The following is a 144,179-nucleotide window of genomic DNA, read 5'->3' as shown; positions in this document are numbered from 1 at the left end:
TAGCAGATCACAGTCAGGATTGTGAGATCAGCCTGGTCAATATGGTGAAACCCTGTCTCCACTAAAAAAAAAACAAAAGTTAGCAGGATAGGGTGGCATGCACCTTTAATTTCTGCTACTAGGGAGGCTGAGGCAGGAGGATCACTGGAAGCAAGGATGCGGAGACTGCAGCCAGCCAAGACCATGCCACCGTGTTGGCGACAGAAGGAGACACCATTTACCTAGAGGGATAAAGGAACAACAGAGTCCCCACCATGATGGAAGTTCCCTAGGTAGTGAGGGAGAGAGGGAGGGGCCTCTGGAAGGGAAGGAGAGAAAGCAGTTGCCCCAGTCTTTGTGAAGTTGGCCAGGCCTTCCTCAGTGCCACCTTTCAATAACAGTGGCCACTTTCAATAACAGTGGCCGTTCAATAACAGTGGCCGCTAGGTGATGACCTATTTATTTGAAAAGAAAAAAAAATTATTTTGAAAAATTGCAATTTAGGCTGGGCACAGTGACTCACACCTGTTATCCCAGCACTTTGAAAGACTGAGGTCGGCAGATCCCTGAAGGCCAGGAATTCAAGACCAGCCTGGGCAACATGGTGAAACCCTGTCTCTACTGAAAAAACAAAAGTTAGGCGAGTAAGGTGGCATATGCCTACCCTGAGTAGGCTAGTAATCTCAGCTACTCAGGATGCTAAGGCAGGAGAATCACTGGAACTAGGGAGGTGGAGATTGCAGCCAGCCAATAAAACACCACAGCCTGGGCTACAGAGCAAGACTCTATTTAAAATAAATTAATAAATAAATAAGTGAATGAATGTATGTAAAAAGAAAAATGCAAGGAAATGGAGGAACTCGGGAAGGCTCCACTCATTCCTAAAGACCAGAGCAGAAAAACAGGACCATCAAGTTCAGACATAGGCCATTTTGAATCTGTTGTCACCATGCTCAATTGGTGTCAAAGAAGGTTAGGTTTCTGTGCCACCCATCTGTCATCACCACTTTTGTCAAGTATAACTGCAGGGTCATGACTACACAGTGGTCTCTCAACCCACTGAATGCATTCGTATTTTTATGAGCCTGGTTGGGAGAATGAACAGAATATTTGGAAAAGTACTCACCGTGTGTTCTTTGGTCTCCCATGTCTCTTGTGAAACCAATCAAATTTATGGTCCATTTCTTTCTTTCAGCCCTAGACCATCCATAGATTTCCTAAATAAAAGAAGAGTGAATGCATTTTATGGAACAAGGATGAAAAACAACCAAGTGAAAATTTCAGAGGCTTGTGATACACAGGGGTACACAGAATGAGGAGATTTCCAGAATCCAAACAAAGACAGACAGAAGGAGGCATGGGAGGAAACGAATTGAGAAAAGAGAGATAGCAAAAAAGATTAAGAAAAATAAATGTAAAGAAAAAGAGACAGAGATGTGAAGGGAAGAAAGATAAAGAAAATAGAAATACAGAGAAACAGAAAAAGTGAATAAGAAATGATAGAAAGAAGGGAGGAAGAAAAAGAGAGAAGAAAGAAAAAGAAAAGAAAGAAAGAAAAGGAAAGAAAGAGGAAGAAAAAAGAAAAATAAAGGAAATAAAAAGAGAGGAGTGTATCAAGGCTTACATCTGTAATCCCAACACTTAGGGAGGGAGGTTTGATGTGGAAGAATTGTTTGAGCCCACCAGTTTGAGACCAGCCCTGAGAATACAGTAAGACCACTTCTCTACTTTAAAAAAATAAAATAAAATAAAATGTTAGCTGGGCGTGTAGTTTCAGCTCCTTTGAAGCCTGAGGTGGGAGCATCCATTGGGCTCAGGAGGTGGAGGTTGCGTTGGGCCTTGGTCAGGTAAATGCACTGCAGCCTGTTGTCCAGGCTGGTCTTGAATTCCCGAACTCTAGCCAACTGCCTGCCTCAGCCTCTGAAATTGCACCTGCCATATTCAATGGCCCTGGGGGTATCAGTGACAGATTTTAGAAGACAAGGTTGTTATGCCACATTGCCCAGGTTGGTCTCGACTTGAACCCGGGAATTTGAGGCTACGGTGAGCCAAGGTCATGCCACTGCACTGCAATCTGGATGATAAAGCAAGACCCCAACTCTGAATATCTAAATAAGAAAAACAATAACAATAATAACAACAATAATACAAAGAAATAATAACAAACAACAGCAATAATAATAAACTAGTGAGAGTGAAAAATATAAAAATAAAAAAGGTAATTTAGAACACATTTAATTGTAGTAATTTCAAGGAGTTATTTCTTTAACCTGTCTCTCTTACTTTCTGAAACAGGATTTTTCTCTGTCACTCAGGCTGGAGGGCAATGGCGTGATCATGGCTCACTGCAGCTTTGACGTCCCAGAATCCAGGTATTCCTGCAGTCTCAGACACTTGGAAGGCTGAGATGTCAAGATCACCTGAAGGAGCCCAGGAATGTTGAGGTTGTGATGAGCCGAGACTGCATTCTCACATTCCACATTTTCAAAAAAAAAAGAAGAAGAAGTAAACGTAAAACAACAGCAACTTCAGTGTATAGAAAGAGTATGAAAAGTAAAAGGAAAAAGAAAAACAAAATGAAGAGCAACTGAAAATACTGTGGAAACAATTGGAGAGGAAGAAACGACGTAGTGAAAGAGCGACACCTAGTAGATGCAGGTGGTAGTGCTGCTGACCAGAGTTATCCGTTCTACCTTAGAAATCCCAAGTTGACGGTCAAGTCCAACGCTCCCTGCCGACATCTTATGGACCCAGGGCTTGCGGACGGACCCAGTTGGAACTTTATCACACCAAGCCGGCCCACCTTTGATGCCATCTAACTCCGCCGACCTGCCCGCAGTTTCCCCACTGTCCGCTGGTTGGCCAGGAGAGCGGAGAGAGGAGGAAAGCACAAGAGTGACCAGTTCATATCCCATCCCCGCGCGCCTGGGCTAGAGAGAGAGGCCGTGACCCCAACGGCCACCACTGGGCACGCGTGAACACTACTGGGACAGGAACCGCAGGGGCACACCCTCCGACAACCACTCCTCAGTCATCCTCACCAGGCTCGATGAATCCAATCTCAGCCCCTGGAGGAGTTCCCAGCGGGGTGTGGGGAGGAGGTGGAATCGGAGAGGTGGAAAGAAGAGCAGGGGCGCCACTCCTACCTCAGCAACCCCTGGTGCGGCAACTTGGAAAGCCCGAGGGTGGGGACCCTCACCTCCCGAATTCACAGCAGGCGCCGATGGGCTCTCGCGAGAGACACCCACTGCGTGCTCCAGGGCTCTGGCGTGGGTGGGCATGAGCGGGCCAGGGAACGAGGTTCTCGGGAACAGGAGAAAGGAAGGAAGGTATATGTCAAGGGCTGAATTACACAGGACACGCCACATCACCAGTTCCCCGCACACGGGTGCAGTGAACCTTGTGTGGAGGTCTGACTTTCAATAGACAGCAGCGAGGGAGCTGCTCTGCTCCATAGAAAACCCTGACCCAGAAGCAAGACATCTACGAATAGTTTAGCATCAGGTTCCCCACAAACACGTTATGTGATGGGTCAGGGGGTGACCGCCTTTCTAGCAGCAGCGCGTTTCCCAGGATGAAGGGCTGTCTGCACCAGATCCCAGTTCCCGGAGCATGGCAGGACTTGCCCAGCGCGGGACGGAGCGGCACCCCGGAAGGGACTGCAGAAGACCGCCTACCCTAGGCCAACAAAGGTTCCGAGGCGCTGCCATGTCGGTCCTCCTGGGTGAGATTCTGACTTACAGTCGTTCAGTCGTAATCCCGCATATGGTAGCTTTACCCCATTGGCTCCTCAGACAAGGACGTACACCAAATGTCCGAACCTGTGATTTCTCTCCTACTGAGCAGGATTAACATGGCAGCAACACATGGGCAACAACACATGGGGAACAGACACAGTAAAACTAACCTGTCTCCCATGGGTCTAACCATAATGCTTTCCAGCTCATGCGCACCGCTCTCTGATGAATCCATTCCAGTTTGTCTTGCCCTTCGCAAAGAAAAGAGAACTCGCCAACGGCGGTGGCTCATGTCTGTAATCCCAGCAGTTTGGGAGGTTGAGGAGGGCCGATCATCTGAGATCAGGAGTTCAAGATCAGCTTGGACAACATAGTGAAACCCTGTCTCTATAAAAATACAAAAATTAGCTGGGCATGATGGCGAGTGCCTGTAATCCCAGCTACCCAGGAGGCTGAAGTGGGAGAACCGCTTGAACCCGGGAGGCGGATGCCTCCCGCTTGAACCCGGCAGGCGCACATGCCACCACGCTGGGCTAATTTTTACATTTTCAGTAGAAACGGGGTTTCACCATGGTGGCCAGGCTGGTTTTGAACTCCTGACCTCAAGCAATCGGCCTGCCTTGGCCTCCCAAAGTTTTGGGATTACAGGCGTGAGCCACCGCACCCAGCCTATGTGTATAGAGCTCCTAGAGAGAAAAGCCACTATTATTTTTATTGTAACAGTAAAAAAAAAATAGAGCTTTTTTTTTTTTCTTTGAGTAAGAGTTTCATTCTTGTTGCCCCGAATGCAGTGCAATGGCCCGATCTCAGCTCATTGAAACCTCTGCCTCTGAGGTTCAAACTATTCTCCTGCGCTGGCCTCTCAAGTAGCTGGGATTACAGGCATGTGTCACCACACCTGGCTAATTTTGTATTTTTAGTAGAGACAAAATTTCACCATGTTGGTCAGGCAATTATCGAACTCCTGACCTCAGGTGATCCACCTGCCTTGGTCTCCCAAAATGCTGGGATCACAGGCGTGAGCCACTGTGTCTAGCTTTCTTTTCTTTTCTTTTCTTTTTTCGAAATAGTGTCTCCTTCTATTTCCTAGGCTGGAACACAGTGACATAATCCTAGTTCACTGCAGCATCAAACTCCTGGAGCTCAAGCAATCCTCCAATCTCAGCCTCCCAAGAGCTAGGATTATAGGTGCACACCACGCTCAGGTATTTTTTTCTTTCTTTCTTTTTCTACACAAAAATGTCTCAACATGGATTTTTTATTTTTTTCTTTTTTAACAGAGATGATGTCTCACTATGTTGCCCAGGGTGGTCTCAAACTCCCCACCTCAAACCATCCTTACATCTTAGCCTAGATAAGTGCTAGGATTACAGGCATGAGCCACTGCACCCAGCCCCAATAATTTTTATTTTATTTTATTATTTTTTTTGAGGGAGAGTCTTGCTCTGTCAACCAGGCTGGTGTGCAGTGGTGTACTCTCAGCTCACTGCAACCTCTGCCTCCCAGGTTCAAACAGTCTTCCTGCCTCAGCCTCCTGAGTAACTAGAATTACAGGTGCATGCCACCACGCCTGGCTAATTTTTGTATTTTTGGTAGACAAGGGGTTTCACCATGTTGGCCAGGCTGGTTTCAAACTCCTGACCTCAAGTGATCCACCCGCATGGCCTCTCAAAGTGCTGGGATTATGGGTGTGAGCCACTACACGCGGCTCCCAAGAACTCTCTGAAGGCACCTAGTGTCACGAGAACAGATAGCTAAACTGTACCTGAAAAAGTGGCTTAAGTTGGGAAATTTTTGGCGGATTTGGGGAAACTTAGTGCAAATTTTAAACATGAGGCCTTTTGTCAGATCACCTACATTCCTGGGATTCTATGTGGGTTTGTCACAGATGTGTGGTGTGACAAATTACATGGCTTCTACCACTTCATTTGATCAGCCTCCCATTGACTTTCAGTTAAGTCCTGCAGAATTGCTTCTCAGATTATTTCTTTCCACAAGACAAAGCTATTTCATAGTCTCTAACTTCCCCATTTTGTGGCTGTTAATTTATACTTATAGGTTTTTCAACTCCTTAGTCTGATTTTCTTTTTATGAAAGCTTTAACCTGTGCTATTTTGAGGGAAATACTGATGCATATCTAAACTTTAATAGTATTTTTCACCCTGCTTACAGACACATGGTGAATAATTTTTCAGGTGTTAGGAAAACCGATCATCATGAGAATGTAGCAACTTTTACTTTGCAGTAACTTTTAAAATTATAGCCATGGTGTTCAGTAAAAGGGGACCTTCCCCCTGTAGGTGTTTGGGGAGGAGTGAAGTACTGTCCTCCATTTTGTTAGTAACCTGCTTATGGATGGGGCATTATCACCCAGAAAGGAAAGAGATACCATGGTATGCAGTTACACGCAGCTGGAGCAAGAGCAAGAAAAGGAAACTCTCTCATGTTTTCCATGCAGAGCCAGCATTTAGACCTCTACCCCAGGCAGGGCCTACAAATCTCTGGTAGCTGTGAGCACCTGTTTTGTTTCTGCCTTCTTCCTTTTGGCAATTTTGGGTTTTGGGTTTTTTTTTTTTTTTTTTTTTTGAAACAGAGTCTCACTCTGTTGCCCAGGCTGGAGTGCAGTGGTGCAATCAAGGCTCACATCTAGCTCAACCTCCAAGGTTCATGCCATTCTCCTCCCTCAGCCTCCTGAGTAGCTGGGACCACAGGCGCTCACCACCATGCCCAGCTAATTTTTTTTTGTGTGTGTGTGTGTTTTTAGTAGAGACGGGGTTTCACCATGTTAGCCAGGATGGTCTCGATCTTCTGACCTGGTGATCCACCCGCCTCAGCCTCCCAAAGTGTTGGGATTACAGGCGTGAGCCAAGGCGCCCGGCCTTTTTTTTTTTTTTTAGACAGACTTTCACTTGGTCAACAGGCTGGAGAGCAGTGGTGAGATCTTGGCTCACTGCAGGCTCTGCCTCCCAGGTCCAAGTGATCCTCTTGTTTCAGCCTCCCAATTAGTTGGAACTACAGGTGCGCACCACATCAGACAGCTGAATTTTTGTTTGTTTATTTGTTTTGTTTTGTTTTGTTTTTGAGACGGAGTCTTGTTCTGTCAACCAGGCCGAACTGCAGTGGCACTATCTTGGCTCACTGCAAACTTCGCCTCCCGTGTTCCCTCCATTCTCCTGCCTCAGCCTCCCGAGTAGCTGGGACTACAGGTACCCACTACCGCGCCCGGCTAACGTTTTTTATATTTTTAGTAGAGACAGGGTTTTTGTATTTTTTTTATTTTTAGTAGCCAGGATGGTCTCGATCTCCTGACCTCATGATCCGCCCTCCTCAGCCTCCCAAAGTGCTGGGATTACAGGCGTGAGCCACCGCGTCCGGCCGGACAGCTGATTTTTGTATTTTTAGTAGAGATGGGGTTTAGCCATGATGCCCAGTCTAATCTTGACCTCGTGATCTCAAGTGATCCGCCCACCTCAGCCTTTCAAAGTGCTGTGATTACAGGTGTCAGTCACCTTGCCTGGTCTGTTGACAATATGGGGGGCATGTAAAATATCTGCACCCCTTTTAGCCAGTAAAACACAGAAGACTATAGTATGTGACTTCTCCATTCTCCCTCTTTCCCTGCTCTCCTAAATATTAAAGGGTTCTCCTTTTCCCAAGCCCAGTGGCAAAGCCTCAGGAAGGGTGGAGGTATCAGAAGCATCCAAAGGGATCCCATCAAGTAACTCCGAGTCAGTCTCATTCAACCCATTGGAAATTCCTGCCATCCTGTATGCCCTGGACTCCTCCTAATGCAGGCAGATAATATCCTTGGTGTGCTGCTAGGATGGAGACTCCCTCATCTTTCCTCTTCTTCTTGAGAAAAAAAAAAAATGACTGGTTACGGTGGCTCATGCCTGTAATCTCAACTCTTTGGGAGGCCAAGGCAGGGGGATCATTTAAGGTGAGGAGATCGAGACCAGCCTGGCCAACATGGTGGAACGCCATCTCTACTAAAAATACAAAGGTTAGCCAGGGGTGGGGGCAGATGCCTGTAATCCCAGCAACTCAAGAGGCTGAGGAAAAAGAATCACTCGAACCTGGAAGGCAGAGGTTGCCGTGAGCCAAGATCACACCACTGCACTCCAGCCTAGGCAACAGAGCAAGACTCTGCCTAAAAATATATAAAAATATAATATAACATATGAATATATTATATTTATATATATAAATTTTTAAATGAATAGAATTCATCACTTAACTTCTAAAGCTACTTCTCTCGATGAAATTCTGGGCACTTAGGAGTCAGTAGTGGTATATTGAGTGTATGGCTCTTGCTCACAGGTGCTTCTTTTCTGTCCCGTGGCAGGTGGCACAAACAGAAAGCTTCCGCAAAACTGAGAGCTCCTTTTACCCATGGATCAGGAACAAAGTTTGCACCTACACTGTCAGGCTGTTTGGATGTCAGCAGTTAGTTTAGCTTTGCGTCTTCAGAACAATTGTTCTTAGCTACTTAAAAAAAAAGAAAAAAAGAAAAGAAAATGAAAGAAAAGAAAACTTAAAATGTTCTTCATTGATCATTCAGGAGCATACTGTTTAGTTTCTATGTATTTGTACAATTTCAAAAGTTCACCTTGTTGTTGACTTCTAGTTTTAGTCTGTTGTGGTCAGAAAAGATATTCGATATAATTTCAATAATTTTAAATTTGTTGAGACTTGTTTTGTGGCCTAACATACGGTAGAATAGACTAGAATAGGGAGAATGTTTCTTGTGCTGATGAGAGAATGGGTTTTCTGCATCTGTCGGATGAAATGTTTTGTAAATATCTCTTTGTTAGTCTAAAATGCAGCTACTTTTTTGTTTTTTTTAAGACAGAGTCTCTGCTGCCCAGACTGGAGAGTGGCAGCATGATCTTGACTCACTGTGACCTCCACCTCCCATGTTCAAGCAATTCTTATGCTTCAGCCTCCCAAGTAGCTGGGATTACAGATGCCTGTCACCACACCCAGCTAATTTTTGTATTTTTAGTAGAGACAGCATTTTACCATGTTGGCCAGGCTGCTCTCAATCTCCTGGCCTCAAGGAATCTGCCTGCCTCAGCCTCCCAGAGTGCTGGGGCTACAGGTGTGAGCCACTGTGTCCATCCTAAAGTGTAGTATAAATCATGTTTTGTTGCAGATCTTCTATCTAGATGATCAGTTCAGTGTGAGAATGGGGTGTTGAATTCCCCAGCTATTGTATTGGCCTCTATGTCTCCCTTTAGATCTAATAATATTTGGTTTATATTATATATATGAATGCTCCAGTGTTGGGTGCATATATATCTAGAATTGTTACATCCTCTTGCTGAATTGATCTCTTTATCATTATATAATAACCTTTGTCTTTTTAAAATCATTTTTGACTTAAAGTCTGTTTCATCTGACACAGGTACAGCCACCCTGCTTGCTTTTGGTTTCTGTTAGCATGGTATATCTTTTTCCACACTTTCAGTCTATGGGTGTCTTTACAGATGAAGTGAGTTTCTTGTAGGCAACATATAGTTGGGCCATGTTTTTCAATCCATTCAGCCAGTCTATTTATTCTAAGGGGGGAAATTTAATCAGTTTACATTCAAGATTATTATTCATAGGTGAGGACTTCTCTCATTTTGTTAATTATTTTCTGTATATATATATATATATACATTGTATATATTATATATTTTATATATTGTATATTTTATATATATATATATATATATATATATATATATATATATATACTTTGTTCCTTTCTTCCCCTCTTAATTGTTCATCCCTGTAATTTGGTAGTTTTCTGTAGTGATAAAGTTTGATGCTTTTCTCTTTCTCCTTTGTGTATGTGCTCTACCAGTGAGTTTTATACTTTTTTTGTGTTTTCTTGATAGTAATTATCATTTCACTTGCAGATGTGGGACTCCCTTGAGAATTTCTTGTAAGTCTCGTGTAGTGGTGATGAATTCTGTCAGTTTTAGCTTGTCTGAGACATTTCAGGCATTTAGCTTCAGGAACTGATTCTAGTTCCCTGCCCTGTGGCGACAAGTAGAAACAGATCCCTGGTACCCTGCTTAGGTACAAACCCCACTAGATATGAGCAGATGAGACAACCAAATCCCTCTATTTTGCCAGGGATTAATTCATTCCCAGGATTGTAAATATGACCTTTCATTTTTCATCTCACAGAAGCATGAGATTGGAAATTGAGCTGGGCAGTCTGCCCAGGAAGACATTACGATGTGTACAACAGAATGAACAACTAAGGAAGTGCCTTTAAAGGCATTTACAGCACATAGCTTTTTTTTCTTTTAATTTTGCTGCTCTTTATTTGTAGTAGCAAGTAAGGAATTAAGAAAGCAAAAATAAGTGCTTTGACTAGGTCTTTTGCCTTTGAAAGTAGCATTCGTAAAATCCCCTCTTTTTTTTATTCGTATAAACTTTACCCAATTCACTCTGCCCCCCAGCACATCTGTGTTCACATGCTGTTCTTGCTGGTCTCAGTTTTTAAAAGCTTACTCCAAAATTACATGAAAGCAATCCCACTTTGACAAAATCAGAATTCTGTTAGGAATGGCTTACCATGAGGCTGTTGAAACAGGCCCAGCAAGACTTTAGTACTTTTTATTTCAACCTCTCTCAGTTAAACCTACAATTTGGTAGTTGATATTATTACCTCCCTTTGGCAGGCCTTGGAGAAATAACAAAGTCCAAAGTAGTCTCCTCATTCAAAGATGTTGCAAATGAAGGCTGTTTTGATCTTTCTGTATTAGCATTTGGGTTTTAATCTTTCTGGGCTCCTGATAGAAAATTCCTTTAAATTTATTATATAATTCCAAAATATTGGACATACTTGTTTCAAGTATCTGTCAATATCCTTACTCCTTTCATTCCACTTCCCAGTGCCCTCATTAGTTATCAGGTCCTACTGATTTTTATCTCCTAAGTATTTCTCAAATCTGTCTTCTCTGTGTGTATTGTTGGTTATATAACTCCATCTCCATTGTCACTGTGCTGCTTTGGACTATCTTTTCTTGTGTAGATCAGTGCCTGACTTACATTATGAGCTTCATAAAGTCTTATCAATGAATGAATGATTCATAATCTCGGCAACTGCATTGTAACACGTAACTGAAAAAAAAAAAATCTTAGATCATCTTCCAAGTAAAAACCTCTATCTAAAATGCAAATCTTAACTTGATAATCTCCAGCTTAATAAACCTCTTAGATGGCTCCAAGACATCCCCAAAACCATCTCTCATTTCACTGATCAAAAAAATAAAATTTTAAAAATTTAAAACTAAAAAAATTGAACACTTTATTGGTCAAAAAGCAAAAACAAAAATGATCTCTGAGCATACTTCACTCACACTCTGCCCTGCTTTGCAACCCTCTCCCACCCCCAGCCTACAGGGACCATCCAATAACCTCTTCTTTGCTACATAACCCTTACCGTCCTTCCTCAATACTCATACTTTCTCCTTAGAAACTTTTCCCCCCACTTCCTGGAAACAGTAGATTCTTTCTTGTTTATGGTTTTTGCAATGACATCAGCCATTTAGAACTCATGATGTGCCTAGGCCCCACTATCTGCCTCTCCACAAATCTTGCTCAGACAATCCATCAGTGTTTAGTCAGAGATCCAAAGTAAGGAGTTAGAAGGGAGATTCAGACTTGGTTTTTTTTTGGGGGGGGGGGTTGAAGCTAGAAAACTAATCTATGTTGAACGCAAAGCAAACCAAGTAATAGCCAACCTATGCATCCTAGGAATAACTATTGCTTTTTATTTTTGCACCCAGCCATTCTCTCCACATTATGGTCTCCTTCTTTACATTTCTTTTAAACATGGTATAGTAACACAACACTGTGTGAGAAATGGGATTCAGAAAACTGAGATACAGGTCTTCTCCAGCTATGCTATGAGTCAGCCATGAAAACTCTCTGGGCCTCACTGACTGAATTATAATATCTGACTTTAATGAGGATTATATTCATTGAACTCTGAGGTCCTGTCCATTTATTTCATCCTGATTCAAAGACCACAGAGAACCTCTAACTCAGATGTTTTTACCTAGGCTTCTTGTAGGTCTGGGAAAATGATGAAATAACTTCAAGGGGACCATGAGCTCTTTAAATTCTATCTAAAATCCAAGGTCGGGTGCTGTGCCCAAAGCCTGTAATCCCAGCACTTTGGGAGGCTGTGATGGGCAGATTGCCTGAGCTCAGGAGTTCAAGACCAGCCTGGGAAACACGGCAAAACCCTGTATCTATTAAAATACAAAATAATCTGCCTGAAGTAGTGGCACATGCCTGTAGTCCCAGCTACTCAGGAGATTGAGACACAAAAATTGCTTGAATCCTGGAGGCAGAGGAGGTTGCAGTGAGCTGAGATCATGCCACTGCACTCCAGCCTGGTAGACAAAGAGAAACTCTGTCCCAAAAAATAAATAAATGAATGAAAAAATAAGCAAATGAATAAATAAGTAAATAAATAAATAAGTAAAATTAATTCTATGTAAAATCCTATGTCAGTTGGCTGCATCACCTTGGCCCACAGAGGGGGTTTTCTTATCTTTTTTTCTCTTCCAAGGTAATGATAGTCTATAGCTCACTGCTGCCTTGGCCTCCTGGGCTCAAGCAGTCATCCCACCTCGGTCTCCTGGGTAGCTAGGATCACAGGCACACCCTACACTGCCCAGCAAATTAAAAAAAAAAAAAAGAGACTGGGCAAAGTGGTTCATGCCATGAATCCCAGAATTTTGAGAGGCCAAGGCAAGAGGATTGTTTGTTTCCAGGAGTTCAAGAAGCTGAGAAATATAGAAACCCCATTTCTACTATGAAAAAAAAATAAATAAAACATTAGTTGGGGCCAATGGCAATCATCTGTGGTGCCAGCCATTTCTGAGGCTGAGGAAGAGGATTACTTGAACCTAGGAGTTCAAGGTTGCATTGAGCTATGATTGTGCCTTTGGATTCAGCCTTGATGACACAGCAAGACTCTGTCAAAAAAAAAAAAAAAAAGGCTACAGGCAAGAAAGTACTTGGATAACAGTAAAAAAGTTGAACTCATGACATTGGACTTTATGGAATGTGTTTACCCCAGATGTGTTTATTGTATGATAGGTCCCTCCTAGATAGTATTCAAGGTTTAATACAGAAACAGAGCAAGACTCTGTTTCAAAAATAAAATAAAATAAAATAAAATAGCCGGCCATTGTGGCTTGCACCTGTAGTACCAGCTGCTCAGAAGGTTGAGGCAGGAAGATGTCTTGAGCCCAGAGAGTTAGGGGCTGCACTGAGCTATGATCACGCCACTGCACTCCAGCCTAGGTGGCAGAAAAAGATGCTGTCTCTAAAAAAAATGATAACAAAAGTAACTAAAAAAGAACCTTGGGCCCCACTTGAGTCATTCAAATTCATTTGCTTTATCACAGGGCCATGGAACTTGTCCCGGTATCCTAAAAGATGCCTCAGTGAGTTAACAAAAGTACTGGTATTGAAAGACCTGTCAACATGCTGTGACAAAGAGAAGTCTCTTCTGTGAGGCTGGGAAGTAGGGCCAAATGACGGTTTTTTTTTTTTGTTTTTTTTTTTTGAGGAGCTGATTTAAGACAACTAAAATGGTTGTCGGAGAGCACAAGAATCTAAGGAAGGCTGAGACCATGAAACTGTGGTGGCCTCAGCTGGTGCTTCTGTGAGTTTTCTCCTCTCTCAGCAGGGTGGAGTCAGCAGCAGGGAAGGCAGATGGTGGGATGACTCGAAGTTTGGGTTTTATCAGAGGAGAGTAGGAGGAAAATGTGTAAGGCAGATCAGGGAGTGTTACTAAGGGGCTCAGGTTCTAGATCGTGGGCCCAGCAGGTAGGTAATAAGGGTCATGAGGGACTGGGAAGATGCATGGCAAAGGGTCCTGAAAACCAGGGGAATATGGCAACACCAGGGCCCTGACCGTTCCAGGAAGGGAGAAGGTCTAACAGGAATGCCCTTGCACCTGTGAAGGAGAGCAGTAAGGCTAGGAGGCTGCAGAGAGTGGATAATTCAAAGGTGAACTTTCTATTCTACAACATATCCCTGGATGTCATCCCGATGGAGATCTAAGATAAAAAATGCTCTGCCATGAAAATGCCTTACATGGTCGTAACTATGAATCATAAAATTGCCTTTTCAGCTGTAAATGACCTGCAGCTTCGTTTACCATTTTATACTTCAGATGTCATGTAACATCTAGAAGCAATACCCTCTCCCGTTGCAAGTCAAAGCAAAATCAGAAAATGTTCAGTGGAAAGGAACAAACAAACAAACAGAAGACAAAAGACAGCAATAGAATAAAGCTGCAAACCCAAAGCACCAGGAAAGGAGAGGGAAAAAACCTTCAATATAGACAAGCTTTGATGTTGTGTGATCTGTGAAAATGTATAGAAATGTTACCTTACCAAAAAATTCCCGAAGTGCTTTACTTGCCAACCACTGGAAGGAAGTAGAAATTCCCACTCAGGGTGTTACTTTTAATTATCATTCCCTTTATGTTGTTTCCTATAATAACAACAGGCATTCTAGAGACGATTTACCAAGATGGCCGAATGAGGTGTCAGATGAGTACCTGTACCCATGAGCCCCTTTACCTCAGGCCTCCTTATGCAAATTTGACAGACTCTTCTGAGCCCCACTAGATTAAAAAACAGACATAATTGGAGCAGCTGGGCTGGAAGCACAGCTGGGTCGTCACCATAGAGACCAGACTCTAGAACCACGTGCTCTTCCTTGCCCCAGTGTTTCTCCCCACTATTGCTTTTCATAGCTGCAGCCCACCTGGACCTGGGTCTTTCTCAGATGATCTCCACATCAGTGCTTGTCAGCATTGATGCGCACACAGATCACTTGTGCAACTTGAGAAAATACAGATTCAGACTCAGTGGCTGGGGTGGAGACTCTGGATCAATGTGTTTAACAAGCCCCCGGGTGATTCTTGTGGTCATCAGATGGTCCTAGTTCCACACCAGGAGGAGCTATTTAGAGCCTGTAAAATAGCTATTCCCCTATCCAGTGTCTGAGTCCCAGACTTCTGGATTCTGCCAGTACTCAGATGCTTCTGGGACATGATGCTTCCTGTTCACCTTGGGTCAACACGTCAGAAAGAACTTCCTATATTGAGTTGAGATCTGTTTACCTAGGACCCACATTCACCTGGCCTACTTCTGGACCTTGGATTTTATGTAGCAGGCTTAAGGCCTTAGAAAGTGGCTGGAATGTCCCTCAAGTATTTTCTTCAGGCAAAAAATGCCAGGTCCTCTGGCTAGTAATTTTTAATTTTTTTTAGAGACACGGTCTCACCATGTTTCCAGGCTGGTCCCAAAGTCCTGGGCTTAAGTGATTGTCCCACCTCAGACTCCCAGATTGCTGAGATTACAGGCATAAGCCACCATACCTGGTCTTCACTAACCTTTTTATGCTATGGTTTGGTCATTCTGGTCATTTCTTTCTTTTCATTTTAATTAATTAATTATTTGTTTGTTTATTTAATTATTTATTTATTTTTGGAGATGAGTTTCACTCTTGTTGCCCAGGCTGGAGTTTAACGGCATGATCTGGGCTCACTGCAAACTCCGCCTCCCATTTCAAGCAATTCCCCTGCCTCAGGCTCCCGAGTAGCTGGGATTACAGATACCCAGCACCACTACTTTGTATTTTGGTAGAGACAGGGATTCACCATGTTGACCAGGCTGGTTTCGAACTTGTGACTTCAGGCGATCCACCTCCCTCAGCCTCCCAAAGTGCTGGCATTACAGGCGTGAGCCACCACACCTGGCCACAGTCATTTCCTTCTGATCCTGCTCTGTGTGTCTTTAGGCCTCTCCTCTTGTGATACCCATGCTGCAAAAGTAGCTGGGGACTGTTACCTCCTCATTACAGATAGTCTTTACGTGACTCAGGTTGTACTTGCTGTCAGCCATCATCCTTAAAGTCATTTTTGCACATGCTGTGGATCAGCCACATTTCTTCCTAGTCAGTAATAACTATACTTAACACTTCTGAGAATTAGTATAGCAAGATGGTTCTGGAATGAGACTGCCTAGTGGGAAGCACTATGATTGGCACCATGTGTTATGCATCACCATCATCATCATCATCATCATCTTCCATCAGCATCACTATCACCACAATCGTCATCACCATCACCATCATCACATCACCATCACTGCCATCATCATCAGTATCACTACCATTTTCACCATCACAATCATTACCATTGCTATCATCAGTAACATCATCACCATCACTATCACCACCATCATCATCACCATCACCATCATCGCCATCACTGTCACCATTGTCATCATCATCAACATCAACAACATCAAGATCATCACATCACCATCAACACCATCACCATCACCATCACTATCACTACCAGTATTACCATCACCATCATTACCATTACTATCACCATCATACCACCATCACCATCACCACCATCACTATCACCACCATCATCACTAACATCATCATCATCACCAATCATCACCATCACTTTCACCATCATCATTGCCATAATGACTATCACCGTCATCACCATCACTGTCATCACCACATCATCATACCATCACCATCATCACTAACACCAACATCATCAGCACCACCATCATCACCATCACCATAATCACCAGAACCATCACCCATCACCATCACCACCATCATCTTCACCACCACCATCATCATACCATCACCATTATCACCACCACCACCACCATCACCATCATCATCACCACCATGATAAGTAAGCACTTTGCCTACATTAACTGATTTAATTCTCACAACGTCATAATGTAGGGGCTATTATCCCAGTTTTACAAGTGAGGAAGTGGGACTTCACAAGATTGTTTTGTGCCAAGGGTAACAGTGACAAGAATCTAAACCTTGGCAGTGTCCTTTGGTTGGATTTGTTTATGTTGTCGACCAAAGTGCAAGACTGCATCTGTCCCTGCTATTCATAAATTTCATCTTTTAGTCAGCACCTTGCCCTTATTTTACACTATCTTTTGGATTCCTGGTTCTATCATCTCAAGTGTATCTGCTTCTAGCTTCATACTGTCTGTGACATTGTGAGAAAAACATGTATCTTCACCTAGATCATACACAAGGTCAGAGGCCATGTGGCAACTCCCTACAGATTCTGCTTACTGAGGCCCAATGGTGCACATCTCCTGAAGCTCCCTGAGCCTGTAGTCCTGTAACGCACTCAGAGAAGCCTAGGGAGTGGTCAGGCATGATTTGTATTTGAACATTGTTTGTATTTGGTTCCCAAGAAACATGTTTCCTCCTCGCTTTCAGGTCTCCATTCTAGAATCTTTTCCAAGATGGACCGCTCCCTCCAAATTTATGGTTGCTGAAATCAATCCTCTGGGCAGGACCAGATGTGAGGTACAAATAGAAAGCAGGGTCTGCAGAACATGTATCCCAGAGGAGATAATGACCAGTTAATCCCTGTGAATAGTTAAATCTAGGAGACTACACCTGGGCTTCAGGGCTCCCTGCCTCTGAATCCAGCAGTGCAGATGAAAGCCTCTATGGTCACCCTAAATAATAGGTGGCTGAGTAGCCATGGTGTTGCCAGCATTTCTATAAAGGAACAGCTCAGAGCATCAATCTCATCAGAGGGGAGGCTGGGGCTGGCCTTGAATTTTAGTTGTATGTATATTTGGGGCAATTTGCAGGGAGGGGGTGCCCTGATAGAGATTAAGTGAGCTAAATCCCCCACATAAACCCATTTTGTGCCTCTGTTCCTGTGCCAACTGACCAGAAAGGCTGGACTGATTTCTCCCCTCTCTCCTTTCCTGGTTGTGTTCTCTGACCCTGGGTGATTAATGTAACCTAGCTATGTTCAATTACCCATCCTTTTCACGATGTCAGGATGTCTGCCACCTGTCCCTGGTGCTCTTCTTGGCTTCCCATGAGCCGTGACAATGGGAGTCTTGTGAACTTGAAGGAGAGTAATGGGCCCTGTGTCTGCCATCAGTCTGGGCTCCCTAATCACATGATTGTCACTGGAGCCTGCCTGAGCTGGGAAGTTGCAAAACAAGCATATAGGGAACAATCTTCCACCTAAATATATTCCCCTCATGAAATCATCAAGCAAACCCTGAATGCTTTCTGTTGGTGCAGTCAGGGAGAAGCGCTGTCCTTCTCATACCAGAGCAGACAGTGGCCATTTGCTGACTGAGACTAACAGCAGATCTAGAAGGATTTGGAGAAGGCTGTCTTTGTTCTCTTAGAACAGCATGTGGCCCTAGTGGTGCACATGTTTTTGGGACAGTGGTTACCCTGCAAGCCATGAAAACTGAAGGGGCAGGTGGGTGAGCTCCAGCCAGAAATAGGAAGTGTCTGAAATGTTAGTGAAGTTGTTGTGGAAAGTCAGGGACCCCAAATGGAGGGACCAGCTGAAGCCATGGCAGAAGAATGTAGATTGTGAAGATTTCATGGATATTTATTAGTTCCCCAAGTTAATACTTTTGTAATTTCTTATGCCTGTCTTTAGTGTAATCTCTAACCATAAATTGTAAAGATTTCTTGGACACTTATCCCTTCCCCAATCAATACCCATGTGATTTCCTATGCCTGTCTTTACTTTAATCTCTTAATCCTGTCAGCTGAGGAGGATGTATATCACCTCAGGACCCTGTAATAATTGCATTAACTGCACAAATTGTACAGCATGTGTGTTTGAGCGATATGAAATTTGGTCACCTTGAAAAAAAGAACAGGATAACAGCAATGTTTAGGAAACAAGAGAGATAACCTTAAACTCTGACCGCTGATGAGCCCAGCAGAACAGAGCCATATTTCTCTTCTTTCAAAAGCAAATGGAAAAAATATTACTGAATTCTTTTTCTCAGAAAGGAATATCCCTAAGAAAGAGAATGTGAACCTGGGGGTGGGTCCCTGAACTGGCCCCCTTGGGTGTGGCCATCTCCTATGGTCAAGAATGCAGGGTGAAATAGACCCCAGTCTCTCATAGCTCTCCCAGGCTTATTAGGAAGAGGAAATTCCCATCTAATAAATTTTGGTCAGACCGGTTGATCTCAAAACCCTGTCTCCTGATAAGATGTTATCAATGACAACGGTGCCCGATACTTCATTAACAATTTAAATTTTGCCCCGGTCGTGTGGTCCTGTGAGTTTGCCCTACTTCCACTTTCCTTGTGATATTCTGTTACCTTGTAAAGTACTTGATGTCGGTGACCCACACCTATTTGCACACTCACTCCCCTTTTGAAACTCCCTAATAAAAACTTACTGGTTTTTGCGGCTTGTGGAGTATCATGGAACCTACCGACATGTGATGTCTCCCCCAGCAGCCCAGATTTAAAATCTGTCTCTTTTGTACTCTGTCCCCTTATTTCTCAAGCTGGCTGATGCTTAAGGAAAATAGAAAAGAACCTACATGAATACTAGAGCAGATTCCCCAATATCTGGCACCCATATGGTCTTTCTTTTTTCCTAAGAGCATGAGGGAACCCGATTCCCTTCGGTAGGTGCGATGAAACGTCAATGGGCTTGCTCCACAGATACATGTGTTAGACTCCCTTACAAGGGCTGAGTAGTCTGTGTAAGGTCTGTTTTAACTACGATTCATGAGGAGTCTAAGCATCATGCTTATCTCTGCTATATTAAACTCCTGTTAAAACAGGGTGGTGTCCGAGTAACAATGAAAAATATGGTCACTCTATTTGGACAATGGTGAAGTACTATTCTTGGTTTCATGAAAGAGGAACCATGTATACAAAATTGTGGAATTGTGTTGGTAAAGCATTCCGGAAATGGATCTCGGCAGGGTGTTATGTTCCCATCACTGTGTGGGGTGGTTGGGCCTTGGTAGGTGCTGTCTTAGTGGTGTGCAGATCTCATGACCCCCTGCAGCTTTCTGCCTTTTCCTCAGTTTCTCTGTCTTTCCTCAGCCTTCCTCTCCCCCACAGCCTTCATTATCTGATCAGACTCTCGCTTAGGCTACTCCTCCCCCACCTAACAATGCTGAAAATTCAATGTCTAACTCCGGTGACTTTGGCTTAACGTTACTCTCTACTTATCTCACTTCTTTTAACAAGTAGCCAATACTTGAAACTCCTGCGGCTGTGGCTCACACTGCCTGGTACCATAGATGTGATAATTCTCCTCTCTTCAAACCTCTGGTGTCAGCTAATGGCTCCAGGACCAAACTACTATTTACCTATCATTTCTCCAGGCCCTCCCCCATCCACTACAGCCCCTCAACCTCCTGTCATTTTAGGTCCTCAACCGATCTTCTGGATTCAGCTGTGGCCACTTTCTAAAGAAAAACTGGAGGCTTTAAATCAATTGGTTTCTGAGCAGTTGCAATTTGGAAATGTGGAACCTTCCCTTTCTCCTTGGAATTCTGTGTTCCTAGTAAAAAAGAAGTCAGGCAAATGGCAGATGGTAACCGATTTATGGGCCATTGATGCTGTAATTAAACCTATGGGGGCCATCCAACCTGACATGCCTGCCCGTGCTTTAATACCTAAAGATTGGACTCTCGTAGTTATTGATCTTAAAGTTTTTTTATATTGCTTTAAATAAATTGGATTATGAAAAATTTGCTTTTACTTTACCATCCATCAATAATCAGGAGCCTACAGCTCATTATCAATGGAAAGTTCTTCCTCAGGGAATGCTAAATCATCCTGCAATCTTCCAGCTTCATGTTGGACAAGTGCTTTCACCAGTTTGAGCCCAATTTCCTGACGCCGATATTCTTCATTATATTGATGATATTTTGATTGCTGCCCCCACTGATAAACAATTAATTCACTGTTACCAAATTTTAAGCTGCTGTGTTACAGAGGCTGGATTACACATCACTCAGGATAAAACTCAACAGACTACTCCTGTTCAATATTTAGGAATGGTGGTCGATAAACAGTGGATTCAACCTCAAAAAGTTCAAATTAGAAGAGATTCTTTAAAAACATTAAATGACTTCCAAAAATGTTTGGGTAACATTAATTATTTAAGACCTACTTTAGGCATTCCAACCTACGCACTGTCTAACTTTTTCTCTATGCTGCAGGGAAATTCTGATTTCCACAGTGCCAGGACTTTGACCCCTGATGCTTTACTAGAACTGGAATTCATAGAGGAAAGAATCCAGACGACCCAGTTATCTAGAGTACAGCCATTTCAGCCTCTTCAGTTTCTGGTTTTTGCTTCATTACACTCCCCTACTGGACTAATAGTTCAACATAATGATTTAGTGGAGTGGTGTTTTCTCCCTCATTCTGTGTCAGAAACTTTGTCTGTTTATCTAGACCAAATAGCCATACTAATTGGACAGGCTTGGTGCAGAATACTTCAAATTTCTGGATTTGATCCAAATATAATTGTAGTCTCTTTAAATTGGCTCGAGTTGAAGCTGCCTTTCAACATTCTATACTGTGACAAATTCACTTGGCTGATTTTATTGGCGTTATTGACTATCATTATCCAAAAAACAAATTGTTTAATTTTATAAAAATGAGGTCTTGGGTGGTTCCTCGATTAACCAAAGATCAACCCATTCCTAAGGCCGTTACAGTGTTCACTGATGGCTCCAGTAATGGCAATGCTGGCTATATGGGTCCTATAGACAAACTTATTTCTACCTGTTATACTTCTGCTCAAAAGGCAGAGTTAATTGCTGTGATTACTGCCTCAGAGGACTTTCCCAAAGCTTTAAATATTGTCTCAGATTCCACTTATGTTGTACATGCCACAAAAAATATAGAAACTGCTACTATCAAACATACTGATAATTCTGAATTGGCTTTTTTATTTTCAAAGTTACAATGGGCGGTTCACAAATGTAGACAACCTTTCTCTATTACACATATCAGGTCTCATACCACTTTACCAGGACCCATGTCTTTTGGTAACCGTAAAGTCAACTGTTTGGTCTCTTTTACAACCCAAGAAGCTCAGGAGTTCCGTAATCTGACTCATGTTACTGCCGCTGAATTAAAAGATAAATTTGCTTTTACCTGGAAACAGGCTAAGTTTATTGTTCAGAGCTGCCCTCACTGCCAGTTCTTTCTACTTCCAAATCAGGAACCTGCTGTTAATCCTACAGGCCTAATTTCTAATGCTTTATAGCAAATGGATGTTACTTATGCTAGCTCCTTTGGCAGACTGTCATATGTGCATGTCTGTGTAGATACTTCTCAGGTTTTATCTGGCCTACTTGCCAAACAGGGGAAGGCATGGCCCATGTTAAAAAAAATCTGTATTCTTGCTTTGCAGTTATGGGGCTTCCATATCAAATAAAGACAGATAATGCCCCTGAATAGGTTAGCAAGGGTTTTGATTCATTTATGCAAAAATGGGAAATTTCCAATATTAGTGGAATCCCTTGCAATCCTAAGGGAAAAGCTGTGGTGGAATGTGCCAATCACACTTTAAAAACCCAAATGTCCAAACAGTCTGAACAACCAAAACATGATTTAACTACTTCACACTCCCAATTACATTTGGCATTGTTTAAGTTATTTTCAGTGTTCCTAAAGAGAATACTCTACCTGCTGCCGAATGCCATTATACAGGCAAAAAAATTTCCTTAAATGGAGGCAAGCCAGTGTTATGGAAAAACTCCCAAATCAATACCTGGGAACCTGGCACAATTATAACATGGGGAAGAGGATATGCTTGTGTTTCAGCAGGAGATCATCAATCCCCAGTCTGGGTAGCCACCAGAAGACTCAAGCTCTGGGTGAAGGCTGAACAGTGAAAATCACAGAGAAAAGACATCTGTGTCAGAGACTGCCTTCAGACATGGTGAGATCTGTGTTGACTCCTCAGAAATAGGCACACCAAGTCACAATGAGTGTAAATCAATCCTCCCTGATGGCAACGGAGACCCATCTAACTAATCACACTTCTCCTGATTACCTTTTTCTCCTTACAAACCTGAAAATCTCACCATTTCTATTACCCTGAAAATAACATCCCTCTGTTCTTCTCTTCCTCCTTCAGCACTAAATCTTGCTTACACTAGGTTTTATTTAATGATTCTCTTCCTTATACTTTTTGTCTCACCAGTTTCCTCTCACACTGATTTACCTGCTATGCATAATTATTCTTATTGGGCTTATGTGCGTTTTCCTCCACTTATTCGACCTCTCAGCTGGATAGATGCTCCCACAGAAATCTACACTAATGATAGTGCATGGATGCCTGGAGACACAGATGACCATTGCCCTGTTCAACCAGGAGAAGGCACTGCATTGAATGTAACCATGGGTTATAAATACCCACCTCTGTGCCTCGGACTTGCACCTGATTGTATGCATCTAGAAACTCAATTCTGGGCTGCTTATCTTCCAGAAAGATCAGCTAAAGATAAAATGGGACGTTTGATCTCTGGCCTCTCCCTTTCTCCTTTAAAACAAATGAAAGGAGGAGTAATGGGAGATACCCCATACATTCAATATAAACCTGCAGGAAAACCATGCCCTACAAATTTTGAGGGCCCATCTAAAACTTTAATTTGGGAAGACTGTGATAACTCACATGCAGTAATATTAAAAAATGACTCATATTGGTTTAGTAATAGACTGGGAACTAAAGGCCTTTTTTAAAAACTATTACTCCTCTGGAGGAAGGGAATGCCTGGAGGCTACTTATTTTATTTCTTATCAGAATGAGAATCATCATTCTACTTTGCATAGGAGGATCAGCTCATTCTTTCCCTTAAAATGGGAAGATAAAAGCATTACCCTCCCCAGGCCTCATATGATACTCCCCATTCTGGGCCCAGAACACCCAGAACTTTAGAAATTGGCTATTGCCATATCTGGACTGTGAGAATGGGAAAGGAAAACTATTCTGACTGTTGTTCCCACTACCATCCCACTCTCTCAGTATCAATGTACACCCAGGCATTCTGCTTTACTTACCTCCAACCTTACTGTTCCCATATAGTGTTGTGTTAAGCCTTCTTACATGCTTTTAGTAGGAAATACCAAAATTTGGACGAGTAATCAAACTGTCCAATGCATTAATTTTTATCTATACACTTGTATTAACTCCCACTTTGACTCCAGGAAAAATGTAATTTCGGTTCAAGCTTGAGAAGGAATCTGGATTCTGGTAACTTTACCTAGACCTTGGGAATCCTCTCCCTCAATACATTTAATTAATGAAGTGCTACAGCGAATTCTAAAAAGATCTAAGAGATTTGTTTTCACTTTAATCGCTGTTATCATGGGCCTAATTACAGTCACTACAATGGCCACCACTGCTGGAATGGCATTATACTGATCTATTCAAATGGCTCATTTTCTTAATGATTGGCAAGCCAATTCCACCCAAATGTGGAATTCTCAACAACGCATCGATCAACAATTGGCAAATCAAATTAATGATTTAAGACAGTCTGTTTGGAGACTGGGTAGTGAATCTTGAGCATTGCATGCAAATGCAGTGCGATTGGAATACTTCGGATTTCTGCATCACCCCGTATTTCTATAATGAGACTGATCATTCATGGGAAATGGTCAAAGGACACCATCTGGGTAGGGAAGATAATTTATCATTGGCTATAACTTTGATGTGCTTCCGTGTGAAGAGACCACCAAACAGGCTTTTTGTGAGCAATAAATCATTTAATCACCTGGGTGCAGGCAGGCTGAGTCCGCAAAGAGAGTCAGCAAAGGGAGATGGGGTGGGGCCATTTTATAGGATTTCAGTAGGTAAAGGAAAAAGAGGCGTTTTTCTCTGGCAGTTAGGAATGGGGATCACAATGTACTCATGGGGGAGCTTTTGAGCCAGGATGAGCTAGGATGAGCCAGGAGAAGGAATTTCACAAGACAATGTCATCAGTTAAGGAAGAACAGGCCATTTTCACTTCTTTTGTGGTGGAATGTCATCAGTTAAGGCAGGAAGCGGCCATCTGGATGTGTATTTACAGGTCACAGGGGATATGATGGCTTAGCTTTGGCTCATGGGCCTCACATTCCAGTCTTCTTATATTAATAAGAAAAATAAAATGAAATAGTCGTAAGGTGTTGGGATGGTGAAAATTTTTGGGGGGTGTATGGAGAGATAATTGGTGATGTTTCTCAGGGCTGCTTCGAGCGGGAGTAGGGGTGGCATGGGAACCTAGAATGGGAGAGAGTAAGCTGAAGGAAGACTTTGTGGTAAGGAGTGATATTGTGGGGTTGTTAGAAGAAGCATTTGTCATTTAGAATTATTGGTGATGGCCTGGATACAGCTTTGTATCAATTGAAAAATTAAATGGAAAAAGAGAAGGAGAAAAACGGGTATTAAAGGACTAAGAATTGGGAGGACTTAGGACATCTAATTAGAGAGTGCCTAAGGAGGTTCAGCATAGCCTTGCCAGAGTGGCGGTTTGGGGATAGCACCAGGAGATATCAGCTGTGCTGGCTTGGAGAAACAGTGTAAACTGGCAGTGTAAACAAGAGCAGGGCATGTATGAGTAGTTGAGAACGGTGAATAGGAGTATGACTAGACAGAAGACAGTAGGGATGACAATTTTTTTGGGGCACAGTCCACGTTGGTCTGGTGTCTGGAATGAGACTGGGGCCTAATAAAAAGGAGCTTGATTGGGCCGTACCTTGTAGCATTCCGAGGACAGGCCGGAATTCTGTGAAGCGAAAGTGGTAAAAGTATTGTCCAGTCCTTTTTAAATTGGTGGCTGAGATTTGTAGGTGTATTTTTAAAAGACTTTTAGTCTGTTCTACTTTTCCTGATGACAGAGGACCATAAGTGTTATAAAGGTTTCACTGAACACTAACAGCCTGAAAAAGTGCTTGGCAGATTTGACTAATAAAGGCTGATCTGTTATCAGGCTGTATAGAAGTGGGAAGGCTAAACTGAGGAATTATGACTGACAGAAGGGAAGAAATGACTGTGGTGGCCTTCTCAGAACCTGTAGGAAAGGCCTGTACCTATGCAGTGAAAGTGTCTACATAGACTAAGAGGTATTTTAGTTATCTGACTTGGGGTATGTTGAGTAAAGCCAATTTGCCAGTCCTGGGTGGGGGCAAATCCTCAAGCTTGATGTGTAGGGAAGGCAGCAGCCCTGAATAATCCCTGAGGAGTAGTAGAATAGCAGATGGTACACTGAGAAGTTATTTCCTTGAGGATAGATTACCATGATAGAAAGAAAATGAGAGGTTCCAAGAAGTGGGCTAGTGGCTTGTACTATAGAATAGCCTGCCTTTGCTGGTGTGTGGTGATTAGGCCTGGTGGAACTGCCATCAATAAATCAAGCGTGATCAGGGTGAGGAACAGGAAAGAAGGAAATATGGGGAAATGGGGTGAATGTCAGTTGGATCAGAGAGATACAGTCATGGGCATCAGGTGTGGCATCAGGAATAATGCAGGAGGCCGGATTGAAATCCGGGCCAGGACCAATGGTAATTGTGGGACTTAACAAAGAGTGAGCACAGCTGAAAAAGCCAGGGAGCAGGAAGTATATGTATCAGGTATGAGGAAGAAAATAGATTTTGGAAGTTATGAGAAGTGTAGAGAGTGAGTTGAGCATAGTTTGTGATTTTTAGGGCCTGTAAAATTATTAAAGCAGTGGCAGCTACTGCACGCAGACATGAGGGCTAGGCTAAAACAGTAAGGTCAAGTTGTTTGGACAGAAAGGTTACAAGGTGCGGTCCTGGTTCCTGTGTAAGAATTCTGACCACACTAACCATGCCTAGGAAGGAAAAGAGTTGCTGTTTTGTAAGGGATTGAGGTTTGGGAGATTAGTTGGGCATGATCAGAAGAGAGAGCACATACGTTTTTATGAGAATTATGCCGAGATAGGTAACAGATGTGAATGAAATTTGGGCTTGACTGAAGTAATGGGGGCTATCTGTGAAGCCTTCTGGCAGTACAGCCCAGGTAATTTGCTGAGCCTAAAGGGTTTCAGGGTCAGTCTAAGTGAAAGCGAAGAGAGGCTGGGATGAGGGTGGCAAAGGAGTAGTAAAGAAAGCATGATTGAGATCTAGAACAGAATAATGGGTTGTAGAGGGAGGTATTGAGGATAGGAGGGTATATGGGTTTGGCACCATGGGGTGAGTAGGCAAAACAATTTTGTTGATAAGGTGCAGATCCTGAACTACTCTGTAAGACTTGACCAGTTTTTTGACAGGTAAAATGGGGGAATTGTAAGGAGAATTTATATGTTTTAGAAGCCCATGCTGTAGCAGAAGAGTGATAACAGGCTTTAATCCTTTTAAAGTGTGCTGTGGGATGAGATATTGGCATTGATCAGGTTATGGGTGATTAGGTTTTAATGGGATGACAAGGGGTGCATGATCGGTCACTAAGGAGGGAGTAGAGGTGTCGTACTTGTGGGTTAAGGTGGGGAGATACAAGGGGAGTATGGGAGGGATGCTTTGAGGCTGGGAGAAAAGGCAGCAACGAGGTGTGGCTGTAGCCTGGGAATAGTCAGGGAAGCAGATAATTTAGTTAAAATATCTCAGCCTAGTAAGGGAACTGGGCCAGTGGGGATAACTAAAAAAGAGTGCATAAAAGTGTATTGTCTAAGTTGGCACCAGAGTTGGGGAGTTTTAAGAGGTTTAGAAGCCTGGCTGTCAATACCCACAACAGTTATGGAGGCAAGGGAAACAGGCCCTTGAAAAGAAGGTAATGTGGAGTGGGTAGCCTCCATATTGACTAAGAAGGGGACAGACTTACCCTCCACTGTGAGAGTTTCCTAGAGCATCTGTGATGGTCCTGTAGGCTTCTGAGCCAATCAGGCAGTGTCAGTCTTCAGCTGCTAAGCTGAGAACATCTGAGAAGGAGTCGCTCAGAGAACCTTGGGCCAGAGTTTCAGGGGCTCTGGGAGTGGTAGCCAAGTGAGTTGAACAGTCCGATTTCCAGTGGGGTAGCACACAGGTGGGATGAGACTTCGGAGGAATCCCGGGCTGCAGGCATTCCTTGGTCTGGTGGTCAGATTTCTGGCACTTGTAGCAAGCTTCTGGGGGTGGAGGTTCTGGAGGAATGCCTGGCCACTGTGGTTCAGGCATTAGGAAGTCCTTGTGTGCTGGAGATGTGGCTGGGGTTTGTCTCACAGTGGAGGAAAGGAATTGCAACTTTTTTCTATTCTTGTACACCTTGAAGGTGAGGTTAATTAAGTCCTGTTGTGGGGTTTGTGGGCCAGAATTTAATTTTTGGAGTTTTATTTGATGTTGGAAGCAGATTGTGTAATAAAATGTATATTGAGAATAAGACAGGCTTTTGACCTTTTAGGGTCTAGGGCTGTAATGTATCTCAGCGTTGCTGCAAAATGAGCCATGAACTGGGCTGGGTTTTTATTTCTGAAAAAGAGTCTAAATGCTATCTGATTTGGGAGACGTCAGATAAAGAAAAAGGAGCATTAACCTTGACTATGCCTTTAGCTCCAGCCACATTTTAAGAGCAAATTGCTGGGCAGGTGGGGGAGGGCTACTCACGGAATGAAACTGTAAACAAGACTGGGTGTGAGAAGGGAGGTAATAAAAAGATTATAGGGTGGAGGAGCAGAGGTTGAGGAAGAATTGGCACCTAGCTTGGCCTGGTGAGGAGCAGCCTGGAGAAGAGGGGAGAAGTCAGATTGGTCTTTAGAAAAGGAAGATTAGGAAGACTCAGCGATACTGGGGGTTGGGACTGAAGGGACAGGCTGGGGGGAAAGAAGAAAGATTTGGGACAAGTTGGACTGGACACGGAGACTAGTGAGGGACCGATGTGTAAAAGAATGCCTGGACGTCAGGCACCTCAGACTGTTTGCCCATTTTACATGAAGAATTATTTAGATCTTGCAGGATGGAAAAATTGAAAGTGCCATTTTCTGGCTATTTGGAACCATGGTAGAGTTTGTATTGGGGACAAACGGCATTGCAGAAGAAAATAAGATGCTTAGATTTTAGGTCAGGAGAGATTTGAAGAGGTTTTAAGTTCTTAAGAACACAAGTTAAGGGAGAAGAAGGAGGAATGGAGGGTAGAAAGTTGCCCATAGTGAAGGGGGCAAGCCCAGAGAAAAGAGAGATTAGAGACACGGAGGGAAGGGGTTAGGGGGTTCTTACCCTCCAGAAAAGTGGGAAAGGGGTCAGGGCACACAGATATGAAGTCAGGGTGTGGAAATAAAGTATTGGGTCACAGAGATATAAGAGGCTGGGGTGTGGAAATAAGGGATTGGGGTGCAGAGATATAAGAGATTGGGGTGCAGAAAAAAGGGATCGGGGCACAGAGATATGAGGTTGGGACATGGAAATAAGGGATCAGGGCACAGAGATATAAGGAGTTGCGGTACTTGTCCCTCCCTCAGAAAAGTGGGACTTGCCACCAAGTGTGAAGGAGAAGGGGTCAGGGATTTCCTGCCCCCCAGAAAGGTGGGGAAGGGGTAGAAACATGGAGAGAAGGGGTTGGGGTACTTGCCCTTCCCCCAGAAAAATGGGACTTGCTGCTAAGGATGAAAGACCAAGACAGGCATCCTTGCGTGGTCTGACAGCTCTGAAACCTGGGTGAATAATCAGAGAAGCATCCCTGCAATGATTAAACACCAAGGGAAGGCTGCTTTCCCTAGCCTGTGACTGGAGCCAGAGTTTTGGGTCCAAGGATAAAACATGTCTCCTTTGTCTCTACCAGAAAATGAAAAGAATTGAAATTAAGAGAAGGGAGAGATTGAAGTGTGGCATCAAGATTGAAAGGAGAAAGAGGTTGAGGGATAGTGAGGGAGGTTGGAGAAAAGAGTAAAAAGAAGACACTTACCGGATTTGAAATTGTGGAGATATTTCTTGGGCTGGTCGGTCAGAAGACCTGAGGTCATAGACGGATCTTTCTCATGGAGCAAAGAGCGGGAGGACAGGGGATTGATCTCCCAAGGGAGGTCTCCTGATCCAAGTCTTGGCACTAAATTTCATGCACGTCCATGAGAAGGGACCACCAATCAGGCTTTGTGTGAGCAATAAAGCTTTTAATCACCTTGGTGCAGGTTGGAAGAGAGTCACTGAAGGGAGATTCGGTGGGGCTGTTTTATATGATTTGAGTAGGGAAAAGAAAAAGGGGGGTTGTTTTCTGGCGGGCAGGAGTGGGGGTCACAAGATACTCAGTGGGGGAGCTTTTGAGCCAGAATGAGCCAGGAGAAGGAATTTCACAAGACAATGTCATCAGTTAAGGCAGGAACCAGCCATCTGGATGTGTACATGCAGGTCACAGGGGATGTGATGGCTTAGTTTGGGCTCAGAGGCCTGACAATAACTTAATTAAGGAAACACATTTTTGAAGCCTCTCAAGCTCACTTATCCATTGTGCCTGAAGCTGAGGTGTTACATCAGGTGGCAGAAAATATTTATGGATTAAACCCTACGACTTGGATTAAGTCTACTGGGGGCCCCACTGTAGTAAATTTTGTAATTATGTTTCTGTTTAATTGGCTTGTTTTTAGCATGCCAGGCCAGTCAAATAATCCTGTGTCAAAATCAAGAGAATGAACAAGACTTCATCACCATGACACATTTATATAAATAGAAAGGGGGAGATATGCTGTGGGGAGTCAGGGACCCCAAACGGAGGGACTGGCTGAAGCCATGGCAGAAGAACATAAATTGTGAAGAGTTCATGGACATTTATTAGTTCCCCAAATTAATGCTTTTGTAATTTCTTATACCTGTCTTTACTGTAATCTCTAAACATAAATTGTAAAGATTTCATGGACACTTATCACTTCCCCAATCAACACCTTTGTGATTTCCTTGCCTGTCTTTACTTTAATCTCTTCATCCTGTCAGCTGAGGAGGATGTATATCACCTCAGTACCCTGTAATAATTGCATTAAAAGCACAAATTGTACAGCATGTGTGTTTGAGCAATATGAAATTTGGGCACCTTGAAAAAAAGAACAGGATAAGAGGAAGGTTCAGTTAGCCGGGCAGAACAGAGCCATATTTCTCTTCTTTCAAAGGCAAATGAGAGAAATATCACTGAATTCTTTTTCTCAGCAAGGAATATCCTTGAGAAAGAGAATGCAAACCAGGGGTGGGGATCTCGGCCATCTCTCATGGTCAAGACTGCAGGATGAAATAGACCCCAGTCTCCCATAGTGCTCCCAGGCTTACTAGGAAGAGGAAATTCCTACCTAATAAATTTTGGTCAGACCGGTTGATCTCAAAACCCTGTCTCCTGATAAGATATTATCAAAAACAATGGTGCCCGAAACTTCATTTGCCATTTAAATTTTGCCCCAGTCCTGTGGTCCTGTGATCTCACCCTGCCTCCACTTGCCTTGTGATATTCTGTTACCTTGTAAAGTACTTGGTGTCAGTGACCGACACCTATTTGCACACTCACTCCCCTTTTGAAACTCCCTAATAAAAACTTGCTGGCTTTTGTGGCTTGTGGAGCATCATGGAACCTACCAACTTGTGATGTCTCCCCGGATGTCCAGATTTAAAATTTCTCTCCTTTGTACTCTGTCCCTTTATTTCTCAAGCTGGCTGATGCTTAAGGAAAATAGAAAAGAACCTAAATGAATATTGGGGCAGATTCCTCGATATGAAGTGATCTTGAATCTCTGATATACAAGGCTGATGTTGACACATTATTCTCAAGAAAATAGTGGTTTAGGGCATGGTCTCAAGCTCTATCAAGGTTTAAATTTTGTCTGGCATGTTGGCTCATGTTTGTAATCCCAGCACTTTGGGAGGCAAAGGAAGGAGGATTGCTTGAGCTCAGAATTTTGAGACCAGTCTGAGCAACATAGCAAGACACCATCTCTACAAAAAATTTAAAAATTTGTTGGGCATGGTGACATGTATCTGTAGTCCTAGCTACTGAGGAGGCTGAGACAGAAGGATCACCTGATCCCAGGAGTTTGAGGTTGTGATGAGCTGTGATCACACCACAGCACTCCATCCAGGGTAACAGAGCAAGACTCTGCCTCAAAAAAAAAAAAAAAAAAAAAAAAAATTATCTTTACCAGCTCTAGGATCTAGCACAATTTATTTGAGTTTTGCAGTCCTCATCCAAAGATGATAATTGGACTTATCTTATTGATCATGACAACTAAATAAAAAATAATACATGAAAAGTGCTTAAAATAGTTCCTGGCATTTAGTAAGAGCTTTGTGAGTATTAACTATTATTAGTAGCATCAGCATCTTTATTGCCACCGTCTAGTGGGTGTTTAATATGTACCAGACATGTTTAAGCACATATAGTACGTGTATTATTAGCCCATTGAACTTCACTTTGTTTGTTTGTTTTTGTGGGGTGGTTCTTGTTTTTTGAGATGGAGTCTCACTCTGTCACTCAGACAGGAGTGCAATGGTGTGATCTCAGCTCACTGCAACCCAGGTTCAAGAAATTTTCCTGGTTCAGCCCCCCAAGTAGCTTGGACTACAGGTGTTTGCCACCACACCTGGCTAATTTTTGTATTTTTAGTAGAGACAGGGTTTCACCATGTTGAACAGGCTGATCTTTAACTCCTGACCTCAAGTGATCAGCCCACATCGACCTCCCAAAGTGCTGGCATTACAGGATTGAGCCATTGTACCTGGCTGAACTACCCTTTGAAGTAGAGGTTAACCCTTTGCTTCAGTTGAGGAAATTAAAAATGGGAGAGTTTAGTAACCTACACAAAGTTAAACCTGCAAGTAATTGGAGTCAAAATGTAGACAAGGATTTTTTGTTTATTTTTTGTTTTGGAGACAGGACCTTGCCATGTTGCCCAGGCTGGAGTGCAGTGGTGCAATCACAGCTCCCTTTAGTTTCAACCTCCTGGGCTCATGCAATCCTCCTACCTCAGCCTTCTGTGTAGCTGGGACGAGAAATATGCACCACTACACCTGGCTAAATTTTTTTTTTTAATTTTTTATAAAGAGAGAGGTTCACTATGTTTTCCTGGCTGGTCTCGAACTCCTGGGTTCAAGTGAATCTGCCACCCATCTTGGCCTCCCAAAGTGCTGGTATTACAGGCATGAGCCACTGTTCTGGCCTGAAATCGAGTTTTCCTAACTCCGGAGTTATGTTGTTATTGCCCTCTACTACTGTCCATAGTAACAGGCATATTAATGAATACTTCCCACTTGCTGAGTAGGGTGCTGAGCACTTTACATGTCTTATTTCATTTAATGTTCACAATAATCCTATCAGGTAGTTTATCTTGTTAGTCCCATTTTAGAGATGAGGTAACCAAGGTTCAGAGCAGCTAAGCAGCCTCTACAAATTTATACAGTAAAGAAAGCCAGCATTTAAATCCAGGCCTGCATGACTCTAAAATCTGTTTTACTGAGTTTGGCTGGCAAACAGGTAAGCACGATGCTCCTAGGAGGATAGTAGCAGTGATTGGTGATCCATGACATCTGGGATCCACTGAAACTCGGGGCTACAGTTCACCTAATCAGCCCTATTTTCTGAGCTATCATTAGGGACAATTTTCACTTTCTCTAACACTTCATTCCCTTGCAGCTTCTGAAAGCTGCTGATTTGCTCAGATTAAGACCAGCTTCTGTGCGTTTCGCATCTCAGATTGTTGTGTACATGCTCAAGTGTATGGAAGAATCATAAACATTCCAGAAGGAGACCCTGGCATACTATGCAAAGTTTTTGCCACATTGCTGTGGGAGGCATCTGTCTCTCTTGACCAAACACTTGAGGTTATGTGACTGCAAGATTCCAAATGTGCATTTCAACATCAGGTCGTGACAGGCAACTTGTTTTGTGATGAATAGCACTATAAGTAGAATATATAAAATAGACAAGGGATTCTTAGCCAGGGATGCATGGCAGGGCTTCAGAGGCTCTGGGAACATTCTGCATGTGTGTGTGTATTTTCCTGGAGAGAGAGCTCCTAATTTTTATAATATTCTCAAAGGACTTCATGACTCAAAAAAATAATTAAAAAGCCATTGTTCTCTGGCCAGGTGCAGTGGCTCATGCCTGTAATCCCAGCACTTTGGGAGGCCAAGAAGGGCCGTTCACCTGAGACCAGACTGGCCAAAATAGTGAAACCCCATTTCTACTAAAAATACAATTTGTTAGGTGTGGTGGTGCCTGCCTGTAATCCCAGCTACTCGCGGGGAGAGGCAGGAGAATAGCTGGAACTCGGGAGGTGGAGGTTGCAGTGAGCAGAGTTCAAGGCTCCCATCTGCTTTTGCAGAATCAGAAAATGTGATCGCTGCAAGGGTTGAGGGGAGAGCACAGAGGACTGAAGGGGGAGGGCCAAAGGCTGGAGGGACAATAGCTCACCCTGGACTGATTCCAGATTTGGTGAAGATGACTCAGGAAACAAGTCAACTCTGAAAATGTCACAGAATTCAGTGTTATTGCTTCTTTGAAAGGTGGGCAATTCGTGTTTTTTCCTCAACAGTCATTCATATACTTCTAGGAAGGGCAATTTAGTTTCATACAATTTACATATACCTGGTTTCCCAGCATCTGGAGAGATTCAGGACAGTTCTTGTTAATGAGAAATCCCAGGGTGGAGCTACAATGCACTCTCCATTGTGAACCCTAATCACTTGAGACAGGTCTCAGTGAATTTATAAAGTATATTTGGCCAAGTTTGAGGACACACACCTGTGACACAGCTTCAGGAGGTTCTGAGGACGTGGCCTAATGTCATCAGAACAGTTTGGTTTCATACATTCTTTGAACACAGCAGACATCAATCAATGTGTGCAAGATTAACATTGGTTCAGTCTGCAAAGGCAGGAAAACTTGAAGCAAAAGCGGGAATTCTCAAAGCGAGGAGGGGACTTCCGGGTCATAGGTAGTTGAAAAACAAATGTTTTCAATGACAAAAATACTTATGTTTGACGGCAGAACTGGAGGCAAAATCTTCATATTCGTATTAGTTCTCCTTGTTCATACTACAATTTTTGGAGGGATTTCAAAAGGCTCAGATGAACATTGCACATATGGAAGATTCATATCACAGCTGAGCAACCTCAAGATTAAGAACCTTAATCTTTTAAAAGTAGGTTACAGGAAAACCTGTCCAACATTTGCCTCACAGAGAAAAACTGCCTTTTTTATATTGGTTGAGTAATTTATCTGCCATTCACCTGAAAAGAAAAAAATTACTACCCTTTTCCCAGGCTATTTCTGTACAAAAATCTTCAAAAAATAACCTGGAAAAGGAGAGATATGTGACATAAAAATTAACAAAACAATAAACTCTGAAAGACTTTTGGAGAATTACATCTCAGCAGTGTGCATCCTTTCCATTTAATATTACAGTAAGCAATCTTCTGCTGTAAAAGATCCATTGAAGATTTTTGACATGTAGACTAACTTTGGTTGTTTTGTGTTGTGAGATTGTTAAAGATTGTAAGAGACAGGAATAAATACAATTACCAAGGACTTTAGGGACATTAGAGGAATGGAAGTTGTTTGATTTTTTCTTTTTCCTTTTTTTTCTTTCTTTTTTTTTTTTTTTGAGATGGAGTTTCTCTGTCTCCCAGGCTTGAGTGCAATGGCGTGATCTCAAATCACTGTAACTTCCGCCTTCCAGGTTCAATTGATTCTCCTGCATCATAGCTGAGACTACAGGCTCCTGCAACCCTGCCCAGCTAATTTTTGTTTTTTTAGTAAAGACAGAGTTTCACCATATTGGCGAGCCTGGTCTCAAACTCCTGATATCAGGTGATCCACCCATGCTGGCCTCCCAAAATGCTAGGATTACTGGCATAAACCACTGCATCAGTTATCAGAAATGAAAGTTCTATGTGTAAAATGATGACAGGTGAGAGGAAATGAAAATAAAACACAATTGAACATATTTAGAACACAGTGAAATTAGTTGGCTTATTGGAAATTGTTAAGTGACTACCAATATAAACAGCATATTTATTCTGAATGAATTGCAAAGTTACATTTGAGAGATAAGATCTTTATTTTTACAACAGAGAAACATAAACTGCATTACCATATGCCAACAATAAATTTGAGAGTAAATTAAGAAAACAATTGTTTGCAACAACATTGAAATAATATAATGCTTAGCAATAAATTTAATAAGGAGGTACAAAACGTGTATGATGAAAACTACTAGATAATAATATTTATGAAATAAACTAAAAAATACTTAACTAAGTGGCAAGGAATTCTATGTTCATAGGCTGGAAGACTTAATAAAGTTAAAATGACAATATTAGCCAAAGTAGTGTACAGAGGTACTGTAATCCCAATTTTTAGTTTTTTCCACCTTTTCTTCTTCAAAAAAGAATAGCCGATTCTAAAATTCATATGAAATTTGAAGGTGATCTGAATATCCAAAATAATCTTGAAAAAAAGAACAAAGCTAAGTGGCTCACATTTTAAACTTCAGAATATAAAATGCTGCTACAATTAAAAGTTTGATACTGGCATAAAAGCAACGATAGAGAGAAAATTAATAAAATAGATAACTCCAAAAAAAAACCTTGCATAAACTGTTGATTCTCTTTTGATAAGGGTGCCTAAACCATTATGTAAAGGAAATGACAGTTTGTTCAACAAGTGATGCTAGGAAAACAAGTCCAAATTTAAACCAATAAGTTTAAATCTGTATCATATTCCATGTAAAAAATTAAACAAAAATCAATTCAAGACATAAAAATTACTGTTAAAACTTTACTTTTTTCTGATAGTTGTTTTTATTTATGTGGGGTCAGTACTACCATGAACAACTTTATACACACAACTTATAAAATTTAGAAGGGATAGATGCATTCCTAGACACAAACACACCCTCCCAAGACTAAGCTAGGAAGATATTGATTTCCTAAACAGACCAATAACGAGTTCTGAAATTGAATCAGTAATACATAGCTTGTAAGTCAAAAAGAGCGCTGGACCTTATGAATTTACAGCCAAGTTCTACCAAATGTACAAAGAAGAGCTGGTACAATTCCTACAGAAACTGTCCCCAAAAAATGAGAATTCCCCCCCCTCCACAACTCATTCTACGAGGCCAGCATTATCTTGACACAAAAACCTGGCAGAGACACAAGAAGTGTAGAAAACTTTAGGCCAATGTTCTTGATGAACATCAACATAAAAGTTCTGAACAAAATATTTGTAAACCGAATCCAGCAGCACATCAAACAGATAGTCATGATGGTCAAGTAGGCTGCCTCCTTAAGATGCAAGGTTGGTTCAGCATATGCAAATCAGTCAATGTAATTCATCACATAGAATTGAAAAGAAAACACGATTATCTCAGTAGATGCAGAAAATAATAAGAGCTGTCTATAACAAACCCACACCCAACATTCTGCTGAATGGACAAAAGCTGGGAGCATTTGCTTTGAAAACCAGTACAAGGCAAGAATGCTCTCTCTCACCATTTCTATTCAACATCGTATTGGAAGTCCTGACCAGAGCAATCAGGTAACAGAAGAAAAATAAAGAGCATCCAAATAGGAAAAGAGAAAATCAAACTATCTCTGTTTGCAGATAATATGATTATATATCTAGAAAACCCTGTAGTTACAACTCTAAAACTTTAGTCAATGAACAACTTCAGCAAAGTTTCAAGATACAAAATGAATGTGCAATAATAAATAACATTTCTCTCTACCAAAGATAACAACACGATAGCCAAATCAGAAAGGCCATCCCATTCACAATTGCCTCAAAAATGATAAAATATCAAGGAATACAACTAACCAGGGAGGTGAAAGAGCTCTACAATGAGAATTGCAAAACACTGTTTGGAGAAATCAGAGAAGACACAAACAAGTGGAAAAGCAGCCCATGCTCATGGATAGGAAGATCCAATATGACTAAAATGGCTATGCTGGAAAAAGCAATTTATAGATTCAATGCTATTCCTTTCAAATTACCAATGAAATTATTTACAGAGCTAGACAAAACTATTTTAAAGTTCATATAAAACCAAAAGGCCAGGAGTGGTGGCTCATGCCTGTAATCCCAACATTTTGGGAGGCCGACACAGGCAGATCGTGAGGTGAAACACCGTCTCCACTAAATATACAAAAAATTACCAGGTATAGTGGCGGGCACCTGTAGTCCCAGTGACTCGGGAGGCTGAGGCAGGAGAATGACGTGAAACAAGGAGGTGGAGCTTGCTGTGAGCCGAGATCCTGCAACTCCACTCCAGCCCGGGCGACAGAGTAAGACTCTGTGAAAAAAGAAAAAAAAAAAGCACAAATAGATGAGGCAATTTTAAGCAAAGAGAGCAAAGCTGGAGGAATCACGTTATCTGACTTCAAACTATTCTACAAGGCCACAGTAACCAAAACAGCATGATATTGATACAAATACAGGTATATAGAGAAATGGAACAGAATAGAGAACCCAGAAATAAGGTTGCATATCTGTGACCATGTGATAATAAACAAAGCTGAAAAAAACAAGCAATAAGAAAAGGTTTCTTATTCAATAAATTGTGCTTGGATAACTGGTTAGCCATATGTGGAAGACTGAAGCTAGATCCCTTCTTTACACTATATATAATAAATAAATAAATAAGTTCAAGATTGATTGAAGACTTAAATATAAAACCGAAAACTATAAAACCCTAGAGGACAATCCAGACAAAACAATCCTGGACATAGGAATTTGCAAAGATTTCATGACAAAAACACCAAAAGCAATAGTAAGAAAAACAAACATTGACAAGTAAGATCTAACTAAACTAAAGAGCTTTTGCACAGCAGAAAATAAAACTATCAACAGAGTAAACAGAGAACCTAGTGAGTGGAAGAAAACATTTGGAAGTTATGCATCTGAAAAAGATGGTAATTTAGCAAAATTCCATCTCTACAAATAGTACAAAAATTTGCTGGCCTTGGTGGTATGTGCCAACAGTCCCAGGCACAGGGGAGGTCCATGTGAATCAGAAGGATCACTTGAGCCTGGGGAGACTGAGGCAGCAGTGAGTCATGACTGCATTGCTGTGCACTCCAGCCTGGGTGAAAAAAGACTCCATCTCAAAAAAAATAAAACTGCAATGCTGATACATGCTACAACATGGATGAAATTTGAAGACATTATACTATGTAAAACAAGCCAAATACAAAAGATAAATATTTAATGTCAAATTTTCTATGTACGGGAATGTCATATGAGGCTGGCCCATTCTGAGGAGGAGCAGATTGTTGGGTTGTTAGAATACTGATAGCTCATGTTTACAAACCGGGTCATGGTTGGCAAAACAGGAAGGCAAATTCTGCTGTGGTACCCATCCACCTGAATTGATTGTTCTGAGCCCTGGAGCTGTTATCTGGTACCTTCGAAGGCTGAAGGTCTGTTCAGACATAATTCTATGCCACACCTGGGGAGCAGAAAGTTGCATGGGGTATAAGGAGCAGCGGTGATGACCAGAAATAGCTCTGAGTCTTCCAAATCTGGCTGCCAGTTACTGTCTTCACAGATCTCCACACAAGAGATTAACAAAAAGGTTTTAATCGGGTCATACTCTGTTTCCTGTGGTGCAGGGCAGAAATTTGCTGTTGCCAACAATGGCCAGCATTGAAATGAGGTGTGTGGAAGAACAGAGGGTTCTCTAAACCAGCCCAGAGATGGCTGAGAAAGGCCCCCTGTGCAGACACCGCCATGACAACCCAAAAGGGCTCTGTCCTATATTTTAACACGCACATAAATATTGACATGGAGGTAGATATTTGTTCTATTCCTTCTATTTCTCTGAATAAGTCTAATACAAACTGTAACTAGCAAAAGACTGCATAAATTATCAAAATCATACTAACAAGAAAAGTCAAAAATCAGATGGCTTCACTGATGAACTCTTTTAAACATTAGAAGATGTAAATCCAATTTTTCTCACTCTAACAATTGCAATTAGTCAACGCAATCAATATACCACCTCAACAGAATGATTTTTAGAAAAAAAAAGATCATCTCAATTCATGGAGAAAAAATTTGAAATAATCCAAAACATTTTTATAAGAGCACCTAGCAAACTAGATATAGACTAAAACTTCCTCAACATAAAAAAAAAAAAAAGTACCTACAAAAAGCTCAAAACTACCACTACATGCAATGGTGAAAGACTAAAAACTTTCTCCTTAAGATCAGGAACAAGACAAGGATAATTGCTTTCATCCCTTCTGATCAAAATTGCAATACAAATCAGGTCAGAATTATTGAGCAATACAAGAAAAGAAACATTCCAATTGGAAAAGAAATAAGCTTATTTCTACATATAGATGTTACAATTTTATATATATAATTAAATTCCTAAGTAATAATAAAACTGTTAACACTAATAATCAAATTCTGCAAAGTTGTAGAATAAAAGATCAATATATACACATTAATGTAACAGAATTAAGGGTCAGGAAATATATCCATAAATGTAATTTTTTTTTTTTTTTTTTTTTTTTTGAGATGGAGTCTTGCTCTGTCGCCCACGCTGGAGTGCAGTGGTGCGATCTCGGCTCATTGCAAACTCAGCATCCTGGGTTCACATCATTCTTTTGCCTCAGCCTCCCTAGCAGCTGGGGCTACAGGCGCCTGCCACCACCCCTGGCTAATTTTTTGTGTTTTTAGTGGAGACGGGGTTTCACCGTGTTAGCCAGGATGGTCTCGATCTCCTGACCTTGTTATCCGCCTGCCTCAGCCCTCCAAAGTGCTGGGGTTACAGGCAGGAGCCACTGGGCCAGTCCCCATACACGTAATTTTTTAAACATGGACTTGGCAAAGCTTCAGGAATTATTGGAAACCATTTAGTTCGTGTATTTGCCCTGTGTGTGTGTGTGTGTGTGTGTGTTTTTTTTTTTTTTTGAGACGGAGTTTTGCTCTCGTTGTCCAGGCTGGAGTGCAATGGCGCGATATCCGCTCACCGCAACCTCCACCTTCCGGGTTCAAGTGATGCTCCTGCCTCAGTCCCCCAAGTAGCTGGGATTACAGGTATGCGCCACCACGCACGGCTCATTTTGTATTTTTAGTAGAGACAGGGTTTCACCATGTTGGTTAGGCTGGTCTGAACTCCCGACCTCAGGTGGTGTGGATGCCTCACCCTCCCAAAGTGCTGGGATTACAGGCATGAGACACCATGCCCAGCCAACTCTAACCAATTCTAGAACTTGGCTTGCCTTCTTATGTACCTTATAAAAGCCTTTCCTGCATGCTCCTCGGGTGGACTACAAATCATGGCTGGGTGCTTTCCATTTCACTGATCACTGTTTGCTCAAATAAACTGGTTAACATTTTAACATGGACTCCCTTTATTTTTATTTTATTATTATTATTATTATATTATGATTATGATTATGATTATGATTATTTTGAAACAGAGTCTCGCTCTGTTGCCCAGGCTGGAGTGCAGTGGCATGATCTCGGCTCACTGCAAGCTTCGCCTCCAGGGTTCACGCCATTCTCCTGCCTCAGCCTCCCGAGTAGCTGGGACTACAGGCCCCAAAGTGCTTGGATTACAGGCGTGAGCCACCGCACCCTGCTCAACTCCCTTTAATTTTTAAGAAGAGAGAATGGAGACCCCTGGGACCACAGCTCCTCCCACGCACACTACCAGTCATGTTTCTGCCCTTATGACCCACTGGCATCCCTGAACAATCTGAAGAGTACTCGGAGTTGTGGGCGCACAGCAGAACGCTGCACAGGGAGAGGACAGGACTGCACTAGGTGGGACTCGGGGATCCCCGCTGCTGGCCCAGCCACGATCTTGTGGCCACAGGAGACTGACCGCCAAGCTGCACGGGAGACTGGGAGCTGACTGTGGAGAGGCCAGTCCTGCCGGTTTCACAGCCTGCTCTCTTCTCTCGGGATGCCGAACCCCCGTACTCACCATTTCACAGCTTGCAGGATGCCCTGGTATCTTAGCTATGCATCAGCAAGTACCTGCAGATTACAGGGCTATTAACAGAGACTGTGAGGAAGTCGCCTGGAGCTCCCAACGTGGAGAAGGCAGAAGAGGAGAGACGGTTCCCAAGTTCCGGCGCAAGGGAGAGAAAAAGCTCCCGCCAAACGCTGGAAGCCACGCCCTCCCTTCCTCTCCAACTGCATGCCTGATGGGGCAGTTCCCACGCCACTGCCACTGATTGGATAAAGTTCCAGGGCCCACCCACTCCCGCCCCTCCCCCCACTCTTGCCCCTCCCCCCACTCCCCCTCAGCCTCAGTGCCCCTTTTTTTTCTTTTAAATTAAGTTCTGGGATACATGTGCAAAACATGCAGGTTTGTTCCTTAAGTTTACATGTGCCATGGTGGTTTGCTGCACCTATCTCAAACTCCTGACCTCAGGTGATCCACCCACCTCCGCATCCCAAAGTGATGGGATTGCAGGCGTGAGCCACCTCGCCCCCCTGCTGCACCTATCAATCCGCCATCTATGTTTTGAACCCCACGTGCTTTAGCTGTTTCTCCTAATTCTCTCCCTCTTCTTGACGCCCATTCTCAGACAGGCCGCAGTGTGTGATGTTTCCCTCCTTGTGTCCATGTGTTTTCATTGTTCAACTTCCCCTTATGAATGAGAACATGTGGTGTTGGATTTCCTGTTCCTGTTAGTTTGCTAAGGATGATGGTTTCCAGTTTCATCCATGACCCTGCAAAGGACATGAACTCATCTTTTTATGGCTACATAATATTCTATGTTGTATATATGCCTAATTTTTTTTTCCAGTCTATCACTGACGGGCATTTGGGTTGGTTCCAAGTCTTTGCTATTGTAAAGAATGCAGCAATAAACATACATGTGCATGTGTCTTTATAGTAGAACGATTTATAATGCTTTGGGTATATACCCAGTAATAAGATTGCTGAGTCAAATGATATTTCTGTTTCTAGATCCTTGAGGAATTGTCACACTGTCTTCCACAATGATTGAACTAATTTACACTTCCACCAACAGTGTAAAAGTGTGTCTATTTCTCCACAGCCTCACCAGCATCTGCTGGTTCCTGACATTTTAATAATTGCCATTCTAACTGGCGTGAGATGTTATCTCACTGTGGTTTTGATATGAATTTCTCTAAGGACCAGTGAAAATGAGGTTTATGTTTCTTTGTCACATAAATGCCTCTTGTATTATTTATTTATTTATTTATTTACTTACTTACTTATTTATTCATTGAGATGAAGTCTTGCTCTGTTACTCAGGCTGCAGTGCAGTGGCAGGATCTCAGCTCACTGCAATATCCGCTTCCCAGTTTCAAGTGATTCTCCTGACTCAGCCTCCTGAGAAGCTGGGGTTACAGAGGCCCAACCAAACGCCCAGCTAATTCTTTGTATTTTTAGTACAGACGAGGTTTCCCCAAGTTGGCCAGGCTGGTCTCATGATCCTCCTGCCTCAGCTTCCCAGAGTGCTGGGATTACAGGCCCGAGACACCTCGCCCAGTCAAATGCCTTCTTTTGAGAAGAGTCTGTTAATATCCCTTGCCCACTTTCTCATGGTGGTGTTTTTTTTTCCTTGTGAATTTGTTTATGTTCCTTCTACATTCTGGATATTAGAGCTCTGTCAGATGGATAGATTGCAAAAAATTTCTTCCATTCTGTAGGCTGCCTGTTCACTCTGATGACACCTTTTGCAGTGCAGAAGCTCTTTAGTTTAATTAGATCTAATTTACCAACTTTTCTTTGTTGCAATTGCTTTCAGTGTTTCAGTCATGAAGTCTTTGTCCGTGTCTATGTCCTACATGAAATTGCTTAGGTTTTCTTCTAGGGTTTTTATGGTTTGGGTTCTTACATTTAAGACTTTATTCCAGCCAGGTGCATTGGTTCATGCCTGTAACCTGAGCACTTTAGAGGCTGACGCAAGAGAATCACAAGGTCAGGAGTTTGAGATCAGCCTGGCCAACATGAAACTCCAATTCTACTGAAAATACAAAAAAAAATCTGGACGTAGTGGTGGGTGCCTGTAATCTCAGCTACTTAGGAGCTGGAGGCAGGAGAATTGCTAGAAAGGTATTTCCATTTCTATTTGAAAACAGAGGTTGCACTGAGCTGAGATCAACCCACTGTACTCCAGCCTGGACAACAACGTGAGACTCCATCTCAAAAAACATCCATGAAACAAAAAAACTTTAATCCATCTTGAGTTAATATTTGTATAAGATGTGAGGAAAGGATCCAGTTTCTGTTTACTGCATATGGATAGCCAGCTTTTTTGGCACCATTTGTTAAATAGGGATTTTTTCCCCTTTGTTTTTTTTGGTCAGGTTTATTGAAGATCAGATGGTTGTAGATGTGCGGTGTTTTCTGAGGTGTCTGTTCTCTTCCATTGGTCTATATATCTGTTTTGTACTAGGACCATGTTGTATTGGCTGCTATAGCTTTGTAATATAGTTTGAAGTTGGGTAGCATGATGACTCAAGCTTTGTTATTTTTGCTTAGGATTGTATTGGGTGAACAGGTAAACAGGCTTCAATAATTGGAGTCACCTGCCCAGAGTATCATAGCTAATAAAGAAGTGAGCTGAGACTTGAAATGCACTTGTTACTTCTTTTTCCTGAGTCTGTTGCACAATGCATCTTAGCAGCTATTTAAAGGTAGGAAGTAGAACATTTGGACACATTTTTCACAACTTTTTAAGCATTTTGTTAATGCAGGAATGACCGTCGTCCCATCTCTAAACCCCTCTCTCATCACACTGTACCCCACTGCTGACCACATCCTGAGGTGGCCATTAGGAATCAGGTGGGAAGCAAGGGCTGGGAATAAATAAGCAAGAATTATATTGCCCAAATTTGCTCATCTAAGAAAGGCTCCTCAACCATTCTGTGTGAGGAGGTTATTCCAGGGTAGTTGTGCTCTGACTGTGCTGCATCTCAGTCTGATTTCTGTTTTTGAGAATCACTGTATTACTCTTATTAACGGGGATAATTCTCTTTCTACTTGAAAACAACCAACTGTCCTCTGCAGGTGTCCTGATTTGGTTTGCTAGTTTAGATTCTGAAGGTAGTGGTGAGAAAATATTTGGGCTGCATTTAGAATATCTCGTTCGCAGCTGGAGGACGTATAGAAATTTCTTAATACTATATAACTGTTTTCACAATAACCATTATATTTAACTGTGGTAGCTTGGAGGGCAGGGCTGGACACAGAACAGATGACACAATATTCAAAGCTTAATTTGGTTGTAAGTATTTTTTTGTTTCATTTTGCTTTGCTTTTGGATATAAGGTCTTGCTCTGGTGCCCAGGCTGGAGAGCAGTGGTACAATCATAACTCATAATTTGATTGTAACGGTTCTTTAAAATATATATTTTTGGCTGAGTTTTGTAGCTCACAGCTGCAATCTAAACACTTTGGGAGGGAAAGGTGGGATGATTGCTTGATCTCCGAAGTTCAAGAACAGTCTGGGCAACATAAGTAGGTTCACTCTCTAGAAAACAGTTTATAAATTGTCTGGGTGTAGCATTTCTTGCCTGTAATTGAGAGGCTGAGGTGGAAGCATGACTTGAGCCTAACAGTTTGAGGCTGCAGGGTCCCATGATTCAGCCACTGCACTGCAGCCTATATGACAGAGTGAGGTCTGTATGTGTATGTGTGTGTGTGTGTGTGTATATATATATATTTATATATATAAAATATATGTATGTTAAAAAATTATATATACATATATAAATATACACAAATATACATATATACATGTATATACATATACATACATATGTGTATACATACATATATACACATACATATATACATATATACACATATATACATATACACATACATATGTATATATACATATATACGTATGTACGTATATATATATACGTATATATGTATATATACATATATAAATATACATACATATATACATTTATATATATACATATATAACATATGTATGTTTAAAAAATAAAATATATGTATGTTAAAAATAAAATATATGTATGTTAAAAAATTCAAGCATGGGAGATAAGTGAAAGCCCACAGTGGGGGATGTGGAGAAAGGTGAGTATGGCTCCAGCAACTCAGTGAGACTTGGTTTTCCATCTTGAAGAATTGCCCATCCACACTGAAACCATAGCCTAGCACAAGCCAGTTCTCACACTACACCTGCTGGGATACCACTATGTTCCCTTCTTAAAAAAATAAAATCTTTCACCTAAGAGAAGGAGAAAATGAGGGTTTCACATTAAAAGCCTTTATTTGTTTTTTTTTTATGAAACAACAGCCACTTGTCATTTGAGTTTTCCAAAGGTGAATGACAGCACTAATACACTTAAGGAATTAACCAAAGAAAATAGGCCTCTCAGGTGAGGAGAAGGCACAATGGTAACTAAACCCAATCCATTCTCAGCTTTTCATGGTGAAGGCATCTCAAGAAGTGGTGTTAGCCGTGTGAACAGTGTTCACTGCACAAGCCCAGGGGAAAGGAAACTCTAAGACAGAGAACACTCTCTAAATACTTCAAAAGACATTCAGCTATACACGTGGCTGATGACCTGAATACTCTGCAGAGGGATTGCTGAGAAGCAGCCACCAGCTGTAAAAGTTTTCAGCTCTTCCACTCATAGGGACAGGCTACCCCCACAAGCACCCACCCCAAGTACCATGGGCTCCGGTCGTCAGGTGCACCTGGGGGACTGCCTTCCTCCCATCTCATTAGCTCTCCAAGAGTGTCCAGATCACTCTAAAACCTACCCTAGGATGGCCATTTGTAGATTCTCCTCCATTCTCCCAGCACAGTGTGACTTCTGAAGAGTGCTGCCCAATCCTCTTACCTCAACTCATGTGTCAAGGGCCGGTTCCCAGGCAGTTGGTTGCCCAGTGACCGAACAGGCTCAGCATGCCCAGGGCACAGCCCCACAGCCTGGCACCTCTCCCCCACCTAGCCTTCATACTGGCCTTTTCTCTTCTGTCACCAATGTCGGGTGAAGTTCACCAGAGCTACACTCATGAGCCTGGTAAGTGACAGGTGGGTGAACTCCAACTGAGTGCCTGTTACTCCACCCTCTTATCTCCCACACAAATGACATTATAAGCATAATTTTACATTTGATCTAATTTATACATATTCTTCTTTTCATAACATTTCTGACAACAGCCCTCACAACCAAATGAGTCTTGGTTACAGAACACATGGCCGAGGCTGTTGTAGCAGGTTTCACTTACTTGATTCCAATGTGAAATGAAAATGTGATGGTATAAAGACAAGAAAAAGTTATTTATCAAGTGTGGGGTTTCTGCACTTGCTAGTTCATGCTCACTTCGTTTGAAACAAGGTATCTGGACAGACCATATTCATAAGTAGCTCTATGCAAAACACCAGACAGAAGCCCCCGTCAGACACAGCTCCCTCAGGCTCACAGGGTGGCAACCTCCCCCTCCATGTTGGGCTCTGCCAGCAGGAAAGGTAAGGAGCACAGACAGGGGGTGACAGGGAGCAGCCTGGAGCCTTAGGGATCCCCAAACTTGCCAGAGCTGGTCTCTTTAGATGGGGCTGTGTGGCAAGAATCAGGTAGGGAGCTGGGCTACACAGAGAGGTGACAACCACCCTTGTATCTCTAAATTTCCACCAGGATCCATGATCCAGCCCTGCTTTCCCCCAGGCCCTTCACTCACCCATCCCCTCTGTGTGTTAGGCGGCTCAGGTCAAACTGGGAGGATGATACATTCAGATTGTAGCTTCCAGGTATTCCCATCTGGCATTCAAGGAGTAGGGAGGCAAGTCAGGGCCTGTGGTGGTGCCTCTTGCTATGTCTGAGGGCAGGCAGGCCAGGATTGGACACGTGGATGTCTGCATGACCACCACTGCTGTCTCCCTCCCCATCACTCAGAGCTAAAACCAGGCCGGGTCTATCACGATTAATAAAACCACTGCAGCTCTCATCCTGTCACAAAACTAATGTGCACCCAGGGCCAGCCCTACACAGATCTCTGGCTTCCTATTCCAGGGCACAGAAAAGCTTCTAATATTTTCTATTTAAATCCAGATTTTAAGCCAGATTGAGCCTGGGGATAGTGACAGCAAAAGCAGCAGCCAGATGTAGACACTCCAGGTGTATACACTCATGGCTTGGGCACGTTCCACAGTTGCTGGAGGATGAGGCCTGAGAGGCACCTGTTTCCCAGCTGCTAACTGATGTCCACACACTCCATTCATGTGTCTTCATTTAGGCCTCTGTGTCAAATATTCCTTGAGCCATTGCCAACACATCTTTTGGGAGGCATTGTTTATTGCAGCACCAGCCCCTACTTCTTCTAAAGGCAGTCAGGAGCTATCTGGTCAGCTCCTAATCCCCCAGGACAAAGGTGCTGTCCTCTTGCCAGTGCTCACATCCAGTAGCACCATCTCAGGATGTTTTTTTCAAACACAAGCAGTGTGAGGTAGCAGGCATGGCATGACAGGCTCAGGACCATGGGCAGCTGACTGCTGGAGAAGCATCACAGGACAGATACATCTGTGGGTGGTGCCATAACAAGCCAAGGTGGCCTCAGCCCCTGCCCCCCACAGCCCCAGCCCAGATGGCATTCAAATTTTCCCAGATGGTATTGGGGTGCCTGATGCCCATCACTCGCCCACTAATTGGCTCTGCCTTGGGTGGTTACTCAGGAGAGGGGGTGTGGTGTGTAGATCCAGGGTGGGCATCACCTCACAGCCAGGGTCCACCTGACTGCAGACCAGGAAGCAAGCCCAGGCAGCTCTTCTCTAGACACTTGGCCTCATCACCTCTGGCTGCACTTTCTGTGTATACTTTGCACAAAGGTAGCAAAAAGAGGTCAACAGTACCTGTTGTGACATGAAGTCTATGCTCCCTTAAGACCTTCTAAAATATTGTTGTCTTAAGCCCTCTTTCTTCTAATAAAATTTTTACAAATACACAAATACAAGCTTGAAACTACCACACATGAAATATTAGGATATTTTAAACCCATAAATGAACAGACAAATATGAAAACAGTCACTGTTTGGTTGCAGAGCCCACCCTCAGACAGCAATGCTCAGATAAGCAGACAGGCCCCAGATCCCCCACCCCATGATGTTCTGTCCCAGTTGGCAGAGCTTCTGCATTGGCCAGTCCCCACTGCTTTCTAGTGAGATGTCCAAGGTGAAGTGAGTGTTGAAGGCTGTACAGCTGATGGAACTGACTGCCTTGCACACATTGAAAATCACTCCCTGGCTCCAAGGGTCAGCTGTGGTGACACCTCTTGATGGGAGGTAGTGCCAAGCCGCCATCAGTGTGCCTGGGTTGCCCTGGTCTACACACCCCAGCTCCTTGCTGGGATGTCTGACTGCTTCTCTCAGGGGCTGGGACATGAGCCACCTCTAGAAGCGACCTGCTGGCTGGACACACTGGGCACTCTCCCCCAGCATCCTCAGCAGCCCTGCCTATGCTGTCACATGTGCTGATGCTCTCCAAGGTAAGATTAGGGGAAATTTTTCAAGGCAACTCTTTCCCCCTATATTCCCTATCTTAATAACAGCACTGATAACTTTTAAGCCCTAGTAAGCTGAACCTGTAAGACAAATGAACTCCTGCCTTAGAAGGGCCATGGTTGGGCAGTGTGTACCCAGGTGAGAGCCTATTGGTTGTTACTGAATGGGGAGAGCTGAATGGCCCTGACCACTTAGCCTAGTGAAAAGTAGGGCCTTCTCCTTCCAGAGAATCAAAGTCTCGAAGGCCAGAAAATGATGCTTGGGTGGTCTGCCAAGAAACAGAAGGCTAGAAGGCCTTGCAGGGAACACCAGGCAACCTTCAGGGTGACTGAGAGGGCTGGACTCATTCCTGTTTTCCTTGTTTTCATTCTGTCAGCAAGAAAACCTGCCTGCAGATGGTAGGTGGGCCTGAAGCTGCCAGTCAGTCACTAAGGGCTGTAGACACTTTGACTGTGGTTCTTTCTTGAAGCAGCCACTAAGGCCTGTTCTTGCAGAGTGGTTCCCTTATTGTCTGCAGCTCCTTTTTTCAGTCCTGGGACCATAGAGGGACCAGGGTGGAAGGCAAGGGCTCAGCCTGTGCCCCACAGTGTGCTCTGAGAAGTCTCCCTTTTCTTTCTTTCTTCTTTTTTTTATTTTTTTCCAGATGGAGGAGAAGTCTCTTTCATTACCTCCCTACGGACAGCCTCAAACTTCCAAATGAACAGACCCAGCATGGAGCCTTCAGGAAAGTGCACGGAATTCTGTCTAGTACCCAGGAGGAAGGGGGTTCCCACTGAGGGCTGGACCAGTCTGCATGCCCCTGTTCAGGAATGTTCTCCTCATAGTACAGCCTCAAGCTGTAGGCATTCTCTGTGTGCACACAGTCCATGGCAGCCTCTGCCTGGGGAGCCATCCAGCTGCACACGTGCAATGGAGCAGTGACCTCAATGAGTGTGTGGTGCTGGACCTTGTGACAAGCAGGGGAGGGGGAGATACACAGCCCACCGAGCCCAGAACCCTGCCATAGGCTTCTTCTCTAAGACCTCCATCTGCTCTAGGATCTTCTTGCTCTGAGAATCTGCCCTGAAGTCAGATGGAAGCAAATGGCCAACACTCCCAGGGATGCCCCCTGTCACATGGACAGCTCCCTAGAGGGGACTCAAGCAGTGGGGGCAGATAGTTTGGGCAGAAGCTCTGGAGTTTTGGCTGGCTGGTTCATCCCATAAGCATCTGTAACTTGACACAAGACGGGGGAGATGAAACAGTGACATTACCTTCATTTTATTTTCTTTTATTTTACTTTATTTTATTTTATTTTATTTTATTATTTTTTTAGAAGAAGTCTCACTCTGTCACCCAGACTGGAGTGAATCAATGTGATCTCAGCTCACTGTAACACTTCACCTCCCGGGTTCAAAGAATTCTTCTGCCTCAGCCCCCTGAGCAGCTGGGACTACAAGCATGCATCACCACACCCAGCTAATTTTTGCATTTTTCATAGAGACAGAGTTTCACTGTATTGGCCAGGCTGGTCTTGAACTCCTGACCTGGTAATCCACCCACTTTGGCCTTCCACAGTGTTGGGATTAAAGGCATGAGCCACCAAGCCAGGCAGCCTTACCTTTTCTTTCATGGCATGACAAAGAGTTTTGTGAAGTTCAGGCTGTTGTACTTGAGCAGCTCCAGTAGGTAATGGCTTAGGAAGCAAGGGCTGGTGGGCTTGGGGTTGAGCAATAGGCTATAGGCCTACAAGGAGGAAGTGGGCACTGAGCACATGTCCTGGTTATCTGTCCACAGACCCAGAACCAGTGACATCCCAAGAGTCTGTAGGGAGCTGGCAGAGACTTACTGGATCCAGTAAAAGCCAAATGCAGATGCACTGATGGGGCCCTTCTGGCCCTTGTCTGTAATACAAAGAGGTACATGAAGTCTCCTTGCATCTTGCAGTTTCCAGGAAGTGGGTTCCAGCTGCTCATGCTAGGCACTTTCAGTCACTGAAAGCGCTTCAGGAATGGTCTAGTAGAAATAAGCTCTTCATCTCACTGAGAACCCTCTTCTTTGTTCCCTTTGGGAGTTCCACCTTCCAGTCATGGCTCTGGAGACACAGTGGCTCCTCATGGATCCCTAGAAAGATGTGCTCAGGTGGCACACAGTCAATTAGATTCATCTCCAAGCCATTCTTTCACTTATTGTCTGAGGTACTTGAGGCTGGTGGTCAGCACAGGGCCACCCAAGGCCAGCGGTCTCCACCTAAATTTGACCCTGGTTTGAGTGCCTCTAGGCCAGACCCCTCCAGGTGGGAAAACCTGGTCCTCAGCTTCTGGTATCCATGCTCCCCTCCCCTATTTTTAATCCTTGCCCCAATGTCTCCCCCACCTCTCAGATCATTGGAGAAGATGCTCAGGAAGAACCAGGAGCTTTAGTCAGCCCTGCGGAAGGTGGCAGATGGGTCCAGGCTCTTAAGCTGCTCTTTGATGTGGTTCATGTGGAAGCAGGCCTTGAATAGTGTGTATAGCTCTTTCAGGGAGAGGGAAATAGGATGTTACCAGGGCCCTGTACCCTTAAACATCACATCTAGCACAGAAAATATTTTGTAAGATAGTTTCACGGGTGATTTTAACTTTCAAATTTAGGCTTCCATTTTCAAATTCCATAATGAACACAGAAGGTGGGGTTCTAATTTCAACACACACCCCCACACTCACACAAACACACACTCCTGTCTGCTAGTGGGCAGGGATCCTTTCTTACAAAGAATCTTCTACCAAATGCCTCTGAAGCACTCGTGGGTCTTGAAGAGCTGACAAGGCTAACTGCTTTTTTTGCAATAGTGTCTTGGGTAGATGGAACATTTAGAGCTGCCTTTTTGGGCAGCCCTCATGCAGGGGTGTGCTGAGGACTCCCCAGGGCCTCCAACTTCAGGACCATCTTTCAGTATGGGTTGCATAGAATTTTAATGGTGGCTGTTTTGGGAAAGAGGAAAGATTCTGTGATCAATTATGGGCATCATTGAGCTCCAAATCTTTTCCACAATTGCTCTTAGCAAGCAGGTAGACCCTGGGAACATGAGTGGCTTTTCCCCAGGGAACATGAGTACATGAGAGATTTTGCTTTACAACCAGGTGAATCTCACCACAGCAGTTGGTGCTGCACTGGGCAGATTTCTGCACTCAAATACTGTGAATCTTTTTAAGTTTTTTTTTTTTTCCAAGACATCATTTATCTTTATAGAATTTTATTGGGCTGATATTAAGCCTGGATTTGTATTGCCTGATTTTTTTAGAATCACAACTCTGTTCTTTAACTTGTGGGATATGAAGTTATAAGGTGTTGGTGGGACAGGCTAAGAAGGAGGCTTGGGCTTGAATCCACATTCACATGCTTATCTGTGACACAAAGACCTCCGAAGAGTGGGGAAGTGCTACCTGGCCCTTCTTTTGGGATCCCTCCTCTAGGCCTTCTACCCAACTTCCAAACCAGCCGTCCCTCTTACACAGCCCTGAGCCCCCTGCAGCTCCTCACTGTTCTGCAGCCCTGGGAAGTTGTTTGGCATGTTGCTGTCCAGGTGCAGTGAGAAGAAGGTGCAGTGAGAAGCAGGTGCAGTGACACATATCTTCATGGGCCATCAGCACCGGCTAAATCTCCTGCAACATCTCCTTAAGGGACACCTGCAGGGAGAAGGCCCCAGCAACTCTGATGAGAAACCGCATGGCTGGAAGCAAGGACTTACCGTTTCCCCAGCCCAAAGCCCTGAGAATCATGCCCAAAATTCTCAGGTTTCCACTTTTTGAATATTTAATTCCTTTTAGAATCCCATGCCCCCTCTATACATGCCATGCTTACCTACATCTGTCTGTGTGTGCAGAACAGAGCCTGGCCACATTGACTATTCCTGCAGACCAAGAAAAATCCCTGTGCAGAGTGGGGGAGATGGAAGAACTAAGGGAGACAAAATGGCAGCTTTGTCTCATCCCATGCCCAGTGCTAAGGTCCCCAAGGCAAACAGCTTTTGCCTTCAACTTCAAGTTAACAGCATACAAAATATATTCATTTTTACTTCCCCCACTATCTTACTAATGTTACAAATTATATCTTTATATATTGTGTGTATTTTCACAGATATTTAAGAATTTTATGCACCACTATTATTACAATAGCAAATTTTATATCGGTGTATATACTTATATTTAACAGAGAGCTTTGTATTATCATATGGTTTTATGATGCTGTCCAGCATCATTTAACGTTTCAACATAATTGACTGTCATTTGTATTTGGTTCTAGGGTTATTCTAGCAGTAAGCAACTTTAGATTTTTTATTTTAAACTTAGAAAGGTTTTCTTTTTTCTAATTTTTGAAGTATAGTGTTTTCCAGATCAATTATTCTTGGTTACTAGTATGCTTTCTTTCATCACTGAAATGTGTAGGGGTCTCAGCATGCCCTCTTTTTCTCCTAAATAAGATTTATGTCATTTTCTTCCTATATTCTTTTTATAAGACTCATTCTCTGAATATATTGGTCTACTTGATCGTGTCCAGTAAGTCTCATATTTCACACTTATTTTTTCCATTTTTTTCAAAAATTTGTTTCCAGGCTTAAATGTTTGTGAATAATATATGTTTAATTTCCTGATTCCTTTTTTGCTCCATTGTTTGCTGTTGTGTCTCTGTAGTGAATTTGTAAATGCCAGTTATTGGATCCTTCAATGCCACAATTTCTGTTGGGTTTTTAGAAAAATGTTTCATCTCTTTGTTGATATCATATTTTGGTCATTTATTATTTTTAAATGTTATTCAATTGTTTATTTTTGTTTTATTTTTGTTCACTGCGACTGTTTCTTTATTTTTAATTCTTTATCAGATATGCAAAAATTTTCATTTCTTAACATTCAACTTCTGGATATTTATTCTCTTTCTTCCACTGAAGTGTATTTTCCACCATCTCCGTATGCCTTGTAATTTTTTTATAAGATTTGGAAAATTACACAACATCCATCAAATGTAGCACTTAAAACCTGGCATGGTTGGGTATGGTAGCTCATGCTTGTAATCCCAGCATTTTGGCAGGCTGATACGGGCAGATTACTGGAGGCCAGGAGTTTGAGACCAGCCTGGCTAACATAGCGAAACCCATCTCTACTGAAAATACAAAAAAAAATTAGCTGGGCATTGTGGTGTGCACCTCTCGTCCCAGCCACTCAGGAGACTGAGAGAAGAGAATCACTTGAACCCAGGAGATGGAGGTTGCAGTGAGCTGAGATCACTCCACTGCACTCCAGCGTGGGTGACAAAGCAAAACTCTTTCTCAAAACACACACACACACACATTAAAAAAAAAAAACTGGCTTAGTAAAGGGGGATATTGACAGCACTCAGCCAGGCTATAGATTCTGGGTGCTTCACAGATGCATTCTCAGATATGTCTTCTCTGGATCTGTGTGTATTTCTCAGTTAAAGGGAATTTGTTTCATTGTTTTTAGATGGATTACCTATTTTCTTCCCCAGTTGACTCTCTGTGGTATTACAGTTTCTCTAGTGCTGCAATTTTCTTTCTTCTCATCAGACACAACTGTCATTTGTATGACTCCATCATGTCCTTCAGCACTCCATGTCAGGAAAGACAGAATCTATTCATTAGGCAATCTCTCAAAAAGACAAACATTTCAACACATACACTACAGCTTTAATTCTTTCCTGAGGAAGATGCTGGGAGTTGGGCATTTTCTGGTGAGCCCAATTACTATTGTGGTGAAGGAAAAAAAAAAAACTTTGGTGGATATACTGTAGCAAAGAAAAAATTCCTGCAGTGTGGAAATAGAGGAGGCAACAGCCATATAAAAAGCAAGGTGAAAATAAATGAGCAGGTAACACATGGAAGAGGTCCAAAAGTCACAGAGAAAGCCAGAGTTTAAATATGGTTTAGTCATCCCTATTCCAATGGAAGTTGTTTTAGAAAAGTGTAATTTCATTTTTCTTGCTGTCACAGAGAAACATGTTCCTGTCCCATGCTTACTATTCTCTTCAATCTTCTACGGCTTCTTTTCTCCCTCCCAGAATCTTCCAGTGCATTCACACTGAAAACCAAAGTCCTTCCAGAATCTGTAAGAACCTACAAGATCTGACTAGTTTTCATTAGTTTTGGGAATCTGGGGAAATGTGTTCACATTTCTGGAGACCTCTATGTTATGCAATTTTTTAATAAATATGTGGTGTCTGAAGTCAAATGTGTGTGAAGGGAGTTGTGGAGGCATTGGGATTTGGTTTAGAAATTCCAAGAACAGTAGTGCAAAGGACATGTGAACAAGGCACTCGGAGCCCTCGCGGCAAGCCATCATTGCTTCTGAACATCCTTCCCACCGGTACAACAGCGGGTGGAAGAACCACACTAGGCAAAGAACTTGCATGAATATCAGGATTGAAATACACTGATGTGGGTGATTTATCTTGAGAAGAGCAATTGTATGATGGCTATGTTGAAGAGTATGATTGTCCTATTTTAGATGAAGACAGAGTAGTTGATGAGTTAGATAACCAAATAAGAGAAGGTGGAGTTATTGTTGATTACCCTGGTTTTGATTTCTTCTCTAAATGCTGGTTTCATATAGTTTTTGTGCTGAGGACAGATACCAACGTATTGTATGAAAGACTTGAAACAAGGGGTTGTAATGAGAAGACTCTAACAGACAATATTCAGTGTGAGATTATTCAAGTTCTTTATGAAGAAGCCACAACATCCCACAAGGAAGAAATCATGCATCAGTTGCCCAGAAATATACCAGAAGAGCTAGAAAATAATGTAGATCAGATTGGCTGGGTGCAGTGGCTCACTCCTGTAATCCCAGCACTTTGGGAGGCCTAGGCGGGTGGATCACCAGGCCAAGAGATCAAGACTATCCTGGCTAACACGGTGTAACACCAACTCTAGTAAAAATACAAAAAAAAAAAAAAAATAGCTGGGGCCTGGTGGTGGGTGCCTTTAGTCCCAGCTTCTCAGGAGGCTGAGGCGGGAGAATGGCATGAACCTGGGATACGTAGCTTGCAGTGAGCTGAGATCACACCACTGCTCCCCAGCCTGGGTGACAGAACGAAACTCCTTCTTAAAATAAATAAATAAATAAATGAATAAAAATAAATATATAAATAAAAAAGAAAATAATCTAGATCAGATCTAGAAATGGATTGAACAGTGGATCAAATATTATAACTCTTGACTTATAAGGCCAGCTGCTTTACAATCATTCTTGTTGATATTACTCTACTGACATCATAGAAATTGTTCAAGTATCAGCAATACTTTATTAAAATCATGTTGCAGGACTAGCAGCTGGATAGTATAGAGGTTTATGCCTGTGTTTCTTTTTCTCCGTGAGAAACCTAAACATCTGAAATATAATGAATATAGTATTATTAAGGATTGAGACAAAAACTGTACTTTTAAAACAAATTGCTAAGGAATAAATAAATCTGACAAAATGGGTGGATATGTTTTAAGTTTATTACAGAAAAAAATACAGATGATCTCTTAACATAAAACTAAAGACTAAAGAGTATTCCTTTTTTAAAGATAAATATCAGAGTATTCCTTTTTTTCTTTCTATAAATTAGAAAATAAGGGAAGTGTTGTACTCTATACAAAATTTAAAAGGCACAAAAGAGCATGTTGAAAAGTTAGGTCTCCCTTCCAGACCACAATATTCACAGGCACTCCAGGATCCTTTACTTTAGGAAATAATGTTACTGGTTTCCTGTATGCCTCTTGAGAGGTTTTATGCCTGGACAGTGTGTGTTTGTGTGTATATATATATATATATATATATATATATGTACAATTTTTTAAAGAATATACTAGTATATTGCACACACTGTTCTGTACCTTTCTTTTTTACTAAATATATTTGGAGATTATATCATATCAGTACAGAACTCCCTGTTCTTTTTTTTTTATCGGAGATATACATATCATACATTAAAATTTACAAATTTGAAGTGTATTATCAGAATTGGATATGGTGACTTATGCCTGTAATCCCAGCAGATGGGGAGGCTGAGGTGGAGAATTGCTTGAGGCAGGAGTTCAAGAACAGTGTAGGCAACATAGTGAGACCTTAGACTCTAATAACAAACATAAATGAAATATACAATCCATTGGTTTTTAGTTTACTAACAAGGTTATGAGTGTCACCACTGTGGGGGAAGCAGTGATGATAAAGGGAAATCCTACACCCTTTAGCAGTCACTCTCTATCCTTTCCTCCTCATCCCTTTGCAGTTACTAGTCTGCTTTCTGTCTCTATGGATTTGCATATTCTGGATATTTCATATAAATTGGATTACACAATAAAAAAAGAAATTCCAGGAATACCAAAGAGAGATGACACATATTTTCTGCTATATAATTTCACATCCTATGAAGGTTTAAGACATAATTCTACAAAAAAATTTGATGGAAAATCTTTATGTGCAAAAATATCTTGCTAAATATAAGAAAATTATTGGGAGATATACCTAATGCTAGATGACGTGTTGGTGGGTGCAGTGCACCAGCATGGCACATGTATACATATGTAACTTACCTGCACATTGGGCACATGTACCATAAAACCTAAAGTATAATAATAATAATAATAATAATAATAATAATAATTACAATAAAAGAAAAAAAAAGAAAAAAAAATAAAAAATAAATAAAAAAATAAAAAAAGAAAATTATTTTATGGAGAATTCTTTTTTTTTTTTATCAGGACCTAATTTTAAAAATTTAAACTCTGTATGCCAACAATGTCTACTGTAGGGTGGCTTATGTATGTAATTGTTTTATGGATTCCTTACAAAAACTTTTCCCATCGGGGAAATTAGAACACTGCTCTACATACATTGAATTTCCAATTCTTACCTTATTTCTCACTTATTATTTTGTGATTCTGTCTTCTTCAACATGAAGATTTTCATGACTGGGTTTTCACTTTCTGAATTGTCATATGTCTGTAATTTTTCTGTAATCTTAGTTTCAGAAGTTCTACAATAGCATGCTCAAGGCCTGGCATGGTCTCTCATGCATGTAATCCCAGCACTTTGGGAGGCAGAGGTGGGCAGATCATGACGCCAGGAGTTTGAGACCAGCCTGGCCAACATAGTGAAAACCCAACTACCAAAAGTACAAAAATTATCCAGGTGTGCTGGCAGGCACCTGTAATCATAGTTACTCGGGAGGCTGAGGAAAGAGAATCACTTGAAACTCGGAGGTGGAGTTAGCAGTGAGCCAAGATCCTTCCGCTGCACACGAGCCTGGGCAGCAGAGTGACACTCTACCTCAAAAAATAAATACATAACTAAAATAAAACAACATTCTCAAATGTATATGTTATATGTAAATTATATAGTTTATTAAAATATTTGTCTTGTATGATTCATCGAATTTAGGCACAATGTTATTACTAGCATTTTCTTCCAGTTTTCTCAGCTTTTACCTGAATAATAGCAAAACTTATTCCCAATTTTATTTTATATATCAATTTTTTATACTGTATTTAAAATATATATAGTTATTGTATTTAGAAATGTAAGACTTTCCTTCTAAAGGCCAGATCACAGCCTTACCATTTTGAAAGAAAAGCAGCAATGGGCCGGGCACAGTGGCTTATGCCTGTAATCCCAGCACTTTGGTAGGCCAAGCTGGGCGGATCACCTGAGGTCAGAAGTTTGAGACAAGCAGCCTTGACCAACATGGAGAAACCCTGTCTCTGCTAAAAATACAAAATTAGCTGAACATGGTGGCACATGTCTGTAATTCCAGTGGCTCAGGAGGCTGAGACAGGAGAATAGCTTGAACCTGGGAGGCAGAGGTTGTGGTAAGCAGAGATCATTGCCTTCCAGCCTGAGAAAAAAGAGTAAAACTCTGTCTCAAAAAAAAAAAAAAAACGAGAAAACAAAGCAGCAACATATCAATGTATCAGTAGCATAATTTAAAAGTTTCTCTAGTATTTATAAAATGCATATTGTTTAAAACTTTCTCATCAAAGCACTTTATGAATAATTATAATGTGTTTTCTTTGAAATGTTGTTGCCCTAACTGTATCAAACAATTCAAAATCCATGCTTTTCGTGGATGCACAGTTAGAGTTGAAAATTGCAGGTATCTAGAATTTTTTCTCTGTTATTGAGGATTTTATGCGTTAAAGTTGCTCTTCATTAAGTTTTGTATTTTATATTTCTGTATTTTACAGAGTAGGCTGTCTCACAACAGTTGTGTTTCTAGTTTCTACCTATTTAGTGTGGTTTTGAATTGCAGTATTCAAATCAGAATTTTGGGGATTAATGTTAATTTTAACTTTGTTTGCAATTTTATATCTGTTTGTTTCATTTCTTAGGGTAGGCCACCTTACATCAGTTTACTGTTTTTAGTTTTAATTTATATATTATAATTTTGTATGACAATTGTCAACTCTGTACATCTTAATACAGTGTGAGGCAAAAGTCAATTATGAATCAGCCCTACCTCCTTTGTCAATATAATTATCAAAGTGTTTGTTTGCTTGTATAAACCTTACCCCTATTTTGTTTATGATTTGTATATTTTTCTTCTTGGCTGGTGGCCAATAATTGATTCTGTCTAGGTAAGTATTCATGGAAATTTTCTTAATTTCAACATCTTTATATTATAATATCTTAGAGTGAAAGAAACCATTTTGTGGTTTGAAGGTAACATTTTAGAAAGTTTGTAACTCTATCTCTGTTAGCTATCGTATTTACTTTTAAGACAGACTCTTGCTCTGTCACCCAAAGTCTTGCTCTGTCACCCAAAGTGCAGTGGCATAATCTCAGCTCACTGCAACCTCCACCTCCCAGGTTAAAGCAATTCTTCTGCTTCAGCCTCCTGAATAGCTGGGATTAAAGGCATGCACCACCATCCCTGGCTAAGTTTTGTATTTTTAGTAGAAATGGGGCCAGGCTGGTCTTGAATTCTTAATCTCTAGTGATCTGAACACCTTGGCCTCCCAGTGTGTTGTGATTCCAGGCCTTAGCCACCTGCCCTCCGGTGTCATTGTTAATTTTAATTGTAGTAAAAATACATAACATAAAATTGATAATTTTAAATATTTTTTCTTATACAGTTTTGCTATGTTAAGTGTATTTACATTGTTATGCAACATATCTGTAAAACTTTTTTCTGTTGCAAAACTAAAACTCAATATAAATTAATAATATCCATTTTTTTTTTTTTTTTACCACCTGGCTCTGGATTAAAACCATACCATTTTCTGTTCCTAAGAGTTTCAATACTTTAGATATTACATGTAAGTGGAATCATAGAGTATCTGTTTTATTGTGGCTAAGTTTACTTAGCATCATGTGCTCAAGGTTTATCTTTATTGTGGATGTTACAAGATTATCTCCTTTCAAAGGCTGAGTAGTTTTCCATTACTTTTATATCACAAATCATATTTATTCATTTATTCGGTGAGGAAAGTTTGTTTTGCTTTCAAATATTGGCCTTTGTGTATAATGCTTCAATGAGTATAGGTGTTCCAATAACTATTTTCACATATGTGCAAGGTTTTCATCTGTGCTGCATTGTGCTTTTTTGGAAAACTTGTCTGACTTCATGCCAGAACCAAACTGTTTTTATTACTGTAGCTTTGCAATGTGCTTTGAAATCAGAAAAAGTGACATCAATAACATTATTTCTTTTTTTAAACATTTTTTGGCTGTTTTGTGTCCTTTGAGATTCCATACAATTTGTTGGTTACTTTTTCAATTTCTAAAAAAAAAAAGAAAATAATTGTTAATTTAAAAGGGATTGCATTGAATCTGTAGTTCACTAGGAAGTATGAACATTTTCACAATATTAAGCCTTACAACCCTTGAACACAAGCATGCTCAAAAGAGAGTTGTTTAATTTCTATATGTGCTGATATTTTTATTTCCTTCTGTTATTGATTTCTAGTTTTATTCCATTTTGATCAGAAATAATAGCCTTTAAGATTTCTGTTCTAAAAAATTGTTAAGTCTAATTTTGTGGCCTAATAAGTGGTGTATCTAGGAGAATGTTTTATGAACTATAGAGAAAATTGTGTTCTTCTGTTGTGTATTCTGTATATTCTCATTAGATCTAATTTTTCTCTTGTGTTTTCAAAATTTGTTTCCTTATTAGTATTTAGGCTAGCTTTACTATTTATAATTAAAAGTTTGAATTAAAGTATTCTACTCTTATTATTTTTCTCTCTATTGTAATAATTATTTCAATGTTTGCTTTGTACATTTGGAAACACTGGTGTGAAAAATTTATGTGTATATATATGTACACATACATATATATAACAAAATTTCATAAGTTCTAAGTGAATGAGCCCTCTTATTATTATTTAATGGCCTTCTTTGTCTCCTGTGACAGTTGAAACTAAAAGTTTATTTTTATTTTTGAGAAGGAGTCTCACTCTGTCGCCCAGGCTGGAGTGCAGCGGCACGATCTCAGCTCACTGCAAGCTCCGCCTCCTGGGTTCACGCCATTCTCCTGACTCGCCTATCTAGTAGCTGGGTCTACAGGCACCCACTACCATTCCTAGCTACCTTTATGTATTTTTAGCAGAGATGGGGTTTCACCGTGTTAGCCAGGATGGTTTCCATCTACTGACGTCGTGACCCGCCCACCTTGCCTTTCAAAGTGTAGGGATTACAGGCTTGAGCCACCATGCGTGGCCAACTTAAAGTTTGTTTTATGAACTATGACTAAAATGTATTTTGCCTAACACAGCTGTGACCAGCAATGCTGTCATTCGATTTCCATTTACTTCAAACTTCGATTTTGATCTTACTACTTTCAGTCTAGTTTTGATATTAGATCTAAAGTGAGTCACTGATGGAGAGGATAAAGTTGTTGTTGTTCTTTATTAATCCCTCTATCCAGTTTACATGTTTTGATTGAAAAGTTTAGTTCATAAATATTAAGATGTGTTTTTAAAATTGAAGAAATTAATTTTGTCATTGTTTTCTCTGATTTTTATAGCTATGTGGTCCCCTTTACCCACTCCTTTTAATCTTCCCTTTTGTGTTGATTTTTGTAGTGACATGCTTTAATGTATTTATGTGTGTTTGTGTGTGTATCTCCGCAAATATTTTTCTTGTGGTTACCATGGGGATTTCATAAAACCTTCTTTCTTTTTTTTTTTTTTTTGAGATTGAGTCTGACACTGTCACTCATGTTGGAGTGCAAGGATGTTATCTCAGCTCACAGCAACCTCTGCTTCCTGAGTTCAGGTGATTCTCCTGCCTCAGCCTCCCCAGAGCCTAGGATTACAAGGGAACACCACCATGCCAAGCTAATTTTTTGTATTTTTAGTAGAGACGGGGGGTTTCACCGTGTTGACCATGCTGGTGTCAATCTCCTGACTTCATGATTCGCCTACCTCAGCCTCCTAAAGTGCTGTAATTACAGAGGTGAGCCACCATGCTCGGCCAGTAACAAAATAATTTTAATTACATACAAACATTCTTTCTCTTTCCATCTGCCTCAACTTAATATTATTGATGTCACCAATATCTTTTTATATTATATATCATTAACAAATGTTTTTGCATATTTTAGGCTTTTGTTTTAAATTATATTACATAATTACATATGTTTTATGAGCAATCATTTGAATTCATCATAATTTTATTTTTGTGCCTGTGTATTTCTTTTCCAGAGAGTTATGTACTTTCATCTAATTATGCGATGCTATTTATCAACACTTTATATTTATAATGAGAAAATCTCTCTTTAGCATTTCTTGTAGTGAAGTTCGAGTGGTGATATGCTATTGAAGCATGTGCTCATCATGAAAAGACTTTATTTTTTCTTCATTTTGATAAATAGTATACCTGGATACAGTATTATTGCTTAAATTTTTTTCTTCTTTCAGCACATTAACAATATTACCCATGTCCCTTCTGGCTGGCAAGATTCCTGCAGCTAGATTCACTGATTGTCTCATAGAAGCACCTATATAAATGATGCATAGTTTTTCTTTTTCGGTTTTCAAGATTATCTGCTAGTCTGTGACTTTCAAAATTTGCTTGTAATTTTTCTCATTATGAATCTTTTTGTGTTTATCCTAGTTAAAATTTCTTGAACATTTTTAGTTTTTATCTTTTTTTCTGAAGCTTGATAATTTCTCAGGCATGTTTTCTTTTATATTCTTCAACTCCATAATTTGCTCTTTAATATTTTTTATGTTATTGTTTATGTTCTCATTTTCCTGATTTTATTTCATTGTCTGTGCTCTCAGATTTTGCTCACTGAGCACCATTTAGATAATCATTTTAAATTTTTTTAGGTAATTTATACCTCTCTATTTCTTTATGGTAGATTTCTGGATTTTTTTATTATTATTTTGCCGTATTATCTTAATACTTTGTATATATTGTAATATTTGGCTGATTACATTATATTATATTACTTTAGATATGTCCATTAAACTTGACTATTTAAAATTATCACTGGTTGGGAGGAGAAGCCAAGATGGCCAAACAGGAACAGCTCTGGTCTACAGCTGCCAGCATGAGCGACGCAGAAGATGGGTGATTTCTGCATTTCCATCTGAGGTACCGTGTTCATCTCACTAGGGAGTGCCAGACAGTGGGCTCATGTCAGTGGCTGAGTGCAACGTGAGCCAGCCAAAGCAGGGGTGAGGTATTGCCTCACTCGGGAAGCACAAGGGGTCAGGGAATTCCCTTTCCAGGGGTGACAGACGGCACCTGGAAAATCGTGACACTCCCACCTGAATACTGTGCTTTTCCAATGGGCTTAGGAAACGGTACCCCAGGAGATTATAGCCTGCACCTGGCTCAGAGGGTTCTACACCCACAGAATCTTGCTGATTGCTAGCACAGCAGTCTGAGATCAAACAGCAAGGTGGCAGCGAGGCTGGTGGAAGGGCGCCCGCCATTGCCCAGACTCGCTTAGGTAATCAAAGCAGCTAGGAAACTCGAACTGGGTGGAGCCCACCACAGCTCAAGGAGGCCTGCCTGTCTCTGTAGGCTCCACCTCTGGGGGCAGGGCACAGACAAACAGAAAGGCAGCAGTAACCTCTGCCAACTTAAATGTCCCTGTCTGACAGTTTTGAGGAGAGCAGTGGTTCTCCCAGCACACAGCTGGAGATCTGAGAATGGGCAGACTGCCTCCTCAAGTGGGTTCCTGACCCCTGACCCCTGAGCAGCCTAACTGGGAGGCACCCCCCAGCAGGGGCAGACTGACACCTCACACAGCAGACCAGGTACTCCAAAAGACTTGCAGCTGAGGGTCCTGTCTGTTAGAAGGAAAACTAACAGAAAGGATATCCACACCAAAAACCCATCTGTACATCACCATCATCAAAGACCAAAAGTAGATAAAACCACAAAGATGGGGAAAAAACAGAGCAGAAAAACTGGAAACTCTAAAAAGCAGAGTACCTCTCCTCCTCCAAAGGAATGCTGTTCCTCACCAGCAATGGAACAAAGCTGGATGGAGAATGACTTTGATGAACTGAGAGAAGAAGACCTCAGGCGATCAAATTACTCCAAGCTACGGGGGGATATTCAAACCAAAGGCAAAGAAGTTGAAAACTTTGAAAAAAAATTTAGACGAATGTATAACTAGAATAATCAATACAGAGAAGTGCTTAAAGGAGCTGATGGAGCTGAAAACCAAGGCTCGAGAACTACATGAAGAATGCAGAAGCCTCAGGAGCCGATGCGATCAAATGGAAGAAAGGGTATCAGCCCTGGAAGATATGAAGAGAGAAGGGAAGTTTAGACAAGAAAGAATAAAAACAAATGAGCAAAGCCTCCAAGAAAAGTGGGACTATGTGAAAAGACCAAATCTACGTCTGATTGGTGTACCTGAAAGTGACGGGGAGAATGGAAACAAGTTGGAAAACACTCTGCAGTATATTATCCAGGAGAACTTCCCCAATCTAGCAAGGCAGGCCAACATTCAAATTCAGGAGATACAGAGAATGTCGCAAAGATACTTCTCGAGAAGAGCAACCACAAGACACATAATTGTCAGATTCACCAAAGTTGAAATGAAGGAAAAAATGTTAAGGGCAGCCAGAGAGAAAGGTCGGGTTACCATCAAAGGGAAGCCCATAAGACTAACAGTGGATCTATTGGCAGAAACCCTACAAGCCAGAAGAGAGTGGGGGCCAATATTCAACATTCCTAAAGAAAAGAATTTTCAACCCAGAATTTCATATCCAGCCAAACTAAGCTTCATAAGTGAAGGAGAAATAAAATACTTTACAGACAAGCAAATGCTGAGAGATTTTGTCATCACCACGCCTGCCCTAAAAGAGCTCCTGAAGGAAGTACTAAACATGGAAAGGCACAACCGGTACCAACCATGGCAAAAATCATGCCAAAATGTAAAGAACATCGAGACTAGGAAGAGACTGCATCAACTAATGAGCAAAATAACCAGCTAACACCATAATGACAGGATCAAATTCACACATAACAATATTAACTTTAAAAGTAAATGGACTAAATGCTCCAATTAAAACACACAGACCAGCAAATTGGATAAAGAGTCAAGACCCATCAGTGTGCTGTATTCAGGAAAGCCATCTCACATGCAGAGACACACATAGGCTCTAAATAAAAGGATGGAGAAAGCCCTACCAAGCAAATGGAAAACAAAAAAAGGCAGGGGTTGCAATCCTGGTCTCTGATAAAACAGACTTTAAACCAACAAACATCAAAAGAGACAAAGAAGGCCATTACATAATGGTAAAGGGATTAATTCAACAAGAAGAGCTAACTATGCTAAATATACATGCACCCAATATTGGAGAACCCAGATTCATAAAGCAAGTCCTGAGTGACCTACAAAGATACTTAGACTCCCACACATTAATAAAGGGAGAGTTTAACACCCTACTGTAAACATTAGACAGATCAACGAGACAGAAAGTCAACAAGGATACCCAAGAATTGAACCTAGCTCTGCAACAAGCGGACCTAATAGACATCTACAGAACTTTCCACCCCAAATCAACAGAATATACATTTTTTTCAGCACCACACCACACCTATTCCAAAATTGACCACATACTTGGAAGCAAAGCTCTCCTCAATAAATGTAAAAGAACAGAAATTACAACAAACTATCTCTCAGGTCACAGGGCAGTCAAGCTAGAACTCAGGAATAAGAATCTCACTCAAAAATGCTAAACTACATGGAAACTGAACAACAGTCTCCTGACTGACTACTGGGTACATAACGAAATGAAAGCAGAAATAAAGATGTTCTTTGAAACCAACAAGAACCAAGACACAACATACCAGAATCTTTGGGATGCATTCAAAGCAGTGTGTAGAGGGAAATTTATAGCACTAAATGCCCACTAGAGAAAGCAGGAAACATCCAAAATTAACACCCTAACATCACAAATAAAAGAACTAGAAAAGCAAGAGCAAACACATTCAAAAGCTAGCAGAAGGCAAGAAATAACTAAATTCAGAGCAGAACTGAAGGAAATAGAGACACATAAAACCCTTCAAAAAATTAATGAATCCAGGAGCTGGTTTTTTGAAAGGATCAACAAAATTGATAGACCGCTAGCAAGATTAATAAAGAAAAAGAGAGAGAAGAATCAAACAGATGCAATAAAAAATGATAAAGGGGATATCACCATCGATCCTACAGAAATACAAACTACCATCAGAGAATACTACAAAGGCCTCTAAGCAAATAAACAAGAAAATCTAGAAGAAATGGAGAAATTGCTCAACACATAAACCCTCCCAAGACTAAACCAGGAAGAAGTTGAATCTCTGAATAGACCAATAAAGGGAGCTGAAATTGTGGCAATAATCAATAGCCTACCAACCAAAAAAAGTCCAGGACCAGATGGGTTCACAGGAAAACTCTACCAGAAGTACAAGGAGGAACTGGTACCATTCCTTCTGAAATTATTCCAATCAATAGAAAAAGAGGGAATCCTCCCTAACTCATTTTATGAGGCCAGCATCATCCTGATATCAAAGCCTGGCAGAGAAACAACAAAAAAAGAGAATTTTAGACCAATATCCTTGATGAACATTGATGCAAAAATCCTCAACAAAATACTGGCAAACAGAATCCAGCAGCATATCAAAAAGCTTATCCAACATGATCAAGTGGGCTTCATCCCGGGATGCAGGGCTGGTTCAATATATGCATATCAATAAATGTGATCCAGCATATAAACAGAACCAAAGACAAAAACCACGTGATTATCTCAATAGATACAGAAAAGGCCTTTGACAAAATTCAACAACACTTCATGCTAAAAGCTCTTAATAAATTAGGTATTGATGGGACATATCTCAAAATAATAAGAGCTATCTATGACAAACCCACAGCCAATATTATACTGAATGGGCAAAAACTGGAAGCATTCCCTTTGAAAACTGGCACAAGACAGGGATGCCCTCTCTCACCACTTCTATTCAACATAGTGTTGGAAGTTCTGGCCAAGGCAATGAGGCAGGAGGAGGAAATAAAGGGTATTCAATTAGGAAAAGAGGAAGTCAAATTCTTCCTGTTTGCAGATGACATAATTGGGTATCTAGAAAACCCCATTTTCTCAGCCCAAAATCTCCTTAAGCTGATAAGCAACTTCAGCAAAGTCTCAGGATACAAAATCAATGTACAAAAATCACAAGCATTCTTATACATCAATAACAGACAAACAGAGAACCAAATCACGATTGAACTCCCTTTCACAATTGCTTCAATGAGAATAAAATACCTAGGAATCCACCTTACAAGGAATGTGAAGGACGTCTTCAAGGAGAACAGCAAACCACTGCTCAAGGAAATAAAAGAGGATACAAACAAATGGAAGAAAATTCCATGCTCATGGGTAGGAAGCATCAATACCATGAAAATGGCCATACTGCCCAAGACAATTTACAGATTCAATGCCATCCCCATGAAGCTACAAATGACTTTCTTCAAAGAATTGGAAAAAAACTACTTTAAAGTTCTTATGGAACCAAAAAAGAGCCCGCATCACCAAGTCAATCCTAAGTGAAAAGAACAAAGTTGGAAGCATCACACTACCTGAATTCAAACTATACTACAAGGCTACGGTAACCTAAACAGCATGGTACTGGTACCAAAACAGAGATATAGATCAATGGAACAGAACAGAGCCATCAGAAATAATGCCACATATCTACAACTATCTGATCTTTGACAAACCTCAGAAAAACAAGAAATGAGGAAAAGATTCACTATTTAATAAATGGTGCTGGGAAAACTGGCTAGCCATATGTAGAAAGCTGAAACTGGATCCCTTCCTTACACCTTATACAAAAATCAATTCAAGATGGATTAAAGACTTAAATGATAGACCTAAAACCATCAAAACCCTAGAAGAAAACCTAGGCATTACCATTCAGGACATAGGCATGGGCAAGGACTTCATGTCTAAAACACCAAAAGCAATGGCAACAAAAGCCAAAATTGACAAATGGGATCTAATTAAACTAAAGAGCTTCTGCACAGCAAAAGAAACTACCATCACAGTGAACAGGCAACCTACAAAATGGGAGAAAATTTTTGCAACCTACTCATCTGACAAAGGGCTAATATCCAGAATCTACAATAAACTCAAACAAATTTACAAAAAGAAAACAAACAACCCCATCAAAAAGTGGGCGAAGGACATGAACAGACACTTCTAAAAAGAAGACGTTTATGCAGCCAAAAACCACATTAAAAAATGCTCACATCACTGGCCATCAGAGAAATGCAAATCAAAACCACAATGAGATACCATCTCACACCAGTTAGAATGGCAATCATTAATAAGTCAGGAAACAACAGGTGCTGGAGAGGATGTGGAGATATAGGAACACTTTTACACTCTTGGTGGGACTGTAAACTAGTTCATCCCTGTGGAAGTCAGTGTGGCGATTCCTCAGGGATCTAGAACAAGAAATTCCATTTGACCCAGCCATCCCATTACTGGGTATATACCCAAAGGACTATAAATCATACTGCTATAAAGACACATGCACACATATGTTTATTGCGGCATTATTCACAATAGCAAAGACTTGGAACCAACCCAAATGTCCAACAATGATAGACTGGATTAAGAAAATGTGGCACATATACACCATGGAATACTATGCAGCCATAAAAAATGATGAGTTCCTTTCCTTTGTAAGGACATGGATGAAATTGGAAATCATCATTCTCAGTAAACTATCGCAAGAACAAAAAACTAAACACCGCATATTCTCACTCATAGGTGGGAATTGAACAATGAGAACACATGGACACAGGAAGGGGAACATCACACTTCGGGACTGTTGTGGTGTGGGGGGAGGGGGGAGGGATAGCACTGGGAGATACACCTAATGGTAGATGACGAGTTAGTGGGTGCAGCGCACCAGCATGGCACATGTATACATATGTAACTTACCTGCACATTGCACACATGTACCATAAAACCTAAAGTATAATAATAACAATAATTAAAAAAATAAATAAAATAAAATAAAATAATCACTGGTCACAGTTCTTACATAGAGGCTTTGTTCGGAGAGAGTCTGACACAAACTTTTTGGCCTAGAAATTCTAAAGTTCTCTCAAAACTTTTCTCAAGATTCATTTTCTTTTATTACATTTGGTCTCAGCCAAACCAATCTGTCATTCAAAGTACACCACCACGTCTTTGAGCATTCTGAAGCCAGGAGTTGGGGGTCCATTCCTACGTGCACCTTGTTGTATTGGGAAGGAGAAAGAACTGTCTTGTGTAAATGTAACAAACATTTCTTTTTTTTTTTTTTTTTGTAGGGGGAATATGGTTTCACTCTCGTTGCCCAGGCTGGAGTGCAATGACATGATCTCAGCTCTCTGCAACCTCTGCCTCCCAGGTTCAAGTGATTCTCCTGCCTCAGCCCCCCGAGTAGCTTGGATTACAGGCATGCACCTCCACGCCTGACTAATTTTGCATTTTTAGTAGAAACGGGGTATCTCCATGTTGTTCAGACTGCCCTTGAACTCCTGACCTCAAGTGCTCTGCCTGACTTGGCCCCACACAATGCTGAGATGACACGCATGAGCCACTGCACCTGGCCACAAACATTCCTTCTTGTGAATGTGGAGGACATGCATGTCCCTGACAAAAAAATTTTAGGCTTTTTAAAAAATTCGATATGGGTTTGGGAGTAATCTAACCACTACTAGCTACAAGAAATCCTCAAGTAATTTTGTCAACTGTGAAGCAACAGTATCCATCAGCATTAATAGCCTGTATGAAGTGCATTTTTCCCACTGAGTTCTCCATTAAAGTCCTCAGTGTAGAGATGAGAAAACACAGGCTACGAAATTTCAAATGGCTGTTGAACAGCACATGGGTCAGACCTAAGAACCTTCCAGAGAGGGCTGCATGAAATTTCTTCTAAATTACCTGAAACAGAGAAGCTTCTGACATTGAGTGTAAGAACCTGGAGAAGCCATATTTCCTCTCCATTTTGGAGACAGTGAACAGGGCAAGACAGCTTAGAAAGAAATAAAGCAACATTTTATTCTTCCTTTTTTTTTTTTTTTTTTGAGACAGAGTCTCGCACTGTCACCCAGGCTGGAGTGAAGTGGCATACTCTGCTCACTGAGAGCTCAGCCTCCTGGGTTCACGCCATTTTTCTGCCTCAGCTTCCTGAGTAGCTGGGACTAAAGGAGCCTGCCACCACTCCCGGGTAATTTTTTTGTATTTTTATTAGACACGGGGTTTCACCGTGTTAGCAAGGATGGTCTCGATCTCCTGACCTCGTGATTCACCCATCTCAGGCTCCCAAAGTGCTGGGATTACAGGCATGAGCCACCGTGCCTGGCTTTTCTGTCTTTAATATTAAAGAAAGTCTTAAGAAAGAGACACAACATTTTCAGACCTGGTAAGGAGACAAATGCTGGAGACTGCAGGATTAATAAGATAGTCAGAGATCTGAGGAGATAAATTGAGGAACAGAACACCCATATCTATATTTAAAATAACAACTAACAAGTGACTTAAACATATCAGTTGGAAAAATGGAAATAAAATGATCAATGTGTTTTTATTGGCCCCACACACATGAGATTGTCAGAAAATTAAAAGAATGTTAATATCCAGGTGAGGCTGAGTTCAGAGAATCAGCTTTATTCTGGGACTGTGGATGACAATGTACTTGCCACAGACCTTGTGGAAAGTCTCCTGGCTGTAGCTTTAGAAATTTTACATGTGTATATCCTTTTACCCAGTAATCACTTTCCTGACAATCAACAATTAATACATATCATGTTCTAAATTGTTTCCCTTCTCCCAAATTTATGTTGATATTCTAATATTTATATGTTGACATTCTAAGGCATATATAATGTAATTAACCTCAAACTGTGAGTAAGTGTGTGTTTGGACATATCATTTTTAAAGAGGTGACTATGATTAAGTAAGTTCAGTAAAGTGGAACCTAATCTAACATAACTGGAGTCCTTTTAAAAAGAGTAAAGACACAGGGGCTCAAGAGAAGACCCTGAGAAAAAACAAATGTAAGGTGGTCAATTAATCTCAAATAGAAAGAGGCATTAGAGAAACCACTTCAGCCAATAGTTTGTTTTTCAATTTCTAACCACCAGAATTATGAGAAACTCAGTTTCCATTGAGAGCTTCAGTACACGGTACTGGATTATGGAAGCCCAAGCAAGCTGTTACAGGAAATCATGACATGCAGATAAATTTTCTTCATTACAACTAAAATGAAAATAGAGTGTTATCATGGCATGCTCCACCATTATTGAAAGGTTAAGCCACTCTGGGAAATGGCCTTCTTTAATAGAATATTACAAAGACATCTGAAGGCACAGTTTCTACCCTGATGGCCTACAGGGATGAGTTCTCTGAGGTGACATATTGCAGGCAAATGCAGAGAACAACATAACTTTTTTTCATGTAACCACTTCCCTATTTTTGTGTAAAAACCTCCCTAGTAATAGTGGTGGCTTTTAAGTCTCAGAGAAAGTCTGGCAGTACAGTGAAGCTGCCTGTTACAGAAGATACCTGGGGTAAATAGTTAAAACAATACAAACTGTAGCAACATGAATAAATACAGCCTAGTGTAAAGTAAAAACAACAAAAAGACCTCCTCTGGTATTTCCACAAGTATGTGAACAGGGAATTTACACTTAATCAAGTTGCCATTGGGACTAATAAAGGCCAGATTTTTTGACGGCAGAACTTTGGGTCACTCTGAGAAAAAAGCTCTAAGACAGAGCCCAGAGACAGTCCATATTTGGGTCTGGGTTTTGGACCCATCCTGGCCTTGTTAGGCCTCTGTCTGTAGAGACTCCCATGTGCCTGCTCTCACCATAGCTCACCGTAGGACATGCTTGGTTGTATGGCAAAACTGCACCTTGTCCAAAGAGATGGGGACTTGAACTCATCAAAGAGCTGCTCATTGATTTTAATACAGCTCTGTAAAGAGAATGCCCAGCAGCCAAGCCAACCCAAAAAAACAAAAAAGTTAATGGTCTCCCTTGTATTTACCACAAGGTGACATCCCGATTAGAAATTCTGCTCCTGGCTGGGCATGGTGGCTCACACTTGTAATTCCAGCAGTTTGGAAGGCTGAGATGGGTCAATCACATGGTCAGGAGATCAAGACCATCCTGGCTAACACGGTGAAACCCCATCTCTATTAAAAATAAAAAAAAAATCAGCTGGATGTGGTGGCAGGAACCTGTAGTTCCAGGTACTCGGGAGCCTGAGGCAGAAGAATGGCATGAACCCAGGAGGCAGAGCTTGCAGTGAGTGGAGATTGAGTCACTGCACTCCAGCCTGGGTGACAGAGCAAGATTGTCTTTAAAAAAATAAAATTTCTACTCCCAAGATCAGGCACACAGGAGCATCTGCATAGACCCCCAGGCCCTGAGGAAACCAGAGGACAGATAAAGGCCTTGGGATTCACATCTGAGTAGACACACTTGGTCTCCACACTCAACTTTTTATTCAACCAGCCATGGCCTGTGTGGGAACATGACAGACTTACCAGAGTTCCAATGCCTGACAACCTGCATATGTGAGGAAAAGCCACCTCCTTTCCTGTTCCCCCTGCAACACATGGTTATGGTGGGCCAGATGAGGTTTCCCAGATTAGAAGACAAGAGAGGCCTGGAATGGACAGACCTGTCCTGGGCTACAGTGCCTTATCTTTGGGTGTCTCTTGCCAAATAGACACAGGTGTCAAGGATGTGGGCTTAGCCAATGTCTGTATTATTTGAAAAGGCTCTCACTTTGGACATTTCTAAGGCAACAGCTTAGAAATGTCACCATGAAATAAGAACACAATGTTCTCTTAAGCATCCCCCATAAAATGAGCTAGGTACAGGGCTGTCTCTAGAGTGTTTCTCTAGATTATGTCTAGTTTTCAAACTTGTAAATTCTGTCAGGTTCTGTCACAAGAGGAGTGTGTTAGTTCTTCAAGATTCCATCATTTCCTGAGCTCTTTTCTTCTATAAACGTATGCAAAGTCCCTGCACAGCTGCTGATTACTCATCTTCCTTTCCCATGTCAACTCTTCACCTGTACACAATTATGCAAACACAAGCCCCTTACCGCATGAAGATATCTAAATGTAGCCAGGGCCCCAGGTTTGAGGGAACAGAGCTGGATTAAAACATTATTTTCTTCTCATTTCTGTGACCATCACAAATCACTGTTTCAGGTCTCCCCAGACCTGAAATATATGCACAATGGGGATTATGCTAGCATTGACTTCCAAGCAATTTCTTTGAGTATATATGAGATAGAGTGAATAAAATTCAGTTAGGTGCAGTGGCTCAGGCCTGTAATCCCAGAACATTAGGAGGCCAAGGCAGGTGGATCAAATTAAGGCCAAGAGTTCGAGACCAACCTTGACCAACATGGCAAAAACTCAGGAGGCTGGGGTCAGTGAGTCACTTGAACCAGGCAGGGAGAGGTTGCAGTAAGCCAAGAGTGTGCCACGGCACTCCAGCCTAGGTGATAGAGCGAGATCCTGTCTCAAAATAATAATAATCATAATAAAAATGATAAAAACATTAGATAGGCATGGTGGTGCATGCCAGTATTCTCAGCTTCTCAGGAGTCTGAGATAAGGAGGAGATCACTTGAGGCCTGAAAGGTTGAGGCAGCAGTCAGTCATGACCCACTCTAAACTGGGTAGTCCTGTGAGAAAGAAAGAAAAGAAAGAAGGAAAGAAGGAAAGTAGGAAAGAAAGACAAAGAAAGAAATAAAGAAAGAAAGAAAGAGAGAGAGAAAGAGAAAGAAAGAAAGAAAGAACCAAATGTGGACAGATCATGAGGTCAGGAGATCAAGATCATCCTACCCAACATGGTGAAACTCTGTCTCTAAAAAAAGTTCAAAATTAGCTAGGCATGGTAGTGCTTGACTGTAATTTCAGCTACTCAGGGGGCTGAGGTGGGAGAATGGCTTGAACCAGGGAGCCAAAGATTGCAGTGAGCTGAGATCACACCACAGCACTCCAGCCTGGTGACAGAGCTAAAAATAAATAAATAAATATAAAAATAAAAAAAGAAAACTGCAAATCAATCTTGGCCACCATCCTATGTGCATCTCATACTGGATCTACCCATTTGTCAACTCTGAGATCTATATTTTCCATCTTCTTTTTATTTTTTTGTTGAGGTGGATTCTCCCTCTGTTACCTAGGCTGGAATGCATTGGTCCAAGCTCGGCTCACTGCAACCTCCGTCTCCCAGGTTCAAGTGATTCTCCTGCCTCAGCCACCTGAGCAGGTGGGACTACAGGAGTGCAACACCAAGCCTGCTAATTTTGTATTTTTGGTAGAGATGGAGTTTCACCATATTGGTCAGACTAGTCTCAAAATCCTCACCTTATGATCTACCTGCCTTGGCCCTGAAAGCACTGGGATTACAGGTGTCAGCCACCGTGTCCGGCCTCATCTTTTTTTTTTTTTTTTTTTGAGACAGGGTATCACTCTGTCATCCAGGCCAGAGTGCTGTGGCTCAAGTTAGGCTCTCTGCTACCTCCACCTGCCAGGCTCAAGTGATTCTTGTGCCTCAGGTTCCCTGAGTGTCTGGGATCGCAGGTGTGTGCCACCATGCCTGGCTGATATTTTCATTTTTAGTAGAGATGAGCGGTGTTTTGCCATGTTAGTCAGGCTGGTCCACTCATCCTGTTTTTTATATGTATATATATATATATATATATATATATATATATATATAGAGACAGAGTCTTTCTCTGTCATCCTTTATATTTATATATATATATATATATATATATATATTTTTTTTTTTTTTTTTTGAGATGGAGTGTTGCTTTGTCACCCAGAGCAAGAGTGCAGTGTCCTGATCTTGGCACACTGTAACCTTCGCCTCCCAGGTTCAAGTGATTCTCCTGCCTCAGCCTGCCTAGTAGCAGGGATTATACATTCCAACCATTGCACCCTGCAATTTTTGTATTTTTAGTAAAGAAATGGTTTCACTATCTTGGCCAGGCTGGTCTTGAACTCTTGGCCTCATGATCTACCTACTTTGGCCTCCCAAAGTTCTGAGATTACAGGCATGAGCCACCCTCATCCTTGGCCCCACTCACCTTTAAGATGACAACACTGTACAGTAGTTTAAGAAAACGGGATGCGTTTACTGAATCCTACACACATTCCTTCCTTGTAGGGTTTGTGTAATGTTAGTCACCAGTCAAGGATATACACCTCCCGCCACCTTTATTTTTTTCTTTCTTTATTTTAATCCTCCCAACTTGGCCTCCCAAAGTGCTGGGATTACTGGAGTGAGCCATCATGCCTATCTGACCTAAAGAGATATCCATTGAAAGTAAGAAATAGAGAAGTCCTTTCAGTGATTTGATTGATTGATTGATTCAGAGATAGCATCTCACTCTGCCACCCTGGCGGAGTGCAGTGATACCATCATAGCTCACACACTGCAGCCTAGACACACATTAGCTCAAGTGATCCTTCCTCCTCAGAGGAGGAGGAAGTGATCCTTCCTCCTCCAGAGTAGAGTAAATGGGACCACAGGCACACGCTACTGTGCCCAGATTATTTTTAAATGTTTTCTACAGACAGTGTCTCATCACTTCGTTGCAATCCTCCTGACCCAGCATTTCAGAGTGCTGGAAAGACGGGCTTGAGCCACTTCGCCTGGCCTCCCGGTAATCACTCACGACCACGACGAGTGTACTAATTTTTTTTTCTTTCTTTTCTTTTTTCTTTTTTCTTTTTTTTTTTTTTGACAGAGTCTAGCTCTGTGCGAGGTGAAGACCATCAACTTGGAAGCCACAGCACCGCGTTCCAAAGCCCTGTTCAAAAGCCCAAATCCTTATTCCCTTTCTGGAGTCCTATCTGGTGACTTCTATAGCCTCAGGCTTCTCTCCATTCAGAAGCTTTTCAGGAGCCACCCCCCCGAAGGCTGGGGAGTGGGGATAGATAGTCAGTCTCCCACCTTTTCTAGCTTGGCAGCGACATCCCCAGCCCCCCACCTCTTGCTCACCCTTTGAGATCCCCCACCTCCACTGCCTTGGATGCTGACCTCTTACTTTACTTTCTGTCTTTCTTCCTTTCTTGGGCTTCAGTAGGGAATGCAGGGGTGAGAGTTTGTGCGGGGAGGGATCTGTGTGGTGAGGACGGAGGGGAGTGTCCTAAAGGTTGATTTACTCTCATACCTCTTTTATTATCATCACCGTAGATGAAATCAACAATAAACTAAGAGACCCACGTTCTGCGGAGGGTCCTGCACCTTCCACGAAAGGAAGGAGCGCTGTCCTTGGAGAGGAGGAGAGGAATCTAGACAGACAGCTCTTGCTGGGCTTCCCCACTCGGTTTATGATTTCTGGCGGTCGAGGCCAGATACGCACTTGGATGGAAGGGGCGTGTTCAGACATTTCCCCCTGTCACTTGTGAAGTCTACTTCTCATATTTCCCTTACAAACTCCTCAATTTAAAAATAAACGGTTAAAGAAAATCTTACCTAGTGAAACCAATTGTGAAGGCAACGAGGAAGAAAGCTCACTATTTTGGTGTAAAATTCTATACACATGGTGGGGCGCGGTGGCTGATGCCTGTAATCCCAGCACTTTTGGAGGCCAAGGTGGGCGGATCACCTGAGGTCGGGAGTTCGAGACCAGCCAGACCCACATGAGAAACCCCGCGTGTACTAAAAATACAAAATTAACCGCGCGTGGTGGTGCATGCCTATAATCCCAGGTACTCAGAAGGCTGAGGCAGGAAAGTCGCTTGAACCTGGGAGGCAGAGGTTGCAGTGTTCCGAGTTTGTGCCACCGCACTCTAGCTTGGGCAACAAGAGCGAAACTCTTGAGTGATTTCTAGTAAATGGCACTGTATCGCTACCAGGATAATACGGCGGTGATGTTCTCTTGACGAGACACTGCTCTTCCACCCCCGGCACCACTACCTCCACCCTGATCCAGAACGATGTATCGCTCGTTTCTTTTCCGTGCTGACTGACACTTGCAAGCATCGGTTGTCTTCGGGCATAACCTAGTGGCCACTGTTATTTAAAGTGGAGGTGGTACAGAGGGAGGTCTGGCCGACTTCACAGAGCCTGGGTCACCTGGTTTCTCTTCCTGCCTTCTGGAGGCCCCGCGCTCTCTCCCTCATTCCTAGGGAACCTCTGCCCTGGCGGGGCCCCTGTTGGTCTTTTATCAGCACATTATTTTTCTTCATGTGTTGGTTTCTTTAATGTTCATAGGCTCTTCCACTTTGGCCTTATGTAGGGTCACTTTAATTTTTAAGTCACCCCCAAGCCCTTTTACCGCAATTTAGTGTTAGTTAGGTAGGTTTCCCCCAACCCTTCCACCTCCCACCACCGTGCTTGGAAATGTTCTAGTGCCACCCTGGTGTGCCTCCGTCTTCTCTCCCCTTCCCCCACCCCTCCCCAGTGATCTCATTCTCACCAGGCTGACATTTGCATTGGTGGTCGTCAGGCCTCACTCATTGGCCACAGTTTTTGAAGATGTGGGAGGCACGGTCCCAGTGCCGCAGAGGCAGCTTGGGCCGATGGCATAGACCTTGACCCGCATGGACAAGGGGACAGGCAGGTGGGCCAGACTGCAGTTGTGAGTTTTTTCCCCCTTTGCTCCTCAGGCCCCTCTCCCTAGGAAAGCTTCATCCTGGATTGGTCTCAATCACCTTTCATCAAGATGTAATTTTTTTTTATTTTCTCCTACCACAGGCCAGCATATTTTCAAAATGGGAAAGGCGTCACTGCTCTACTCTGGGCCTTATTAGTATTTGCCCAATATAGAGACGCTTTCTACAAAGCATTTTGCTCTTTTAAGATTTCCAGAGACAATGCTGTGGCCCGTGTTTGTTTGCTTGTTTCGTTTTGTTATTGTTTTTTCTTTTTCGTATTTATTTTCAGCTTAAGTAGAATTCACCAATTTTTAGGAAGATGTATATTTTCCCCAGGACATATTAGCTGCTGTTTTCTTCTGTTGTTAACTAGCACTTTTGCAAATCTCTCAACATGCAGTGAGAACCGGTTGAGGCAAACTATAGTTCAAAATATCCTACTTTCTAAAAATCTGTAAGTGAGTGTTGCTGCTGCTGCTGTTGTTTTTGATGTTCTTGTTTTCAAAGCATACTCTGGCCACTGTTTATGGCATCAGAGCATTATAAAATATTTGTAATTATTTCTTGAGTATCTCCTTCCTCTTCCTCTCTCTCTCTTTATCTGCCTCTCTCCCTCTGTCTCTGTCTCTATCTCTCTCTGTCTCTCTCTATCTCTCTCTCTCTCTTTGTATCTTTCTTTCTCTGTCCTATTCTTCCCTCCCTGTATTTTTTCTAGTATAGGCTCACGTAGATCTAATCTAATCTGTTACCAAGGCTGAATTCTTAACTTCAGAAATCCCAGATTTGATCTCCATACAGAATCCTGTACAGAACTGGTGAGTTCATCTCTGATCTTGGACATCTCATAGATATTACATACTAATTAAAATCCTACCTTAAAATCTGAGTTTGCTTTTCCCTCTCCTCGGCTGTTACCCAGAATTACTGTCTCAATAAATCGTACCTCTGTTCACCTAGGATGCTAGGAGGGTTTTCTCAATCTGTATCCCCTGTGTCCTAAACAACTCGTGACCAAGCTCTGTCTATTCTGTCTAAAATATATATCTCCAAACACTTCTCTCAATTTCCAGAACTCCCACGGCACTTGTGGAATGACTGACTCTTTGAAAAACCTCCCAGAAGTGGTTTCAGCTTCTTGGATAGGAGGACTAAGCCTGCTGAGAACTTTCCTTCCCAGGATTCAATGTGAAAAAAAAAGCCTTTGCTGGGAGCTGTGATCCTGGAGACCATGCTTGCCAGCACTAAATGACTCTCTGGAAGGATGCACAGGACTCCACAAAGCTGACTACCTGTAAAGAGGTCAAATGCATAACTCTACATTGGCCCGCTCCCTCCCCCATATATCCCTCTCTCTGTCACCATCAGCATCTTTGTGAGCCTGCCCAAGGCATCCATTCCAGTGAAACCCCTGGGAAGGCGGCCTTCCTTTGCTTAAGTCCAAGGTGCTGGCATCCTCCACCTACATCGTCTCCACTGCACTATGAAGATGTGGAGAGTAGGTCAGAGAGGAAAGCAGAAGGTGAGACTTCTTGACAGGTGATGAGTTCCCTAGACTCTGACCAACCCAATCACATCCCGTGTCTCTGGCACATGCTGGACACCACCACTCTCTCCACTCCTCTGTCCACAACGCCCCCAACCAGCACATATGCTGGAGGTTACAAAACCACATGGTGTGAGTAGAGCCTGACATTCTTCTTATGCGAGTGTCCAGATCATCGTTCATCTGCAGCTGCATGCTAAGAAACAGATTCTCCCATTTTCATTGAATGGAGCGAGAGCCCATTTCAGGAGGAGTTCTGTAGAGAGCCTAATTATCTCACATGGGTGGCTACAGGCTAGAAGTGAATATCGCCTCTTGAGTGCAGGGGATTCCTTAGGCTATCAGGTTTGTGGGACTACCTCTCAAACCCTCCCTTGAGGCCACAAAATAGTTTCCACCCCACCCCCTGAAATTTCCCCGCATGCTCAATGTACCCTATCAATAGACCCGAGCATGACAATTTGAGTTAAACACATTCATTGGCTTTGTTCATTTGTTTGTTTCTGAGATGGAGTCTCACTTTGTCCCCCAGGCTGGAGTTACAGTGGCTCCACCTTTTGGGTTCCAGCGATTCTCCTGCCTCAGGCTCCTGAGAAGTTAGGATTAGAGGCATGCACCACCACACTCAGCTAATTTTTGTAATTTTAGTAGAAATGGGGTTTCACCACGTTGGCCGGGCTGGTGTTACAATCCTGACCTTGGATCTGCCTGCCTTAGCCTCCCAAAGTGCTGGAATGACAGGCATGAGCCACAGCACCTGGCCACCTTTGTTGGTTTTAAATGGAGATTCAAGATTCGAGCCACACCTCATTCTATGCCACAGAATAATTTCTTTATCCTACTGATTCAGGGAAGGCCAGCCCCTTGTCATCCATTTCCAACGAAGAGTCACCTCATGTTTGCAAAATCGATCTGCTTTCAGGTTCAGTGGAGGGATGTGGCATGTAGGATGAAGGATTGTTCCTTCTGACTTGGTCTGCACAGTGGGGCCTAGGGCAAGAACTCAGTGAGGATCGATGGCTCCTTCTACCCTGGATTCCATAGACCCGCCAACCCAGAACATGGGCCTTGGCAGATCCTGGACCTTCCTGGCCCTTCAGACACTGTCAGAAACCCCATCCTTTTCTCCAGATGACAGTGGCTTTTGCCTCTACAGAAATATTTGAAATCTATCCTCTACACGTGGCCACCTAAAACCACAGAAGTGCAGGACATTCGGCCACCATCCACCTCCCTGCTTTAGGAAAAGGATGCTGAAAGTCTCTTGTTGATTCTCCCTTGATTTGAGTTCTTCATGGGCATGTGGTCAAGGTGTAATGAGACCAGATGTATTAAGTCAGGCTGGGTGCAGTGGCTAATGCCTGCAACCTCAACATTTTGGGAGGCTGAGGTGGTAGGAATGCTTTAGCCCAGGAGCTCAAGTCAAGTCTTGGAAAACACAGTCACAACCTGAAGTGCATGCCTGTGTGGTCCCAGCTACTCGGGAGGCCAAAGCGGAAGACTCACCTAACCCTGGGGAGGTTGATGCTGCAGTCAGCCATAATGGTGTCACTGCACTGCAGCCTGGCTGACAGACAGAGTGAGACTCTCTCACAAGCAGATGGACAGTCAGACAGACAACAGCTGTATTATGTTCTTCTCAGGGTAGGAAGCAAAAATAAGAGAAAACAGCATTGAAGATTTTTTATTTTTAATTTTAATCTATTCATTAATTTTGAGTCAAGGTTATGAAACCAGTTAATTTTTGTATTTTTTGTAGAGAGGTTTCACCATGTTGTCTAGGCTGTTCCAGATTGCCTGGGATCAAGGGATCCATGTGCCCTCAGGCTCCCAAAGTGCAGGCATGACAGGCGTGAAACAGTTCCCCCGACAGCATTTTTTTTTTTTTTATCTTTCCCTTTTTCTGTCGCTTGTCTTTATGAGAGTTTCACCGCAGAGTGTTTGGCTGGCTTGTTTAAATTCAGTCTAAATAGAAATTGAAGATGTCAGCATCTGGTCTTATGGACTCTGAGGTGATGAGTCCCCTGATCTGTCTATCATAGGACTGTACACATAATGAGTAAAGAGAGTAACATTTACAATAAGTAATTTTGTTTTACAGAAATACACAGTTGCACCCAAAACACAGAAATGATTCTTTTAAAAATTATCTTATTCCTGGTGGGTGTGCCAGTGATTCTTTTAGTTTGGACCTTGACTTAGAATTTCCAGTCAGTCTCTTGTCTCTGATTGGAAATTCCAGATTATCTGATGGTTGGGGACTTAGGTTGTGTCTTCCAGCGGCCCTGGTTGATTAGTTGTGGGGACCACCTAGGAGAGGACAGCTGTCGGGCATCACCTAGTGGACACTGTTACTCTGAAAACTGAGGCCTCAAGGAGGATGGAAGCTTAGGCTGCCTGTGCACAGCCTGGAGCAACTGTGTCTTCTTCACTGTCCCTACCCCAACTTCCAAGTTCTTCTCTCCCTTGTTGCCTAGAAATTTGCCACACTGATGACTCGGTCTGACTGTTATTTGATCATATATAAAAAATATAGGCCAGGCATTGTGGTCCACACCTGTGATCCCAGCACTTTGGGAGGCTGATGTGGGTGGAACACGAGGTCAGGTCCTTCAAGACCAACCTGGCCAGAATGGTTAAACCTTGTTTCTACTAAAATTACGATAAATTACCCAGGTGTGGTGGTGTACACCTGTAACCCCAGCTACTTGGGAAGCTGAGATAGGAGAATTGCTTGAAACCAGGCAGCAGAGGCTTCAGAGAGCTGAGATCACACCACTGCACTTCAGTCTGTGTGACACAGTGAGACTCCATTTCAGGAAAAAAAAATTCACAACTCGCTAGGAAGGGAACAAAACGGGATGGAGGATGAGTTTGATGAATTGACTGAAGTAGGCTTCAGAAGGTAGGTAATAAGAAACTCCACTGAACTAAAAATGTTTGTTGTAACCCAATGTAAGGAATCTAAGAACCTTGAAAAAATGTTAGACAAATTGTTAAATAGAATAACCAGTTTAGAGAAGAACATAAATGACCTGATGGAGCTGAAAAACAAAGCACGAGAATTTTGTGAAGCATATTCAATAGCTGAATAAATCATGTGAACAAAATTTGAGATTGAAAATCAACCTAATGAAGTAAAGTGAGAAGATAAGATTATAGAAAGAATACTAAAAATGAAAGAATAAAGCCTCCAGGAAATATGGGACTATGTGAAAACACCAAATCTACATTTGATTGGTAATCTAAAAGTGACAAGAACAATTGAACCAAGCTGGAAATCATTGTTCAGGGTATTATCGAGGAGAGCTTCCCCAACCCAGCAAGACAGGCCAACTTTCAAATTCAGGATATACAGAGAACACCACAGACATACTCCTCGAGAAGCGGAATCCCGAGAAATATACATAATCGTCAGAGTCACCAAACTTAAAGTGAAGAAAAAAATGTTATAGACAACCAGAGAGAAAGGTCGATCACCCACTAAGGGAAGCCTATCACACTTTTATCGTGGGATATTCGGTTTTTCACTACAGGCTGCAATGGGCTCTGAAATGTCCCCTCATAGATTCTACAAAAAGAGTGCTTCCAACCTGCTGAATCAAAAGAAAGGTTTAATTCTGTGATTTGAATTCACACATCACAAAGCAGTTTCACAGATTTTTTTAAATATTTTTTATCATGGGAAATTCTGTTTTTCTCTATAGGCCTTAATGGGATCTGAAATGTCCCATTGTAGATACTACAAAAAGAATTTTTCAAACTTACTGAACCAAAGGAAAGGTTACCTCTGTGAGATGAATCCACACATCATTAAGTGGTTTCACAGATAGCTTGTTTCTTGTTTTTATTGCGGGATATTCAGTTTTTCCCTGTAGGCTCTAATGGGCTCAATAATGACTCTTCGTGGATTCTATGAAGAAATAGTGTTTCCAACCTGCTGAATCAAAAGAAAGGATTACCTCTGTGAGATGAATGGACAGATCACAAAGCAATTTCACAGATAGCTTGTTTCTAGTTACTGTCATGGAATCTTCAATTTTTCATTATAGGCCTCAGTGGGTTCCAAAATGTCCCCTTCATAGATTCTGAAAAAAATTGGGTTTCCAACCTGCTGTATCAAAAGAAAATTTCAACTCTGTGAAATAAATCCACACATCCCAAAGTGGCTTCACAGATAGCTTGTTTCTGCTTTTTTATCTCCAGATATTCAGTTTTTCACCATAGACCTTAATGGGCTCTGAAATGTCCCTTTATATATTCTACAAAAAGAGTGCTTCCAATGTGCTAAATCTAAAGAAAGGTTTATCTCTGTGAGATGAATCCACACATCACAATGAGGTTTCACAGGGGGATTGTTTCTCATTTTTATCGTGGGATATTCATTTTTTTCAATAGACTTCATGGGCTACAAAATGTCCCTTCTTAGGCTCTACTAAAAGAAGTTTCCAACATACTGAATCAAAAGAAAGGTTCACCTCTGTGAGATTAATCTACACATCATACGATGGTTTAACAGAGAACTTGTTTCTAGATTTATTTATTTTTATTTTTTTGAGATGGTTTTTCACTTCTTGACTAGGTTAAAGTGTAATAGTGTGATCTCTGCTCACTGAAACCTCCACCTCCTGGGTTTAGGCAACTCTCTTGCCTCACCCTCCTGAATAGCTGAGATTAGAAACATGCACCACAAAGCCCAGAGCAATTTGTATTTTTAGTAGAGAAAAGATTTCTTCATGTTGGTCAGGCTGGTCTCAAACTCCCGACCTCAGGTGAGTTACCCTCATAATGTGCTGGGATTTTAGGTTTTTAGCCACAATTCCTGCCCTTGTTTCTATTTTTTATTGTGTGATATTCGGTTTTTCAAAATCGGCCTCAATGGGTTTTGATATATCACTTCAGATATTCTACTTCAAGAGTGTTTCTAAGTGCTGGATCAAAAGACAAGTTTAACTCTGTGAAATCAATCCAAATATGACATAGATGTTTCACAGATAGGTTGTTCTAGTTTTCATAGTAGGATATTCAGTTTTTCACTATAGGTCTCAATTGACTCTGAAATGTCCCTTTGCAGATTCTACAAAAAGAGTGTTTCGAACTAGCTGAATCAAAAGAAAGGCTTCACCCTGTGAGATGAATCCATACATCATAAAGCAGTTTCACAGATATCTGCTTGCTAGTCTTTATTGCAGGATATTCAAGGGATATTCAATTTTTCACTGTAGGCTTCAATGGGCCCCAAAATGTCCCTTAGTAGATTCTTTTTTTTTTTTTTGAGAGGGAGTCTCACTCTGTTACCCAGGCTGGAGTGCAGTGGCATAACATTGGCTCACTGCATGCTCTGCCTCCCAGGTTCACACCATTCTCCTGCTTCAGCCTCCCAAGTAGCTGGGACTACAAACGCCCACCACTACACCTGGATAATTTTTTTTTTTTTTTTGGTACAGATGGGGTTTCACCATGTTAGCCAGGTTGGTCTGAAGCTCCTGACCTCGTGATCCACTCTCCTCAGCATCCCAAAGTGCTAGAATTACAGGCGAGATCTACCCCACCTGGCCATCCCTTAATAGATTCTAAAAAAGAGGGTTTTCAACCTGCTGAATCAAAGAAAGACTTACTTCTGTTAGATGAACTCACACATTGCTAAGTAGTTTCCCAGATAAGTTGTTTCTAGTTTTTATCACGTGATATTCTGTTTTTCACTATAGTCCTTGATGGGCTCAGAAATGTCCTTTGTACATTCCACAAGAGAGTGTTTGCAGAATTAAAATAATTTTTTAACTCTGTAAGATAAATCCACACATAGCAAAGCAGTTTTACAGATATCTTGTTTCTAGTTTTTATCATGGGATATTCAGTTTTTCACTATATGCCTCAATGGTCTCCAAAATATCCTATTGTAGATTATAGAAAGAGAGTGTTTCCAACATATTGAATCAAAAGTAAGTTTTAGCTCTGTGCAATAATAGCATACATCATACAACAATTCAACAGAAAGCTTGTTTCTAGTTTTTCTCACAGAATATTTGGTTTTTCACTATAGGCCTCATTGGGAATTGAAATGTCCCTTTGCAGATTCTACACAATAAGGGTTTACAACCAGCTGAATCAAAAGAAAGGTTTAACTCTGTGAGCTGAATCCACACACCACAAAGTGGTTTCAGAGGTAGCTCCTTTCAGTTTTTATCACGGGATATTCAGTTTTTCACTATAGGCCTTCTGGGCTCCAATATATTCTTTCCCAGATTCTACAAAAAGAGTGTTTCCACCCAGCTGAATCAGAAGAAAGTTCAACTCTGTGAGCTAAATCCACACACGCAAAGCAGTTTCACAAATAGCTTCTTTGTAGTTTTTATCACAGGATATTCGGTATTTCACTATAGCCTCATAAAGTTCTGAAATGTCCGTTCATAAATTCTATACATAGAGTGGTTTCAACCTGCTGAAACAAAAACAATGTTTATCTCGGTGAAATGAATCTACACATCACAAAGTGGTTTTACAGTTGGATTCTTTCTAGTTATTTTTTGAAGTATATTCCTTTTTTCTCTATAGGCCTTAATGGGAACCGAAGTGTCCCCTTGTAGATTCTTCAAAAAGAGGGTTTCCAATATGCTGAATCAAAGGAAAGGTTTAGTTCTTTAGGATGAATTCACACATCACAAAGAGGAGATCTTCTTTCTAGTTTTTATCGTGGGATATTCGGGATTTCAATATTGGCAACAGTGGGCTCTGAAATGTTCCTTAGAAGATACTAGAAAAAGAGTGTTTTCAACCACTGAATCAAAAGAAAAGTTTAACTTTTTGAATCCATACTTTCCAAAGTGGTTTAACTGTTAACAACTTTCTAGTTTTCATGGCGGCATATTCAGTGTTTTAATATAGGCCTCAGTGGGCTGCAAAATGGCTCCCCGTAGACTCTACAAAAAGAGTGTTACTGAGCTGCCATATCAAAAGCAAGATTTCACACTTGGAGATGAACTCACACATTGCAAAGCAGTTTCAGAGATAGCTTCTTTCTAGTCTGTATGTCAGGATATTCAGTTTTTCATTATAGGCCTTACTGCACCTTGAAATATCTCTGCAGATTCTATAAAAAGAGTTTACAAACTGCTGATTCAAAAGAAAGGTTTAAATCTCTGAGCTGAAACCACACATTACAAAGCAGTTTCACAGATAGATTTTTTTTTCTAGTTTTTATTGCATGATATTCGGTTTTTCACTATAAGTCTCAAGGCCCTCTGAAATGTCCCTTTGCAGATTCTACAAAACATGTGTTTCAAAACTGCTGAATCAAAAGTAAGGTTTAATTCCGTGAGCACAATACACACTTCACAAAGCATTATCACTGATAGCTTCTTTCTAGGTTTTATGGTGGGACATTTGAGTTTTTACTATAGGCCTCAATGAGGTGTGAAATGTCCCTTCACAGATTCCACAAAAAAAGTGTTTCTAACCTGCTGAATCAAAAGACAAGTTTAACTTTGTCAGCTGAATCCACGTCTCACAAAGCGGATTCACAGATAGTATCTTTCCCGTAATTATGGCTGGACATTTGATGTTTTACTATAAGTCTCAGTGGGATGAGAAATGTCCCTTCACAGATTCTACAAAAATAATGTTTCCAACCTGCTGAATCAAAAGAAAGGTTTAATTATGTGAACTGAATCCACAAATCACAAAACAATTTCAGATACTTCTTTCTAGTTTTTGTGACTGAATATTGTTTTTTGCACTATAAGCCTCACTGTGCTCAAAATGTCCCTTCACAGATTCTACAAAAAGAGTATTTGCAAACTGCTGATTCAAAAGTAAAGTTTAACTCTGTGAGCTGTTTGCACATATGACAAAGCATTTTTACAGAGAGCTTCCTTCTAGTTTTTAATCTAATAAAATTCTGTGTTTCACCATAGGCCTTACTGCACTAGGAAATGGCCCTTTGCAGATTCTACATAAAGAATGCTTCAAAAATGCTGAATCAAAAGAAACGTTTAAATCTGTGAGGTGAATCCACACATCACAAAGCAGTTTCACATATAGCTTCTTTCTAGTTTTTAATCAAGAAATATTCGGTTTTTCACTCTAAGTCAAAATGACCTTTGAAATGCAGCTTTGTGTATCCTACAAAAGAGTGTTTTCAAACTCCTGAAGCAAAAGAAAGATTTAAACCTGTGAGCTGAATGTCCACATCACAAGGAAATTTCACAGATCAGATGTTTCTTGCAAGTTTTTATCAAGGGATATTCTGTTTTTCACCATGGGTCTTAATGACCTTCAAAATGCCGCTTCACCAATTCTACAAAAACAGTATTTCCAATCTGTTTAATCAAAAGAAAGATTTCATCCTGTGAGATGAATCCACACGTCACAAAGCAGTTCTACAGATGCCATTTTTCCAGATTTTATTGTGGGATATTCAGATTTTCACTGTAGGCCTCACCACGTTCTGAAATGTCCCTCTGTAGATTCTTCAAACAGACTGTTTCCAAACAGATGAATAAAAAGTAAGGTTAGCACTGTGAGCTGAATAAACACAGAACAAAGAAGTTTCACAGATAGCTTCTTTCTAGTTTTTATTATGGGATATTTAGTTTTTCCCTATAAACTTCAGTTTGCTTTGTAATGTTCCTTTACAGATTATACAAAAAGGGTTTCCAACCTGCAGAATCAAAAGAAAGCTGAATCGACCCATCACAAAGCAGTTTCACAGATAGATTTTTCTAGTTTTTATCATGGGATGTGTATTTTTTCACCATAGGCCTCAATGCACTACAAAATCTCCCTTTGCTGATTGTACAAAAAGAGTGTTTCCAAACTGCTTAATCAAAGAAAAAAAAAAGTTTAATTCTGTGAGCTGAATGTACACAACATAAAGCAATTTCCCAGGGAGCTTTTTTCTAGTTTTTATCACAGGATATTAGTTAATTTAATAAAGGTCTCAGGGGCTTCTTTCTTCACAGATTCTACATAAAGAGTGCTTCAAAACTACTGAATCAAATAAAAAGTTTAACTGTGTGAGGTGAATCCACAAATCACAAAGCAGTTTCACAGATAGCTTCTTTCTAAATTGTATTGTGAGATATTCAACATTTTACTATAGGTCTCAGTGAGGTGTGAAATGTTCCTTGGTTGATTCCACAAAAAACGGTTTCTAACCTGGTGAATCAAAGATAGGTTTAACTCTGCCAGCTGAATTCACACCTCAAAAAGTGGATTCACAGACAGCATCTTTCCCATTTTTATGGCTTGATATTCTGTGTTTTTCTATAGGCCTCAGTGGATTGAGAAAATTTCCTTAGCAGGTTCTACAAAAATAGTTTTTTTCCAAACTGCCTAATCAAAAGAAAGGTTTCACTCTGTGAGCTGAATCCACACATCACAAAGCAGTTTCCTATATAGATTTTTTCTATTCTTTACCAAAGGATATTCAGTTTTTCAATATATGCCTCAATGATCTTTGAAGTGTTCTGATGCACAACCTATGAAAAGAATGTTTCCAAATTGCTGAATAAAAAGTAAGGTTTAACTCTGTAAGCTGAATGCACACATCACAAAACAGTTTTACAAACAGCTTCTTTCTAGTTTTTATTTCAAGATATTCAGTTTTTCACTATAGGTCTCAGTGGGATCAGAAATGTCCCTTTGCAGATTCTACAAAAAGAGAGATTCCAAACTGCTGAATCCAAACTAAGGTTTAACTGTGAAGTGCATGCACACATCACAAAACGGGTTCACAAATAGCTCCTTTCTTGTTTTTATTTTGGGATATTCTGTTTTTCACTTAATCCCTCAGTGGACTTTAAATTCTCCCTTCAGAGATTCAGCAAAAAAAGTGTTTTTAAACTGCTGAATCAAAAGAAAGGATTAACTCTGTAAGCTGAATGCAAACATCACAAAGCAGTTTCACAAATAGCTTCTTTCTAGTTTTTATCGTGGGATATTTCCAAATTGATGAATCATTCCGTGAGCTGAAAGAAAGGTTTCACTCTGTGAAACTGTGAGCTGAATCCACACATTACAAAGCAGTTTCACGTATAGCTTCTTTCTAGTTTTTATCATGAAATATTCAATCTTTTACTATATGCCTCCATGCCCTCTAAAATTTCCATTTTGCATATTCTACAAAAAAATCCTTTCCAATATGCACTATATGTCTCAACGGACTGAAATGTGCCCTGGCTGATTCCACAAAAACGGTGTTTCCAGACTGCTTAATCAAAAGAAAGGTTCAACCCTGAAAGTTGAATCCACACATGAGAAAGCAGTTTCACAGATAGACTCTCATTTTTATTTTAGGATATACATGTTTTCACTATAGGCCACAGTGGGCACCGAAAAGTTTCTTTGCAGCTACTATAAGAGGAATATTTTCAAACTGTTGAATCAAATGTTACATTGAACAATGTGAACTGAATTCATATGTCACAAAGCAGTTTCACAGATAGCTTCTTTCTAGATTTTATTTCAGAATATTCAGTTTTTCACTATGGGCCTCATTGGGGTCTGTAATGTCACTTTGCAGATTCTACAAAAAGAGTGTTTCCAAAACGCTGAATCAAAAGTAAGGTTGAAATCTTTGACATTAATGTATACATCACAAAGCAGTTTCATGAATAGCTTCTTCCTAGTTTTTATTTTGTGATCTGTTTTTCATTGTAATCCTTACTGTACTCCAAAATGTCCCTTTGTAGATTCTAGAAAAAGTGTTTTTCACAATCTGCTGAATCAAAGAAAGGTTTCACTCTGTGAACTGAATGCACACTTCACAAGGCAGTTTGGCAGGTAGATTCTTTCTAGGATATTTTATTTTGGGATATTTGGTTTTTCACTTTTAAGTCTCAGTGGGCTCAGAAATGTCCTTTTGCATATTCTACAAAAAGAGTGTTTCAAAACTACTGAATCAAAAGTAAGGTTCAACTCTGTGAATTGCATGCACACATCACAAAACAAGTTCACAAATAGCTTCTTTCTTGTTTTTATTTCAGGATATTTGCTTTTTCACTGCAGGGCTCTGTGGTCTCTAAATTGTCTCTTCGTGGACTCTATAAAAAAACTGTTTAAAAACATCTGATTCAAAAGTAAGATTCAACTCTGTGAACTGAATGCACATATCAAAAGCAGTTTCACAAATATCTTCTTTCTAGATTTTATCTAGAAATAGTCAGGTTTTCACTATATGCCTCAAAGGGCTCTGAAACACCCTTTGCAGATTCTACAAAAAGTGGGTTTCCAAACTGCTGAGTCAAACAAAAGGTTTCACTCTATGGGTTGAATGCGTGCATCACAAAGTAGTTTCAAAAATACCTTCTTCTAGGTTTTTATCATGCTATATTTGTTTTTTCATGATAGGTCTCAATGCCCTCCAAAATGTCGTTTTGCAAAAACTACAAAAAGAGTATTTCCAACTTGCTGAATTAAAGGACAGGTTTACTTCTATTAACTGAATTCACACATTACAAAGTAGTTTCACAGGTAGCTTTTTTGTAGTTTTTGTCTTGGGATATTCAGTTTTTCACTAAATGCCTCAGTGCATTCCCAAATGTCCCTTTGCCGATTCTACACAACCGGGGTTTCCAAACTTCTGAATTAAAAGAAAGGTTTAACTCTGTGAGCTGAATCTACATGTCACAAAGCAGTTTCACAGATATTTGCTTTCTAGTTTTTTCAGAAGATTTTTCGTTTTTCACTATAGGCATCAATACACTCATAAGTGTACCTTCTCAGATTCTACAAAAAGAGTGTTTCCAAACTGCTGAATTAAAAAAAAGAAAAGTTTCACTCTGTGAATTTAATGCACACATCACAGAGAAGTTTCATTGACAGCTTCTTTCTAGTTTTTATCATGGGATATAGTGTTTTTCAGTACAGGCCTTTTGGGCCTTGTAATATCCTTTCACAGATCCTACAAAAAGTGTGCTTTCAAACTGTTGAATCAAATGTAATACTGTACACCACGAACTGAAAGCACACAACACAAAGCAGTTTCACAGATAGCTTCTTTCTAGTTTTTATTTCAGGATATTCCATTTTTTAACTATTTGCCTTAGTGGGCTCCTAAATGTTGCTTCACAGATTCTACCAAAATAGTGTTTCCAAACTGCTGAATCAGAAATAAGGTTTAACTCACTGAGCTGTATGTATGCATCACAAAGCAGTTTCACAAATAGCTTCTTACTAGTTATTTTGGGATACTTTGTTTTGCACTGTAGGCCTTACTATGTCCCAAAATGTCACTTTATAGATACTGTAAAAAGAGTGTTTCCAATCTGCTGAATCAAAATAAAGGTTTCACTCTGTGAGCTGAATGCACACATCACAAAGTAGTTTCACAGATAGATTCTTTCTGGATTTTTTTTTTTTTTTTTTGAGATGGAGTCTCAATCTGTCACCCAGCCTGGGGTGCAGAGGCTTGATCTTGGCACACTGCAACCTCTGCCACCCTGGTTCAAGTGATTCTCTGGCCTCAACCTACAAAGTAGCTGAGATTTAGGCTCCTGTCACTGTGCCTGGCTAACTTTTGTTTTTATGCAAGCAACAGGGTTTCATCATCTTGACCAGTCTAGTCTTGAACTCCTGACCTCATGATCCACCCACGCAGCCATCCCAGAATGCTAGAACTACAGGCATAAGCCACGATGCCCAGCTAATTTTTTTCTAGTTTTAATAGTGTCTATTCATTTTTTCAGTATAGATCTCGATGCCCTTTGACATATCCCTTCACAGATTCTAGAAATAGAGTGTTCCCAAGCTGTTGAATAAAAAGTTAAATTTAATTATGTGAGATAGATGCACACATCACAAAGCAGTTTCACAAATAACTTCTTACTAGTGTTTATTTTGAGATATTCTGTTTTTCACTGTAGGCCTTACTGTGTCCCAAAATATCACTTTGTAGATTCTACAAAAAGAATGTTTCCAATCTGCTGAATCAAAATAAAGGCTTAACTCTGTGAGCTGAATGCACACATCACAAAGCATTTTCACAGATAGCTTCTTACTAGCTTTTATCCCGGGCTTTTCAGTTTTTCACTGCAGACCTCAATATACTCTGAAATGTCTCTTGGTAGAGTCTAAAAAAACAGTGTTTCCAAACTGCTGAATGAAAACAATGGTTTAGCTCTGTGAGTTGAATGCACACATCACAAATCAGGTTCAGAAATAACTCCTTTATAGTTTTTATTGTGGGATAATCCATTTTTCATTATAGGCTTTACTGCACTCTGAAATGTCTCCCACAGATTCTACAAAAAGCCTGTTTCCAAACTGCTGAATGAAAACAAAGGTTTAAATCTGTAAACTGAATCCATATCTCACAAAGTGGTTTCACAGAGAGTTTCTTTCAATTTTTTTCAAGGAATATTCAATATTTCACTGTAGGCTTCAATGACCTCCCAAATGTCCCTTTGCTGAATCTACAAAAGAAGTGTTTCCAAACTGCTGAATTAACAGTAAGGTTTAACTCTGTGAGCTGAATGCACACATCAGGAATAAGTTCTATGATAACTTCTTTCTACTTTTTGTTTAGCTATATTCGTTATTTCACTACAGGCCTTAATGCATTTTAAAATGTACCTTTGTAGATTCTACAGAAAGAGTGCTTCCTAACAGCTGAATCAAAGGAAAGGTTTAACTCTGAGATGAATGCATACATCACAAAGCAGTTTTACAGATAATTTCTTTCTAGTTTTTAGGGATATTTGGTTTTTCAATATGGGCCTTGCTGTTCTCTGAAATATCCCTCACAGATTCTACAAAAAGAGTGTTTCCAACCTGCTGAATCAAAACATAGGTTTAACTCTGTGAGTTGAATGCACACATCCAAAACAATTACACAGATTTCTTCTTTCTAGTTTTTATCATGTAATATTTGGCTTTTCACTATAGGCCTTACTGTGCACTGAAATGTCCCTTCACTGATTCTACAAAAAGAGTGTTTCAAAACTGTTGAATCAAAGAAACAGTTTAATTCTGTGATCTGAATCCACATTTCATAATTCAGTTTCACAGACAGTTGCTTTCTAGATTTTATCACAAGATATTCAATTTTCTCCTGTTGGCATATTGGGCTCTGAAATGTCTCTTCTAGATTCTACAAAAAGAGAGTTTCTCAACTGTGGAATAAAAAGAAACTCTGTGAGATGAATGCAGACACCACAAAGCAGTTTCACAGTTAGCTACTTTCTGTTTTTATTATGGGATATTCAGTTTTTCACTGTAGGCCTAATTGCCTCTGAAATGTCCCTTCACAGATTCTACAAAAAGAATATTTCCAAGTGTTGAGTCAAAATAAAAGCTTAAAGCTGTGATCTGAATGCAGACATCACAAAGCAGTTTCACAGATAGTTTCTTCCTAATTTTTATCATGGGATATTGGGTTTTTCACTAATGGCCTTAATGTGCTCTGAAATATCCCTTAGCAGATTCCACAGATAGAGTGTTTCCAGGTTGGTGAATTAAAAGACAGGTTTGACTCTGGAAGCTGAATCCACACTGTTGCAAAGCAGTTTCACTGATAGCTTCTTGTTAATTTTTATCACAGGCTATATGTTTTTTCACTATAGGCCTCAATGTCCTCCAAAATATGCCTTTGTAGATACTACAAGAGATGAATCCACACACCAGGAAGCAGTTTCACAGATAGCTTCTTTCTAGATTTTATCACATGATATTCGGTTTTTCACTATAGGCCTCAATGCCTTCCAAAATGTCCCTTCTCAGATTCTACAAATAGTGTGTTCCAAATGGCTGAATCAAAAGTAAGGTTTAATTCTGTGAGCTGAATGTACATATCACAAAACAGTTTCACATATAGCTTCTTTCTAGTTTTTATCTAGAGATATTTGATTTTTCACAATAGGCCTTAATGCACTCCTAAATGCCCATTTGCAGATTCTACAAAAAAGTGTTTCCAAACTGCTGAATGAAAGGAACAATTTAACTTTGTAAGCTGGATCCACACATCACAAAGCAGTTTCTCAGATAGCTTCTTTCAATATTTTATCACAAGATATTCAATTTTTCACTATAGGCTTAGTGGCCTCAGAAATGTACCTCACAGATTCTACAAAAAGATGATTTCCAAAATTCTGAATCAAAGGAAAGGTTTAACACTGTGACCTGAATGCTTGCAACACAAAGCAGTTTCACAGATTGCTTCTTTCTTGTTTTTATCACAACATATTCAGTTTTATGCTATAGGCCTTGGTGTGCTCAGAAATGTCCCTTAGCTGATTCTACAAAAAGCATTTTCACACGTAGCATCTTTTTAATTTTTATCTCATGATATTCGGTTTTACACTATCAGCTGTACTATGCTCTGAAATATCCATGTGCATATTCTACAAGAGTGTTTCTAAACTTTTGAATCAAAAGACAGGTTTAATTCTGAGAGCAGAATCCACACTTCACAAAGAAGTTTCACAAATAGCTTTTTCTAGATTTTAATGGTGAGATATTCAGTTTTTCAATATAGGCCTTTGTGCACTATGAAATGTCCCTTAGACGATGCTACAAAAAGAGTTTTTCCAAACTCCTGAGTCAAAACAAAGATATAACTCTGTGATCTGATTCCACACATCACAAAACAGTTTCACAGATAGCTTCTTTGTAGTTTTTATTGTAAGATATTATGTTTTTCACTATATACCTCATGGTGCTCTGTAATGTTTTCACACATATTCCATAAAAATAGTGTTCCAATCTGTGAAACCAGAAGAAAAATTTAACTCTTGAGCTGAGTCCTTTCATAACTAAGCAGTTTTATACAGAACTTCTTTCTAGTTTCTAATCACAAGATACTCAGTTTTTCACTATAAACCTCGATGTGCTCTGAAATGTCTCTTCTATAAAAAAAGTATCTCCAAAGCCAGGTGCAGTGGCTCATGCATGTAATTCCAGCACTTTGGGAGGCCAAGGCAGGCAGAACACCTGAATTTGGGAGTTCAAGACCAGCCTGACCAACATGGAGAAACCCTGTCTCTACTAAAATTACAAAATTAGCCAGGCGTGGTGGCATATTCCTGTAATCCCAGCTACAGGGAGGCTGAGGCAGGAGAATCACTTCAGCCTGGGAGGCAGAGGTTGCAGTGAGCTGAGATCACTGCACCTATGCTGCAGTCCAGCCTGGGTGACAGAGTGAAACTCCATCTCAAAAAAAAAAAAAAAAAGTGTTTTCAATCTGCTAAGTCAAAAGAAAGGTTTACCTTTGTGAACTAAATGCAGATACCACATAGCAGTTTCACATAACTTCTTTCTAGTTTTTATCTAGGGGTATTCAGTCTTTTACTATAGGCCTTACTGCCCTCTAAAATGTCCTTTCACAGTTTCTACAAATACAGTGTTTTCAACCTGCTGAATCAAAAGAAAGGTTTAACTCAGCTGAATTCACATATCATAAAGCAGTTTCACAGATAACTTCTTTCTAGTTTTTATCACAGGATATTTGGATTTTCACTATAGACTTATTAGGCTCCAAAATGTCCCTTGCAGATTCTCAAAAAAAAAAAAAAAAAAAAAAAAAAAAAAAAAAAAAAAAAAATTCCAAACTGCTGAATCAAAAGAAACCTTTAAGTTTCTGAGGTAAATGCAGACATTACAAAGCAGTTTCACAGACAGCTTCTTTCTAGTTTTCAACACAAGATTTTTTTTTCACAATAGGCCTCACTACACTCTGAAATGTCTCTGCAGCTTCTACAAAAATTGTATTTCAAAACTGCTCAGTCAAAAGAAAGATTTGGCTCTATGAGGTGAATACAGACATCACAAAGCAGTTTCACAGATAACTTTTTTTTCCAGTTGTTATCAGTAATACCCAGTTTTTCACAAAAGGCCTTAATGTGGTCTGAAATGTCTCTTCTCAGATTCTCCAAAGGAGTGTTTCAAGCCTGCTGAATCAAAATAAAAATTTAACTCTGTGAGCTGAATCCAAAATCACAAAACAGTTTCACAGATACGTTCTTTCTCGATTTTATTGTGAGATATTAGGTTTGTCGCTATAGGCCAAGTTGTCCCTGAAATATCCGTTTGCAGATTTTAGAAAAAGAGTGTTCCCAAACTGCTGAATCAAAAGAAAGGTTTAATTTTGTGAGTTGAATGCAGATATCACAAAGCAGTTTCACAGATAACATCTGTTTAGTTTCTGTCATGGGATATTCTGCTTTTCACGGTATGTCTTACTGTACATTGAAATATCTTTTAGCAGATTTCACAAAAGGGGTGTTCCCTATATCGAATTAAAAGAAAGATTTAACTCTCTGAGCTGAATTGAGACACTCCAAAAGAAGTTTCACAGATAGTTTCTTTAAGATTTTATGGTGAGATAATCTGTTTTATACTATTGGCCTGGTTGTCTCTGAATTGTCCCTTTGCAGATTTTCCAAAAAGTGTGTTCCCAAACTGCTGAATCAACAGAAAATTTTAACTCTTTCAACTGAATGACATCACAAAGCAGTTGTGCAGATAGCTTCTTTTTGTTTTTATTGCACGATCTTCTGTTTACTATTGGCCTTCCTGTGCTCTGAAGTGTTCCCTCACATATTCTAGAAAAAGTGTTTCCACAGAACCAAATCAAATGAAACGCTTAATGTTGTAAGCTGAATACACACATCCCAAAGTATTTTCACACGAAGATTTTAATAATTTTTATTGTAGGCCTCAATGTCCACTGAAATGTCCCTTTGCAGGTTCAAAAAAAAGAGTGTTTCCAAACTGCTGAATGAAAAGAAAGGTTTACTTCTGTGAGCTGAATTCAGACATCATGAAGCAGTTTCAAAGGTAACTTCTTTTTGTTTTTATCATGGGATATTCAATTTTTTTACTACAGGCCTCAATACCTTCCAAATTATACAAAATCAAAAGCAAAAGAAAGATTTCCCTGTGTGAGCTGAAAGCACACACCAGAAAGCAATTTCACAGATAACTTTTTCTAGTTTTTGCCTAGAGACACTTCGTTTTTCATTGTAGGACTTATTGTGCTCCAAAATGTCCCTTCTCTGGTTCTACAAAAAGAGTGTTTAAAACTGCTAAAACAAGGAACAGTTTAACTTTGTGAGCTGAATCCACATTTCACAAAGCAGGTTAACAGATAGATTATTTCTGGATTTTATCATGGAATATTCTGTAGTTCACTATAGGCCTACTGGATTCCAAAATGTCACTTTGCAGATTCTACAAAAAGAGTATTTCCAAACACTGAATCAAAAGAAAATTTTAACACTGTGAGCTGAATGGAGACTTCACAAAGCATTTTCACAGATAGCTTCTTTATAGTTTTTACTTGAGATATTCAGTTTTTTTCTTACTTCACTGTGAAATATCCCTTAGCAGATGCTACAAAAAGAGTGTTTCCAAACCACTGAATCAAAGGTAAGTTTAACTTTGTGAACTGAATGCACACATCACAAAGCAGTTTTGCATATGGCTTCTTTTCAGTTTCTGTCATAGGACTTTTTGTTTTTCACTATAGGTTTTACTTTTCTCTGAAAAGTCTCTTCGTATATTCTATAAGAAGGGCGTTACCAACTTACTGAATCAAAAGAAAGGCTAAACTCTATGAGCTGAATCTACACATCACAAAGCAGTTTCACAGATAGCTTCTTACTAATTTTTATCACAGGCTATTCATTTTTTGACTATAGGCCTCAATGTCATCAGAAATGTTCATTCAAAGATCCTGCAAAAAGAGTTTTTCTGAACTGCTGAATGAAAAGAAAGGTTTAATTTTGTGAACTGAGTGCATACATCACAAAGCAGACTCACAACAACCTTCCTTCTAATTTTTCTTGTGGAAAAATTGGTTTTTCACTATAGAACTTACTGCACTCAGAAATGTCTCCACATATCCTACAAAAACAGTGTTTCTGAACTGTTGAATCAAAAGACCAGTTTATTTCTGTGAACCAAATGCACACTTCACAAAGCAGTTTCAAAGATTGCCTCTTTCTAGTTTTTTATCGTGGGATATGCACTTTATCATTATGGAGCTCACTGTGCTCCAAAATGTCTCTTTGCATATTCTGCAAAAAGAGTATTTTCTAACTGGTGAATCAAAATAAGGTTTAAATCTGTGAGCTGAATGCACAGGAAGCAGTTTCACAGATAATCTCTTTCTAGTTTTTATCTAGGAGTATTTTGTTTCTCACTGAAGGTCTGATGGTGGCCTGAAATGTCCCTTCACAGATTCTATAAAAAAAGTGTTCCCAAACGGCAGAACCAAAAAAATGGTTTAACTTTTTGAACCGAATCCTCAAATAGCAAAATAGTTTCTCATATAGCTTCTTTCTAGATTTCATCATGAGATGTTCACTTTTACACTGTAGGCTTAGTGGTCTCGAAATGTGCCTGCACAGATTCTACACAAAGAGTATTTGCAAACTGCTGAATCAAAAGAATGATTTAACCTTGTGAGCTGAATGGAGACTTGACAAACTTTTTCACAGATAGCTTCTTTCTATTTTATATCATGAGATATTCAATTTTTCACTATAGGCCTTAGTGTGCTCTGAAACGTTCCTTCACAGATTCTGCAAAAAGACTATTTCCAAACCACTGAATTAAAAATGGTTTAACTTTGTGAGCTGAATCCACACATCAGAAAATAGTTTTACAGATAACTTCCTTTTAATTTTTATTGTGGGATATTCAGTTTTTCACTATGGGCCTTACTGTGCTCTGAAGTATCCCTTTGCAGATTCTACAAAAAGACTCTTTCCAAACTGCTGAATCAAAACAAAGTTTTAACTCTGTGAGCTGTATACACACATCACAAGGCAGTTTCACAGATACCTTCTTTCTATATTTTATTGCGGGATATTCTGTTTCTCTATAAGCAAAATGGGATTCGAAATGTTCTTTTGCAGATGCTACAACAAGAGTGTTTCCAAACTGCTGAATGAAAAGAAATGTTTAAATGTATGAGCTGAGTCCACACATAAAAAAACAGCTTCAAAGATACATTCTTTCTAGTATTTTAGTGGGATATTCCATTTTCAATGTAAGATTCACTGCACTCTGAAATGTCCCTTTGCAGATTTTACATAAAGAGTGTTTCCAACCTGCCGAAAAAAAGGAAAGTTTCAACTCTAGCAGCCTAATCCACACAGCATAAAGCCATTTCACAGATAGCTTTCTTCTGTTTTTTATCACAGGGCATTCAGTTTTCCACTAAAGCCCTCAATATCACCTCATGGATTGCACAAAAAGAGTTTCCAAGCAGTTTCCAAAGTGTTGATTCAAAAGTATGTTTTAACTCTTTGAGCTGAATTCACACATCATAGAGCAGTTTCACAGATAACCTCTTTCCAGTTTCTATTGTGGGATATTCAGTTTTTTAATATTGGCCTTACTCCAATCCAAAATGTGCCTTCACAGAATCTATAAAAAGAGTGTTTTTAATCTGCTGAATCAAAAGAAAGATTTAACTCTGTGAGCTGAATTCACACAAAACAAAGTAGTTTCACAGATAGCCTCTTTCTAGTTTTTAATGTAGTATGTTTTGTTCTTCACTATAGGTCTTAGTGCATTCCAAATTGTTCATTAGCACATTCTACAAAAACAGTGTTTCCAAACTGCTGAATCCAAAGAAAGCTTTAACTCTGTGAGCTGAATCCATATATAACAGAGCAGTTTCACAGATAGCTTCTTTTTAAATTTGACCTGGGCTCTTCTGTTTTTGCTATATGCCTGGTAGGCTCTGAATTGTCCCTTCACAGATTTGACAAAACAGAGTTTCCAAACTACTGAATGAAAAAGAAAGATTAAATCTGTGAGCTAAATGTAGAACTAAGAAAAAAGCTTCAGATATAGTTTCTTTTTAGTTATTACCATGGAATATTGATTTTTCACTATAGGACTTATGGTGCTCCAAAATCTTCCTTAGTGGATTGTGCAAAAAGAGTGTCTCTAACATGCTGGAAGTAAAGGGAGGGTTTAATTCTGTGAGCTGAATACATATCATCAATCAGTTTTGCAAATATCTTCTTTTTAATTTTTACATAAGGATATCTGATTTTCAACTATAGACCTTACTGCCCTGTGAACTGTCCTTCCACAGATTCTTCAAAAGAGTGTTTCCAAACTGCTGAATGAAAAGAATGGTTTATCTTTGTGAGCTGAATCCACACATCACAAAGCAGTTACTAATATAGCTTCTTTCAATATTTTATTGTGGCATATTTGATCTTTCTCTATAGGTCTCACTGTGCTCCAAAATGTTCTTTAGCAGATTGTACAAAAAGAGTGTTTCCAACATGCTGAATCAAAAGTAAGGTTTAACTCTGTGAGCTGAATCAACAAATTGCAAAGCTGTTTCAGTTTCTCTTTAGTTTTTCTCATAGAATATTCGGTTTTTTACTGTATGCATTACTGTGATCTGAAATGTCCCTTCACATATTCTATGAAAAGAGTTTCACACCTCCTGAATCAAACTAAAAATTTAACTCTGTGACCTGAAACCATTCATTTCAAAGCAATTTCACAGATAGCTTCTTTTGAAATTTTATTATGAGATATTCTGTTTTTCTCTATAGGCATAATGGGCTCCAAAATGTCCCTTTGCAGATTCTACAAGAAGAATGTCTCCAACCTGCTGAATCAAAACAACAGTTTAACTCTGTGAGTTGTATCCACATATCACAAAGAAGTTTCACACATAGTTTCTTTATACTTTTTGTCACAGGATATTCAGTTTTTCACTATAGGCCTCAAGGTCCTTCAAAGTGTCCCTTTACATATTCTACAATAAGACTGTTTCCAAACTGCTGAACCAAAAGAAAAGCTTAACTCCGTGAGCTGAAAGGAGACAAAGCAGTTTCTCAGAAAACGTGTTTCTTTGTTTCTAGGTATATTTGGTTTTTCACTATAGGCCTTACTGCTCTCCAAAATGACCCTTCGTATATTCTAAATGACCCTTTGTAGATTCTAAAATAGGAGGGTTTCTGATCTGTGGAATCAAAATAAAGGTTTACACTGTGCACTGAAATCATACCTCAAAAAGCAGTATCACAGATAGCTTCTTACAAGTTTTTATTGTGGGATATTTGGTTTTTAACGATAGGTCTTAATGCAGTCCAAAATGTCCCTTTACAGATTCTACAAAAGGAGTGTTTCCAAGCTGCTGAATTAAAAGAATAGTATAATCCTGTGAGCTGAATCCACACATCCTAAAGCTGTTTCACAGATACCGTCTTTCTCGTTTTTATCGGAGGATATACTGTTTTGTACCATCAGCCTCAATGGGCTCCCAAATGCCACTTTGTGGATTCTCCAAAAGGAGTGTTTCCAACATTCTAAATGAATAGAAATGTTTAAATCTAAGAGTTGAATCTTCACATTACAAAGCAGTTTCACCAGTGGTTTCTTTCTTATTTTTATCTGGGGATGTTCAGTTTTTCCCTATAGACAACAATGGGCTTACAAATGTCCCATAGCAGATTATCCAAAAAAAGTGTTTCCAACCTGCTGAATCAACAGAAAATTTTAACTCTGTGAGGTGAATCCACACATCACAAAGCAATTTCACACATAGCTTCTTTCTAGTTTTTATAAGGGGATATTCTGTTTTTCTCTGTAGGCCCTAATGGGCACCCACATGTGAGATTTTCCAAAAAGAGTGTTTCCAACCTGCTCAATAAGAAGAAAGTTTTAATTGTTTGGGATGAATCCACACATCACAGTGCAGTTTCAAGATAGCTTGTTTCTAGTTTTTATCTGGAGATATTCTGTTTTTCCCCTTAGGCCTCTGTGGCTCCCAAATGTCCCTTTGCAAATTTTCCAGAAAGAGTGTTTCCAACATGCTGAATCAGAAAAAAATTTTAACTCTGTGAGATAAATCCACACATCACATAGCAGTTTCAAGGATAGCTTCTGTCTAGTTTTTGTCTTGGGATATTCAGTTTTTCCCCATGGGCCACTGTAGGCTTCCAAATGCCCTTTTGCACTTTCTTCAAAAAGAGTGTTTCCAACCTGCTGAAACAAAAGAAACGTTTCCCTCTGTGAGATAAATTCACACATCACAGAGCAGTTTCACAGAGATTCTTTCCAGTTTTTATGTCAGGATATTTGACTTTTCCCCATAGGCCTGAATGGGATCCCAAATGTCCCATAGTGGATTCCTCAAAATGTGTGTTTCCAAACTGCTGAATCAAAAGAAATTTTTAACCCTGTGAGATTAATTCAAACATCACACAGCAGTTTCATGGAGAACTTCTTTCTAGTTTTTCTGGAGATATTCTGATTTTCCCCTTAGGCCTCAATGGACTGCCAAATGTCCATTTTCAGATTCTCCACAAACAGTGTTTCAAAAATGCTGAATCCACATAAAGCTTTAACTTTGTGAGTTGAATACACACATCACAAAGTAGTTACACAGGTAGCTTCTTTCTTGTTTTTATCTAGGGATATTCAGTTTTTCCCAAAAGTCCTCAGTAGTCTTACAAAAGTCCCTTTGTAGATTCTCCAGTGAGATTTTTTCCAACTTGCTGAACCATGAGCATGAAATATTCTTCCATTTGTTTGTGTCCTCCTTCATTTATTTGAGCAGTGCTTTGTTGTTCTCCTTGGAAAGGTTCTTCACATTCTTGTAAGTTGGATTCCTAGGTATTTTGTCCTCTTTGAAGCAATTGTGAATGGGAGTTAACTCATGATATGCCTCTGTTTGTTATAGGTGTATAGGAATGCTTGTGATTTTTGCCCATTGATTTTGTATCCTGAGACTTTGCTGAAGTTGCTTTTCAGCTTAAGGGGAGATTTTGGGATGAGACAATGGAGTTTTGTAAGTATACAATCATGTGATCTGCAAACAGGGACAATTTGACTTCCTCTTTTCCTATTTGAATATCCTTTATTTGTTTCTCCTGCCTGATTGTCCTGGACAGAACTTCCAACACAATGCTGAACAGGAGTGGTAAGAGGGCATCCCTGTCTTGTGCCAGTTTTCAAAGTGAATGCTCCAGTTTTTGCCCATTCAATATGATATTAGCTGTGGGTTTTTCATAAATAGCTCTTATTATTTTGAGATACATCCCATCAATATCTAGTTTATTGAGAGTTTTTAGCATGAAATGCTGTTGAAATTTGTCAGAGGTCTCTTCTGCATATATTGAGACAATCATGCGATTTTTGTCTTTGGTTCTGATTATAGGATGATTACGTTTATTGATTTGGATATGTTGAACCAGCCTTGCATCCTAGGGATGAAGCCCACTGGATTGTGCTGGATAACCTTTTTGATGTGCTGCTGGATTCAGTTTTCCAGTGTTTTATTGAGGATCATTGCTTCAATGTTCATCAGGGATATTGGTCTAAAATTCTCTTTTTTTGTTGTGTCTCTGCCAGGCTTTGGTGTCAGGATGACGCTGGTCTCATACAATGAGTTAGGGAGGATTCCCTCTTTTCTATTGATTGGAATAGTTTCAGAAAGAATGGTGTCAGCTCCTCCTTGTACCTCTGGTAGATTTCAGCTATGAATCCGTCTGGTCCTGGACTTTTTTTGGTTGGTAGGCTACTAATTATTACCTCCATTTCAGAGCCTGTTATTGATCTATTCAGGGATTCAACGTCTCCCTGGTTTAGCCTTGGTGTGTTGTATTGCATCTATTTGTTTCTTCCCTCTTTTATTCTTTATTAGCCTTGCCAGTGGTCTATCAATTTTATTGATCTTTCCAAAATAACAGCTCCTGGATTCATTTATTTTTTGAAGGGTATTTTTTTTTATTTCTCTATCTCCTTCAGTTGTGCTCTGATCTTAGTTATTTCTCATCTTCTGCTAGCTTTTGAATGTGTTTGTTCTTGATTCTCTATTTCTTTTATTTGCGATGTTAGGCTGTCAATTTTAGATCTTTCCTGCTTTCTCTTGTGGGCATTTGGTGCTATGAATTTCCTTCTACAAACTGCTTTAAATGTCTTCCAGTGATTCTGTTATGTTTTGTCTTTGTTCTCATTGGTTTCAAAGAACATCTTTATTTCTGCCTTCATTTCGTTATTTGCCCAGTAGTCACTCAGGAGCAAGTTGTTCAGTTTCCATGCAGTTGTGTGGTTTTGAGTAAGTTTCTTAATCCTGAGTTCTAATCTGATTGCACTGTCGTCTGAGAGACAGTTTGTTATAATATTTGTTCTTTTACATTTGCTGAGGATGCTTTCCTTCCAAATATGTGGTCAGTTTTGGAAAAAGTGTGATGTGGTGCTGAGAAGAATGTATGTTATGTTTATTTGTGCTGGAGAGTTCTGTAGATGTCCATTAGGTCCACTTGGTCCACAACTGAGTTCAAGTGCTGGCTATCCTTGTTAAATTTCTGTGTTGTTGATCTCTCTAATGCTGACAGTGGGGTGTTAAAGACTCCCATTATTGTTGTGTTAAAGAGATTCTAAGTCTCTTCGTGGGTTTCTAAGAATTTGCCTTACAAATCTGTGTACTTCTGTATCGAGTGCATATATATGTAGGATAGTTGGCTCTTCTTGTTGAATTGATCTCTATACCATTATGTAATGGCCTTCTTTGTCTCTTTTGATCTTTGTTAGTTTAAAGTCTGTTTTATCAGAGATTAGGATTGCAAACCCTGCTTTTTTTGTTGTTGTTTGTTTTCCAGTTGCTTGGTAGGTCTTCCTCCATCCCTTTATTTTGAGCCAATGTGTGTCTCTACATAGAAGATGGGTCTTCTCAATACAGAATACTGATGGGCCTTGACACTTTATCCAATTTGCCAGTCTGTCTTTTAATTGGGGCATTTAGCCCACTGGTGTTGAAGGTTAATACTGTATATGTGAATTTGATCCTGTCATTAATATGTTAGGTGGTTATTTTGCTCGTTAGTTGATGTTGTTTCTTCCTAGCATTGATGGTCTTTACAGTTTGGCATGTTTTTGCAGTGGCTCTTACCGATTGTTCCTTTCCATGTTTAGTACTTCCTTCAGGAGCTCCTGTAAGGCAGGACTGGTGGTGACAAAACCTCTCAGCATTTGCTTGTCTGTAAAGGATTGTATTTTCCCTTCACTTATGAAGCTTAGTTTTGCTGGATATGAAATTCTGGGTTGAAAATGTTTTTCTTTAAGAAAGCTGAATATAGGCCCCACTCTCTTTGGCTTGTAGAGTTTCTTCTGAGAGATCTACTGTTAGTCTGATGGACTTCCCTTTGTGGGAATTCCAACCTTTCTCTCTGGCTTCCTTTAACATTTTTTCCTTCATTTCAATCTTGGTGAACCTGACAATTATGTGTCTTGTGTTTACTCTTCTTGAGGATTATCTTTGTGGTATTCTCTGTATTTCCTGAATTTGAATGTTGGCCTGCCTTGCTAAGTTGGGGAAGTTCTCCTGGATAATATCACGCAGGTGTTTTCCAACTTGGTTCCATTCTCCCTGTCACATTCAAGTACACGAATCAGATGTAGATTTGGTCTTTTCTCACAGTTCCATATTTCTTAGAGGCTTTCTTAATTTATTTTTACTCTTTTTTCTCTAAAATTGTCTTCTTGCTTCATTTCATTCATTTGATCTTCAATCACTGATACCCTTTCTTCCATTTGATTGAATTAGCTACTGAAGCTTCTGCATGCATCACGTAGTACTCATGCCATAGTTTTCAGTTCCATCAGGTCATTTAAGGTCTTCTCTAGGCTGTTTATCCTAGCTAACCCATCGTCTAATCTTTATTCCCCAAGTTTTTAGCTTCTCTGCAATGGGTTCAAACATCCTTCTTTATCTCAGAGAAGTTTGTTATTACCAATCTTCTGAACCCTACTTCTGTCATCTCATCAAAGTCATTCTCCCTCCAGCTTTGTTCTGTTGCTGAGGAGAAGCTTGCTTTCCTTTGGATGAGAAAAGATGCTCTGATTTTTAGAATTTTCAGGTTTTCTGCTCTGGTTTCTTCCCATCTTTGTGGTTTTATCTACCTTTGGTCTTTGATGATGGTGACCTACAGATGGGGCTTTGGCATGGATGTTCTTTTTGTTGATGTTGTTGCTATTCCTTTCTGTTTATTAGTTTTCTTTCTAAAAATAAGGGCTCTCAGTTTCACCTCTGTTAGCCTTTGTTGGAGGTCCACTCCAGACCCTGTTTGCTTGGGTATCTCCAACGGAGGCTGCAGAACAGCAAATACTGCACAACAGGAAATGTTGCTGCCTGATCCTTCATCTGGAAGCTTCATCTGAGAGGTGCACCAAGCTGTATGAGGTATCAGTCAGCACCTGCTGGGAGGTGTCTCCACGTTAGTCTACTTGGGGGTCAAGGACCCACTTGAAGAGGTAGTCTGTCCATTCTCAGATATCAAACTCCATGCTGGAAGAACGACTACACTCTTCAAAGCTGCCACACAGTTAACTTTATGTCTGCAAAAGTTTCTAGTGCCTTTTGTTCAGCTATACCCTGCCCCCAGAGGTAGAGTCTCCAGTAGCAGGCAGGCCTCATTGAGCTGTGATGGGCTCCACCAAATTTGAAGTTCCCAGCTGCTTTGTTTAGCTACTTAAGCCTCAGCCATGGTGGACGCCCCTCTCCAGCCTTGCGGTTGCCTTGCACCTCAATCTTGGACTGCTGTTGTAGCTGTGAGCAAGGCTCTGTGGATGTGGGACCCTCTGATCCAGGCACGGAATATAATCTCCTGGTGTGCCATTTGCTAACACTGTGGAAAAGTGCAGTATTAAGATGGGAGTGTCCTGATTTTCCAGGTACCATCCACCATGTCTTCCCTTGGATAGGAAAATGAATTTCCCAACCCCCATCCTTCCTGGGTGAGGCAATGTCCCAGCCTGCTTCAGCTCACACCCCATGGGCTGCATCCACTGTCCAACAAGTCCCAGAGAGATGAACCCACTACCTCAGTTGGAAATGCAGATATCACCTGTCTTCTGTGTCACTCTGGGAACTGTAGGCTGTTCCTATTTGGCCATCTTGGATCAGTCCCTCAAGTCTTTCTAGTTTTTAAATGGAGATATTTGGTTTTTCCCCATATGCCTCAATGGGCCCCCAAATGTTTTATTGCAGATTGTCCTGAAAGAGTGTTTTCAGGCTGGTGAATCAACAGAAAGATTTAACTCTGTGAAATGAATCCAAAAGTCACAAAGCAGTTTCACAAACAGCTTCGTACTAGTTTTTATCCCTTGAAATTATGTTTTTCCACATAAAACTCAAACGGCACCCAAATGTGACTTTGTAGATTCTCCAAAAAAAGTCTTTCCAACCTGCAGCACAAAAAGAAAATTTTAATTATGTGACATGAATCCACATATCACAAAGCAGTTTCACAGATAGCTTCTTCATAATTTTCACCTGGGGATATTCAGTTTCTCACCAAGGACTCAATGGGCTCAAAAATTCCCTTTGGACATCATTTAAAAGGAGAGTTTCCAAACCACTGAATCAAAAGAAAGGTGTAACTCTTTGAGCTGAATCCAAATATTACAAAGAAGTTTCACAGATAACTTGTTTCTTGTTTCTATCTGGGGATACTTTGTTTTTCACCACTCACTTTAGTGAGCTCAATATCTGTCTTTGCAGATTCCACAGAGTGTTTGCAACATGCTAAATGAAGAAAAGGTTTAACTCTGTTACATGAATCTGCACATCAGAAAGTAGTTTCACAGAGAGATTCCAGTTTTTATCTGAAGACATTTGGTTCTTTTTCCATAGGCCTCAATGGCCTCTCAAATGTCTTCATACAGATTCTCCAAAAATAATGTTTCTAACTTCTCCATCAAAAGACAGTTTTAACGTGTAAGATGAATCTCTATATCAAAAAGCAGTTTCACAGATAGCTACTTTCTAGTTTTTATCCGGAGATATTCAGTTTTCCCTCTTAGGCCTCAATGTGCCTCAGATGTTTCATTGCAGATTCTCCAAAAAGAGTGTTTTCAACCTGCTGAATGAAAAGAAAGTTTTATATCTGTAAGATGAATCCACACATCAGAAAACAGTTTCATAGATAGCTTCTTTCTATTTTTTACTTGTGAATATATGGTTTTTCCCCATAGATTTCAATGGGCTCCAAAATGTTCCTTCACAGATCACTTTCCCGGCATAGTAATCCAAAATGGCCTTTTGAATCGTGTCTTGCAAATGGGTGACAAAATCTGGATAAGGCTCCCTTGAAGCCTATTGAACTGAGTTAAAATATGGGTAAATAGTACCAAGGTCATGAATTTTTTTGCCTGGTTCTTAGACATATAGTTCTGAGCTGATGAACAGTTTCAACACCCATTATCATTGCTTGATTTTCAGTACTTCATGTATGTCCAATTCCAAGCAACTGATCACATGTGATATTAATGGAAGGTTAGGCTTGAGCATTTCTGCATGTCTGATTTATTGCTTGATCCATCTGACAGGTTTTAAATTACAGAAATTGAGAGAACAGTGTGGATCAGGTTAATGACTCCTAATCTATAAGTATTAAATGTTGGTTATAAGCCACAGATTGTAATAAGGAATGAACATAAGGAGAATTTGGTCCATATTGTCCAATTGCTTGCTTTAAGTCTTTTAATATTTTAAAATAAAATAGCTCCCAGTCTGCTTCATCATGTTCTCTGGACTTCTCAGCTGGCAAAATATTTAATGAAAACTGCCAAACATCCAAATACCCCATTTATCTTGTTGGGAGAATGGATGCCTGCATTATCCCTGAGCCATCATTAGTATTTGGGGTGGCTCACAACATTCCTTTACCATAATTATCAGGAGTACAAGCTTGGGTTATTCCCTCACTGTAATTCACTGTTGGGTAAGCCTGAAGCTTTCCTTCACCATAGTTAATGGTGGGGCATGAAACGGGAGTGGGAAGCCACATCTCAGTCTCCCTTTCCAGAAATTCATAAGGCTGAGGCAGGGGTGGCCATTCCAGGCGTTCCCCTAAAGGCACAGTAGGTGGCAATGTTTCTGCAGTAGGTGGAACTGTTCCTTTCATAAGTTTTAGGAAGTTAGCATATATAGTTTCCCATTTCTCCCCCTTTTTAAGCCTAGACCGTAATGGTTCACTTTGCTGATCATCAGACTTCTGATTATTACAATTTTCTATGTCATCCTGAAACTCCTACTCCTTCCACTTCAGTGAGGAAGCACTTTAGTGCTCTTTTAATTGCCAATGACACAGACCAAGAGAAGAAAGGAATATTGTGGCTCTCTTGTTGTGCTCATTTTGAGTCTGATCTGACCTTATACCAATCTTTTACATTCTTTTTTTCCATATTCCAGGAACCAAGGCGAATACTCTTCTATGAGACGGAACAAAGATGTGAGGTTTCGGGTACTCACAATTGCCCCACTGCAGCACAATGACTGCAGCACCAGCCTTAAGTAATTAGCAAACTTACTTTCAGCCTGACCCATATTTTCCTACAGTTACCATTGAATTCTCCATAGAGCCTGAAGTGAAAACTTACATGGATGTCCTTTGTCAGTCATGCTCCACTTTCCATGCTCTGACATATCTTCACTGGATTATTTGTAGAGATTATAGGGAGACCCGTGTTGGGTGCCAGATGTTGGGGAAACCAATCCCACACCACCTAGCAGGTACCCCGACTCTGGTGGAGAAAAAAGGAATTAGAAAGAGACAGCATAAGTGTTTAAAAGGTGGGTCTAGGGGGCTGGAGCATTGACGGCTTGCTCACAGCCCAAAGTTCTCATGCTCCACCCAATTTATTTGTATATAAGCTCTTTGTTCTTACAGCAGATGGAAAGGGGAGGAAGGAATGAGGTAAAGGATTAATCAGTGAAGGAGAGCTTGTGAATCATTCCATAAGATTTATAGCAGTAGTGATTTATGTGAATTTTCTTGAGGAGAGGCGTGTGTCTAAACTACTTAAGACTTTTAACTTATTGGGACTGAAGCAGGTGGTAGCAGGTTTTAGGGGAAGCCAAGATGTTTGACTATACTCCACTGCTTCAATGGAGTATTATCACCCTGAGAAAACTGTGGAATGCTGCTGAGTGTTTGTGCTCATGGGGCATAAAATCCCGAAGGCAATAAAGAGACTTTTTTCCTCAGAGGCCACCTATGGCTTTCAATGTGTGTCCCATACAGAGGAGACCAGCACAAGTGGCACCCCAGAAACTCTCTTTCCCACATTTCCAACCAGATAAATCAAAAGAAAGGTTTAACTTTGTGAGGTGAATCCACACATCACAAAGCAATTTCACAGACACTTTCTTTCTAATGTTTTGCTGGGGATATTGGGTTTTTCCACATGGGCCTGAATGGACTCCCAAATATCCCATGCAGATTCTCCAAAAAGAGTGTTTTTAACCTGCTGAATCCAAAGAAAGGTTTAACTCGGTGAGATGAATCCACACGTGACAAAAGCAGTTTCACAGATAGGTTCTTTCTAGTTTTTACCTAAGGATACTAGTTTTTTACCCAATAGGCCTTAATGGGCTCTCAAAAATCCCTTCATAGATTCTCCAAAAAGAGTGCTTTTAATCTGCTGAATCCAAAGAAAGATTTAACTCTGTGAGATGAATCCACACATCACAAAGCTGTTACACAGATTCTTTCTAGTTTTTACCTGTGAAAATTCAGTTTCTCCAAATGGACCTCAATGGGTTCCCAAAAATCCCTTCACTGTTTCTCCAAAAAGAGTGTTCCCAACCTGCTGAATCAAAAGAAAGGTTTAATTCAGAAAGATGAATCCACACATCATAAACCAGTTTCATAGAAAGTTTTTTTCTAGTTTTTACCTGGGGATATTGGGTTTTTCCCTGTATGTCTCAATGGGCTACCAAATGTGCCTTTGCAAATTTTCCAAAAAGATTGTTTCCAACATGTTGAATCAAAGAAAACATCTAATTCTGATAAGAAGCAACAAACCACAAAGTATTTTTACAGATAGCTTCTTTCTAGATTTTACCTGGCAATATTTGGTTTTTCACATTGTCCTCAATGGGCTTCCAAACGTCCATTTGCAGATCCTCCACAAAGAGTGTTTTAACCTGCTGTGTCAAAAAAGAGGTTTATCTCTAAGAGATGGATCCACATACAACAAAGCAGTTTCACAGATACCTTCTTTCTAGTTTTTACCTGGGAATATTTAGTTTTCCCATAAGTTTCAATGGGTTCACAAATATCCCTTAGCAGAATCTCTAAAAAAGAGTGTTTCCATCCTGCTGAATCAAAAAAAACATTTAACTCTTTGAGATGAATCTACCCATCACAAAGGAGTTTCACAGACAGCTTTTTTCTTGTCTTTACCTGGAGATATTAAGTTTTTCCATATGGGCCTCAGTGGTCTCCCAAATATCCCTTTGCATATACTCCAAAAAGAGATTTTCTTTTTCTTTTCTTTTTTTTTGGAGGTGGAGTCTTGTTCTGTCACCCAGTTGGGAGTGAAGTATTCCAATTTCCCAGTCACTGCAAGCTCCACCACCCAGGTACACGCTGTTCTCCTGCCTCAGCCACCCAAGTAGCTTGGACTAAGGCACCCACCACCATGCCTGGATAATTTTTTTGTATTTTTAATAGAGATGGGGTTTCACCATGTTAGCCAGGACAGTCTCAAACTCCTGACCTTGTGATGCACCCACCTCAGCCTCCCAAAGTCCTGAGATCAGAGGCATGAGCCACCCCACCTGGCTGAGATTTTCTAACTTGCTTAATCAAAAGAAAGGATTAATTCTGAGATGAATCCACAAATCACAAAGCAGTTTCACACATAGATTCTTTCAAGTTTTTACCTGAGAATATTCTGACTTTCCCCATGATCTTTTATGGGATCTAAAATGTCCCTTCACAGACTTTCCAAAAAAAAAAAGTGTTTTCAACCTGTCGAATCAAAAGAAAGTATTAACTCTGTGAGAAGAATCTGCAAGCCACAAAGCAGTTTCACAGATAGCTTCTTTCCAGTTTTGAATCACAGCATATTGCATTTTACCCCACTGGCCTCAATGAACTTCCAAATGTCCCTTCACAGATCCTCCAAAAATCGTGTTTCCAACCTGCTGAATCAAAAGAAAGTTTTAACTCTGGGCTGTTTGACAGACAGCTTGCTTTTAGTTTCTACCTGGGTACATTCCGTTTTCCACATGGTCCCCTAGTCTCCTAAATTTAACTTTACAGATTCCCCAAAAAGAGTGTTTCCAGCCTGCTGAATCAAAAGAAAGTTGTAACTCTGTTAGATGACTCCACACATCACAAAGCAGTTTTACAGATACATTCCTTAGACTTTCTGGGGATATTTGATTTTTTCCCATGGGCCTCAATGAGCTCCCAAATATCCCTTCCTAGATTCTCCAAAAAGAGTCTTTCCAACCTGCTGAATCAAAAGAAAGGTTTAACTCTGTGACATGAATCCACACATCAGGAAGCCATTTCTCATACATCTTCTTTCCAATTTTTATCTGTGATATTCTGTTTTTCCTCAAGACCTCAATGGGGCCCCAAATGTCCCTAAGCAGATATTCCAAAAAGAGTGTTTCCAATCTGCTGAATAGAAAGGCAATTTTACTTCTGTTAGGTGAGTCCACACATCACAAAGTAGTTTTACACATAACTTCTTCCTAGTATTTACCTGGGGATATTCAGTTTTACCCCATATGATTCAATGGTCTCCAAAATGTTCCATTGTAGATCCTCCAGAAAGAGTACTTTTTACATGCTGAATCAATAGAAATTTTATCTCTGTGAGATGAATCCACACATCACAAAGCAGGTTCTTGATAGCTTTTTTCTAGTTTTTACCTGGGGATATTGATCTTTTCCCCATAATCTTCAATAGGTTCCCAAATGTCTCTACTCAGATCCTCAAAAAGAGTATTTCCAACTTGCTGAATCAAAAGAAATGTTTAAAACTGTGAAATGAAGCATACATCACAAATCAGTTATACCAATATCTTCTTTCTAGTTTTTACCTCAGTATATTTGTTTTTTCCCCATGGGCCTCACTGGGATTCCAAAATTTTCCTTTACACATTCTCCAAAAAAAAGTTTTTCCAGCATGCTGAATCAAAAGAAACGTCTAACTCTATGAGATGACTCCACACATCACAAAGCAGTTTCACAGATATATTATTTCTAGGTATGGGGAAAAATTGGCATTTTCGTTATGGGTCTCAATGGGCTCCCAAAAGTCTTTTTGCAGATTCTCCAGAAAGAGTGTTTCCAACCTGCTGAATCAAAAGAAATGTTTAACTCTGTGAAATGAATCCACACAAAACAAAGCAGTTTCACAGATACTTTCTTTCTAGTTTTTACCTAAGGATATGTGGTTTTTTTCTGCATGGGCCTCAAAGGTCTCTTAAATGTCCCTTATCAGAATCTCCAAAAAGAGTGCTTCCAACCTGCTGCATCAAAGGAAAGGTTTAAACTCTGTGAGATGTATCCACACCTCACAAAGCAGTTTTACAGATACCTTCTTTCTAGTTTTTACTTGAGGATATTCAGTTTTTTCCCTTAGGCCTCAAAAGTGTCCCAAATGCTCTTTTGCAGATTCTCCAAAAAGAGTGTTTCCAAACTACTGTATCAAAAGAAATGTTTCACTCTGAGAGATGAATCCACTTCTCATCTGTAGAACAAGGCAGTTCCACAGAGAGCTTCTTTCTAGTTTTTACCCAGGTATATTCTCTTTTTCCCCATAGGTCTCAATGGCCTGTGAAATGTCTCTTTGCATATTCTTCAGAAAGACTGTGTCCAATCTCCTGAATCAAAAGAAATGTTTCACTCTGTGAGATGAATCCACACATCATAAAGCTGTTTCACAGATAACTTCTTTCTAGTTTTTACCTGCAGATATTCTGGTCTTCCCCATTGGCCTCAATGGGCTTCCAAATGTCCCTTTGGAAATTTTCCAAAAAGAGTGTGTCCAACCTGCCAAATCAAAGGAATTGTTTAACTCTGTGAGATGAATCCAGACATCACAAAGCAGTTTCAGATAGCTTCTTTCTAGTTTTTTCCTGGGGATATTCTGTTTTTCCCCATTGGCCTCAAAATGTTCCTTTGCAGATTCTCCAAAAGGAATGTTTCCCACCTACTGAATCAAAGTGAAATTTAACACTGTGAGATGTATCCACACATCATAAAGCAATTTCATAGGTAGACTTTTTCTAGCTTATATCTGCAGATATTTGATTATTTCCTTTAAGCCTCAAAGGGTTCCCAAATATCCCATCACAGATCTCCTGAAGGAGTGTGTTCAACCTGCTGAATTAAAAGGAAGGTTTACCTCTGTGAGATGAATCCACACATCACAATACAGTTTGATACATAGCTTCTTTTCAATTTTGATACGGGGATATTCTGTTTTTACCCTAGGCCTCAATTGGCTCCCAAATGTCCCATCACAGCTTCTCCAAATACAGTGTTTTTTAACTGCTGAATCAAAAGAAAGGTTTAATTCTGTGAGATGAATCCACACATCACAAAGTAGTTTCAGAGATAGTTTCTTTCTAGTTTTTATCTTGGGATATCCCATTTTCCTCCATAGGTTTCAATGGACACCAAAATGTACCTTCACAGATTCTTCAAAAAGAATGTTTTCAACCTGCTGAATCAAAGAAAGGTTTAACTCTGTGAGATGAATCCAAACATCAAAAAATAGTTTCAAAGATACCGTCTTTCTAACTTTTATCCGGGAATATTCAGTTTTTCTTCATAGGCCTCAAAAGACTCCCAAATGTCCCTTCACAGATTCTACAAAAAGAGTGTTTTCAGCCTGCTAGATTGAAAGAACAGTTTAACTCTATGAGATTAATCCACACATCACCAAATAGTTTCACAGATAGCTTCTTTTTAGTTTTCATTTGGGGATATTCTTTTCTTTTCAAAAGACATCAATGGGCTCCCAAATGTCCCTTTGCAGATTCTCCAAAAAGAGTGTTTACAACCTGCTGAACCAACAGGGAGGTTTAATTCTGTAAGATGAATTTACACATCCCAAATCAGTTTCACAGATAGCTTCTTTCCAGTTTTCATCCAGGGATATCTTGTTTTTCACCATAGACCTCATGAGCTACAAAATGTCCCTTCACAGATTCTGTTAAAAAAGTGCTTCCCAACTGCTGAATGAAAAGAAAGTTTTACCTCTGTGAGATGAATCCACACATCACAAAGGCATTTCACAGATGGCTTCTTTCTAGTTTTTGTTTGTGGATATTCTGTAGTTCATTATAGGCCTCATAGGACTCCCAAATGTCTCTTCACAGATTCTCCAAAAGTTTTCCAAACTGTTGGATCAAAGAAAAGGTTTAACTCTGTGAGATGAATCCACACATCACAAACCAGTTTCACAGATAGTTTCTTTCTAGTTTTTACATGGGGATATTAAGTTTTTCCCCATAGGCCTCTGTGGGCTCCCAAATGTCCCACTGCAGATTCTACAATTAGAGTGTTTCCAACCTGCTGAATCAAAAGAAAAGTTGAACTCTATCAAATGAATCCATGCATACAAAGTCAGTTTCAAAAATAGCTTCTTTAAGTTTTTATTTTGGGATATTTGAATTTTTTCAATAGGCCACAAGGGGCTCCCAAATATCCCTTTGCCACTGGGAATTGCTACTGCACATAAAGGAAAGAGTGGTAAGGAGACAGCTAGTTCTTTCAGGCAAGGACCTACCAATCAAAGCAGAAGATGAAAAAGAAGTTTTAGATGAAGCATGGAAAAATCATAACTAGACATAAAAAGAAAGTGTGATAGTTGAAGTGATAACCAGTGATGCTAGTCTCCATAAGTCAAAATTATTGCATCTCTAATGAATGATACTGTGACCTACCCTTTTAGAAAAAGTTGTGGTGAGGAAAAAAGAATAAAAAGTAATGCCACAACACCAAGAATGTTCATTTTGACAATGAAAATAGATGTTATATTCATATGTCCCAGTCAATATTGACTAATTCACATACATATGTGTATACATACACACACACACATATATGTATTAGGTACTGTGTTACATCATTTCTGGGTGTCCAAGACAGACAGACAAGAAAACTAATGTGATAGATAAGAAGCAACTCCTGGAAGGAGTGATGTCTGTGTTGTAGGAGTCTTAAGTAGGCAAATGGGGGAGACATTTTTATCTCCAAGAAATAAATGGGACTCAAGTTGCCAGATGGAAAAGGGCATGTCTGAAAGTGGAGCTGTCTGAATCTCTCACTGTGGTGAAAGAGAAGGACATGAAGCTGAAAGGAAAACAAATAACAGGTCTGAAAGCGATTTATTTAGCCATGCTGAGGATCTGGACTCAGAATCCAAAAGGTATTAAATCCTGACAAAAGCAATTAACTCTGACTTTGTATGGAGCATGAAACCAATGTGATGAAAATCTGCATTAGAGGTGGGGTTTGGTGGCTCAAGCTTGTAATCTCAGCACTTTTAGGGGCCATGGTGGGTGGATCACATGCAGCCAGGAGTTCAAGACCATCCTGGCCACAATGTTGAAACCCCATTTCTACTAAAAATATAAAAATTAGCCCAGCATGGTGGGCATATATAATTTTACCTGCTCAAAAGGTTGAGGCACAAGATTTGCTTGAACCCAGAGGTTGAGTTTGCAGTGAGCTGAAATAATGCCACTGCTCTCCATCTGGGGTAACACAGGGAGATGTTCTCAGAGAAAAAAAAAAAAAAGTAAGGAAATGTGCATTAGAAAACATGAATGGTGGACTCTAGCAGGAGGTAATGAAAGTCACAAGCATGTTGGAAAGCTTTGATATAAGATTTAAATGATGTTTTGTTAATGCCAGCTGTAAAATTCCACCATGTGCTGACAGTGAAGAAATCCATGAGCATAATATGATGTAAACCTTATTATTCAAGTGATGACACAAATTATTGTGATCATGGACACTGAGCTCATTACGTATGGATTGCAAAGAAGAAAATCTTTGCCAACTAAAATCTAAGTTTCAAAGAACTGAGGAAATGTAACTGAGAAAATACTGAAGTATATAGTGTGTGTTAACCTTTCTCTAGATGTTCTCTGTGTGTGTGTCTGTGTGCATTTATGTGAGTATCTATTCCCTTTGTGCCGCCCAAATTTATGCCCTATTTGATTTGTGCCAGACTACCTGAGAAGTCACTTACTACTTTTTCCTAACTCCAGTTGTTTCCTTTCCCTTGCCTGCTGTCATGGTTTTGTATGTCCCCTCCAAATTTCACATTGAATTTCTGTGTTCATTGTGACAATGTTGGGAGGTAGGACTTTTGAGAGTTGATTAGCCGTGTGTGTAACATCGTGACTAAATTGATGGTATTATCTGGAGAACAAATTAGTTATTTTCTGAGTGAGCTTTGATGAAGGATGAGTTTGGTCCCGATTTTCTGTTCATCTCATGCCCTTCACCATGTAAGGTCAACCTGCCATGTTGTAACATAGAAAGAAGATCTCATGAGATGCAGCCCATTGGACTTCCCCACCTCAAGAGCCATGAGCAAAATAAGCCTTTTTACAAATTACCCAGGTAGTGGTACCATGTTGTTTCAGCAGCAAGTGGACCCAAAGACTTTATTATTTTTTCTTCTTTAAAGAACTAAATTACTTAACTTACAAAGGAGCACATCAAATTTCCTTACAAATAATCAAAAAGCCCACATATATTTTTATAGGAAGTAGTACAATAGCCTGACACTGAAAGAAAACACCATTTTACTTTTAACTATACTTTGAGAAATAAAGAAAAAGCAAACATATAAGTTGACATGCAGTTTTATTTTTCAGTAAGATAATTGCAGATATTTTTAGGGTTTTTTTGGTCTATGTAAATGTTAGTCTCTGTTGTCATGCATAATCTGATACTGTTTTAATGGAAGATCATTTGTAATTAGGGTGATATTTGTCCAGTTGTGATGGTTGAAGATCTGGCCTCGAATGGGTGACAGCTGATGTATCAGGTATCGTAGGCCTTTGCAACCATTGTTTGCCTACTGGTAGCAGGTTAGGATGTGGAGCCTCGTTGACTAATATCACAGGATATCTTGTTGGAAGAGCATATGGTTCCACTATCAGCTCCAGAAAACAGTTTTGCAAGGGAGATATGTTGTGGTATTGAGAAGTTGTGGTTGTAATGAAATTCACAATGTGGCCACTTGCTTGGATGCAGGTGCTATGAGAGTGCATATGAATAGAGGTCAACTGATTTAAAATAGCATGCTGATCTGTTGCAATTTGTTGAGACAAGTGACAATAACAAACACTTAAAATATCAGATTTCTGTTTCATCACACAAACTTAATATCATCAAAAAATTCATGAACATGGTTTACTATTTTCAAGAATGTGCTTTTGGGAAAAAAGCACTAAAGTTGCTAAGCCCTCAAGTGAAAACATTTTATATATTAATAGTGACATTGCATTAAGTGGCTTTGGTACATTTATTTTGATTTCACTGGTAAGATTCAAAGTTGTTAGCAAAATTTCTTAAAATGCTGGAAGGTTAATGCTCAAGCTGAACTCAATAATTTCAAAGAATTAAAAAATTTTTACCTTAGTATTTTATATAATTTTCAAGATCTGGTCTTACTGCATGTATTAACATATTTACTGAGGTAGAAAGTAAAATTACATATATACTCTATATAAAGTGGTAACTGAAATATGTTAAATATCTTGCTTAAGACAATGGATTCATTCTCTTCTGCCAGAAAGGTGGCTACAAAGGCAGATCTTTGAAAATTCTGTCAAATTTTACTAAATCCATAAAGGCTGAGCTGTCAAGCATAACTTTTGATTCTGTCAGCTTGAAATATTCCGTAAGGAGTCTTTCTATCCAAAATTTCTTTCTTGATGAGTTCTTCATTAATCACTAGGCAAGTTCCATTCTCATCACATAGAATAGACTTGAATTGGTCATTCTCAAATATTTTCTGATATTTCCTGGGGAAAATCAGAGAAAAAAAATCATTATCTTTATCTGGCTCAGAAACACAAACTGTGTCACATGGCCATTTTAACAAGGATTCTTGTGAAAAAGCCTGAACAGCATTTTCTTCAATCATTGACCTTAAGTCTGAGTCCCGAAGGAATGTGTGTTTACACAGTAGCCATCTAGCGGAGGCTTCTGAATCAGTTCATTCATCTCTGGGAGAAACAACTTGAGTTTCTGAAGAAACATGTGCCATCTCAAATAAATAGTTCTTTAGATACTTTTCCAGCCTGTATGGTTTTCAAGACTGAAGCTTCAAACGCACCTTCAGAAGGCCTATGCAGGTAAGGCAATCTAAAGCATCATTATAAATGCAATCTAAAGCACATCCTCTCCAGCACCTGTTGTTTCCTGACTTTTTAATGATTGCCATTCTAACTGGTGTGAGATGGTATCTCATTGTGGTTTTGATTTGCATTTCTCTGATGGCCAGTGATGATGAGCATTTTTTCATGTGTCTTTTGGCTGCATAAATGTCTTCTTTTGAGAAGTGTCTGTTCATATCCTCCACCCACTTTTTGATGGGGTTTGTTTGTTTTTTTCTTGTAAATTTGTTTGAGTTCATTGTAGATTCTTGATATTAGCCCTTTGTCAGATGAGCAGGTTGTAAAAATTTTCTCCCAGTCTGTGGGTTTCCTGATCAATCTGATGGTAGTTTCTTTTGCTGTGCAGAAGCTCTTTAGTTTAATTAGGTCCCATTTTTCAATTTTGGCTTTTAATGCCATTGCTTTTGGTGTTTTACACATGAAGTCCTTGGCGATGGCTATGTCCTGAATGGTAATACCTAGGTTTTCTTCTAGGGTTTTTATGGTTTTAGGTCTAACGTTTAAGTCTTTAATCCATCTTGAATTAATTTTTGTATAAGGTGTAAGGAAGATATCCAGTTTTAGCTTTCTACATATGGCTAGCCAGTTTTCAAGACTAATTTTTATCCAACCCTAACAGAAACATTTTATTAATGCCTATACTCTCAGCACTTTTTGAGGCCAAGGCAGGCAGATCACTTGAGTCCAGGCATTTGAGACATGTCCAGGCAACATGGCAAAGCTTTGTCTCCACCAAAAAATACAAAAAGTTAGGCAGAGATGATAGCTGAGTCCAATGTGGAGGATCAGTTGATCTTTGCAGCTAGAGGATGCAGTGAGCGATGATGGCAATTCTGTACTCCAGGCTGGGAAAAAGAATGAGATCCTGTCTCAAAAAAAAAAAAAGAAAAAAGAAGAAGAAGAAAAGGAATAATTGTTGAAAATTTTATATCCTGTGATAAACTTCAGTATTGTTTAATATTGTCTTCATTTTGTTTACTACTACAATTTAAGAAATTTACTTAAAAACAATTTTGGAAGGTTATTAGGTACAGTATTTGAAGAAGCAACAGAACTATACACAGATGGTCAACAAGTCAGCTATATGACTTAAAAGCAAAGCATCTCTGACAACTTTAAAAACAGAAAGAAAAAAAAATCTGGCAAGATTTGGTGGCTTAGATTTTTTAGTGTTTTTTTTTTTTTAATTTAAGAAATCCCTTTTTTCTCTTAGACTAATTATTATGTATAACAATTTAATAGGTAATAGTTTTGTAAATAGAAGTGAAACCTTTTAAAAAAAATTAACTCTTAAGTCCCCCCACCCACCACAGTCATCTGAATGAACCCCACCATTTGACCAAGGGCATTCCAAAAGTGATCCAGTTCCCAACAGGAAAGAGGGACACACATGATTCATTACATGCTCCTCCCTTTTGAACTTTAGAAAAAGTTGATCATCATTAACAGCAACACATAACTTAAGTCTGATAAGCAATATTTACCTTCTATTCTCTCAAGCCTGCTACATGGAATCTTCATCATCATGCTAAAACTTTGGTCTCTACAGCCCTTACTATTTATTGTAACCCAGTCGTTCCTATCTTTTGATTTTAGGTTTTTAGGTAATAACTTAACTCTTTCAGACAACTGCCAATGAAAACATATTTAAATCTACCTGTAACTTGAAAGTCCATCCCCGCACCATCGCTGTTTCCAAGTTGTCCATCCTTTCTCCACCAAACCAATGTACATCTTACATATGTTTGATTGATGTCTCCTGTCTCCCTAAAATGCATAAATATAGGCTGTGTACACACCACCTGGGGCACATGTTCTCAGGATTTCCTGAGTAGGGCTGTGTCATAGACCATTTGTCAATCATATTTGGCTCAGAATTCTTCAATTAATTTATGGTGTAATATTAAAATTTGATACTGTTAGTACATCTCACCTAATGTAGGATGTCAGTCTTCACAAAGTGGATATTTCCATCGTCATTAGAAATCCACTCTTAATTAAACTGTGACTGTGTCAGGAAAAGAAAAAATGTTGCTAACCAGTCATATATCATATATTTAAACTTAAATAATCATTCAAGTTCTCATATACCTACTTAAAAATTTTTCTATATTGTTTGAACTACTTTAGTTCTCTAAGAAAAATGAATCATTAAATCATGAAAAAAAGTGTTGTTGGAGGTTGTGATTTCTCCCCTGGCCTCAGCCAGTCATAGTGGTTCCACTCAGCGCCTCTCCTTTCCCTGTACCAGAATCTCCCCCAGAAACAAGCCCAGATCATCTGCAAACCACACTTTGGAAGCTGTGACAATGCGTGTTCACTGACTCATTCAAGGGACACTTTCGTATAGTCAGAATTGTAGGCTAAGGCTGGGAATTAAGGCTCAGGGCAGTGCCCCTCCTCAGTTCTGGGTGCGGCAGACAGGGTGACTTTTCCTCACCTCGCACTAGATGTCTGAATGCCATGTCCTCTCCTGGGAGGGTGCCGAGGAGACGTTTTTATTCTCACCTGGTCATAGCACCAGATCTCTTGTAGCAACGGCCACTCCTGGACATGTACGAAAGAGAAAGAGGCTTCATCTTCATGGTGGAGGCGACCCCAGGTGTGCCAAAGCCGCGACCACACTTAGGCAGGTCCTGAGATGAAGGAGGCTTAGTCTTCACCAGGAACGTGCCACAGGTGTCCCCACATACCCTGAAACAACGGCCTTTCTCCGTTGTGTCCTGAGGAGAAGGAAGCACTGTCCGAAGCACTGTGAGGACACCCTGCTCCTCAGAGAGTTGGTTTCCGGGCTCTGCGGTCTCAGTGCCTAGGCTCCGTGCACCCTCTGGTGGTAGCCCGGGAAAATCTCTGAAATTCGGGGTGGGTTCATACAGGAGGTAATCTCAGGAAGTGGAAGTGAAATACAGCCAACATTCCCATACCTGAGTGGAGATAAAAAGAAGCAAAGAAGACCGGCAATAGATAAAACTTGATTGAGTTTTTGTATATCAGAAATAATGAATAGAAATCTTTGGAATTTGAATATTAAAACACCACTTACAACACTACCCACAAAATTGAATACATTAAGTATAAATGTAACAAAATATGCAAGATTCATTCAGTAAACAACAAGTCACCTTTGAGAGAAATCAAAAGAAATGTTAGTAAATGCAGAGAGGCCTGGCATGTTGGCAGATGCCTGTAATCCCAGCACTTTGGGAGGCTGCCACAGGCAGATCACTTGAGCCTAAGAGTTGGAGACCAGCCTGGGGAACAGGGTGAAATCCATCTCTACCAAAAATACAACGCCTGTAGTCCCAGCTACTTGAGTCATTGAAGTAGGAGAATCTCAGTGAGTTGAGATAGCAGCACTGCACTCCAACATGGGTGACACAACTCTTTTTCAATCAATCAATCAATCAATAAACAGATGTTTCTCATTCTGGAGAAGTACATTTTTGATTATTTCAGCCATATCCCAATCAAATTCCAGGTAAATATATCAACAAACTCTTCCTAAACCTAGAATAGATGAAATAAGACTGAAGAAGAACAAAGCTAAGGGACTTGCACATCTGGATATGAATACTTACACTAAAGCTAACGTAATAAAGAAGAGTGTGGCATTCATAATTTAATAGACAAGCAGATAAGTGGAAGAGAATAGATAGCCCCAAAACCATCCCAAGTCAACTGATTTTGTCAAAAAGGCAAAGCATATTCTTTGGAAGAGGCAAAGCTATTTCACAAGTGTCAAGAAAACTGCTGGAAACTAAATGGAAACCAATGAATATAGACAAAACTTTTACAGTTAAAAAATTAGTCAAAAATACCCATACATTAAATTTATTCAATGCAAAGTTGTAATTAGAAAATATCTTCATGGGTCTGGGTTTGGTAATGAGTTATTAGCAAGTCCATGAAAGAAAAAGAATGGATAATATGAACTTTATTGGAAGCTGAATTGTCTACTCTGTAAAACACCCTGTTGCCATTGGACATGGCAGTTCAAGCCCGTAATCTTAGCACTTTCGAAAGTCAAAGTGGACAGATCACCTGAGGACAGGAGTTCCAGATCAGCATCGTATACATGGTGAAATCACGTCTGTACTAAAAATACAAAAATTTAACTGGGATTTCTGGTGTGTGCCGGTAATCCTAGCTGCTCAGGAGTCTGAGCAAGGAGAATCCTTTGAACTTGGGATGTGGGGATTGCAGTGAGGCTAGATCTGGTCATTGAACTCCAGCCTTGGTGACAAAATGAGACTCCACATCAAAAAAAATAAAAATCCGATAAAGGGAAACAAAAAGCCAGCCACAGGTAGAAAAATTTAGCAAACTCATCTGAAAAGTGACTTGCATGGACAATATACGAGGAAACTCTCAAACTCAAAAAGATAAGCAACCCAATTCCAAGGTAAAAACCTGAGTAGATACTTCACTAAGGAAGATATAGAGATGGAAATCAGGCAGGCACGCCAAACACTGCTTGTGGAAAGCCTGCTCTTTCTGCTGAAGGCTGAGACTCCTAGCTATCCATGGGGAACAGCAGTGGCTGCCAGAGCAGCAGTGACTCCAAAGGCCGCCCCCACCTACCCCACTTCCATCCTTCCTCCAGGGTCCAAGAGTCCTCAAGGCACTGGGCATCCTTTCCCAGAAAGAGCCTGAAGTTGGATATTTTGTTTCTCCGCTTTCCTTAAAGTTCTGGAGGCTGCCAAGTGTCATTAGGTTGGAAGTTTTATTTTTATCATAAGAACCTTGCCGCACTGACAAGCATTAGGAGAGTTGGTTTTTAATCCATACTTGTCTTCATAAAGAGATAAAAGAATTGGCTCCAACTGCTTTTTAGTAAATTCTTTTAAAATGTTCGGTACAATATATTTTTATTTTGTTTCCCTGGACACACAAAGCACAGACAAATTATAAAGTAAAAACCAAATAGGGAGTAATCATGAATTCATGGATACTATTTAGTCTGTCATTTAACCTGACTTTTTAAAATCATAATTTAACTTCTAGGATACATGTGCAGAACAGGCAGATTTGTTACATTGGTGTACATGTGACACAGTGGTTTGCTGCACCCATCAACCCCTCATCTAAGTTTTAAGTCCTGCATGCATTAGGTATTTGTCCTAATGATCTCCTTCCACTTACCCCCTACTCCCTGACAGGCTCCATTGTGTCTTCATTGTTCCATTCCCACTTATGAGTTAGAACAGGTAGTGTTTGCTTTTCTGTTCCTATGTTAGCTTGCTGAGAATGATTGCTTCCAGCTTCATTCATGTCCCTGAAAAGGACATGAACTTATTCTTTTTCATGGCTGCATAGTATCCCATGGTATATATGTTCCATATTTTCTTTATCCAGTCCATAATTGATGGGCATTTGGGTTTGTTCCATGTCTTTTTTGCGTCTGAATCGTGCTGCAATAAACATATGTGTGCATGTTTCCTTATGTAGAATGATTTATAATCCTCTTATGGTATACAACATAATGGGATTGCTGGGTCAAATGGTATTTCTGGTTATAGATCATTGAAGAATCACCACACTGTCTTCCCCAATGATTGAACTAATTTACACTCCCACCAGCAGTATAGAGCCTTCCTTTTCCTCCACATCTTCACCAGCATCTGTTGTTTCCTGACTTTTTAATGGTCACCATTCTGACCGGTGTGAAATGGTATCTCATTGTCCTTTTGATGTGCATTTCTCTAATGACCAGTGATGCAGAGCTTTTTATATACACGTTTGTTGGCTGATTAAATGTCTTCTTTTGAGAATTGTCTGTTCATCTCCTTTGCCCACTTTTTGATGGGTTTTTTTATATTGTTGTATATTTTAAAAAAATTCTTGTGGGTTTTGAATTGTAGACCTTTTTCAGATAGATAGGTTGAAAAAATTTTCTCACATTTTGTATGTCACCTGTTCACTCTGATGATATTTTCTTTTGCTGTGGAGAAGCTCTTTAGATTAGTGAGGTCCTATTTGTCAATTTTGCATTGTGTTGCAATTGTTTTTTGGTTTTTTGGTCATAAAGGCTTTGCCCATGCCTATATCCTGAATGGTAATTTCTTGATTTTCTTCTAGGGCATTTAGGGTTTTAGGTTTTATGTTTAAGTCTGTTAATTCATCTTGAGTTAATTATGTGGTGTGAGAAAGGGATCTAGTTTCAGGTTTGTGTGTATGGTGAGCCAGTTTTCCCATATCAGGGAATTCTTCTCCAGTTGCTTGTTTTTGTCAGGCTTGTCAAAGATCAGATCACTGTAGATGTGTGAATTACTTTAAGCAGTATGGTCATTTTCATGATATTTATTCTTCTTACCCGTGAACACGATTTTTTTTTTTTTTTTTTTTTGGTGTCCTCTCTTATTTCTTTGAATGGTGGTTTGTAGTTCTCCATAAAGGAGTCCTTCATGTTCCTTGTAATTTTTATTCTTAGTTATTTTATTTTCTTTGGAGCAATTGTGAATTTGAGTTCATTCATGATTTGACTCTCTGTTTGTCTATTATTAGTGTATAGAAATTCTTGTGATTTTTGCACATTGATTTGGTAGTCTGAGATTGCTGGAGTTGCTTATAAGCTTAAGCAAACTCATACAAAAGACAAGTTTCTTGTCTATTGTTGAGGAGTTTTAGAGGTGAGATAATGGGGTATTCTAAATATACGACTATGTCCTCTAAAAACAGGGAAAACTTGATTTCCTTTATTTTTATCTGAATATTCTTTATTTGTTTCTCTTGCCCGATTGCCCTGGGCAGAACTTTCAATTCAGTGTTGAATAGGAGTGGTGAGAGAAGCCATCCTTGTCTTGTGCCTTGTGTTTTATGTTTTCAAAGGAAATGTTTCCAGCTGTTGCCCATGCAGTATAATATTGCCTATGTGTTTCTCACAAACAGTTCTCTTTAGTTTTTGATACATTCCATCAATACCTGGTAAATTGAGTGTTTTCAGTAGGAAGGGATATTGAATTTTATCTAAGGCCTTTTTTGCATCGATAGAGAAAATTATGTGGTTTTTGTCATTGGTTCTCTTCACGTGATGAATTACGTTTGTTGATTTGTGTACTTTGAAACCAGCCTTGCTGGTTGGAGCTGATCTGATCATGATAGATAAGCTTTTTGATGTGTTGCTGGATTCAGTTTGTGAGTATTTTATTGTGAATATTCACGTTGATGTTCATTGGGGATATTGGCCTTTTTTTTTTTATGTCTCTGACAGGTTTTGGTATTAAGATGATGCTGGCCTCTTAAAATAATTTCGGGGGGAGTCCCTCTTTTTCTATTGTTGGAATAGTTTCAGAAGGAAATAGCACCAGCTTTTCTTTGTACGTCTGCTAGAAGTCAGCTGTGAATCTGTCTGGTCTGGGCATTTTATGGTTGGTAGGCTATTAATTACTGCCTCAACTTTAGAATCTGTTGGTCTCTTCAGGGATTCTAATTTTTTCTGGTTTAGTCTTTTAGAAGTGTGTTTGTCAAGGAGTTTATTTATTTCTTCTAGATTTTTTGCTTTATTTACATAGAGGGGTTTAGAGTATTCTCTGATGGTAGTTTATATTTATGTGGGATCAGTGGTTACATCCCCATTATCTTTTTTTACTATGTCTAATTGATTCTTCTCTTTTTTTCTTTATTAGTCTGGCTAGCAGTGTATCTATTTTGTTAATTTTTACAAAAATAAAAAAAGAAACACTCCTGGAGTCATGAATTTTTTGAAGGGTTTTCCTGTCTCTATCACCTTCAGTTATGTTCTGAACTCAGTTATTTCTTTTTTTGTCTCAGCTTTTGGATTTGTTTGTCCTTGCTTCTCCAGATCTTTTTCTTTCTTTCTTCTTCATTTTTTTGTTTTTCTTTTTGAGAAGCTGTCTTGCTCTGCCATGCACACTGGAGTGGAGTGGTGCTACCTCAGCTCACTGTGGCTTTTATCTTTTGGGTTCAAGAGATTATCTCAACTCAGCTTCCCAAGTATCCTGTATTACAGCAGTGTGCCCCCATGCCAGGCTCCATTTCTTTTCTTTTTATTTTCTGTGGAGATGGAGTTTCACCATGTTGGTTGGCTAAGCTGTTCTTGAACACTTGAACTCAGGTGACCTGCCTGGCACAACATCCCAATGTGCTGAAATATCAGGCATGAGCCACTATGTCTGTCCCTCTAGTTTTTTTCATTGTGATTTTATGGTGTTGATTTTAGATCTTTCCCACTTTTGATGTGGGCATTTAGTGCTATAAATTTCTCTCTTAAAACTGTTTTAGCTGTGTTCTAGAGATTGTGGTAGGTTGTGTCTTTGTTCTTATTGATTTCAAACAACTTTTTTCTTTCTTTCTTAATTTTGTTATTTACCCAGTGGTCAATCAGAAGCAGGTTTTACAGTTCCCATGCAATTGTGCTGTTTTGAGTAACTTTCTTAATCTGAGTTCTAATTTTATTCCACTCCGGTGTGAGACACTGTTTGTTTGCATATCCGTTCTTTTGCATTTGCTGAGGAGTGTTTTACCTCCAATTATGTGGTCAATTTTACAATAAGTGCTACGTGGTGATGAGAAGAATGTATATTCTGTTGATTTGGCATGGAGACATCTACAGATGTCTATTAGCTCTACTTGGTCAAGGCTGAATTCCCTTCCTGAGTATTCTTGTTAAAATTCTGTCTCATTTATCTGTGTAATATTGATAGTGGGGTGTTAAAGTCTCCTGTTACTATTGTGTGTGAGTCTAAGTCTGTGTAAGTCTCTAAGAACTTGCTTTTTAATCTGAGTGCTCCTGTATTAGGTTCATAGATATTTAGGATTGTTAGCTCTGCTTGTTGAATTGATTCCTTTACCATTATGCAATTCTGTTCTTTGTCTTTTATGATCTGTGTTGGCTTAAATTTTGTCTTAGGATAGACTACAACTTCAACCCCTGCATTTTTTTTTTAACTTTCCATTTGCTTGGTAAATGTTCCTCCATCCCTTTATTTTGAGCCAATGTGTGTCTTCACCTATGAGATGGGTCTCCTGAATATAGCACACTGAAGAGTCTTGACTCTTTATACAATTTGCCTGTCTCTGAACTTTAATTGGCAAACTTATTTCATTTACATTTAAGGTTAATATTCTTAAGTGTCAATTTGATCCTGGCATGGCAATGCTAGATGGTTGTTTTGCATATTAGTTGATCCACTTTCTTCATAGTGTTGTTGTTCTTTATAATTTGCTATTTTTTTCAATGGTGAGTACCAATTTTCTTTTGTTTTGTTTTTGTTTTGTTTTGTTTTTTGAGATGGAGTCTCACTCTGTCGTCCAGGCTGGAGTGCAGTGGTGTGAACTCGGCTCACTGAAAAGTCCCGCCATTCTGACTCAGCCCCCTGAGTCTGACTAGCTGGGACTACTGGCTCCCACAAACACAGCCAGCTGATTTTTTTGTATTTTTAGTAGTGATGGGGTTTCACTATGTTAGCCAGGATGGTCTCCAGCTCCTGACCTCATGATCCTCCTGGCTATGCCTCCCAAAGTGCTGGGATTACAGGTCTGAGCTTCTGCACCAGGTGAGTACTGGTATTTTATTTCCATATTTAGTGCTGTCTTCAGGAACTCTTCTAAGGCAGGCATGGTGGTGACAAAACCATCTACATTTTGTTGTCTGTAATAATTTTATTTTTATTTTGCTTATAAAGCTTTGTTGGGCTCAATATAAAATTCTAGGTTGAAATGGTTTTTCTTTAGGATTGTTTTATATTGGACTCCACTCTGTTTTGGCTTGCAGAGTTTCTGCAGAGAGATCCTCTGTTAGTCTAATGGGTTTCCCTTTGTAGGTAACCTGACCTGTCTCTCTGGCTGTCCTTAATATTTTTTCTTTTTGTTCAACCTTGGAGAATCTGACAGTTATATGTCTGTTACTCCTCTCAAGGAGTATATTAGGGTGTTATCTGTATTTCCTGAACTTGAATGTTGGCCTGTCTTGTTCCATTTGTGAAGTTCTCCTGAGTAATGACTTGAAGTGTGTTTTCAAACTTGGTTCCATTTTTCCCCATCACTTTCAGGTACACCAATCAATTATAGATTTGGTCTTTTGACATAGTCTCACATCCCTTGAAGGCTTTGTTTTTTGCTTTTCTTTCATTTTTCTCTAATCTTGTCTTCATGCTTTATTTCATTAAGTTGATCTTGAATCTCTGATACTCTTTTTTCCTCTTCATTGATTCAGCTATTAATACTTGTTTTTGCTTCACAATGTTTCTTGCACTGTGTTTTTTAGCTCTATGAGTTAACATATATTCTTCTCTAAACTGGTTATTTTACTTAGCAGCTTATGTAACATTTTATCAAGGTTCTTACCTTCCTTGCATTGATTTAGAACATACTCCTTTAGCTCAGAGAATTTTGTTATTACTGACCTTCTGAAGCCTACTTCTGCCAACTCATCTTCCTCATTCTGCATTCACATTTGTGCCCTTGCTGGAGAGGAGTTGCAATCATTTGGAGGAGAAGAGGCAATCTAGTTTTTTCAATTTTCAGCTCTTTTGTGCTGGCTATTCCTTATTTTTCATGGATTTATCTACCTGTGATTTTTGATCCTGAATGTCTTTGGATTGGGATTTTGTGTGAGTGTCTTTTTGTTGATGTTGATGTTACTGTTTCCTGTTTGTTAGTTTTTCTTCTAACAGTCAGGTCTCTCTTCTACAGATCTGCTACAGTTTGCTTCTCTACCTCAGATGCTGTTTGCCTGGGTATCACCATATGAAGTTGCACAACAGCAATGATTGGAATATTTCTCTCAGTGTGATACCTGGCTGATGCCAGCCACAGATCTTCTGTACGAAGTGTCTTTTGACCCCTGCTGGAAGGGGTCTTCTAGTCAGGAAGCACATTCATCAGGTGCACACTTGAAAAGCCAGTCTGTCCCTGTGCAGAGATTGAGCACTGTCCCGGGAGATACACTGCTCCCTTCAGAGCAAGCAGGCAGGAATGTTTAAGTCTGCTGAAGTTGCACTTACAGCCATCCCTTTTTCCAGGTGTTCTGTCCCAGGGAGATGGGAGTTTTACATATAAGCCCCTGACTCAGGCTGCTGCCTTTCTGTCAGAGACGCCCTACCCAGTGAGGAGGAATCTAGAAAGCCAATGTGGCCACAGCTGCTTTGCATGCTTCTGTGAGTTCCATGCAGTCCAAAGTTCCTGGCAGTTTTCTTAACACTCTGAGGGGAAATCCTTATGCTCATGTCTCAGTAATGGTGGTCAACCCTCTCCCAACCAACCATGATCAGTCTAGGTTGACTTCAGGCTTCTTTGTGTGTAGTGAGAACTTGAAGACATTGGATATCAGCTGGCTGTTGTCCATGGAATTGGGGCCTGCTCAGTGAGACCACTTAGCTCCCTGGCTTCAGCCCCTTTCCAGAGGGGTTAGTGGTTCTGTGTCACTGGTGTTCCACATGCCACTGGGGTACAAAAATTATTTTGCAGCTAGCTCAGCATCTGTGAAAGCAGTCACCCAGTTTTGTGCTTGAAACCCAGGTCTGTGGTTTTGAAAGTGCACTAGGGAATCTCCTGGTCTTTGCATTGTAAAAACCATGGAAAACTGCAGGTTATGGGCTTGATAGCACAGCCCCCAATTGCTTTCCTTGGTTAAGGGAGGAAGTTTTCAGCTCCTTGCACTTCCTGAGTAAAGCAACACTCACCCTACTTCTGCTTGCCTTTTGTGGGCTGCATTCAATGTCTAACCACTTCCAGTGACCTGATCTGGGTAACTCAGGTGGAAATGCAGAAATCACCTGTCATTTGTGTTCATCTTGCTGGGAGCTGTAGACCAGAGTTGTTACTTTACAACCATATTGCCAGATGCCCATCACCTTTTCTTCTTATTTAAAGTTTGCACTGCTGAAATTATGAGAAGTTTCACTTGTAATGTCTCAAAGCCAAAGGGAAAAGAACAGTGAGAAATGATTTAATATATTAATCTCTGTCTTCAAATGTCAATCGAAAGCTGTGCCACGTTACGAAAGGTGAAGAAAAATGAATAGACCAAAAACATGTGATTTCACATTTTCATTTACTTTTGAAAAAGCAGATTTAAGAAGGTAAACCTCGAGATTTCTAATCTCTATCAAGTATTAAGCATTGTGAAGTATGCACTAAAATTGAAATCAATGATTTCTTCAATTTTCACAGAAACGAATTTGTACTCTAGAAATTCCTGTTGTTGCGTTGATATCTGTGGGGTTTCAGTCAAGATGGTGGGCAAAATTAGCAGATGCAAGCCTTCTTGCAAGGCCTAGCAGGTTGGCACAAGCCCCAGTAATAAACTTGCCTGAAAATGGCCTTTTCCCTTTAGTTAAGTAAGTTAGAATAGAAACAAATGAATATGGGGTGTTTATCTAACTAGCTTGCTTACTCATGTGGTCCTAAGTTTAATCTTTGACTTAGTACAGTGCTAGATTGCTTTCTAATTGGGAAGTCCAAACTGTCAATTACCCTTTAGTGGTGTTGACTTCAGCCTTGGTCAATTAATCTTTACTAAATTAATGCGAGTCTCACTAGCTGGTTGGGGCCATAGTCAAAGCTCTGCAGTGAGCAGAGGCCACACCACTGCACTCCAGCCTGGGCCACAGAGCAAGACTCCATTTGAAAAAAATAAAAGGTTCCTACTCACTCTAGGAAAGAAGAGTCTTGTTTTGTTCCACATGGAACTATTTCAGGACCAGTTCTCAGGAAGCCTTTATTGTATGTGTTAAAAGAAACATAACATAAACTTTACTAATCTAACATTTTTACATGTATAGGTAAGTGGCATTAAGTAAGTTTATGTTATTGTGCAACCATCAGCATCATTTCACATTCTCACTAGCAATACACAAGGGTTCTGTTTTCTCCACAAACACTCCAACTCTCCCTTTTACCAAAAAAAAAAAAAAAAAGACATTCTAGTGGGTATAAAGTAATCCCTCTCCTGCCCCACTGATGCCTGTTTAAATATCTGTAACACACCCACTGGCCATTTCAAGCTACAGGTCACTTTTTCTATGCTGCCTATCCAAACACCCAGTGATCAGTGATGTCTACTCAGGGTATACAAGGTCTTCTGCATCTTGCTCTTTTGTAATCCAGACCTCACATATAATATCCATGCATTGTTCCACTTAAATAAAGGGAAATTAACATTTTCTGAGCACCACTATGTGCAGATGACTTGCCCAGGTGAACTCACAGTAACTCTGCCAGGTATGGGTAGTCCAACATGTAGAGAAAAAGGCCAGGATAGGGTGATTGAGTGACTCACTTTCAATCACACAGCTTCCAAGTAACTTCAGGTTCCAACCCCTGGCCAGGTCTCCAGTTGTCATTTAGAAAAAGTTGGTGAGTCACTTGAACACATGTCCAGGCCACACCCAGTCTTCTTTCTATCAACCAAGATGAGCTCCAGGGACAAGGGGTGACAAGACACACCCAGTCATCTTTCTTCCATTCAGAGCTATTGTAGGTACTTGATACTCATCAGGAACACTCTCTTATCCCAAAACCCTCTCATACATAGGATGTTTCAAGGGCAATGTGTTACACATGGGTCACAGAAGGCAACTTTAGTGAGGGAATCAAAGCCATAACATGGAGAAGGAGCTGGTGATTCCAAGTGTAAAGGAAGGGTGGTATGCTAAGAAGTTATTGCCCTTGAGGGTGAAGGAGACAAGATGTTAGTATGACTAAATCAGATGGAGCAAGACAGAAATCAGGGAATGGACCAAACACTTAGCACAAGGGTCAGTGGTTCCTTAGCAAGGTTGAAGCAGACCTACCATGACATGATGTAGCCACTGCACTCCTAGGAATGAACGATGAGAAATGAAGGCAAATTTACAGGCTACATACATAAATAAATTTTCAAGACATCCTTATACACAATGTTCCCAAACCAGGAGCTCCCAAATGCCCATACACAGAAGAAGGGTGAACAAGCTGTGGCACATCCACACCATGGCATGTGGTTCAGCATGAAAAGGAATGGACTGTTTATGCACTCAGAACAGAGTGACTCTGAAAGTGGTTCTGCTAAATAAAAGAAGCCAGATCAGAATGATGCACATAGACCCAAGTACATACTGTATTTACATGTAATTCTATAAAATACCTGCTAAATTTTAGTCAAAGAAGCAAATCTGTGATCTGAGATTGGCCAGAGAGAGGTTGTTATTGTGGGGAGGAAGGTATGTTTTCATGACCTTCATTGCACTTCTGGTCTTTCGGTGAATGAAATACTCACATGGAGAAAACCACCAGTTCTTCTATCTGCACATGTGCAGTTTACCGTATGCCAATCACACTTCAATGAAGCTGTTTTTAAATAAGGAATCACCATCTGAAGCTTAGAATATGGATGAGCAGGAGGTCTGAGAAGGCAGATTTTTTTCTTTTCCTAATTTATGAGGCTGTACAATGAGAATTAAGTTGGCCCTGAGCTCATAAACAGAACAGGCCTGAGAGGAAGGCTCACACAGTCCTTCCTTCTGCACAGAAGAGTGACGATCTAACATAGTATCCGGCTACCCCTGAGGACCTTTATAGGTCAAAGTGACTTTCCTGTCCTTGTGTCTATTTTCTGATATTTCCTCTTACATGCAGAATCTTACATGCCCTCTGATGTAGAGGAAATGATGTTCAAGTTCTAATATGAACATTCTGGTTCCATCACAGTAGAGAAATGGGTTGCATTGTCTCTCTTTAAGACAAAGAGAAGGGAAAAGCCATGAGCACAATGTCCATGGTTGTGCAAGTCAGATTGCAAGTGGAGGAAGAGCATCGCCATGCCAAGGCAGCAGCAGGACAACTGAAGGTGAAGGTTACTGCAGAGGAAACAAGGAAGCTTAGGGATTCCCAGAGGAAATCATCCTTCCCATGTGTAGACCCCTGGATTGATGGCCAGCTCCTCTTGTCCCAATGTGAAATGAGCCTGTAAACATCCCTATTTCAGCCTAAGTACTAATTGCACAGGCAAACATGAGTGTTCAACAGTTTTTAAAACTGCAAAAAATAAAAGACATATATGATCAAACACACAACTCACCTCCAGAGAAACGAGTCTTTAAGTTCCTTTTTCCTTCTGACCCCATGCCCTCCGTTCAAGGAAATTTCAGAATGCATGCTCCCTATAGTCTCAAAGAAGTATAAAATATTGCATCCATAGAAAGTAACAAAATTTAGGAAGATAATAAGAAAATTCTGAGATTAGGAAAGACAGCTTGAAATTCTCTTAAAATGTGTAACTATCAAAAAATGGAAGACAGAATCTACAAAATATTTCAAAAGCACATACAACTAAAAAAATGAACCATAAGAAAAGTGGTTAGCTCTCTGGGAGATGAGTCATCGAGTTGCAGTAGTGAAATAGCATTAGACATGTAAAAACCCAGGGAGGCAGTTATGAAAGCCCTTGGAATGACAGCTCCATCCCAGGCCTAGAGAGATGTTGGTTAGGTGGGAACAGGAAAAAGGAAGGCATCCAGCAGTGACTTTTCAGATGGGAGGTTAGAAATGAGGGAAGATGTTAAGGATGTGATAAAAGGAGACAATTTAATTTTAAATAGAAAGAGAGAAGAAAAGGAATAGAAACTTCAAGAAAATAGAGAGCTAAAGAACAAATGTGTATATACCCATAGAACACCAAGATGTGTGTGTGAATTCACAGTGATAATATACTTCCTACAAGAGGAAAGTCACAAGATTCTATTGTATTGGATCAACAAAATATATATATAAATATTTATATTCTATAGTTACTTACAATTTCAATGATAACTAAGAAAGAAACTAAAATCATGGCATTCCTATAATTGGCTGAGGGTGGAGGAAAGGTGGGAATGTAAGAAACTCGGTTGTCCTCTGTGGTACCTGGTTGTTAACAGTTAGTTCAGGTGACTAGAGTGAGGTGTACATGGTGGCAGCTCCTTCTATGTTACTCTTGGCTCACGTCTGTATTTTTCAGTCATGTGTATATATTTTTATTTTCAAAATAAAATATATGAGAAATAATATATGGTATCAGAGACTCTAGGAACAGTCTCTGTTCCAGGTGTACTTGTTCCAAGTCTAATTAAATGTCACAGATTCCAGCAGAAAATCCTGGCTCTACCCACACTTCCACTCCCTCAAACAAGACCCAAATAATCACCAGATCCAACTCAAAAACTCAAGATCTTTCCAAAGCAGATCCACATGTAGGCATCACCAATGGTATCAATAGACACAACCACAGAGGTGTCTGCAGTGTGCATCATGAAGTCCAGCCCCTAACTGTAGACCAACTTCCCAGTCTGGAAGGAAATTTCCTTAGAGGATGCCAGTTCTAGTGCCATCAACCACGACTCAGGTGCAGCCATAGAGTGGTCCAGCATGTTACTGTAAGCAGCCAGAAGGCAGATGAAAGGAGCAAGAAAGATGAGAGGAAGGGCGGTGACAACATGGTTGGGCCCCTACTGGTACATCTCACTACCCTGCAGTGGCCTGGGGGACACAAAGAACACCTTATTTTGGTGGGCAGAGGCTCTCTCGGGTCAGAGTAGTATGACTTGGAAAGAAACTGAAGACAAGCTGAGGAATGTGGTTTCCTGTTTCAATTTGGCCACTCGTGGCTGTGGGTCCCAGGATATCACAAATTGCAATGCCTTTCCCATTTTCTCTGTGGCTGCAAACACTTGGCTCAGGCTCTATTGACCTGGCACCCATGAGGCACTTAATAATGCCTATTACTTGAAATTGATAATATGTTAGCACTTTATTTACAATGACTTTCAATGAAGTACTGTTCTCCAGTATTGAAAATAGGAAAACGATTAACAAGAGCTTGATAGTTATTTGAATAAATGATGATTGATCCTAAAGAACAATTAGGCAGCACTTGATAATAAAGAATTTGTATTTCATGAATGCACACTGTACCTCAATGGTACTCTTAGGCTTTTGATAACCACTGCCACTTAAATTTGCAACAATCCCCATGGCAGGTCCTGGCACCATCCCCATTTTAGAGATGAGAAGTCACATTAACCTGCCTAGGGTCACACATCTGGGCAGTGCGGGATCTAAATATAAGCTGGCAAAAGAGGTGCCAGGAAACATGATAATATCCTTACGGTATGTGGAAAGGAGGAGAAAAAGTGCACATCATGTGAAGGCCAGACAAGATGTAGGCCAGCCCGAAATGTAGACCAGATCCACAGCTGGCCAGCCGGTACTTTTCTTATCTTAAAGGATCCTCCTCATCAAAGGAAGATCACGGAGTGCAGGTAGTTTGCTCAAAAAAGCACTGACATGTAGCAGAAACATGAGAAAAGAGAAACAGACAAAATACTAAAAATAAACACTCCAGAATTACAACTGGGTTTGTCTTAGGTGACAGGACTGCAAGTGTCTTTTTCTAAGTCTGTTTTCTCCATTCTCCAAAATAGACATAAATTCAGGTGATGAGTCAGGCTGCAGGAGTAAGCATGAGGTCAGAGGAAACTGCTGCCCACACCTGGCCCCCGACCTGGACTCCTGGCTGGAGGCTTCCCCTTCCCTGGGGTCTGTCCTTATCCCACAGACAGGGCCCTGTCATCTGTCATCCCTACACCCATTCCATGCCTTAGTCCCCAATAAAATGTAGAGAGGAACTGAACAGGTGAAATGGTCTTGTGGCCCATGGGATGACTGTAGCTGGTAGTCAGTGGCATTCAAATTGTCTTGTCTCCAGGAAAGTCCAAGCCCAAGTCCTTGAGTGCTTTCTTGGGACGGTGGAGGCCCATTTTATTCATGTCCCTCTAGAAGGGATCAGATGGAAGAAGAAGTTTGTGGGACTCTGAGGCCCAGCCTTCTTCCCAGAAGGTAAAGAAGGCCTGCTGGCTGGAAAATGCTGTCACCACAGGGCCACCCCAATATTTTTGTTTATCTCTTGTCCTCTCTTTGGTCCAAACCAAAAACCCATAATTGCTAACTGTGGAAAAGCGTGTTTCTGGGGTGCCAGTTATGTTGGTCTCCCCTGTGTGAGAAACTCATGGGGAGCCATGGGGAGCCTCTGAGGAGAAAAGTCTCCTTATTGCCTTCACTTATTTATGCACCAAGTGCATAACTGCTCAGCAGCACTCCACAGGTTGTTCAGGTAGATAACACTCCCTTGAAGCAGTGGAGTATAATCAAACATTTTTGCTCCTCCTGAAACCAACTCCCACCTGTTTCAGGCCCAATAAGTTACATAACTTAAGTAGGTTAGACACACACCTTTGCTCAAGGAAATTCATGGAAACTGCCAGTGCCAAACATCTTATTGAATGACTCACGAGTTCTCCTTCACTGATTAATCATTTTCCTCATCCCTTACTCCCCCTCCCAGATTCCCTGAGAACAAAGAGCTTGTAAACCAATAAATAGGGTGAAGCCCAAGAGCAATGGGCCATGAGCAAGCCTTCAATGCTCTGGTCCCCTGGACCTACTTTTTAAATGTTTATTCTATCTCTTTCTAATTCCTTTGTCTTCTCCAGAGTCAGGGTACCAACTGAATGGTGTGGGGTTGGTTTCCCCAACACTAAGCTGTTACATTCCAAATCTTGTTGATTGTATTGTCTCTCAAATCAACTCAAAAAGCCCTCCTCTGGTGACACGATAACCTTTTCTGTAGCCAAAGAACTGACCCTATCATACAGTGACCTTGAAATGCAGGCAGGCAGCCACAACACTGCCTGGGCCCGTCCTGAGCCTCAGATCACTGGTTTCAATGATCTCACAGCCAGCTGATTGACAGGGACAGGGAAGTGTGTGGAGGAAGCACTCTCCACACCACTGAACTCCAGCCTGGGTGACAGAATGAGATTCCATCTTAAAAAAAAATTACTTTTAAAAATGCATCCTATTTTTTCCTGGGGGTTTTCCAAGATCGCAAAATAGGAACAGCTACAGTCTGCAGCTCCCAGAATGATCAATGCAGGTCAGTGATTTCGGCATTTCCCACAGAGGTACTTGGTTCATCTCACTGGGAATGGTTGGACAGTGGTGCAGCCCATGGAGGTGGGTGCAGCCCACAGAGAGTGAGCTGAAGTAAGGCGGGGTGTCACCTCTACTGGGAAGTGCAAGGGGTTGGGTGATTTCCCTTTCCTAGCCAAGGGAAGACATGACAGACTACCTGGAAAAAAAAGGGTACTCCTGTGCAAATACTGCACATTTCCAAGGTCACCACATCTGGAAGAACAAGTGATTCTCTCCCATGCCTGGCTTGGTGGGTCCCATGCCCACAGAGCCTTGCTCACTGCGAATGCAGCAGTTTGAGATCAACCCCGAAGGTGGCAGCCTGACTGGTAGATGGGCATCCACCATTGCTAAGGCTTGAGTAGGTAAACAAAGCATGCAGAAAACTTGAACTGGGCAGAGCCCACCACAGCTCAACAAGGCCTATTGCCTCTAGACTTTGCAACTGTGGGCCAGGCATAGCTAAAAAAAGGCAGCAGACAACTTTGGCAGACTGAAACATCCCTGTCTGACAGCTCTGAAGAGAGCAGTGGTTATACTAGAATTCCATTTGAGCTCTGAGAATAGACAGACTGCCTCCTCACATGGGTCCCTGACCCTTCTGTAGCCTATCTGGGAGAAACCTTCCAGTAGGAACTGACCTCATATAGGCAGTTGCCCCTCTGGGACAAAGCTTCCAGAGGGAGAATGAGACAGCAATATTTGCCATTCTGTAATATTTGCTCTTCTGCATCCTCTGCTCATGACAACCAGGCAGACAGAATCTGGAGTGGAACTCCTCCAAATTACAAAAGACCTGCAGCTGAGGGACCTTGTAGTTGGAAGGAAAACTGACAAATGGAAAGGAATAGCTTCAACATCAAAAAAAAAAAAGTTCATTTACACCAAAACCCTACGTATAGGTCAAGAAGCTCAAAGACCCAAGGTTGATAAATGCACAAAGGTGGGGAGAAACCTGAGTAGAAAAGATGAAAATTCTAAAAATTAGAGCACATCTTCTCCTTCAAAGGAGCACAGCTCCTCACAAGCAGTGGAACAAAACTGGATGGAGAATGACTTTGATGAGTTTCCAGAGGTAGGCTTCAGAAGGTTGGTGATAACAAATCTCCTTGACCTAAAGTTACATGTTTGAACCCATCACATGGAAGCTAAAAACCTCAAAAAGTGATTAAATGAATGGCTAACTAGAAGAAACAGTGTAGAGAAGACCTTAAATGACCTGATGGATCTGAAAACCATGGCACGAGAACTTTGTGACACATGCACAAGCTTCAATAGCCAATATGATCAAGTGGAACAAAGGGTGTCTGTGACTGAAGATCATATCAACAAAATAAAATGAGAAGACAGGGTTAGAAAAAAAAGAGTAAAAAGATACAATCAAATCTTCTAAGAAATATGGGACTAAGTGAAAAGACCAAATCTTCATTTGACTGGTGTACCTGAAAGTGAGGGAAAGAATGGAACTAAGTTGGAAAATATTCTTCAGTATAATAACCAGGATAACTTCCCCAACATAGCAAGGCAGGCCAACATTCAAATTCAGGAAATATAGATAACATCGCAAAGATACTCCCTGAGAAGTACAACCCAAAGACACATAACTGTCAGGTTCACCAAGGTTGAAATGCAGAAAAAGTGTTAAGGGCAGCCAGAGAAAAAGGTTGAATTACTCACAAAGGGAAGCCTGCCAGACCAACAGTGGATCTCTTAACAGAAACCGTACAAGCCAGAAGAGAGTGAGGCCAATATTCAAGATTCTTAAAGAATTTCAATGCAGAATTTCATATCTTGCCAAACTAAGCCTTGTAAGTGAAGGAGAAGTAAAATCCTTTACAGTCAAGCAAATGCTGAGAGATTTTGTCACCACCAGGCCTGCCTTAAAAGGGCTCCAGAAGGAAGCACTATGCATGGAAAGAAACAACCAGTACCAACCACTGCAAAAACATGACAAATTGTAAAGACCTTCAATGCTATGAAGAGACTGTATCAATTAACGGGCAAACTATCCAGCAAACATCATAATGACAGGATCATATTCACACATAACAATATTAACCTTAAATGTAAATGGGCTAAATGCCCCAATTAAAGGACACAGACTGGCAAATTTGATAAAGAGTTGAGACCTATCAGTGTTTTGTATTCAGGAGACCCATGTCTCATTCAAAGACTCACATAGGCTCAAAATAAAGGGATAGAAGAAGACCTACCATGCAAATGGAAAGAAAAAAAAAAAAAGCAGAGTTTGAAATCCTAGTCTCTGATAAAACAGATTTTAAAGTAACAAAGATCAAAGGAGACAAAGAAGGCCATTACATATGGTAAAGGGATCAATTCATGAAGAAGAGCTAGGCATCCTAAATATATATGCACCCAATACAGGAGCACCCAGATTCATAAAGCAAGTCCTTATAGACCTACAAAGGGACTTACACTACCACAGAATAATAATGGGAGACTTTAACACCGCACTGTCAATATTAGACAGATCAACGAGGCAGAAAGTTAACAAGGATATCCAGGACCTGAACTCAGCTCTGCAACAAACAGGCCTAATAGACATCTATGGAACTCTCCACCCGAAATCATATGCATTCTTCTCAGCACCACATCACACTTATTCTAAAATTGACCACATAATAGGAAATAAAGCACTACTAAGCAAATGTAAAACAATAGAAATCACAACAAACTGTCTGCCAGACCACACTGCAATCAAATTACAACCCAGCATTAAGAAATTCACTCAAAACTACAGAACTACATGTAAACTGAACAACTTGTTCCCGAATGACTGCTGGGTAAATAACGAAATGAAGGCAGAAAAACAGATGTTCTTTGAAGCCAATGTGAACAAAGACACAATGTACCATAATCTCTGGACACATTTAAAACAGTGTGTAGAGAGAAATTTATGGCACTAAAAGCCCACAAGAGAAAGCAGAAAAGATCTAAAATTGACACTCTAACATCACAATCAAAAGAAATAGAGAAGCAAGAGTAAACAAATTCAAAAGCTAGCAGAAGGCAAAAGATAAGGAAGATCAGAGCAGAATTGAGAGAGATAGAAATACAAAAAACCTTTCAAAAAATCAATGAATCTAGGAACTGCTTTTTTTAAAGATAAACAAAATTGATAGATCCCTAGCAAGACTAATAAGGAAGAAAAGATAGAATAATCAAACAGAAGCACTAAAAATGATAAAGGGGATATCACAAACAGTCCCTCAGACATACAAACTACTATCAGAGAAAACCATAAACACCTCTATGCAAATAAACTAGCAAATCTAGACTAAATGGATAAATTCCTGGACACATACACCCTACAAAAACTAAACCAGGAAGGTGTTGAATCTCTGAATAGACCAAAAACAGACTCTGAAATTGAGGCAATAATTAATAGCCTTTCAAAGAAAAAAAAGTCCAGGACCAGATGGATTCACAGCTGAATTCTACTGGAGGTACAAAGAGGAGCTGGTAGCATTCCTTCTGAAAATATTCCAATCAATAAAAAAAGAAGTAATCCTCCCTAACTCATTTTATAAGGTCACCGTCATCCTGATACTAAGGCCCGGCAGAGACACAACAATAAAAGTTAATTTTAGACTAATAGCCATGATGAGCATTGATGTGAAAATCCTGAGTGCAATACCAGTAAACTGAATCCAGCAGCACATCAAAAAGCTTATCCACAACTATCATGTCATCTTCATCCCTGAAATGTAAATATGGTTGAACTTATGCAATTCAATAAATGTAATCTATCACATAAACAGAACCAACGACAAAAGCCACATGATTATCTCAACAGATACAAAAAAGGCCTCTGACAAAATTCAGTAGTCCTTCATGCTAGAAAACTCTCAATAAACTAGGTATTCATGGAACGTATCTCAAAATAATGAAAGCTACTTATCACAAACCCACAGCCAATATCATACTGAGTGGGCAAATACTGGAAGAATTCCCTTTGAAAACCAGCACAAAACAAAGATGCCCTCTCTCACCACTCCTATTCAACATAGTGTTGGAAGTTCTGCTCAGGGCAATCAGGTAAGAGAAAGAAATAAAGAGTATTCAATTAGGAAATGAGGAAGTCAAATTGCCCCTGTTTTCTGATGACATGATTGTATATTGAGAAAACTCCATTGTCTCAGCCCAAAATCTACTTAAGCTGATAAGCAACTTCAGCAAAGTCTCAGGATATGAAATCAGTGTGCAAAAATCACAAGCATTCCTATACACCAATAACAGAGAGCCAAATCATGAGTGAATTCCCATTCGAAATTGCTTCAAAGAGAGTAAAATACCTAGGAATCCAACTGACAAGGGATGTGAGGGACGTCTTCAGGGAGAACTACAAAACACTGCTTAACAAAATAAAAAAGGGCACAAACAAATGGGAGAATATTCTATGATCATAGATAGGAAGAATCAATAGCTTGAAAATGGCTGTAGTGCCCAAAGTAATTTATACATGCAAAGCCATTCTGATCAAGCTACCGAAGACTTTCTTCAGAGAATTGGAAAAAAAAACTACTTTAAAGTTTATATGGAACCAAAAAAGAAGCCACATTGCCAACACAATCCTAAGCAAAAACAACAAAGCTGGAGGCATCATGCTACCTGACTGGAAACTATACTACAAGGCTATGGTACTGGTACCATACAGCATGGTACTGGTACCAAAACAGATATATTGACCAATGGAACAGAAGACAGGCCTCAGAAATAACACCACACATCTGCAATGATCTCATTTTTGACACATCTGACAAAAAGAAGAAATGGGGAAAGGATTCCTTATTTAGCAAATGGTGCTGGGAAAAGTGGCTAGCCATTTTTAGAAAGCTGAAACTGGATCCCTTCCTTACACCTTACATAAAAATTAATTCAAAATGGATTAAATACTTAAATGTTAAACCTAAAACCATACAAACCCTAGAAGAAAACTTAGGCAATACCATTCAGAACATAGGCATGGGCAAGCACTTCATGACTGAAACACCAAAAGCAATGGCAATAAAAGTGAAAATAGACAAATAGGATCTAATGAAACTAGAGAGCTTCTGCACAGTGAAAGAAACTACCATCAGAGTAAACAGGAAACCTACAGAATGAGAGAAAATTTGGCAATCTACCCATCCAACAAAGAACTAATATCCAGAATCAACAAAGAACACAAACAAATTTATATGAAAAAAAGTCATCAAAAGGTGGGCAAAGGATAAGAACCGACACTCCTCAAAAGAGGACATCTATGCAGCCAACAGGTGCAGGGAAAAATGCTCATCGTCATTGGTCATCAGGGAAATGCAAATGAAAACCAAAATGAGATACCATCTCATGCCTCTTAGAATGGCGATCATTAAAAAGTCAGATGCTGGAGTAGATGTGGAGAAATTGGAATACTTTTACACTGTT

At 40.3% G+C, this 144,179-nt stretch overlaps 1 protein-coding gene and 2 pseudogenes across 1 annotated transcript; all 3 read right to left on the bottom strand.

The window, feature by feature from the left end:
- Nucleotides 1-77,354: 77,354 nt before the first annotated feature.
- Nucleotides 77,355-119,671, bottom strand: LOC129053231 (heat shock transcription factor, Y-linked-like; annotated as a pseudogene).
- LOC134760945 (heat shock transcription factor, Y-linked-like) lies at nucleotides 118,336-118,670 on the bottom strand. The gene has a single exon (XM_063721468.1). The coding sequence runs from the start codon at nucleotides 118,668-118,670 to the stop codon at nucleotides 118,365-118,367; it is 306 nt and encodes a 101-aa protein (XP_063577538.1). The 3' UTR covers nucleotides 118,336-118,364.
- Nucleotides 121,918-137,551, bottom strand: LOC129053230 (PTPN13 like Y-linked pseudogene; annotated as a pseudogene).

This window comes from Pongo abelii, chromosome Y, assembly GCF_028885655.2.
Source record: "Pongo abelii isolate AG06213 chromosome Y, NHGRI_mPonAbe1-v2.0_pri, whole genome shotgun sequence".
Lineage (NCBI taxonomy): Eukaryota > Metazoa > Chordata > Mammalia > Primates > Hominidae > Pongo > Pongo abelii.
This window is presented reverse-complemented; position numbering and strand designations above follow the sequence as displayed.

Excerpts from the sequence above, each read along its gene's own strand:
- LOC134760945 (XM_063721468.1), bottom strand. The coding sequence starts at position 118,670 with ATGCACTCTCATAGCACCTGCATCCAAGCAAGTGGCCACATTGTGAAT.